The sequence below is a fragment of the Syngnathus leptorhynchus genome, chromosome 8 (assembly GCF_054491065.1).
Source record: "Syngnathus leptorhynchus isolate UIUO chromosome 8, UIUO_Slep, whole genome shotgun sequence".
Classification (NCBI taxonomy): Eukaryota; Metazoa; Chordata; class Actinopteri; order Syngnathiformes; family Syngnathidae; genus Syngnathus; species Syngnathus leptorhynchus.
In genome coordinates, this window is record NC_141202.1 from 11,821,194 (window position 1) to 11,962,347 (window position 141,154).

Here is a 141,154-nt window from a genome sequence, read left to right on the forward strand (position 1 = left end):
CGCCCCTCACTGAGCACCTTCGACCCCGCTGACAGTGAATCGAACGCCCTTGCCACTTGTCTGCACGTCGTCCACCCGACCATCCTTCATTGTGCGCGGGCAAAGGGATCAGGTTGCATGAGCGAGCGGCATTGCGATCCGTCATTCTTCGCAGCGCCGACTCGGGAGCGCGACGTGGCCGGCGTCGGAGCGATGAGGGCGGCTGTGGAGCGGCGAGGGCGGGCCTCTGGCGGAGCGTTCAAGGACGAGGAAGGAGAGTTCAAACATCTGTGAGGACAAACGTCACATGCTGCCACCAAATGGAGATTGAGTGTGCCCTCAAAAGGCGCTCAACCTCGACAATGACTCTTTGAATATTTCAAATTAATTCTCGTTCTCATATCCAAGTCACACTGCTGTCTTTGTGTGTCAGCCACCACTGGCAGAGAACCGCATGCAGACATGGAAGGATAAATGTCAGCGCGAATGGAGTGCACCTCATGAGCTCAGGAGGTCAGGCTTGCTCAAGGGCACCTCGACATTAGGTCGGAAGCAGACTAGCATCTCTCTATCGAGTTGCCAGACTCAAACTGTTACCTTCCGCTTACAAAGTCCAAAAACCTTAAAGATGAGCCACTGCTCTGAATACGGTTGTGGATAATTCTCCCCCCCCCCCCCCCCCCCTGAGGTTTTGCTCTACCTCACAAATGGATGGGGTGGTGGGGGGTGCGGGGACTCCCAGTAGCGCAGGAGGCTCCGGGGGTGACAGCCTCCCCCGTCGTAATGGAGGCGAGTCTAAGAGGCGTAGCAAGGGCAACCTCCCCTCGCCGGGCTACAGGCTGTCCCAGGCATCCCTGGAGGGCGAGAAGGCTTCTTTGGGGGGGGACGCGGCTGCCCCCTTGGGGGGACGCAACCGGCGCCTTTCCATCATGAGTTCTGGCCTCCCCTTCCGCATGGCTGGCACGCCACCTGCCTCGGTGCCCCCGGCTCACCCTCCGCCCCGCTCGGTGGGATTTCTCCCCTCCCGTCCAGCCCTGGCCTCCACTTCCTCGTCGGCGGGCACAGGGGTGATGGTGGTGGCCACCGGCCTCGAGACCACTACCACCACTGCCTGCAACACCACAACAGCGGGGACGCCAGAGACGCTGGGACCGTTGAGTGGGTTTGGCCTGGGTCTGGACGGGGAGGACTACAGCCAGTCCAACCAGAGCACCTTTATCCAGAGGCAATTTGGAGCCATGCTGCTACCCGGCGTCAACAAGTTCAGCCTGCGCATGTTCGGATCGCACAAGGCCGTGGCTCTGGAGCAGGAACGGCTCAAGTCAGCCGGATCCTGGATCATACACCCCTACAGTGACTTCAGGTGAGACGACACACATGCACAAACCACGAGTGCAAATTCTTCATGACCAAATGGAAGTTCTTACGACACGTAGCTCTACTTGAGGAATTGTCCTTTCCAGGTGTCATGTCGGTAACAATACTAGCCTCATTAAGGTATAGCCACTTGGCCATCAATCAGGAACTCAAAATAGAAAATTGGCAGTAATTTCATGTAACTTGTCAGAAAATTGCTAGATTGGAATATTTAAGATTATCTGTCGCTGTTTTGGGGGGTGGGAGGTATATGCATAAAAAATACTAGTTCTTAGTATCTGTGGCTACTCAACAATTATAACTAATCATAACTAAAAATGATGACTTGAGTCACGTCTTATGGGGGGGGGGAGGGACATTGTGCAGTGCAGTGAGAAGGACTGGAGGCCACAGGGGATGGATGCAGCCGAGGATGTATGGAGGCAGGACAAGAATAGGTGTCAGGGAAAGGTGGGGGGGGGGGGGCATGTGAGGAGTGAGAGTTGTTTCCAGCGCAGACAAAGTGCAGGTGACAAGTCGTCCAATTTAGACAGCGCTGTCTCGACTTGTCAGATACCGCGAGTAAAAATACTCCAGTGTAGCCTGCTGCCACTCAGACCTGCAAATGAGCTGCGGCATTCACGAAGCTTTTCTTACTGCTCCCAATTCAAAGCTTGATCAATTATTTTGACCGTCAATTTCAAGCGTGTCTAATTGAAGTGGCGAAAATATGCAATTGAGCATCATGGCAAATATTGAAGGTGCGATTGATTTTAAAATGAGGGGAACGTCCACTGACCGTGTGCTAGCTTAAGAGGCTGCTAGCGCTCTGAACCTCCAGACAGACTGTTGCAACAACTCCATCTCCAGGGGATCCTTCTGGCCCACATTTTGCACACACACACACACACACACACACACACACACACACACACACACACACACACACACACACACACACACACACACAGACTGTATTGTGTGTCCATCATGTTGAAGGCCGCTGACATGGCGTAAGGCGAGCGCACGCAGCTAATCTCAGCACTCATTGAAATCCAAGCAAAGCTGCCCGCGGATGTTAATAATTCCAATTACCGCCGGCGGAAGATTACAATTGAAGAGGATTAATTATGTATGCCGTTGTAAATTATGCACCTTGAGTGTGCGTTCTGCATAATTCACTCTTCGAAGTTTTCCGTCAAGTAGCTGTCGTCTGAAAAGCGACATGCCAAAGCTGCTTTCCCGCTCTTCGTCCAACGTTGACCGACTGGACGAGAGGTCGTGCCGCTAAACGACGTTTTATTTCTTCCGTGTCCAACCAAGCGAGTTGTCTTACTTGTTTTGGTGGCGTGTAAGGCAGTCTGGGACATTATTGAATATATTTCCATCAATTAATTACAAAACAAAGTTCTCGCCGGCAGAAAGAAATTGCTTTTTTATTTTTGCAGAGGCATTTTCAACCCAGTGGCTTTGAATTGTGTTTGTGTATGTACAAAATGTATGTGTATGCAAAATGGTCATTTGGTGTTGAATTTTGTTGTGTTGGTTTTTGGTCCACAAAGAAGCTCGTGAATGGGTCAGGACGTTTGCATTCGTTCTCACCTTCGGAATTTAAATTTCGGCGCCCTGTCCAAAAATACGGATAAGAGAAGTGTGAAAACTTTTGTATGAGAGCGTAGCCCGCCTCTGCTCTGGCCCAAATCCCAAATGGATGTCAATGGAGAGGTCTGGAGCGGTAGCGCTTTGATTTGGCTGACAGCGACAAAGGCCGCTCCTCCTTTCATCAAGGCAGCAATCACGGGAGATGGGCTGGGCGAAAGGAACGCTGAGTGTGACACCAGCTGAGCAGCTCCTTGCGGGTCACTACTTCTCGCCCAGCACCTGCTTACGTTCATCATAGCGCTCGCTGGCTGGCAAGAACACCCGTCGAGCAACTTTAATTGCATTTGCAATTCTGATGCGCATGCTAGCAACAGGGTCCACTTTGCACACTCGCACGTATGCACGCACGCACGCACACACACACACACCCACACGCACACACACAACACACACACACACACACACGTCTCCTCAAGTCATTGCATGGGTCCACTCTTTCCAAATCAGAAAGCTTCTCAGGCACCCCACCTGCCATCTACTGTGTCAAAAGATAAAATGGTTTGAATGTTAAAACAAACATAACATCTCAATATCAACACTATGCATTTTTTTCTGGAGTAGTGGGTATTGAAAAATTTTTGTTATTTACAGTGTAGTTATTTCCAAAGAAACAACCCCGATTCAATTTGTATTTAAATTGTAGTTGCCATTTTGAGCTTAATGTGAGCAGAGAAGCCCATCGTGAATCCAACCGGACGGCACAAACGGCGATTATCATCCATTCATGATTCTCCGTCCCAGCGGCTCGTCGAATTGTTCTCTGTAATAGCAGTGAACCAAGACACTCCTCAAGGTCACATTTCATCTTTGTACATTACTATGGCAGCCGCATCCCCATTGCCTCACTTTTGTAAAAAGTGTGTGCATGAAGAGGTGAGCCATACTTCATCTTCATCAGTCTAGTGGTCCCACCATGAACTTTTGTTACCAAATTAGAGCTCAATGGGGATCGACCGCAGCACTTGAGTATGTTCGCTGAAAGGCAGAGTCGTGTGTGTGTGTGTGTGTGTGTGTGTGTGTGTGTGTGTGTGTGTGTGTGTGTGTGTGTGTGTGCGTGCGTGTGTGTGTGGCGAGTCATTGATATGGGTTGGAGTGATGGATGAGGGTGACCGTTCGGGAGAGAGACAGAAGGAGTACGCAAGTGGCCCGCACATTATCAGGTCGTCTGGCCTGTCATCTTCAACATTGTCCCCCCCCCCCACACACACACAGTTTTTGGACTAGGCCTTGCGTCATGCCCCACTTCCAAACGCCGTCCAGATTGATGAGGCATCTCAAGGTTACCGATGAGCTCCGTTTGTCCCCGACGGCGCTCAAGTTTGCTCCTAAAATCCGCTGGCATCCCCGCGCAGGTTCTACTGGGACCTGTTGATGCTGGTTCTGATGATGGGCAACCTGATCGTGCTGCCGGTGGGCATCACCTTCTTTCGGGATGAGAACACGCCCTCGTGGATCATCTTCAACGTTGTGTCTGACACGCTTTTCATGGTGGACCTGGTTCTCAACTTCCGCACGGGCATCATCAAGGAGGACAACACAGAGATTCTGCTGGACCCTCGGTGAGTGAAGATGCGTCCATCGGGAACAGCCAGCGCTGGGTCACAGCTTCTGGAATGTCACGCGCCGATTGTGCGGCAGGGCCATCCGTCACAACTACCTGAAGAGCTGGTTCCTGGTGGACTTTGTGTCCTCCATCCCCGTGGACTACATCTTCCTGATGGTGGACAGTCTGGACTCTGAGGTGTACCGGACGGCCCGGGCGCTGCGCATCGTGCGCTTCACCAAAATCCTCAGCCTGTTGCGGCTGCTGCGCCTCTCCCGACTCATCCGCTACATCCACCAGTGGGAGGAGGTGAGGAGGCACCAAAATGCAGTTGTTGCTTGAAGTCCACCATCTCCCTCCTCCCCAGATCTTCCACATGACGTACGACCTGGCCAGTGCCATGGTGAGGATCGTCAATCTGATCGGGATGATGCTGCTGCTGTGCCACTGGGACGGCTGCCTGCAGTTCCTGGTGCCCATGCTGCAGGACTTCCCGCCGGACTGCTGGGTCTCCAAGAACCTGATGGTGGTGAGCGTAATGTTTGCCTCGTTCGTTTTGTTTGGACAGTCGGCACGCTTTCTAGTTCCCATGGCGGCCTGCTTTCCGGGTTCTCCGTCTGCGTGCGTGTTTGCTGTTAATTGGCTCACGCAACAAGATGGCCGACTGGAACAAAAGCGTCATTATCAACACGTATCCACCGAGAGAAAGGAAAATATAACACACAAACCCTCCAGAGTGAGGAGGCTCGAGTGTGTTTGTGAATGGGCATTTTTTTTTTTTAAACACAATACACACACAGGACACAAACGCATGAGGCGCTGAGTCATGTCATCGCTGTTGCCTTGGCGACTGTTGCCGAGCTGGCAAATGCTGGGATTGTCCCTGGAGAAAACCCCTTCATGTGTTGGGCCACCCGCATAGCACACACACGCACGCACAATATTCCACATAGGTCCAATTTGCATTTAATTTGACCTTTGAAATTGCATAATTGCAATATGAAGGCACACAACACAAACGTGACAGTCGCTCGGGATTACGTTTTGGCCGCCGGACAATCGGGACCTCACTGACCGAAGTGCTTCTTTTTTGTGTGTGTGTTTGTGTGCGTGTGGGTGTGTGTGTGGGGGGGCAGAACGACACATGGGGCGTGCAGTACTCGTACGCCCTCTTCAAGGCCATGAGCCACATGCTGTGCATCGGCTACGGTGCCCAGGCCCCGGAGGGCATGACCGACGTGTGGCTCACCATGCTGAGCATGATCGTGGGCGCCACCTGCTATGCCATGTTCATCGGCCACGCCACCGCCCTCATTCAGTCGCTGGACTCGTCGCGTCGACAGTACCAGGAGAAGGTGTGCTCACCTGACGCCTTTTCATCCTCGTCGGCCAGTTAAGAAGTGTGTGGGTATTTGTGTGTGTGCGCAGTACAAGCAGGTGGAGCAGTACATGTCCTTCCACAAGCTTCCTGCAGACGTCCGCCAAAAGATTCATGAGTACTACGAGCACCGCTTCCAAGGGAAGATGTTTGACGAGGAGAACATCCTGGGAGAACTCAGTGAGCCCCTTAAAGAGGTACACACACACACACACACACACACACACACACACACACACACACACACACACACACACACACACACAGGGTTTTCCTCCCAATGTGCATCCAAAAGCTGTTCCTGGTTGACTCCGCCTCTTGACGGTGTGCGCTCACAGGAGATTGTAAGCTTCAACTGCCGCAGCCTGGTGGCCAACATGCCGCTGTTCGCCAACGCCGACCCAAACTTTGTGACGGCCGTGCTGACCAAGCTCCGCTTTGAGGTCTTTCAGCCGGCCGACTTCATCATCCGAGAGGGCACGGTGGGGAGGAAGATGTACTTCATCCAGCACGGCCGCGTCAGCGTGCTTACCCGCGGTAACAAGGAGACCAAACTCAGTGACGGCTCCTACTTCGGAGGTGACGACTAGTGTGCTCCTGGAAGGAAAGTGAACACGCTGCTCTTTCTCCTTGTTGAGTTATCTTGTGTTGCTCCCGTGGCAGAAATCTGTTTGTTGACACGAGGGCGGCGGACGGCCAGTGTGCGCGCCGACACGTATTGCCGTCTGTACTCGCTCAGTGTGGACAGCTTCAACGAGGTTCTGGAGGAGCACCCCATGATGCGACGGGCCTTCGAGACCGTTGCTGTGGACCGATTGGATCGGATAGGTAATCTCTGACTTTTTGAAGTGGATTGACTTACCCCTCACCCCTCTTCATCCGGTCCCCATTTTTCAAATTGGAAGGCACCTTTTGTGTGTCAGAGGTGGTGAGGGAACCATCCTTGGTAGGAACTTAAAGTTTGTGTGTGTGTGGCTTTCCCTACAGGCAGGAAGAACTCTGTGCTGCTGCGCAAGTCCTCTCAAGGAGGCTCACTCGGGGGCAGTATGGGCCGCGGCGGGGGTCGGGGCGGAGGAGGTGCGGGAACGGGCGCCGGGCTGACGGCGGGCAGCCTGGGCTCCTGCGACAGCATTCTGGTGCAGCAGATCGTCAAGCACGACAGCATGCCAGCCATGCAGGACGCCATCGCTGCGGCGGCAGCGGTGGGAAGAGGCGGCGTCATGGGAGGCGGCGGCAACGGTGCCATGTCCCCCAGGCCCCGCCCCGTCATCTGGGCGCCACTGGTGCACGCCCCGCTGCAGACGGCGGCTGCCACTAGCAATGTGGCCATTGCCCTCATGCACCAGCAGCAGCAGCAGCAGCAACACGCGCTGGGAGGCACGTTCTTCCTACCTTCCCCTCTGATCTCGCCGTCCCCCTCCTCCTCGTTTCCGCTCTCGCCTCCTCGGGCTCCAGTTTTGCAACCATTGCGCCCCTCCGTTAGCTCCCTCATCGGAATGATGGCCATGAGCGGAATGGGAGGTTTGTCCCCCAGAGCGTTCCCTGCCTCCCCCTCCAGCATGGGGCCACTGGGCGGGATGACTTCCCCGCCGGTGGCCAAAACTCCTCCCACCGCTGCCGCTGTGTCAGTTCAACAAGGAAGGACTCTTCACTACAACCTGCGCCTCCAGGGCGATTACCCCTCGGTGCTCGGCGGATCCCTAGTCACCCCACCTGCCGGAGGAGCATCGATGCCACCTGTCGCCAAGATGCAGAGCGCCAAGCCTGCTGCTGCCTCCTCCAGCACCTCGGATGGCAGCCCCGCTGCAACCAACCAGCAGGGGGCCAAAGAAGCTCTGCTGCGCCACAGTTGTCAAGGCCTGCCCGCCTTGGGCCGACTGACCCAGGAGGCCAGGCTGCTGTCGGCATCGCAGCCCACGCTGCCTCACCGCTCCTGGGCCGGAGTGCAGCCTTACCCACCTCTCCATCGCAAGGCCTCCGGAGGCAATTTGCTTGCGACTCCTTTCTTGGCGGGGCCACTGGCTCGAGGTGGCAGCGCAGGAATGCTTAGCTCCAACCCTGCGGTGCAGCCCATCGCAAATCCTGCATCCGGTCCACAGATCCAAGCACCTCTTCTGCCCAGCATGTACGTGCAATGTGGCCCGCACGGCAATCCTTTGGCTATCTCCGCATCTTCACCATCTGCCATCCCTTGCCCCGCGCCCATGCCGGTGTCCCTGATGCAGACGCCCCGCCCCAAAGCGACTCTGAGTGCGCCTTCTCGCTCGTCCTCGCCGCCACCCTGCTCCACTCCTCCCTCGGCAGGAACCGCCCCGCTGCCACTCGCGTCAACTCCGCGGCCCAAACCTGTGACCAGCCCTTCTCCCCGCTCTTCATCTCCCTCGCCCTCCTCCACGCCTCCTCCCTCGTCTGTTTCCGCTCCGGTTCCACTGCCCCAAGCATTTGGACGCAAGTCGTCTCTGAGCTCTTCACCGCCATCGCCTGCGAACGCCATGTCACCGGCAGCCCCGCAAGGCGCACGGGTAAAGGTGTCTAGCACACCGCCCGCGGCGTCACCGCTGTCCGGCGCCAGTCCGGCACCCACCCCGATCCCCTCCCCAACTGTCACACGGGTGGCGCGCAACTATCCACCGCCCACTTCCCACAGCCCCACTTCAACACCATCATCCGTCGTTGTTCCCCAAAGTCCCGGCCAGACGCTGGCGCCACCTCCAGCGCCGACATCCACCGCTTGCCTGAGTAAATCCCCGAGTCCAAGCTCCTGTCTGCAGCCTTCTGTCTTTAGTTCTGCCAGAAGCCCTCCGCCCATTCAGATCTCCAAAGCCATGTCTTCTCTCACGTCAAATCCTGCCCTGGCAAGCACAGGCTCCTCCGCCAAAGTCCGCTTCACCGTTCACCCGGTAAATCAAGCCCATCCCGTGCTCGGCTCGAGCCCTGCCCCGGGCTTGAATCGTCCCGCAAAGTTAAGCTCAACAAAGCCCCCCTCTTTGGCTGCGACACCCCCCGGTGACTCAGCCACATCCACTCTCCCTTCGCAACCGAACACAGTCCCCACACTGGCACCGGGCCATCCTTCCCGACTCGATTCGCCCTCACGTACCGCTCCGTCAACGCAAACAGCCACCCCAGCGAACGGCGCCTCCCAAAAGGTCGCTCAAACTGAGCCCCAGTTGCCGGTTGCTAGAAAAGACTCCGAGGGGCTGAGGCACAAACTGCCTGCCAACATGTAAGCGAAACCGCAAGAGGAGGTCGCACCGACCCATCTCCACACATCCCGGTGCACTGTGTTTGCATTCACGCTAGGATGGAAGCGCCTTAGAACATCGCACATCCGTTTGTGTGACTCGGCTGGGCCAAGCGTTGAGAAAGGAACGTTTAAGATGTGGTTCGACAACGGTTGTTTGGGCCAAGCTCGGACCAGGCCGATGCAAAAGCAAAAAAAAAAAACAACAACAACATGGCCGGGGGACATTGTCAACAGCAATATGTGTGAGACAGCCGTGCATAAGTCTTTGGACATTCCGAGCTTTGATGATTTCCCGCATCTAGAGTGTAGTTATCTACTTGAAAGTTTTGAGGAGTAATATCAAATGTAAAAAAAAAAAAGATATGGCTAAAACCAGAATTTGCCTGTTATCAATTGAATAAACTTGTTTTATTCTACCAGTTTAGCAAATACTAAGAGTCTTGTTTATGTTAGAGGACACCACGTTGACCTGGTAGCCAGGACATCTCGCGATAGTTCCGAGTTTCACATTTCGATTTTTGGCCACGGCCTTCCTTTGTGCTTGATGTGTTCAACCGTTCCATCATTCAAAGCTCACCTGATGTCAAAAGTACCAAATGAAATTGTGACCCAAGACTTATGCACAGTATTGTATGTCACTGTACTGAAACTATGAATATAAGAAAATGTGACCCCACCCCGCCCACGAGCAAATGCATACAGGCAATACGCGCGGCTTCGTCTCGCTTCCCATCTTCACCAAAACAACAACCAGATCGCTACAAACATTGCTTTTGATTTGTCGCGGGTGTGTGTATGTGTATAGTTTGTTTTGCCCCCACACGCAGCAAATGTTTTAGTGTCAGTTGTAGTTTTGACTGCTACTTTGGTTTGTCTGGTTGTAAATATGTAGCCGGCCGCCCGGCTGCCCGACCGACCACCTTCTTCTCCGGCTTTCATCTACGTCCACGCAGCTTTCATGTGACTTCACAGCTTGGCGGGCAAACGCTCTGGGTTTTGCCACACTCCATCAGCCTCTTGTTCACACGGCGGCGGGCGGCCGAGCCCCTTTGCCTCCATTTCTGCTTGCGTTTGATGTTGTGTGTGGGTAGCAACAAGGATACCATGATGCCTAGACGATACAGTATCTATATATGAGGACCAAAACGTTTGATTTTCTATTTATCACAGCTCTAGCATTTGAATGGAGTTAATGAAAAAAAAAGGGAAAGAACATTTTATGTCAAGAGTGGTGGAGGAACAGATGACTGCGATTGTCATGACGATGTTGTAAGTGTGACTATATAATAAAAATAAAGCTGCTTTAGATATCATCCCGTGGGCTGTGTTGGAGCATGTGCTTGCTTATATGTGTATGGTTGTGCCTCCTTCTCCTAGCATGCATAATTCATGTGCAGCGACAACAACGGCGCCAGAAAGGAACAAACAGGATTGTCTGCTTCTAATTTCAGGTAGAGAAACAACAAGCCATGGATCGATGAATTGAAATATAAATGATTTTTGCTGTGCTTTCACATACGTGCTAATCCAAAGTATTACACTAACTAACTTGATTGACCTACCGACTACTTGAAATGTGAATGTGATCATACTCGTTTTCACAGATATTTGCAATAATACACTTCAGTCTTTAATATTCAAATGATGTTAATTTTGATGAACAGTGGCTCAACTTGAAATAATGTTATAACAAGAGGCATTTTCCTTCCTTTCCATTCAAGTGCAGGTCTCGTTTGTTGCAATTGCATGCATGGTGACCTTGTACCGGTCGGGCTCACACGTAATGTCTGGATTCACTTGTAGCCAAGTGAAGCCACTTGCACCTTCATTCAGTGTTAATTTCACCGGCACTCGGCGGAACGCCCTTGCTTGTATCCAAGGTTAAGCTTTCCTAAAGCCGTCCCATCTCGTGTACATGTATATGAATATCACTCTGGCCCCTGAACCAAGATGCAGCCTCTCCACTGCATCAGGATTTTTTTTACGGTGGCCACTTAAGAGGCACGTATACGACTTTTACGAAGCAAATTAATCATATTCTGTAAGTATACGAAACACGAATTATGCAAGGGTGTTGTTTTATGGAAAGTTCAGTGCTGCCGGAAGCCGGGTGTGTGCCTAAATGTCAGTGATCGCTAGATGGCGACAACATTATGATGGTCAGAACCATTTGCTGTTATTCCAGGTCTTGTGTCGCTTTAGGAAGAAACTCTTTCGAGACGGATTAGACCCATTTAACACTTTCACGGGGTTTCCGCGGCCCGACAGACGCGGCGAAGAGCGAGTGGAAACAGAATAAGCAGAGATTTCAGGATGGTGGGGGTGGGCTGGGCAGGTGCAGCTCACCACTTCTTGCACCCTCACTTTGGAACCCATCAAGAAGGAGCGAGATGATGTTTCCAGTTTAGACACTTTTGAATTAATTAATTATTAAATAATTAATTCATTAAACTTTATTCTTTCATATACATATGACATTTTAACAGTATGAGGAAATTGGCAATTGACTTAACTCCAAGTCAGTTTCACTCCAAAACATTGTAATAAATAATTTTGCGTTTTGTCGATCCCCTACCTGATGTCCCCCCCACCCCCCTACCTGATGCCCCCCCGGATCCCTGCCCTGGGGTCCGGCCCACCGCCGCCGGCACGCTGTGGGCGCGCTCCTCTCCCACGCCGCCGAAGCCAATCGGCGTCTGGCGGGGCGTTAAGTAGGCCAAGCCGCTTCCTGGTTCTCGGAAGGCGGAGCTGAAGGAGCTGGAGTGGGCTTGAGGAGGCAGTGTCACCGGCGAGGGGGTGGAGGGGGCTTGATCCGACCGGCGGTGTGGCAGGAGACGACGCCGTGGGACCAACTTATGACGCGAGGTGAAGGCTGTGGACTTTGCCGGCGGATTCCAACTATTTTTCGAAGAACTTAATACAAGAGACGAAGAGGAACAAGAAGCTGGCGTATAGGGTCGACACAAATCAGGAAGTGAGCGCGGTGGGAGGCGACGAGTCGCAGGACAGGTGACACAGGTGAGTGCTAAGCTAACATCTCAACTTAATACCTTGCGTGTGTTGCACATGTTGATTTATATGTACTTGTTTACAATCTGCATGGACAAGAAAAACATTTCTGCGCTCGCTTCTACTCCTCCTAAAGCTTCCGAACGGGGTCACGGGAGGACTCGCGAACACGTCACGTGTCCATTAACTATTCTGCTGGAGCGGCCGTTGCGTGATAGTTTGAAGCATAAATATGTCAACCAGGTGAGAGGTAGAAAGTGCCAGTGAAAGAAAGATAAAGAAAGACAGAAAGGGAGGGGTCGTGGAGTCCATTTGTGAGCTGGCTAATTATAGAAGACGTCCGTGAGCTGATATACAAAACCCAACCTGCTCACACGTGCCATGCACACGCATGCAGGGGGGTATTTAGCCGACTGTGTGTCGGTGGTGGTCTCTGCCATCGTTCGCATCCCCATCCTCTTCAGAAGGAGGGCGCACCCTGTGTTTTGTCCTCTGGTGCGTGCGTGCTTGCAGAGCTGTGGAGGCAGGCAGGAAGGCCTGGCGTGCCAGTGGGCTTGTGTGTAAGTGTGTGTATGTGTGTGTGTGTTCACAGAGGTAGATGAGGCTGGCTCGCCCCTCTGACAGACCGGCCCAACAAGCTCGACTGGCTTGGGTTTGGTTTCCCCTGAAATGGGCGCACACACGCACTCGCGCGTGCACACACAAACACACAGGACTTGTTTAGTTTAGTGGAGAGACGCCCATGCAGGTACAATCCCACCTCACTTGACTAACCTCATGTCAGCCTTGGTGAAAATATTCAAAGCCATGCAGTGCTGCTGCACGCCACGTGTTGAGTACGTGAAGACCAGGGCCGGTTCGTAGCGCCCATCCGATGGCGGTGTAATGGCAGTCCGGGATAATTGGACATCTGCTTCATCTCCGCTTCCCGCTGTCCCGACATGACCTCTGTGCTCGCCTGCTTCCTCCCTTTGCCACACCTCATCATCACTATCATCACAATTTCGGAATCAGCTTGCACTTTATTCAATGCGGCCAACATCTTCTACTACTCAAAATGGGCTCACAATTACAACATGGTTCACATTGACCCAACATTGATTATGATGTTACAAGATGTAACTGTCTTCTTTTAGTAGGACCGCCCCCTTAACCCCCAACCACCTCTTCAATCCCACCGAGCACATCCTTTGTTGGCTCCCTAAAGTTCCTCTGATGGGATTGAAATGAGCTGAAAGTAATGCTCCGAGTGACTCGTACTTGTTCCTTCCCTCAGGGTGTAAGACGTTGAAAAGGGACGGAGACGACCAAGGAGCCATTCTCGCCGCTGTTTATGGACTGCAGGTAGGAAGCGAGAACACACAGCGCTCACGAGCACCACGATTGTCATCTCATCTTCACGGAAGGCTGCTTTCCTTTCCGAGAGTGTCTTTTCGGTGAACGTTTTTTTTTGGTGTGAGCCGCTGGCGCTCCATCGGGTTGATGCCACGTCCGTGCCGACTTTGTGGAGCTTCTGCTGTAGGGGCGGGCTGGGCTGCCTGGAAAAACAGCCCGGCCCACGGAGATGGACCAAGCGCTTGAATATTTCATAGGCGGCCTGGAAGTTAACTCCTGTGTGGTTTGAGGGCAGCCCACGCTGCGCGCAGCTTTTAAAGACACACCATGAATTGAGCCAAAAACCACACTTGTACTTTTATTGCGAGTACGAGCCCCAAGTTGAAGAAAACAAGCTTCACCTTTCGCTAATACGCGGACGACGTGTCGGTGGAGTTCTCTCACCCGTGCCGCATCGTGGGCCGATCAGACTGAAAAACGTCTCTCTGGCTGAGACGTGATAGATTCATTGGCAATCTGGCCCCAAATAATCACAGATCAATTCAGATGAAACATACAGTGGCACATAGAAAAAAAGAGAGAGAAAATAATTGGCATTTGTTTCTATGTTGACCTTTCCACTGAGGAAAGGCCTGTGTGTGTGTGCGCTGGACAGCATGGCGTAACAAATCATGTGATCATGGGTCTGCCGGCGTATGACTAGCATGTGTCTGAGGCGTGGTGAAGCGTCGCTTCTGGATGGAGGGCTTCTCGTAACGCACAAACATGCAAGGGTGACGGACAATGCCTTCTTAAGCATGCGCGCGCGCGTGTGTGTGAGTGTGTGTTGATTCACTTCAGGCTGCTACAGTTGAGTCTTGCCCCCACTCGACATGTGTCAATAGAGGAAGTTGTGCGTCTGCCATTTCCTCATTTTCAGTCACGGGGCGCCGCCGCCGTGGCCTCAGAGGGCCTGCCCGCCCACCCTCCAAACCGGTGTGCTCCTGTGCCGCCGCCGTCTCTTGTGATTCAACTCTTCTAGTAAGACAGCCGGCCAGTGCTTATCATAATCAATCTCGCTTCAGCAAAAGCGGGAGGGAGGCGATGAACAAAACGCCCCCGCAGTTGAAAGTGACCCCCACTTGGAAGGGGAACTCCACGTAGCTGCACTTTGTCCTCTTTTGGAGGAGGAAAGATTCCTATGAATTGCTTCTGCGGGCTGGGAAATATGAAGCTCCACTCTTGCTCGTATATTTGTATTGTGCCCAGCTCCTCTCTTGGCTCCTCAGTGCGGCAGCAGTTCTTTGCAGAGATAAAGAACATATTCACGTGAGCATTGCTTGATTACCAATGCACCCTGTCTTTCTACACACACTGTATTACTCCACAGTTGGTATTCAGATATCTGTCGCTTAAAGGGTAACAACAGCGGCTAATTGTTAACTTGTGGGCTGATAGCGTTTCCTAGTGTCTTAGCATTTAGTCAGTGGAGGATATGCAGTTGCGTCATGCTCTTTGTAATTCTCCAAAATTTTCTGATCGACGGCTCACATCTCGAAAAACTTGTGTTGCGTGTATCGCCCCCACCCTCCCCCACCCAGTTAGTCAGCTGTACAGTAAATTCCTCCTTGCAAGCGCAATTTACGGACTTACAGGAAGCGCACTCCCCTTGGCGAGCCCGCCGTCGGTGACCGCGTATGACAGGAAGGTGTGACGCTGCACGAGCAACTCGTCTTTTTGAGTATCACTCCATCGCGGCAAGATCTCGACCACCTTGAGCGAGTACAGGAAAAAGCAACTGATTGGAATCGGTTAGCTTCGCAGCCTTCATTTGCGCGTCGACGTGGTCCAGCTTGTGAAATTTAGCTGTCGACAAGTGCGAACAGCGAGGCGGTGCTACCTAATCTGCAAGGTGTGTGTGTGTGTGTGTGGGGGGTTGCATTTTGAGGCCTGCGCCGGACGATTGTTAAGACCGCAACTTGATTTTCTTGTTTTCACCTTGCACCTTATCGACACCCACTGTCTCCTCCCCCGAGGGTTTCATGCGTGATTTCAAAGAACATGCGCCTTCAAGTCGTTGGAAATCTCAGACACTTCCTTTTGCCAACCTCTCTTCCTCTTAGTTTATTGTGGAAAGTGTGGCTGAAATTGAGTGGGCGGGGCCTAAAGTGCTTTAGTGTGGTGGTGATGGCGGTGGGATAGTTGCATGAGCCCCGCCAGTGAAATCAATAATGGGACGTCTTCTTAGATCTGAGACCACACTCAGACGGACATTAATGCTCCAGTTCTGTCAAGGTTAGAGGAGGGCAGAGTTGTTGTTTTTTGTGTGTATGTATGTTGGCCCAAGTCTGTGACTGTTGTTAAGAGTCAAGTGCGTGCTGCTTTCTTCGTCAGCTCCTCCACGGTTTCTCCCCCCTCCCTCCAAGGTGTCCCACTCAGTCACTCCTCTCACTAACCCCCAAACAAGTCAAGCGCAAAGAGCGCCTTTGGCTCTCGGACGCAAGAGACAAAGCCATGAGAGGAGTACGAGTGCGTGGAAGACCAACGGTAGGAGTTCCTTCACCGACTTGTCGGGCCGCTCGTCAATGAAAGCGTCCGTGCGTGTATTGAGGCCTGCGTGTGCGTTTCACTCTAGACGAGGCTTTTGTTTAGCGTACAGTCAGCGCCACGACTCCTTGTTTGTGAGGCTGCTCTCGTTCAAATCGTACTTGAGCTGCGTTGGCTTGTTGTGAAATTAGTTTCGACCTTTTCAAGTTGTCAACTCTCTAAGAATGTCAGCAATAGCAGTAAAGTGATCAATAGAACCTTGTTAAAAAAAAAAAAGTTCTGTAGTGTGTCATTTGCAATGTGACTTCGGAAAATGGGAAGAAATTCTTTTCATCCTTAAAAAACAAGTCAGTTGGCGGGTTGCTCTCCGGTTCTGAACAAAGTGAATTCAAACTAAATTGTGCTATAGTTGTTTTTTTCAGCTAGTCGACTTAATGTGTTGAGAGTCAACCATTTGCACAGTTTCATGGGGACTGGAGCAGCCCGAATGAATTCCTCAATCTGGATGAAGCCGTTTCATGTCTGGAAGATGTCATTTCTCTGCGGCGTTACTCGTCCAAAGTTCTTGCCTATAAGCTTGGCGAATCAACAACTAACACGCTTGGTGTGAGCCATATAGATGCAAGTCATCATAATCGATGCGGTGACAAGAGCTGTGTCACATGAAAAAAAAAAAAAAAAAAGACTCCGCACGCACACACGACCACGTTGGAAAACATGTGACATCAGCTTCATAAGAGCGTTTGTCCCTCTCGGCCGCATTTTCTCTGAATAGCATCAAGTCACTTTTTCCCTGAGTCTGATATAATTGAGCTGGACTGGGAAAACTGAGTTCACTTTCATGGAAAACAAGAGCCATTAGAAAAACATGCATACACTGCCCGTGTGTGCGGTAAATTTTCTTGATCGACGTATATGCGGACAAAGTCACCCTCTATTTTTATTTATTTTTTTCTCAAATGCAGAAGTCATGCGCACGCTTGCTCACTTTCCTGGCAGTTGTGCTGCTAATGGACACTCATTAAGTTTTCATCTGTTGAGTTTACGTCATTCTCTGCGTGGCGTGTGGACCCGGGGCGGCTCAAGCCGCCACCTTAGAAGTGCTACGAGTGCTACGAGCGGTCTCAGAGCGGGAAAATGGCCAAGACTCAATTCACCCATGGCCGCTGCAGGTTTAACATTCTTGAAAAGGACTTTACCAAATGAAGGAACGACACACCTAAAGTCAAACATAATTGAACTGTGACGACCAAAAGCCCAATTAGCATGAATAAACCAGTTAAGCTAATCGTGAACACTCTGGGGTGTGTGCTGACATTTCAGCCACTTCATGAGTCTTTCTCGCCTCATCAAGACCGAGTGGTCTATGTCGTGTCTTCGTATTGGTGTTTTTTTTTTTAGGGAAACGTCGGAGCGGCACGGGCCTTGACCAACCATGTGATTGCGTCACTGCGCCAGGGTGCCTGGCATTGATGTCCCAAGCTCTTGTCAAACATTTAATTGGCTTGACTTCTTTTCGATTGGGTGGAGTTCACCTTGCCCGCTTTTAAATAGATTGTCACATAACAGGTTCAATGTAACAATGGTGGGCGGGGGCCAAAGGCACCAGGGTGTTTGTGTGTGTGTGCTTGCGTGCGTGCGTGCGTGTGTGTGCGTGTTTGTGTGTTGGATGGGACCACGGGCTGTCATGCAACCTTATGCGGTGTGTGCGTGCGCGTTCGTCTGGTACTGGGTGTGTTTAGGAGCTGGTTGGTCTGGTGGCTTCAGCGCCGTGGGAACATGCTTATTGGATGGATGGATGGATGGATGGATGGATGGATGGATGGATGGGTGGATGGATGGATGGCCGGGGGGCTGCTGGCTCGTTGCTATGGGAGGGAGGCGACAAGCGGAGGGCTGGCGCCGCCGCCACCTGGGGGCGTGTGCAGACGCAGCTTGTTTGTGGAAAATCAGGTCCGCTCAGGTGTGGCAATTAGAGGCTCTACCTGGTAGAATGTGCACGGACCCGGGTGAACCAGGGACTCGGGTGTCGGGACCCAAGGGCACGCACATAATTTGTAGAAGCGTTAGACCTGCCTTGGTTGTGTAGTACTTTAGAATCTTTCTCATTCTCATGCCCACTTTATACTTCTGGTGCGAGTGCATTTTTCTTCTTTCTCTGGTTTGCGTGGGCCAGGCTTCTTGCGCAGGTATTTTAATCAAAGGGCTAATGCTATAAAGGGAATTAACCCAGTGCCCTAAGGTTACGCCGCACCGCCATTGCGCAATCGTGTGTCTTTTCCGTCTCACCCCAAACAGTTTGCAGCCCTGCCAAAAATCACATCAGTCTCAAAAAATCAATACCAGTCCGGCTTTAGTCAGGACTCAACAGTTTTTAGGAGTCTGGCCTGTCACCCCTAAAATATGCTAGCAAAATTGTACATCTAATCAATCTAAATCTAGATCAAAATCTAATATTGTTTTTACCATGACACTGGTTGACTTGAATGTTCAATTTTAGAAAAAATATTTGAGACTGAAACAAGTAGGGTTTGCAATGCGACAGTGTCACCATGTGGTGAGTTGTGAGCGTTGCAGCAATGTGAGTTTTTTGTTTTATTTTTCCTTCTCCCAGGCGGTGATGTCGTCAGGCGAGGACGGTTTGATCGGGATCCCTTTCCCGGAGCACAGCAACGAGCTGCTGTCTCACCTCAATGACCAGAGGCGCTCAGGACTCCTGTGCGACCTCACCCTAACCTCTCGCGGTGCCCGCTACCCCACTCACCGCTCCGTCATGGCCGCCGTCAGTCTCTACTTCCGCCGGCTCTTCGGGGCGGAGGAAGGCGGGTTCAGCGAGGGTGGCGGAGGTTTCAGCGTGTGCCAGCTGGACTGTGTGGCGCCCGATGCTCTGGACGCCCTGCTGGAGTTCGCCTACACTGCCACCCTGACCATCCCCTGCTCCGCGATGAGGGACGTGCTGCGCGGCGCACAGCTTTTGGGCATCCAGTGTGTGGCGGATGCCTGCAGGGACATCTTGGGGGAGAAGGCGGAGCCAGAGGAGGAGGAAGAGCGGAAGAGGGAGCAAGACGTCACAGCCACCGCCGCTGCTCTCGGGACGCCGGCAGGAGAGCACGCTTCCCGAAGGAAAACAGACAGAAGGAAGTTAAAAAAAGTGGGACCTCATTTCATGGACTCCTTGCCGAACCTGCCACCCGCTTCTCCCGTCTCGTACCCTTCACCTCTATCGGAGAACGGGCGCTCGCCGCCCCCTGCCCGACCACTCAGCCCGGAACCTGAGGAGCTGCTCTTCAGATGGAGGCAGAACGGCGACCCCGGAGGGATCCGAGTACCCAAGCGGGGGCCTGCCTTCAACGGAGGTCACCTACACTGGATGCACCGCCGCCCGCCACCTCCGGACGTGCCCCCAGAGGACAAACTATCTGAGGAAGACGACATGGAGGGTTTCGGCAGCGAAGGGACGCTGATGGAAAGCACCTCCACCGCTTCCTCCGTGGCTGAGCGGGGGGACGGTGCAGCAGCAACCTCTGTGGCAACGGAGATGGGCGCGGGCAGGAAGAGGAAGTCGCAAATGCCTCAGCAGTGTCCTGTCTGTCAGAAGATCATCCACGGCGCGGGAAAGCTGCCTCGACACATGAGGACGCACACTGGAGAGAAACCCTTCCAGTGCTCTGCCTGCGGCGTTCGCTTCACCAGGTGAGCAAATGGCAACCTGCCCTCTCTTTTTTTGCACCGTAGTGGCTTGACGAGAGGCGGGGGACCCGCATGCATTTGCCCTGCTATCTTTTCACCACCTGACGTGTTCTTGCGTGTAGGAATGACAAGTTGAAGATCCACATGAGGAAGCACACGGGCGAGCGGCCTTACTCGTGTCCGCACTGCTCCGCGCGCTTCCTGCACTCGTACGACCTGAAGAACCACCTGTCCCTGCACAGCGGCGCGCGGCCCTATGAGTGCCTGATCTGCCACAAGGCCTTTGCCCGTGAAGACCACCTCCAGCGGCACCGCAAGGGACACAGCTGCCTGGAGCCAGCCACGAGCTGGCGCGGCCAGGGGCCCACACAAGACCAGCAGGAAGGTGGGGTGGACGCGGGCGAGCGGCTGCGGCCGTCGGAGCCTGACCCCTCGGTGTTCCCGCGCCCCGCCGTGCTGGAAGGCGGCATGTTCAGAGCGCACGCCGATGCTGAGCGCACGCTGGCCCTGCAGGTTCTGGCACAGCTCAGCCCGCAGCGCTTCGCCAACTACCAGGACCTCCTCCTGAGAGGCAGAGGGGAAGGCGAGCACAAGGATCCTGGGGGCATCGACTCTCGGCGCCAATGTTGGCCGCGGGAAGCGGCAGAAAAGATTGATGAGGAGGGCCAAGACGAATAGCGAATGTTTCTGTGTGTGTGTGGTATGACATCCACTTAAAAAATATATATATATCTCACTCAGGTGGCTGGACATGCTGCTCCATATGGGGAGCACTTAAAAAAAACAAAAGCAAAAAATGTAACATGGGTTTTCTCAGTCGATTTCAATGTTTGTTTGTCCTTTGGCTATGAGCTGTTGATTTTTTTTTTTTTTCCTTCCCTTGCTTCTTTTTTTTCTTTTAGAAGGGAACTCACGGCAGCACTTTTTGCAACATGTGCCCCCGCGAGTCTCACCACAGTATTCAGATGAATATTCGGGTTTGTATTACCAACGTAGCGTGACCAAACCCAGAGACGAGGCGAGTCGTGACGTTTCCAAAACAACCCTGAGGGCACTTGGCCAAAATGGCAGCCGCACAAGCAATATGCTCTTTGGACTTACGAGGGCGTCCTCAACATTTTCTTAAAGAAAATGTTTGCCGGGAATTCACCTTGAAGCTGTATTTATAAACGTTAGCTGTAATACTCGCTCGACTGGGATGATTTGCCCCGCAGAAATCCAAAGCTAGAGCCGAAAGACCTTTTGTTTGTCTTTGCCTAAAGCTGGCGCTGAAACCAAAGAGAGAGTTATTTGATAACTTCAAACAATAGAGCGAAAGAAAATGATTGGTAGCCAATGTAGGGTTCAAAGAACTCTTTCCAACAGTTCTGAATGATTCTGCTTCAAGCATTTCCTGTGTTGATTGACCAAAAAAAGACCAAGTCTTGGTCAAAATTGTTTTGGCTCTTCAAAGGCTTCCAATGCACACATTTGGCTTCCTTAGTTGAAACAACAAAGGTGAGGCCGGGAGGAGTGGGGTGAACATTTAGCCCTTTGTCTGTATTTATTTATTTATTGTGTTTGTTTATTTATTTTGGGGCTTTTCTTTTTTTTTTTTTATTTTAAACTAGATCAAATCTGGGCTTGGTCAACAGTTTTATGTCATCGCTACACATGAGAATGAGGCCCTTGATCCCTTCGTTGCGCTCCACCAATGCATTCCTTGCACGTGAAGCCATTTGGGTTCTGCAAAAAAACAAGATAAACATTCCAGCCTCTTACCAAAGGGGTGGGCAACTTGCGGAACGTGGGCCAGCTGGAGCCTTTTATTTGGCCCGCCGTGCTTCCAAAAAATTGTTGGGATGACACAGAAGTGTTGATTGGCTTCTTGTATCTTTAGAAAAAGTTTGCCACCATTCATGTAGAAGAAATGCTGAATGAGCTTAAGAATGCCGCATGTGCGCTTGATCCCAAAAAGCTCCGGAGGCACCAAAGGGACTGGTCAGTTCACTTCCATGTCATCTTGATTTGAAATTTGTATTGTTTTCTATCTCTCTTCTCTATCTGGTGCCTCCTGTTGGTGTAAATTGTAAGCTGCACTGTGCTGACCTGACTACTGTACTTGGCAACTCGCACGCGACCATTTAAAAAACATTTTTTTTTGGGGGGGGGGGGTTATTGTTTTAATGTCCGGTGTATATATAATATGGATGAAGTTGCCTTGGTGTTTGTTATGCTGCACTTCTTCTTCTCAGGAACTCTTGAGCAATGCACTAAGTGGTTGTAGGACCTCTAAAATGGGGGAACACGATGCTGGCTCGTTTGAAAAGTATACCAATGGACTCGTGAATAGCTCACAAGCAGAGCTGCTTTCAAAAGGCATTTACGTGAACTGCTAGTCTTAATAGAGAGTCGCTGCTCTCAATCCCAAAGGATTGAGTGAGAGTGTGTGTGTGTGAGAGTGTGTGTGAGAGAGTCTCAATGCCAGCTGTGAAGTGTACCTCTCTATACAAAGTTTTTGTGGCTTGGGTTTAGGGAGGAGGGTCTGAGACCTTCTGGCCATCAGGGATACTTATGATTTTTGTCCTTCAGTTTCTTCTTGACCTTATTGACTTGCCCTTGTTTCCCTTTCACGTCATGTCAAGGAACAGCAATTAAAAACAAACAAACAAAGGAAACAAAACGATGTCTTTTGCTGCTTTTCTCTGTCTGTTGATGTTTCACAACTGAAATCCATTCCCAAGTCTCTCAATGGTGTCTGTATCACAGTTTATATTAGCAAATATTTCATCAAAAATATTGCAAAGGAGAAAGTCGCTCATTTGGCCACAGTGGCGAAAACCACGCACTTTCCAATCAGACGTGTGATCTCAACAAAATGTGCCGGTGTGCATGATAAATACTCAGAAAATACGCAATCCGCAAGATTTTCTACTAGGTCCGTCTCATCCAGAGCCAAAGGACTTCACATGTAGAATGTTGCCGAGCAGGCTGGCCGGGTAAGAGACATTTCTGAGTTATCACTGAACGTTTAATTTCTCTAACGTGCTTAAGCTGACCGACCCCTGCTTGCATCTTCAGGTGAAATCTTGATGGAGTTGCACCATGACAAATCCGGCATTCTATATAGATGGATTTTTTTTTTTCTGCCCTAAACAATACGAAGCAACAATTGGTGAATGAACAGTAAGCGTTTGGATTTGTATTAAAAACCATCGAGGCAAGAATGGACATGTTTGGTAAACATTGACCATTTCTCGGTGAACTTTGAACTTCCTGGGCCACTCCTCGAAGTCAAGCAAAACAGTTGAGTTATTGTTTTCACGTTTTGCTTTTAATACAATTGAAGGTCTTTGATCATACTCATTAAAACCAAATAAAACGAAGACTGAATAAACGTGTGTGTTTGTGTGTGTGGGGGGGAGGGGGGAGTTGTGCTTGTAGTGGTGGGTAAAAGATGGCTGATGTAAGGTGTTCAGGCGTCCAGAGCTTTGATCCTTATGTGGATGCCGTTGAGTGAGCGCAGCACTATTCGAGGGATTATCTTGGGCTTCCTGGCGGGGTCTTCGATCAGCTGGTACTTTCTCAGAACCAAGGCCACCGCCACTTTCATCTCGTTCATGGCAAAGTTCTGACCAATGCAGTTCCTATAAAGAGACACACACATCAAATTGGGGCTGAGAAAGGTCAAGTGGCGCCACAAAGCAAATCTGTCCACTCTTTGCGTTTGAGAAGCATCCGAGCTTGAGGATTTGCAGCGCGTCAAGCAAACTGACCTGGGCCCGGCAGAGAAGGGCACGAAAGCATGCGGTGACCTTTTGGAAACATTCTCCGGCAAGAAGCGAAGTGGGTTAAACACCTGTGATCATGACATAATAAGACAAATGTTTGGAAAGCTCTGAGAAAGGTGCCAATTCTGTTCAAAAGAGCAGAACTTTATTTTCTGCCCCGACTTGCAAAATGAGGCTTGAGTGTCACCTCCTGCTGGAGCATGACCTACATTTGGGTTTTCCCAGACTGTGGCATTCCTGTGGAGCGCATACACGCTTGTCCCAATGAGAGAACCTGGAGGACAGAAAAAGGAGACGCCACAAGATTTCTTTGTGACCTGTTTTGTGACGAGAACTCGCTTGTCTAATGACACTACCAAATCATCTTAAGTAAATTGTAAGTAAAGATTAGTTAATAGATAAGTAAAGATTGAGTTACGTCACCCGACCTGCCGGCATGGTCCGTCCATCTACGAAGGTGATGGGTTTGGTGAGTTTTCGGGCTATTCCCGGCACTGGCGGGAAGAGCCTCAGCGATTCTTTGATGCACATGGTGGTGTAGGGCATTTTGGTGAGATCCTCCCTAGCCGAGACGGTCCTCGTTAATCGTTCACAAATGGAAAAGGCGCGCCGGGAAGAGCTCACCATTGCAAGGTGTCTTTGCCATTCAGGACCCGGATGATCTCCTGGCGGCACATGTTCTGGTGTTGCGGGTGGCAGGCCAGTGTGTGGAAGATGAAGGAGATGGCGCTGGCGGTGGTGTCGTGGCCCTCAAACATGAAGGTGTCCACCTCGGCCCGGATGTCTTCGTCCGAAAGCCCCTGCTGATTCTCGTCCTTGACCATGGGAAACACAAGAAAGCTCTTTTGATTGTCCATTTTTTTGCCCGTCTGCAACAACAGCACCAACAACGGCTCAACTCACTCTTGCTAAGAGAAGAATGTCCAGAAAGTCCAAGGTCCTTCTGCCCTGGACACGTTCAGAATCCTTCTCTTCATCCAGGGCTTTTTTTCTCTTCCGGATGACTTCCTCTTTGACAACGACAGAAGATGTGAGCGGACAAGACGATCTCGGTGGTGAGGCAGGATGCCGAGCTTTTACCGGTGTGACTGTGAGCCACCTTGCAAGCCCTCCTATGCCTGAAGCCGTGCGGGCTGAGATAGAAAATAAGGTCGTTGTGGTACGGGAATGTTCGGAAGCGGAGGTTGACCAAGTCAGTCAGCTCGTACACTGATTTAATGTACTCGTTTGTTCGGCTGAAGGCAGAGAGCGAAGCATTAATGTGGGAGGTTATGGTTGGGGGGGGAGATACGTGCAGAACGGCCGCCACCTTTCGGTCTGACACTTGCTGTCGTAGCTGAATGCGCACTTCATGATGGTATCCAGCGTCATCAGGCTAACGTGTTCAAACAGCTCAAAAGGTTCGCCGCTGCTCGCGTACTGCTCCCATTTGACCTAGCCGGTAACATTTAGAGCAACTCGATTCATTTCTTTGTTTTTCTACGTCATTCCGAATCGCGAGCTCGCGACGTCAGAGGCACTTACCAACATGATTTGAACAGATTCCATCATCAGTTTGATGTAAGATTTCAGCACGTCGTAATGGAAACCCGGCGTCAGGAGCCTTCTGTGGCGGAACCATTTCTGACTGTCGGACACTAGCAAACCGTCGCCTGATGATTCAAATGTTTTTGTAGTTATTACCTAACAAAGCTTTTTACTTAGAGGGTTCAGAACATGAAGCAAACTTTTGGGAACACGTTTTTTGATACCAGAAAATTTAAGCCAATGCTAGATTGCTAGCTAACAATGATGATGTCTTACCAATCCAGCTCTTGAGGAATTTATATGCAAAATCATCTTTTGGCTCTGGTGGGGAAATAGGGAAACAAAAAGATACGTGACATAAGATCCAGTAGAACACATTTCAACAGTTCTATGAACGTATAATGTATTTAAGAAAATCATGAACGATTATTGCAATTTTATTGCTCGTCGTCTTCAAGGCAGACAGAAAAGGTCCTGCTGACTGACAGCGGAAAGTAAAAGCTCATGAGGCACCTGTTGTCGTCACGATACTTTTCACGTAATCTGGATGGTGGATGTTTATGAAACAGACGCAAGGGCCGAACCACAGAGGGAACGCGTAGGGGTACTGCTCGCCCCATTTGACCATCTTGTCCAAGTCCGTCCCATCTTGTTTGAACTGAAAGGGAGCGAGGAAAAATGCAACAAGTGTTGTTCGCATCAAGCAATTGCAATCACAACGCTCAGGAGCATCTTCTGTTTCTTACTTGCAGGACATGCCCAAAGAACCAGTTCCCCGGCGGTCCGGTGAACGCTTCGATGTTCCGCAAAGCATCCCTCCTTTGAATGAGGAGCACGGCGAGCTTGTAGACGACAGCGACCAGGCAAAGCAGTGCGAGCGAGTCCTGGAGCGAACATGACGGCAGCAGTATCCCGAGAGACTCGCTAAGCGACATGTTGGCAAGTGCAACTGGAGGACAACAAGAAAGAAAAGTGCCACGACTTAGCCGAACCGACGAACTTGCACACTAAAATGTACAACGGAGGCGTCAAAACTTCTCAGAACCGGGGTGGGCGGGGGTGAGCGGAAATCAACCCTTGACTCGCATGCATAAGCCATATATCACGTGACCGCGTGTTGTGTTTCTAGTGCTCATTCGCAGCTGCGACTACAATTCACGCACTCCCACGTGTTACCTAACTTCTTCCGCTAGGTGGCGGCAGTGCATTGAAGAGTTGCACAACTTTACGTAAGTAAAGACAATAAATGTAATCCAAGCTGTTTCGTTGTATTTAATTTGAGTTCAACACGTGTTTTTTCTTCAATAAACGAATAAATTATATTTCAAACCAGAGCAGTTATCAGTCGAGATCATTGGTGTTGGCGCACTCATCATAAAAGGGTGGAATACCGGCTACAGTGTACATTTCACTTTATCTCAAACATAAAACACACAAACGTATCCATCCTGACTCTTGTTACAGGTTTTGTTAATACATCTGTACAATCATGAAGCATTTTGTTCCAATTTCGTCCCAACTACTTCAGGCAATAAATAATCCTAACAAGTTTGCAGACTAATTTCTCACCTTTCTTTTATTTAACTTTAAAACCCTCAGGCTGCCCCATGTATACTTTATAATCAATAGGAGCATGCAGATATGCAGTTTTAACATCCAGTACAGTTGTGAGCCATGCTGCACTGAAAGCTGCATCAGACTGCGCACAGATGTCATACTAGCAGTCGGGGGAAAAACTTTCATTATAATCAACCCCTGCAACTTGACTAGTATAATTACATACCTGGCTTTGTATGTTTTTGTCTCATCAGGATTTTCTTTGACAGTACAAACCCTCATATTTCAATTTTCACATAAGGCATCAACAATAAACGTCTTTAGCTCTGACTGTGTCAGTCTTGACTTTCAAAAAATACACAAAAGCCACACCAGAATAAGCCTCAGTAAATGCCAATAAGAACCTGAACCCATCCTTTGCTGCCGGGGCCAGCCAGATCTGTATATACCTGTGCAAGTCGTACAGTTGCCCTTTCCTCCAGCTCTCTGTTCCTGCTTTGATCAAATTTCCCTTGCATAGAGAATTCATATTTCAAGTTAAATTGATCAGTTTTACCTTTAATCTTCATTCCCTCTGTAACACTTTCCAACTTGACCCAAAATTCTGTGCTATGTTTGTAAATCATAACACCCATGACATCCATTGTCATCATTACTCACCTCTGTAGGCTCATCTGGTTTTAAATAATATAGCCTATCACACACTTGAATCTCAAATGTCATACCATCTTTATGGATGAGCTTGTTCTGTCCCTCCTTAAAGATGACAGTCTCTCCTTGGACGATCGCTGCCTTGACGGAAAAAAATGTTCTGTGGATATGATGGGACAATGGCCTCATCAACATGGGGTCCACTGCGCATCCTCCTCTGTCAATCAGAAGAACCTTGGCTGCACCCCTCTTCAGTGCAATGCCGCTGGTCCCACCTCAGGACAATCTATTGCTTTATGCCAGAGGTTTTCAACTGGTTTTGTCCAAATTTTGATCACCATTATAACCAAGAAGCAACTTGGGGACTACTGCTTTGGCGGAATATCATCTTATTTGGTACCAAAGGAAGATAGACCTATACAGGCTATTTATTTGCATCTGTATGTCTATTTTGGGAATCTCAGCTACATTTGACAAAATTTTGAGGGGTTCATAAAATTAGCTGCAAATTAAAACAAGTTTAAATAATAAATCCATTTTATTTTTGAATATGTAACAATTATTTTCAATTTCCAATTTCGCATACCACATGCAATACCGCCACGGACCACTAGAGTGCAATCACTGCTTTATGGCCCTTCTCGCGTCCCCACCAGATTTGCCTCTCACTCTCATGACGCTGTCCTCCTCTGTGGACACAGTCCTGAACTTTTGGGTGCTCTCATAGCCCCGCAGCTTTGTCTTGAACCCAGCAAAGGTCAACTTTTCATCACTCTGGGACACATGAATGGAAAATGGCTTAAAAACATCTGTCAAAATATGTGACATGCTGATTGACTGCCTTTTGGAGGGAGGTCAGTTCAGTCTACATATTTATCACACAAGGCTTCCCCTTACCAGCTTAATGATCTCTCAGCATCTGCAGCGCTTTCCTACTATCATTAACCGCGTCTCTCATCACAAGCGACAAGCTCTTGTCGTCCAACAGCTGGATTAACTGTGCATACGCCTTTTCATTCTTTCTCAGCACAATAGACATTCCCTACCAACAGGTGGCGTAGATGTACCGTTTCCTCGTTTGACAACTGCCAAATAAATCAGAGGAAGAAAAACAGCCAAGCAGTAAGTAGCAGCAAAAAAAACCCAACTCACGTTCGGCGAATAAGTTCGTTGTGCTCTGTGTTGTCCCGGTCAAGTCCGTTGTGTTTCATTCGTGGTGTGTTCAAACATATTTTGACCAGCGTGCTGCTGATAAGTTAGCGAATTGCCGTTTGTGATGTTGCTAGCTTTCAAAGCTACACATCGTTTGAATGAACACACCCGCGAAGCTGTCCGCATCCTCGGCTCATTTTCTTCGCTCTCCCCGTTTGTGTTGTTCTGGTGCCTTTACAAGCCGACCAACCAGACGTAGTTTAGAATACTCACATTGGCTCACAAAAGCGCCGACATTGCTGGATAGCTAACAACGCTACGTCGGTGTTGAATGAGCAGACGACCGTGAGGCCAACAGGATCCTCAGGGCTTCCTGAGCTGGAGCTTCGGGAAGTCAAAGGTGCCTTTTCCACCTGCTTCTGTAGTTGAATATGGTTAAGGCACACTGTTGAGACCAAGTGCAAGCCTAATTGTAAAACTTTGCTCTACTTTTCAGTCCCTTGGGAACCATGGAGGCTCCTCCAGTCACCGTGATGCCCGTGACCGGCGGCACCATCAACATGATGGAGTATCTTTTACAAGGTGAGCTTCATTCGCCGTCACAGGAAACAATCAGGAGAAGTATACATACTTGGTGTAAGAAAATTGCACCACGGAGAACCGAAATATAAAGCTATCAAGTTTTGAGTTTTTATTTTCTGTGAGCAATAGTAAGCAAAAAGCAGATAGCAGTGATTAAAATGATTTCACATCTTCCTCTGGAAGTGAACGCACTCGGTTTATCTGGCATATTAATTGCTTCACTACACGGGTGGTCCTCCTTTTGCAAAGATCGTGCGTAACCACAACACAGTTAAAACCCAGCATTTAGTCCTCATCGCCAACCTATGTGAATGTAATGCACAAGTCCTAATATTTGAATAAAAATCCCTACAAGCCCCCTTAAAGATAACAATTAAATGGAAAAAGAGTATCCGAGGGGGAAAAAGAATAAAGAAAAGATGAGTATATGAAACTTATTTTTGACCAGCAGAGTACGACGTTAACAAGCAGCTCACATTCTAAAAATTAAAAAGAGCCGTAGCAATCCTAATAGTTTAATGTTCTCCAGATAACCAAGAAACATCCATGTTGCGTAAAGGTTGTCGTCGCACGCATTTCCCCCATGTTTGACTGAGTGAAGGTGTGCACGGCCGATCGGCGTGATTGATTGCGAAGTCATGCATCTCATTGCACCGTGTTGTTTATATAACTTCAGGAAGTGTGTTGGACCAGGCCCTGGAAAGCCTTTTGCATCGCTTGCGCGGCCTTTGCGACAACGTGGAACCTTCCACCTTCACCGACCACGAGCTGGTTTACCTGCTGAAAGGCCAGCAAGGTAACCCTTTCATCCTGCGCGCTCGGCGCTCACTGTCCCAGCCGGCAGCGCCGTGGCACCTGCGCTACCTGGGCCAGCCGGAGGTGGGCGACAAGAGCCGCCACGCGCTGGTGCGCAATTGTGTGGATGTGGCCGCCTCGCACAGCTTGCCCGAGTTCCTCAACGAGATGGGCTTCCGCATGGACCACGAGTTTGTGGCCAACGGGCATGTTTTCCGCAAAGGTGCCATGAAAGTGGCGGTCAGCAAGCTATCGCGAATCCTGGTGCCCGGCAACACGGACAACACGGAGCGCCTGTCGCTGTCTTACTTGGTGGAGCTGAGCGTGCTGGCGCCCGCCGGCCAGGACACGGTGTCGGAGGACATGCGCTCTTTTGCCGAGCAGCTCAAACCTCTGGTTCACCTGGAGAAGATTGACCCCAGCAAACAGAGACATTGAAGCGCCTCGCCAGTCGGCACCCACATGTGAAATTTCGTGTTTATTTTCCCCCTCTAAGCCACACGCAGTGCGCCTCGGGGTGGACAGGATGACACGTTGCTTCATTTTGGGAGCCTCTGCCCACCCACAACAAATGATGGATGCTTTGCTGCCGCCAAACATTTTACTCAAGTGGCTTTGCACATCAAAACAAATTTGGGCTCACTTGCAGTGTGAGCAGCAGTTCTCCGAACGGTGACAGTTTGGAGTTTCCCCAACCCTGATCAAGTCAAGGCCCCCACTTTAAATCAAACAAAAAGACTGTAATCATGATCTCGGATCCACTTGCTTGTTGTGAAATGTAGCCAATGGTTGTCGCATGTTTAGAGATCTGCAAATAAAATACATTTCATGAACAACTTCTCTGGTGAGCCATGTGTTTGATTGAACATGCTTCCATAAGTCTTGAATTATAAAAGTGTTCTAGAGGTTCAGTTGCGTTGTTTAAAATTCGCCTTCTGATTGTGACCTAACAGTCCCTCCACTCAAGGCCCAGGAACCGAATTCACGACCCGCCGCCTGCTCACGCGGCAACATGTTGACATGTTAGGCGACGGCGCTTGTGCGTGCCCCTTCTGCTCCACCAGGGGGCACTGTTGCTCCTCAATGCCCCTTACTTCCTAATTGTCCCGCTTGACTCACCACCACAGATCATCTCCAGGAGCTTTGGTTGCCATGGAAATAATTAGCTGCGAGAACTGCCCCCCCCCCCCCCCCCCCCAGCCGCCACCCTCTAATTAGCTTTCTCAATTGCTTAATGATACATAGACCTGTGAAAGGCTTTCTTTCTCTTTCTCCTCCTCAACAAAAGCATTGATTTTCCCCTCCCCTCTTGCGCTCATTTCTACTGTTAACCCATTAGTGGCTCTTTGATGGCAACTTGAGCTGGGACTATTACACATGAAAGCTCCGCATCTGCCTCAGGTTCTTGCCACTTCACGCTGCGCTCCAAATTGGCCTCCCCGCCAGTGTGTCAACATTATGGCCAATCTGCAGCGCGGCAACTGAAGTAACTAATGCACATCCTGTCAGTTGACATCATAATGCGGCCAATAAGACATGAGTGCCTCTAATAATATCCATCCGGGAAGATGCATTTGCGGTCGCCTGTCGGGAGGGAGCACTCGGTCCCGACGTCTGTCCGCACCAGTTGACCTACCTGCAAATCACAGGTGATGAGGGCAAATTCGCTGAGGTGGAAACTGTGTGGCTGCCGCTACACACACTCATGCACACTCCCACATTGGCTTTCAACATCTTAGTGTATGCAATCACCGCCGGACGCCAGATTAGCTACTTGGGTCCAACCTAACGAGTTGCGATGCGAGGGCTTGCAACGGTGCCCTACCGAGCAGCTGACCTCTGGGTGGGTTGCGATGCGGTCGCTCCCACACGACTCCAAAGTATGGCCGCGGTGAAAATAAATGTACAGACGGCTAAGTTGAGCCGCTGTTACACAGGAATGGTCCGGATGCAGATAACCAATATCACCGCAATTCAAAGCAAGTCATTTGGCGGCTTACCCTCATGGATAAATTCCCCAAGTGGGCTTTGTCTGTCCTTCGGCTTTTGGTGTGTTCTTCATCCGACAAAGGCCATCAAAACTAAAACGGAGCTGACCGAGGCACTTGAAGCTGCAATACGAGCGATGTCGTGAAATATTACCTGCATTCTCCAAGCAGATGCTAGCATTTGCATGTCTTCTTTTTTTTGCTAAGTAGCAGCGTCGCGCTGCCGGCACCAGTCAAGATTCTTCACTGGGTGAGTAATTTTGCTTTATTTGATTTTGCTGTGGCTCAAACTGACTGAAACGCTGTTTGTGATTGCGCAACTCATTTTTGCGAGCACACACTATGTGGAACCTCAAAACTTGATAGAGTGACAGTTTTGCCGTGACGTTTCCCAGCAAGCCGGGGGACCCAAGCGCCCCGTTTCAGCTTGGACTGAATTCCAAATTAAAGACGCAGACGTATGGCCCGGAGAAGCGAGGTCTCGCCGGGCTAATCGGTGTCTTGGCATCGGGCCCGCTCGCCTATTGTGGATGCAGTCGAGCGCTGACATGCACAAGTGCGGCCTTCGTCTCCCGGCCGGAGGCGATACGCGCCGCGTGTTGATATTCAGAAGGCGGAACACTTGTTGATGTTTAAGACCGTGCGTGTCCAGTGTTTGCCATTGAGATGTGGGCAGCACCTCCAGAACCAGTGGGACAATCATACTGATCATCTCATATAATTATTTTTAACATAGTGTGATTCATTTGAGTCGACGGACAGAAGCGTCTGGATGTTTCCGAGATTTTGCAGGCACAATGCAGGCTTTAGTCAGAACATGTCTGCACTTTGGTTGATTTGGACTCTTCCTTGTTTCATTCATTCATTCATTCATTCATTCATTCATTCATTCATTCATTCATTTATTTATTTATTTATTTATTTATTTATTTATTTTATTCCTTGGGCATTTACCTATTAGATGTCATTAATTGGCTAAGGCAGATCGTGATAATGAATCACATTTTGTTAGACCCAAGAAAGTGGCAGACCTGCGTTCACCTTTTTCTTTGCGTTTCATCGCCATCTTAATTGAAACTTTTGGCAGCAGTTGTTGTCTTTGAGGCTAAATGTACCAAGTTGATGTGTCCAAGGCGGGATTGTGCTCGGGGCGGGAAGTCTTAAAGTTGGGCCGCTGGGCGGGGCGCAATCCAGCGTCACCTTGGAAGGAACGTCGCCAACTGTTGGCTTGGACGGGAGCCGTCCGTCTCCTTGCTTATGTCATTGGGACCCCATATGCTTGCTTGCTGGAGAGGGTGGCTGGCGGATTGTGAGAAGAAGAAAGCACCATAGGAAAGATAAGGTGTGGGGGGGTTGAGGGCATCAAAGTCCCCAGAGTGATCTTGTGGCTTCTTTTATTGCAATCCCACTGGGTAGGTTTGCAGATATTACGCAACATTGTGAGGCTGAGAGCGACCGCCAAAGTCAAAGAGAGCGGGGTGGGCTTTGCTTTTGGGGGGGCAGTAGAAACATGTCCCCAAGCGAGCCTTATATGCCAAAAGAATTCCACAGCCCCTTTTTCCAGGGTGCTAATTGACAGGCACAAAAGCTGCGCCCGGTCGCTTGCGGCCGGGCGAGGTGATTACTGCTGCGAGGAACGCGCTGTTCTGGGATCGGCCGCACGCAGCCAGCCACCAGCCTCGTGGAATGTCTGGTATGGGGACAATGTCATTAAAAAAGAAAAATCCTCTCACGGCTTGTGTCGTCTCAGTTGCTTGACTCTGACCAGATTTTTGGTGATTGTCACTCTTTCCCGCCTGACGCCTTAACTCAGGTGGAGCTGGAACGATCCAAAGTCCATGTCTGTTGTTGGTTACAACTCGCAGCATTTGTATGCTTGCGCTCGCTATGTTGTGAAGGCTCATTGGCACACACGCACGCTTCTGATGTGGCGCCACACATCAACTCGGAATGCGCTGCGGCGGCCCGGCCGCAGCCGCTCCGCCCTCGCTCACAGCCTCTACCCTCCGGTTGCAGGTTCGAGTCCCGATGGTGCGGAGAGGCTCAGGGCCCAGAACATTGCAAAAGGCCCATTTCAGGAGACTTTCCAACTGGGTACTCGTGAAAACACAATGCCAGTCGGTTAAGTTCATGTCAAGCCAGCCAACAAGTGGCACTCTAACCCGGAACCTGAACGCTGCGTTCACACTGGCTGCCAATTAAAGTGCAGCTGCAAATGTGCAAACCGGCACAAATTCTTGCCGGGTCACGCAAAAGATATTTTTGAGCAAAACCGAGAATTAGCTTTTTCTTTGATTTGCTCAAATTGGAAAATTTCATCTCAAGCCACAAATTGCCGTTCAAGGAACAACGAACTTGGCCTATCTGGTAAGTGTCTTGATGTTACGCCTCTGCTCGATTGTTGTTAATTCTGCTTCGTTTGGCATCGGTAGATCTTTTTCTTCTTCTTAATAGCTAGACTTGTTGCATCTTCATTTACCGTATTTTACGCACTATTAGGTGCATTTAAAAACTTAAAATTTACTCAAAAAACCACAGTGCGCCTTATAATCCTTATATATAGATCAATTGATGAATTTGTTGATCCATACTGGTTGTACACAGCACTCTGCCAAAATGTTTCAGTACGTTTTAGTACGACAAGTAAGTTACTAGGTTGCATCGCTTCCCATCTTTACAGCAACCTATAGGCTAGAATCCATCCCATTGCTTGATTGACATACAGGTAAGCCTATCACAGTGAACCGCCCCCATCACTGCAGCACATAACACAAGCCCATCATCAAAGCTTAGAACCTAATCAATGCATTACGCATGACCGCACGCACTCGCTTCTTTCTTTAAAAACAAAATAAAGTTCATGACCAGCAAAAATGAGTTGCCGGACCAAATAAGAAACCAAACCGAATCACTTTAATCCCATCGCTTGATTGACATTCGGGTAAGATGCAGCAAACTACCGCCTACAGTGACCCCCCCCATAGCACGTATGCAGCTAAGAAGCTGATCAACGCATTATGCATCACCACATGCACTCGCTTCTTTCTTTTTAAACTAAATAAAGTTTATGACCAACTTGCTGGACCAAGTAAGAAGCCAAACCGAATCACTTTAAACCCATCACTTGATTGACATACGGGTAAGCCTATTGCGAGACAAGCACAGTGAACTGCCCCCCTCACCGCAGCACATAACGCAAACCAGTCATCAAAGCTAATCAACGCATTACTGATCAACGCACACACTCGCTTTTTTCTTTTAAATTAAAGAAAGTTTATGACCATAAAAAATGTGTGGGGTTGCTGGACCAAATAAGAAGTCAAACTGTATCACTTTCATACCGAAAGGAAGTAGGACTTTACCTCATTGACTGGGTTGAGATTCATTTAGCACAGCACCATCTGGTGGATGCATACCGCAACCCTAGTCAACCTCAGTTTGATCTAGTTATTTTATGCGCCTTTTAATCCGGTGTGCTCTATATATATGAAAGACTTTCTAAAATAAAAAGATTCAATGAAGGTGCGCTTTATAATCCAGTGTGCCTTATAGTGCAGAAAGTACTGTATGTAAAACTGCTACTTTTTCTGCATGACATTCCAAGTTACAATTTTATTTTCGCCAGGCCATGTTTTACACCATCGAGCAAAAATGTCACTACAGGTCCAAATATGTATGGTAGCTCCTGAATTCCTTTTGGGCCAATCGGATTGATGTACCTGTGGCGGTCGGCAGCCAGGCGGGCGGACGATAAAATTGAGGTAAGGGGATCAACCAGATCCACAGCCTGCCAATATTGCGTTGTCGGTGGATCTCTCAAGTGTTTTCTTTTCACCCTCCCGTCGTGGACATTTCATTTGGTACAAGAGCCCATTTCACCTCACTTCCTCTGGATTAAAAATCTAGGGTTACCTAATCTCTTAATCGGAGCTAAATCTGTCTAATCGCCATAGAAAATTACACTCACTGGAGTATAGCCGCCAAATAATGAGCTGAGGTGAAACCTGCGCGCACTCCAGTCCCCCGTGGAGGACATTTGGACGCCTCACACTCAGCCTGGACACACGCATGCAGTCACGCACATGCAGGCGCAAATCCCCTCACAGCACTGGAGTACCCCCCCCCCCTCCACCCCCACCCATGCTCGTGCATGCATGAGTGCAATTGTGCACAAATTCCACCTCCCGTGTATTTTTTTCTCCCTAAATCACGGTTGGGCGTGGAATCAAGCACACACAAAGCGAGGCGGCGGAAGAACGCGCCAGAACGAACACTCACTCGATCACCAGTCTGGTTTTTTTTTTTTTTTTTTGGGAGGGGGTGATTGAAGGATTGTGGAGCCTCAAATTAAAGCAGGAGGAGAGGGAAGGAAGGAGGGGAGAGTTTGGGGTCTCAATGCGATCACGATGGGGAGTGTATTGATTTGCTGAGCGCACTCCACAATTGGCTGCATCTCATCGCCTCGCACTCCACGCGCGTAACACGCTCGCCTTCGCGGAGAACATTTGTGTCTGCTGAGCCGGAGGAGAGCGTCTCGCTGACATTTTTTCCTCTTTTGTTTAAAAAATAGAGCAGACAAGTGGACGCCTATTTTTTTTTTTTTTTTGGGAGGTTGTTGTTGCTTCGTCACGCCTCTTTATTAGAATTGCAGACACTTGTGCGCCCGCCGCCGACTCGCTTCATCGGAAAGATTGAATAATTCACGCTACAATCACGCCTCGTCGCCCCCTCCCTCCCCCGGGTGATCCTTTCCTGCCTTTCGCCGTACCTTCCCGGTGTCTCCTCGGTGGATTTATCGACCGTTGAAGCTGCGCACGCATCTCGAATATCATCTGTTGCTGCCGCCGCCGTTACCGGAGGAGACACAATCCAGGCATCCTCGGACGCGATGATCAAAAAGAACGTTTGATTGGATGTTTTCGGCTAAAATGGACGAAAAGGTGTTGTTACTTTTATTACTGCTGCTGTCCTTACAGGCGATGCTGCGCCCGCTGCTGTGATTTGATTCATCATGATCCGTCTATGCCACCGACCCCCCCTCCCTCATTGATCCACGCCGTAAGTTTAATAGCCGCCTGAGCATTTCGGCGTGAAGTGATCCAGCGAGGCAGCAAACCCAGCAAACCCAACCAAAACGGGAACGTGGATGTATCGGCCGGCACCTCACGTCACGCCAGCCCAGCAGCTTTGATTTCTCCCACTCGGCACGCAAATGTTGATGATGGAGGACGACGAACTGGACGCTCATCAGGTTGATTCGGATTTTGAGCCACAAAGCCGACCTCGCTCGTGCACCTGGCCGCTGCCATGCCCGGAGGATTTCCCCGAGGTCAGTGGGGGGCTCCCGCTGGCTGCCGGCATCAAGGTGGAGCCCGAGGACGTGCCGGCGTGCCGAGCCGGGCTGCTGCTGGCGGGCGGCGCGCCGGCAGAGCTCAAACATCCGGCCGGCGCCCCGGCGCCGGCCGGCGCCACGCACCCGTGCCTGGACGCCAGCGGACCGCTGCGCAAAGCCAAGTCGTCGCGGCGGAACGCCTGGGGGAACCAGTCGTACGCGGACCTCATCACCCGCGCCATCGAGAGCACCCCGGAGAAGAGGCTGACGCTGTCGCAGATCTACGACTGGATGGTCCGCTACGTGCCCTATTTCAAGGATAAAGGCGACAGCAACAGCTCGGCCGGATGGAAGGTAAACCGTACAAGCACGCACACTATCCGCCGAGCCTTTGTTACACTTCCGCCAAGCAAGCAACGTGGGCAAACGCATGTAGAGTGGAGCTTGGCGCACGGGCTACACCACGCGTGAGCTCGTCCCGGTTCATTAAGGCCGCCAATCACTCGAATAGATCGTCGATGGCCGATTGACTTGGGGGATGAGCGTGCGTGTAACGAGCCTGGCACCCTTTAGTCGTAATAGAGCACGGAACAGCCTCCTTTTTACGGTCTGCCTGTCACTGGCTAGAAAAAGTCCATTAGTGCGCCCCACGTGATTTAGCCTGATTTGTCCATTTGACACTTATGAATTGACAAAATCTTGAGAGGTGCATTCAGGGGCAATTGGTCGCAAAATAGATATAAAAGTCCAAAGATTGCTTCTGTTGCGTTGTACTTTGAGATAGCAGGGCTCAAAATCCTCAAAAAGACATGGATGGGTGCTGATTGTCAGACAGTAGGTGTACGTTTATGTTCCCTGATTTCAAATTTTTCATCAATTGAGCCAACTTCCAGGACCAAAAATGTGTCTTAAGAATCCAAGTTCCCTAAAGTGAGGGTAGCAAAATACTTGAGTTAGCACACACCTGCCACCATTTCGGCTTTGTCTGTATTGTGCCAGCTGACTGAATGACGTCTTGACGTCTCTTCGATACGAATCAACTCATGACTGTCTCAGTGTCGTCCCTTATGTTGCCACTTATTGGGTTCTTGGGGCCAAATAGCCTAAGAAGCAAGCGTGACTGCTTTCGGGCGAGCCATTGTAGCCGCGGTCGTCGTATTTGTCGGCTTCTCGTGTCTGACTTCTCCATCCGATAAATTTGGAGCAGACTGTAATTTTTGGTATACAAACTGTTACCTTGGTGTCCACTAATTAGTCCCAGGAGGTCCATTTGGTGCAGACTGTACCTGGAGGCTTTTAGAGTGCACATATCTTTGTGACGCACATCAAGTTAATGGGAGCATTTCACGTACCGCGCTTGGAGTGCGATTATGTTGGCCTCTCTAAGCGAATGAGAGTCGCCACTCATAAGAGGGGGATCACCAGGTCAGCTGCCTACGGTGGGTAAATATTCAAACGGATGATGAGAAGCGAGTTCACTCTGTCTCGCTGGACAGAAGCCGACAATATAAATATAAAATCACCTTTCCCGGCCGAGCCGAGACGCACTCTCGGGTCCTGCGCTTCGCGTCGCATTTGCACGTGAATAGGGTCACCTTTCCATGGCAAAGCGTGAGAAGGTACGTAGCCAAGGCGGCTCTGTGGTCGCGCCGTCAAGGCTTTTGGGATTCCTGTCAAATACTTGACATGATATCTGGCTTTGTAGGATATCCTTGGACACAAAGCGGGATTTAGCGGTGGCCGCCTCCTCTCCTCTCTAATCTCATTATTGAACATGTATTCATATGGCCCATTGCTAAATTTATCCCATGGAGCTGTCACGTTGGCCCAATACTACATCTTCTAGGCGTGTCGCGCACAACAGAAGAATAATACCGTGTCCATTCATTTTTTTCTCCTCCCCCTCCTTCTCTCCCTCCCTCCCTCAGAGAGGGATTTGCCTTTTTGACGAAACTTGCGGTGCGTTGCGTAACCGCTAAACTCAGTCACCGCTCCAGAGGCGAGAGAACGAGCAGCTGACTGACACTTTAATCCTTCCCCATTAAAGTGAACTGCGGGAAGGCACGTCTCCAGGTGGACTCAGGTCGGTCCTACTACGCTGTAGCCAGCAGGTCGCTCCTTCAACTGCGCACGCAGGCCCGCTTTCTCCAGCTTAAGTGACTTGCTATTTGAAGGCGGCGTCGGGCTATTCCAGTCCACGGTCCAGACAAGGGGCCCACTGCAGGTCACGATGGGGGCGATTAGCTAAGACGTTTAAAGCGCGCTGGCCTAATGCGCAAGCTGCTGTCCTGACTGACCCGCCCGGTGCGCGGTCGCATGCGGGCAATACAGGGTCCAAAAAAACAGGAAGCGGAAATGCTTTCTCGTCCGCTTTGTGACGCAACCGGCCACATGGACCCTTGGAAACATCTTTTGGAAATGTTAGCCCAGTGCCTGACGAAGGCCTGCTGGATAAGAAAATTCGCATTATTGTTAAGTAAATCTTTGTGAAAGAGAAACCCGACATTCGGTCGGATTGTATTTGATGATGACGTTTAAAAGCTGGCATTAGCGTCGACAAGCTAATTGGAAGAAGTCCGTGTGCCATTGTCCTCTCCAATTTGAGCCTTTCAATCATATCAGGCTATTCCTTTTAGTGGCGCTGCGAAGCAACTTTAACGGGCGACAAAACACCGGCTTCCGAATCAACAGACATTCTATTCGTGATGTGGTGGAGGGAAAAAAAAAGCAGCACGTAATTGTTGGTAAGCTGCTGATGAAATAAAATGAAATGAAGCGCTCTCGCTTGTCCGTTTGCGTGGGAGGTCACTTGTGTCCGACCCAAAACCAAGCAACCTCTCGAAGCTGGACTAAACTGGGCGCTTCCGGGAAAAATAATCCTCCGAGGCGTGAATTATTCCCGCCGTGCGTCACGGCGGAACAGAGGCAGGATCAGAGTGCTAGTCCGGTTCTACAACCTGGACACCGCCATTAAGCCGCTATAAATACCTGATGGCTTCTGACTTCTCAGAAGGCGACAGCATCCTCGGGTCACGACTTCCCAATTACCTTCTTCCAGGAGGGAGTTTAGGAAGCGGCGTGCACTTTTGAACCCTTCCTACGCCTCCCGGCTGCACTTGTTGCCACCGCAGGAGAGATTAATTGGCCCTTTATTGGCCGACGGCCCCAAGTTGAGCGGTAATCCGATCTGCTCTTGGCTCTGTGGCGAGTTTATTTCAGGAAACTCTTGGGGTAGCGACCACCGTGGTCCTCTACCTACTGGGTTCGGCTCCACAGAATTTGTGATTGTGCCTCATTGCGGAGTGGCCGCTGCGTGCTTTGCGTTGGAATGCGGTAGAAGCATCTACAGGTGCATCTGGAATGCGTGGGAGAGGCGCTTGTCAGTTGCAGCCAAGCATCACGTCGCGCATCGCCTTTGTTGCCTCTTTTGTGGGGGCCGTCGCAGAGGGAGGGCCTGTCTCCTTCCATAGGCACGTATGCCGCGCCAGCGCGATTGGCCTGACAGCGTGTCACTGCGGAGAACGTCGGAACGTCGTTTTGGTTGCGACTCGCTCAACGCAAGCGAATGGATGAATCTTGGTGGGTGGGAGATGGCCTCGAGGTACACGCAAGTTCATTAAGGCCTCGGCATTAACGTATATGCTGTAGCATGCTGAATGATGTCACACCGTGGAAAGACGCTCGCTCGCACACTTTCCGACCCTTCCGTTTGTCCCGACACTTGGGAGTCGTTCCGGGAATTGCGCAGCAGGTTGCCGACGCTGTGGCGAGCAGCCACTCACACTCGTTAGTGTTTAGTTTTTGTAGTACAGTGAAAAGTGTGCGTTGGCCTCCTTTCCTGAAAAATTGAGATCAACGCGTACATACTTGACAGATGTCCACCGAGGGGCGCTAGCGCTTAACATCGACACAGTTTGACAAGCCCTTTAAGCAACTCACGTCTGGAGCAAATGTACCAGGCAGAGTCCAAGATTTTTTCTTTTTCTGTGTATGCGTGACTGTGTTGTACAATACTGCCTCCCGGTGGTTAAGGTGAGCACAGCACAAGGAGCAGACCGATGAATGAAACGGCAGCAGCAAATCATGATGCAGTCGGTCGTTCCAAGACCGCTTCCTCCCGCTCGTATTTTATCCTAACCTTGGATTTGTCAGTACGATGGGTGGCGTTCTCGTAAATGTTGCCATCGCCTTCCTCCACCGAGTCACGCTACCCTCACGGAATCTTCAAAAGTGGGTGGGGTGCCGCGGCAGTTGTGTCACTTTTGCTTTGTGGTTTGGGAAATTGTGACTTTTGGAAATGACACAGAAGACTTAAAATGTTACTGAAAACATTGCTTGCTCTTGAAAAGTGCTACAGAGGAGAGGAATATTTAATAATGTATTTTCATAATATATATATAATATTTAATAAAATGATTTTGATGTTGGTCAGCGACATGCGATAGGTTGCAGTTTTGTCTCAGAGGTTCCACCTGATGTCAGACTGTGATCATAACAGGTTCATAACATGGCATGATGTGTGCATAGATTGTGTGTGTGTGTGTGTGTGTGTGTGTGTGTGTGTGTGTGTATGCAGCGCGCCTGCTATGCTACTCTTGGTGTGTCACTTGATGATTAGCTGGGAAGCCTGGAGAGACTGGAAACTATCCGAGACATCAGCTGATTCATATTTTATCCTCCGTCTTGGCTCAAGGGAGCCGAGTAATTTGCGAGTGTGACACGCACGCGCGCACGCACACGCAGAACGAGAGCATATGATGCATGTTGGGCAGATTTATGTTGAGGGATTATGAGCACCTTACGTCTGCCGTGGGCTCCGGCACTGTGAGCCAGGTTGAATTCAGGCAGTATATCGCTTTGAGTGGCGGGTCGCACGCCAAGACGCGGGATGCCGTCGCCTCTCTTGCCCCCCCCCCCCTCCCCACAAGCCTTCAGGCACTTCATTTCTCACTGAAAATGATGAATGTACATGCAAATGACCAAAGTATGGGCGCGCATTCAAATACGCTAGACGGCAATCAGGGGGCGGCAGAATGGAAAACAATGCAGATTTGCCCACTTTGCAATTTCCTTCCATCCTTTTCCTCTGATTTGTCCTCTTTCATCAATGCCGCCATCCATCCATCCATCTGTCCGTGCATCCGTCAGATGCCTTCTTTGCGTCCAGGCGAGGCGCGCTTGTGGCCTCAGGATTCCGAGCTGGCAGAGCGCCTTAAGCAGAGCGCCTGCTCTTATCTGAGAGGAAATCTCATATCTCACATTATCTTGCAGATAATAGGATAACAATGGCAGATTTCCCCTCCGCCCCTCTCCCTTGAGCTGCCGGCCTGGGCTCTTGGAGTAGAACACAAAGGGATGAGAGCTTCAAGTTCACAATTGGCCAGGCTTGAACTCATTTAGATGTCGTTTGTAGCTAAGTGCACCTTCATCCGTTCCAGCATTTCCTACCAAGCCTGTTAGCCGTGCCCGCTAGTTAAAAAAAAGCTAATCAGCTGCCGTGCTCAGTATATTTATTTCTTAGTACATTTCATATGTTTGCTCAGGCCTTTTTATTTTTTCAACTCGGACGGCTCGCAGTTGGGCAGAGTTTTCCTAAAGTGAAGGCCACGCCGGTTTCAATGCTTGGCTGGTAAAGTAATTGCACGTTTGGGAAGCGCGCCAGCGGAGTGGGCAACTCGTTGTGTCTGCAGAATCACGTGCAGATTGTAGAACAGCGCCTGCCTGTCTCAAAGTCTTGTTCTAAATTGCAAATCCAAAGTAAACGTTTTTTCAGCCATGGCTTCTTGAGACTTTTTATGGCACCTTGCGAGGACAAAAATGGCAATGTCTGGCCGTTCAATCGAGTGGTGGCAATGAGATCAAATCTGGACCAGTAGTTTGTTTTTAAATGACCCCTGAAGATGGACAAAATAACTTTTAAATGTTCACTAAAAAGGACAGCATGGCCTATTGGGATATTTTTGTGGGTCTGCTCATAATCGATTCTGCCCTACCGAATTTCACGCTCCTCTGACAAACAGGCTACGGGCACTAAATAAAAAAATAAAAAAAAAAGCCAGCAAATTTTTAGTGGCCACACTCACAAAATGGAAAGTTTCACTCTGCTGAACATGCTTCATTTGGCGAGTTTTTGAGTCAGGGAAAAGCCTCCAAATGACAATAACGGTGCCCTTTGTTTCCATGTTGTGCACGTCTTCCGGGATTTTGTGTGGCTTCAAATGTTTTGCACCGGGACGCTTTTGCTTCAAACACAAACTGGACCCGCCCATGGAAGAACACTGCGTTCTTGGGAGTGGCCAAGACGCTCTCTCTTGCTGTCTGGCACGTTTTGAAAGATGATTCTTACTTATTTATTTCACTTTTTGGGGGTGGGGCAGGTGCAAAAGCCCTTGGCACCCAGACGAGGCGCTGTGTTGCCGCGTGAAAATGTTTGATGTCACGGACGTTTGATGGTCGGGTCGAGGCCCCGAGTGTTACGCCACCGCTTGGATGTTTCCAGGAAAGGCGTTATGAAATTGGGGCGCAAAGGGGGGGGGGGGCGGTCAAGGGGGTTGTGAGTCACGCCAGTGCCGCTGGATGCACTTGGGGGGCTTCCATTCACCGCGCATACCACACACATCCCAATAAAATGCGAATAAACATCCCCCCGTCGCTGTAGCGATATCCTCCAGCAGCGGCAGCAAAAATAGGACAGCGTTTGTTTGTCTGTGTGGTTCGCTGTGGCCCACCAGCCCTTGCCACACATTCCAAACAATTGGCAAAGGACTATTTTGGGAAGCACAGGCATAAAACACCCAAAATTGCCTTCATGTCAGCGCAGGTGCTCTTTACAGGAAGTGTTGTGAGAAACCGTTCGAGTTGAAAAGGAACAAGTAGAACTCATGCGACATTAGTAGGAAATCTTAAAAAATACAACTTCCCTTCACAAACACGCTGGACATGTGAAATGTCTCGACTCGGCAAACAAAAAGACATTCAGGTACTCCTTTATTTACGCAAGTTCATTTTTGTTTGCGTGAGGCCTTCGATGGAACCGACTGAGCGTCCGGTACGAAAAAGAACATTTGAGTCAACACGTGTGTTACTCTGGCATTGTTGTGCTGTTGCATTTGTGTGCCTGCTGTCTTTTCGTGGGAGTGTTTGGGGGCGAGGGGGTGGGTTTGATGGGCTCAGTGGGAGCCCGGGTCCCGGGGGAGCAGCTCTCGTTAATAATTCAGACGAGGCTCATTATCAAGGCAGCGCAGATTTCTCCCTGATTCCGCCTTAATTGCGGACTTGCTGGAGCTGGAGCTGCAGTCATGCTGGCTCCTTCTCCCCCACCACCCCCACAGGGCCCTTTGTAACCCCGCTCGCTTCTGCCTCATCTCCGGCAACGAAACGCCATGGCCCCAAGCGGGCTTACTTCTTATTAGCGTACGCCGTAATAGCCCAACACGCGATTTTGATTTGTACTTAAAGATGTCTTCTATATTTCTGACGAGTGCTGTGGAATGACTTCTTTAGTTGGCCCCCATAGATTTGCCCGCTTGCCTTCTTTTTCCTCGCTTCACATAGTTAGGAGTCGCCAGGATGCAGATCTTCAAGGGGGGCGGGGATTTGAGTGGCCGTTCACCAGGAAGACTTGCTTCCATTATGTTGAGACACTAGTGCATGGGCGGAATGAATGAAGCCGCTTTGATTGGCAATGATTGATGTGACCACTCCCACGACGACGCAGTCTTCTCTTTCTGAGATCTGATGCCCGAAATTAGCTACATTCGCCGCGCAGGATTTACGTTGGTCACTCAAGTAGAACCCACGGAATCCGGTTTTACATAACTGTGCCAAAAAACAACCAATCCGTCTCCAGAAGGTGATAATGACGAATCTTTTGAAGAAATTGTAATTGTCTGCACGATCTGGATTCTGCAATGCGTAGCACGTTACAATTGAGGCATCATTTGTTGATGCAGCCAATCCATTTGAAGTATTGGTCACGTGATGCCTGTTGATGGCACACGACACAAGGCCCTAATATCTTTTCCTTTGCTTTGTGAAAGATTGTAATGGCGAGTTTATCCTTGAAATAGCCCATCGCACATTATCATACTGATGACACGATGCAAAACGCGCCTCGGTGATTGATGTGGACCTGCAATAATACTCCACTTGAAGCCTATCTATAGGATTATGAAATGTGGCTTGTCTTCATAATTTACTCTGACTGATGCCCCCTCCCCCGTGGAGAGCGGGCGGGCCATAATGGGCCTGATCTTGTCATACATGTGTATGAATATTTCAATGTAACAAGATGGCAGCGCCGTTAGATAAACAATACAGATGCGTCCTCGCCGCAAGATGAAGCGCGCCCTAAGCCCGATTGCTCTCCCGGACAGAAAACGCTTCTGCCACAAATCACGGCGCCCATTTCCTGATTCGCTCCCCCCCCCCCTCCTGTACGCATGGGATGGATGGCCGCCCGCCCATCAGCACGTGTGTTTACGCGGTGTGTTGTCGCAGCCGTGCCCGAGGAAGGCGATGATGCATGCCGAGCTTAACGGCGTCCGTCTTTGGACCTTTCCCACTCCCTACCCCCCATCCCACCCACCCTCTTTGCCTGTCCATCAAGACCCTGTCAGGAGCGGAAAGGGGCTTGCGGTCGAAGATGTTGTCCATCAGTTTACCTGAACTCCAGAGTGACGGGAGGATGGGACGGGTGTGGGGTGACGAGGTGTGTGGAGGGAGGGCTGCATCACAAAGGGAAATGTTGTTAGCAATGACTGATTGCAGCAGGTTGATGGAAAAAGGAGGAGCAGCAAGAGTTATGTGCAGAAGGGATGCTTGTTATGCTAATGCTCGGCGAGCGCGGCTGACGGATGGAGCTGAGGTCACCTCGGGTAGCGGCTGCCTAGCAGCGCCCTGCTGAGAGCGCTAATGTCAGCTTTACCTGAGCCCAACACAGGGAGCTGACCTTGGAACGAAATCACTTTGCCTTTTGTACGACCAAAGACAACGAAAGGCCGTAATACGTGGTGGAAACAAAACATCCCTCTTGCTAGGCTAACGCTAAAAGACTGCTTCTGATTGGTCAGAATTGCTTGAAATTCATGGATCAGCTCCCGAGTACAGGAGGCCCCTGTTGTGTCTCTGCTCTGGTGGCCACAGTCTCCATTTTGCTGCTGCAGCCCGTTTTCTTAACCGCCCTCAGTCTCCTCTTGGATACATTTTGTCTTTCTGCCAAGAATGAAATGTTTTCTTCTGACCTGGTTTTGGAAGAGCCCAGGCGGAATTTTTTACTTGCCTCAAGTGTCATCTGTTGAAGACCTTGTTGTCACATGAGCGTGTACACGTGTAGCTACTGAACCCAATTGTACCGCTGGGTGTAAGCCGCCTTTTTTTTTCTGGCATCCTTTTTTTTTCTGGCATATTTCGGCCAATCTGACCCAGGATTTGGCCCGTGAAGGCTACGGTCAAGGCGAGGGCGAGGGAAGGGGCTTATGTGTGTGGGGGCAAATGCTTTCCAATTGGATTTGTATGTCATTGGCGTTAATCTGGGTCAGGACCGGGTCCAGTGTTTAGTATGCTGAGCGTGCCCGCCTGCCGCCGAGGCTGCTCATCGCCTGGAATGAACTCGACTCGTCTGGCTGGCTCTGTTTTGGCTCTCCTTCTCTCTAAAAGCTGCCCTTTTTCATCTCTCTCTCTCCCTTCCTCCTCTTTCCTTCCCCTCGCCTGCAGCCCTTCTCCCTCCCTGTCTCTGTTCTTGCCTTTTCTTTCTTGCTTTCTTTCCTCCTTTCTTTATTTATACCTCCTTTCCACACCCCAGGGTTTTCTCAGCCGATCCCCTTCTCTCGCACTTTTTCTTCAGCTCGCTCTTTGCTGCTGTCAATCACTGGCGGGCCTCCCTCCTCTTCCTCCTCTTCCTCCTCTTCTCTCCTCACTTGTTCCGTTAAGGCACTCACACTCCTCCCCACAAAGTAGCCTTTTTATCGCTCATTTCCCTCGTTCCTCGCTCATTTCTCCTGCTGCTTTCATGTGCGTTTGAAATCCCCTTTTCATCTCTGGCGCTCGCTCTTGCCAGCTCTCTCCCTCTCTTCCTCCTCCTCTCCCTCTCCTCTCCTCTCCTCTCCTCACCCTTCCCTCACACACACACACACACACACACACACACACACACACACACACACACACACACACACACACAGGCTCACTCACTCATTCTTTTCCCATCTTCCAAACTAAAGTGATAAATGGCCGGCTTTCTTCTGCGTAAATGTCACTCTGGGAATTGTCTCTGCTCATTGATTGAGTGTGGAGCAGCAGGGCGGCCACACATGTGTGCGCTGCCAAGAGAGAAGGAGACAGAAAGCCAAGCGGGCAGACGCTGTCTGGTACGGCGAGGTCGCCGGGGTCCACATTTGGCCCTCGCAGGTTTCGCATCAATTTGAAGCACTCATCAAAGATGGCAACAGAGACGAGCGGCGGGCTCCACATGCGAGATCAATCGCAAGATGAACCGCCGGGGTTCTTTGTCAAAAGGGACACACAAAAGTCCTCAAGTGTTGAAAAAAAAAATGGATTCGTGCTATATTGTAATACTGGTTGACTCCCAAGTTGTTCCAATTTAAAAACAAAAAATTAATGGAAAATGGTGTAAAATTTGTTTCAAGTTCACCCTTTCACCAACCTAAAACCTTTTGAAAGGAGAACTGCAGGCAAAAACGACCTTTTCTTGTTCGCCTACTTGTCGAAACACCTTCTGATTAATTTGTGGAATCAGACTCAAACAGATGAATCCATCCATTTTCGCTGTCACGCCGTCAAATTAACTATCTGGGGTGTTAAAAAAAAAAAAAAGCACTCCTCAGCCTGTGCAAATTTGTGTGTGTGTGTGTATGTATAAGTAAGTAAGTAGGGGTTAATAATGCTCAGTCATTTTCTTAATGTCTCATTCAGCCTGCTGCAGGCGGCCGGGCTTGATAAAGGTCAAGACTACTGGTGGTTACATGTCATCTCCCCTCATTTCATTCTGCTCACAGCACAGCAGGAGGCCGGGCCAGACTGCCGGCCACCCGCCTCATGGGTGGGGGGGTGGGGGTGATGAAAATCTGAGAAGATGAAAATCTGAACCTTGATAGGCGACGAGCAAGAAGAAGAGTTGGAGAGTGGAGACGCGGAGCTTCCCAGCCAGACTTGGTTGCACTCCAGCCACATTCTGCACACTTCACTTCAAGTATGCGTCCATTAGTGCACTCAGAGAGCTCGCGCACTTTGGGATGCATCGCGCACGCTCACGCGCACACCATTCAGCCGATTCCTCATATACTGCCCTTCGTACGTTCAAATCCCAGCAGAGCGTTAGCTTACAGTAGAGATGCCCTCACACACATTTAGCCAAAAAGCCGCGCTGACCCGCGCTATCTCGCCCACTCGTGCTCTTTCGCTTACACACGCACGTACGCACACGCACTACTATACACCAGATTGCGTCCCATCAAAATAAATAATTAAATGTGTGCAATTACAGGTTCTGAAAAAAGATCCCTCAATTAGTGCCAAATGGGTAAATGGTGCGGGGGTAGGGGCGAGTGTGCGTGTCTGTGTGTGTGTGTGTGTGTGTGTGTGTGTGTGCAAGCGTGTTGTGTATTTTGGGCGCAGCCGCACATTGTGTTACATAACGCCCAGGTGTCAAACCCAAGGCCCGAGGCCCAGATCAGGCCCACCGTATCATTTTATGCGGCCCACAAAGCAATTCCCTTGCGTCTACTTTATATTACTTGACTTTGTTTTTTTGTCCAAAAGTTTAATAAGTCACTCAATAGCAAAGGAATAATGTGCAATAACATCAGCCAACTCCGGCGGCATAATTGCAAGAATTTTGAAAACGCTCGCTGGCTGAAAAAAATCAGTTGGTGGCAGCAACGAGCCATTAAAATGGTTTGCCATTTCAGTTAAACCTGCAGAAGAAGAAGGAAGGCATTAGATGCAATTGTGTTTTGTGCTCACGTTTTACTGAGTGCAGTTTACTTGGAAAGCAAATCATATAATACCCTTGAGTGCAACTTGTTTGTTCAAGGTCCTCTTCGATTGTTCCTTTAATGTAAGAAAATTCGGGCTATGAAGGATGTCCTTCTTCAAAGCTTTAGTTGTTACTCAGAAATAACTGCTTTTGAATGGTCCGTTTTTTCTAATTCATATCCAACAATATTGGAATTTTTTGTTTGGATTGGATTTGATATGGAAAAAAAAGCTTCCCTCTGATTGGTTCGTTCACCGTTCGTGGTGGTCTTGTGTTTAGTTCTCAGTCTAGGCTATAATCTTTTGATTATTTATTTTTATTGTTTTTCGCATTTATTTAAAAGCTTACATTGAGGAAACCAGCCTCTACAAATTGTGGCCAACTCTTGCTGCAAAATGCTCAGGAGTCTTCTCCCAAAAATAAATTCAAGCAGTCTATTCCTCAACTTCTGAGGCTGGCTGCTGATGCAAAGTTTTTGATGCTGTACCGTCAGTCATGTTTTTTTTTGTCCCCGACTTGAGTGGGTGCATAGCAGTGACACCTCTGATGTCATACGGCAAATTAGGGAGGGTCTTTGTCTCACGTGTGCAATTGTTAAAGACCTCAACCCCCCCCCCCCCCCTTTGCTTCCCTGACCTCGCATAGCTGCAATCAACTCAGTTAAATCCTCGCAAGTGATCTCCGTGGCGGCGCGAGAATCTAGATGAGTGGCAAGGAGCTGTGAGTGGGAAGGTGGGGGGCTGCAAAGAAAGGAGGGGGGGTCAAACTTGTCCGTGGGTGACTCTTTGCGTGTGTGCGCTTGTCTAGAAGGAGGTGGCGGTGCGTCTGGAATAGTGATTAGGTCGAGGTGGTAACTGAACAAGGGCAAGTTTGTGTGTGACCGTGAGACGTTTACTGACCTTGGTGCTTTCTGTGCTTGTGCACACTGAAAATCGTGCTCGGGATGACTTAGGTTTACGTTACAGCTGTCAGTGAACGTTCATCCAAATGTTGCTTAATTGTTGCTTCGGCATCATTTTCTTGGTCATAGCTTCAAATTCATAAGATCAATTTAAAATGCATACCAATTGAAGGTAAAACACCCCAATTGTGTTCAGTGTCTGAGACTCCACTGAAAGGTGTGATTGTTTGAAGCAGATCAGCCAGGCAGGCCCAAGTCTGTGTAGCCGTCCTATACATTGTCCGTGCTACTCCAAATAATTGAGAATTTATTGCAAGACCTAATTTCTCTGAGTCGTCTACGTCCTCTTACAACTGCTCGCTCGCTCGCTCGCTCGCACGTTCTCCGTTTGTCCGACGCCAATAACGTTAATCTGCCAGTTTGTCTGGCGTGCAGCCAGATTGGACCGGCGCGACCTCGTGATGATACCGCCATTAGCATGGCGTCATGCTAAACGATGAGCTAAATTTGAGCTGCCGCCGACGTGGCCATTAAATGTGTTAGCGTAGCATAGGAGCAAATGCTATGAGAGCAAAGCAAACAGACGGGAACCGTTAACCCGCAATCCCGGTGAGCCAGGGGAGGATTTATCGCTTGCGCTAACACGGTTAGCTTTGTAGACACTGCCGTGTTTGGTAAATGTCAGCCATGTTGAGTCTGGTATTCAGCATAGGGCATCGCGGTGCAGGTCGCAGACCCGTCGAGGGAACGCGGGGACATGTCAGAAAGGAGGGAGGCAAAGGAAGCCAAGAGGATGACAGACAGAATGCAAGTTGAAACGGGCTCATTAGCAAATATTGGCACAAGTGTTGAGGAGCTGTAATCTGACATAGTGACGAGATTCCAGGTTTGCATTTTGTGAAATGCGTCTTGGCAAGCATCTGCCAATAAATGAGCTGAGCAATCACCAGTCTTATAATAAAGAAGATGTCTGTCAAGGCCTTTTCACACTGCACTTATTAGTTCATCTGGTGTGTTTTGCGAGGCGGCCGTTTGCCACCGACGCTGCGCCTCGAATGGGAAAAGACGTTGAGCTCAGAGGTGGCGACGCTGTAACGTTCGCCAGGCACACTGATTTTAGAGCACTAACAGCATTTGACCAACCGGCAGGAAAAGCTTTCACGCTACTTCCTGCTAGCTACCTTTTACAACCTATTCAATAGTTTCCCACAGGGAATTGAAATTCAGCCAATGTAATTGCCATTTAAGGATAGTTTCCCATCGTGGCGTAGCGTGCCTTGACAGTATGCTAGCTTGTATCAAGCATCTTTTGAGGCTCTGATGAATTCTGTTTTTGTTGCTGTACTGGCTTTGTGAACTTCATGCACTCTTCTTTAATTTCACGCCTTGTTGTGTCAGGTCAGGTGCTGAAGATACATTTATGAAGCTTTGCTGCAGTGTTCGTGCCTCCACTTGATGACTTATATCATACCGGCGTTCTTTTATGCCCCTCCTGTGTGGGAAAGGACAGCTATTATGGCCGACCAGGCCCCGCCTCTTAAAGGCACGTACATCAACACTGAGACTGTGTGCTGCTTACATCTTATTTTTGGTCTTCAAAAATGTCTTTTAATAAGTTTCAATTTCCCTTCAAGGTGCAATTTCTCCGGAACTTGTGAACCGATTCAAGTGACCATTTCAACTGTCCAAATTTGTGCTGACATATAATGACGAGACGGCAAGCCAGCAAATTAACTCTCGTGTCCATCACCCCCCAAATTCCCACCGACACCATGTTCACTCCCCTCTGTGGCACGACCCGGCGTCCCATCCACGCTGGGTATGTCTGCCAACATGTGTCGCACAGCTGTTCCACCTCGCCGCGGTTAGCGGCGGGTCAAGTAGCCGAGAGGATAAGCTCAAGGCAGGATGTGGAGCGGACCAAAAAAAAAAATGGTGTAGCACAAACTTGCGACGCACCTCCTCTTAAGTGAGGACGTCTTGAGAGAGGACAGCCGGGACGAGGGGAGGTGCATGGCGAGGGAGGCCCCGACCGGGATCTCGGCACAGGGGCCGATTGCGTGACTGAGAGGAAAGTGCAGTGCCGTGTGCGTAATGCTCTCAAGACGGGATATTAAGACGCGGCGGTCGACTCACACAGCCGCTCGCTCGCCTGCCCGCCCGCCCCCTTTTCTCCCCTTTTCCCCACATCTCCACTCTGGCGTCCTCTCTCGCTTCCTCCATCTCCACTAATGATCCTCGTGTCCTGCCACACTGCTGGGCTGACTGATGCCCACTGACAGTCGCACTCAGGCGGAAACTGCTGCTGCTGCTGCAGCCGAACAGCCCCCCCACACCACCACACTCCCCGTTCGCTTCCTGCCCCCGTTCCTTTCAGGAGAGCTATGACACACGCACACATGCACGCACACACACACATGCACACACACAAAATGCAAAGGTGCAGCACCTTTCCACACGCGTGTATCATCTCATGCAAAGATGCTGACAGATGTGTGTCAGCGAGTCTCTCACTTGGCACACATGCCACCCCGCCCCTCGGCCCTGTCACGCACCTTCACTTTAAATACGCCCGCGTCCGTCAGCGTGAATCTCCATGTGACAGACAGACAGACCATCAGGGGACATCAAGGTGATCCCGGCAAGCTTGCCCGCTGGGGGTCTTGAACGTGTGATGACGCATAATAGTGGCACGCCATGCTACTGGACACTTGATTAGGTACAGTGACCCTCCATGGGGTACGTTCCGGACACAGCCGCCATAGATGAAAATCCGGACACAGCTCCAAAATGTATTTACACAAGAAAGGGCCTCCCCAACGAGATGCCTGCTATCCATCTACAGTTTGAGTAACAGCCCAGCCCACTGTTTGCATAAATACGCTGTTGAAAATATGTCAGCGTCCCCCGTATGAATCCATTATCACCCTCGCCTTCCCCGCCGGAATCCCATCCCACTCCCGCACTGTGCGCCACTCTCCATTTTCCCGCCTAATCCAACCGATGCGAGCTCAGGCCCCGAGACTGGCTGCGGCGGAGGAGAGGTTAGGAATTAGGTCAGAGCATCTCACGCCTCTAATTAGATGCACTTTGCTGCATATGTGTATGCGTGCGCGCGCGCGCTTCGTGCATGTGCGTCTGCATACGCGTGGCTTGCTCTTAATCCCCAGGTGGCCTCCGTGGAAACGTCCTGGGATGACGCGGTAACCCGCATTTTGCTCCACGTGACGTCAGCGAGGAAATTAGAGCAAATGTGAGCTCTCATGGCCAGGGTGTTTTGACGCCCCCCACCCCAACCAACCTTCCAACACCCAGAGCGCGTCTATTCTCCCCTCACCGAGCGATCCGCGGTTTGCAAAGGCGCGACGTTAGGGCTCTGACGTCACTTGGAAGTCAAAAGGCGGCAAGAAGCGCGTTCCGTGCAGAGGCGAGCGTGACAAAAGCAACAGGATGAATTCTGAAGTTTTGAGGGCCAAATCATGTCTGCTAAACAAAACAATCCAATGACAAGCTCCTAGCACAGCAGCAAGCGAGGGGCGCCTTCTCTCCTGCACACGTCAGGAGTGTCGTAAAACAGACACGGACCCCCTCGCGCCGCACTCTGAAGCCGCCGAACGTCAATTCGGGTGAATCGACTATTCTGCGGCGGCTCGTTCACTTTTTATGAGTTGCGGCCGCGCAGGGGGTGAGTAAGGATGTACTTAGCGCTTCGTGCAGTTTTAATGTCGAGCCCGTGTATTCGATTAACTCGGGATGAAAACATGAAAAGTCTGCACTCGTCCTTTAGTGGCGTTTTGCTTATCCGTTTGTGTGTGCAAAGGGCTCAACTCTCAGATGAGAGGCGCGAGCGCGTGTGTTGAGGTAGATATCAATACAAGCGCACAATAATCAATACACACTTGTGCTTAGAATATTTTTGATTGCCTTGACGGTCATATGTCAACCGAGCGATGATTTACATGCGGGCACTGCACAAAATGCACTTGCGCGGGTTACTTCTTACTTTGTTGCATTTCACAGCTTGCTGGTGGAAGCTGTTCTTGAGCTTTGTGGGCATCCTAAACGGGGAGTAACGAATGGGAGGGGACTCGTTGTTTCGTCTTAATGCTATCGCTATAGCGTGTGTGCGTGTGTGTGTGTGATGAAGGGAATATAGAGAAGGGTTAGTCTTAATTAAGTTTTCAGGAGGCTCTTAAAAGGTCACAGCGTGCCTGTGTCCCCCCACCACGCAACAAGCATCCCTGCTCCCTGCCTAAATTTCACTTTCCACAACCCCCACCTCTTCTTCCTATATCCCCCCCACGCACGCACACACAAACACACACACAGCCTCCTCCCCGTTGCGAGCCATCCCGTCATCAGCCACCCATCTGTGCGCATTAGCCATTCATGAACACACTCATTAGGGTGGGAGTTTGAAGCGATTGTGTTCGCTCGTCGGCGGCTGGAGCGTGGCGATTAATATTTCAGCGTCTCCCGTCGAGGAGCTGAGAGCCCGCTTTGGCCCTCCAAGGCGGGAGAATGGGGTGATGGGACACAACAAGCAAAGGAAAAAGCAAGCCTCCCCCTTGCCCCCCCCCCCCCCCCCCCACTATACACTGCCGCCTTTTAGATAGTCTCAGCTACTTAGCGTATTTCCCCCTTATTTCCATTTATTGCATCCACAGTTCAATCCCTCGCCCTGCTCACAATAAACACACACACAAAAAGACCTTAACTCAAACTGACTTAATTGGGCGCTTTTTTGTTTCACGGAGCTCGGTGGGGAGGAGGCGGGGGTACTTGAGAATTTCCTTACAACCCCCCACCCCCTCGCAAGCATCCTCATTCCCCTCTGATGAGAGGCGCCTCCCCGGATCTCATCGTCCTCATGCCAGCTTCAAACGGGGGGGGGGGGGGGGGGGGGGTGTAAGAGTATGTGGTGGTATCAAACCATGTTGGGGACTGGTTACACTCCAAGACCAAATGAGATAACTTGAGCTAAAATTGCCGTAAAACTAATGGGAAGATTTAGATGCAACAAATCGAGTTTATCTGTGATGCATGTCTCCACTTCTCCGGAATTTACGAGCAAGTCGTTGCTGTCTGTGAAAAGTGAGAGACTCGTCTTTGTCATTAGCGACATATAGCGACTTTCACCGTCAGAGACTGATCTCCCTAATATGAAAATGTCTGATGTGCGACTCCTAAACTGTTGTGACTTTTTTTTTCGATACACACCCATGCGCCAGCTGGGGTCGGCTCCGGCTCAGCCGCCACCCAAACGACAATGAGCGCCGTAGCAAATGGACAGATTGATGGACACTTATCACATTCAATCAATTTGAGGCAGTTCAGAATGCAGTTAACAGCCTTTTTTTCCATTGGTTGTTTAGATGTGTGCTACATTGCCATTTGATATTTTCTGAGCGTACAAGCACATGATGATGTCCACTAAAAGTAGACTTAAGCGGGAATTCCCCCTCATTCCTTTTTGCTGTGTACCGGATATGCGGGGTTTCGGAAATTTAGCAAGAACAAGTTGTTAGTTCATTTTTCTTCTTCTTTTTTAAACTCTTAATCTCATCTGATCTGTGTGAAATTGGTTTAGTAAACAAAAAGCCAAACTGCTCACAGTGGACAAAAATAGCCAGCGCAGAGGATCGATTGCGGCTTATCGGATGGGCCGCGAGGCTCGCGTGGGCCCTGTGTTGATTAAAGGAGCACTCGCCAATATGTCAGGAGACATTGCTGAAGACGACGTGATAAGCGGGGTCAAGGGGCTCTCGTGTGCACGGGAGCATTCAACATCCATGTGATGTGCCAAATATGAAGTAGGTTTTTCTCACCCTGGCTGTGCTGCCAAGTGGTTTCTCTCAGGCTGGACTCACCCCAGCAAGTCCAAGCAATGGCAAGCCTTGAGATATGAGGGACCCAACTTGGAAGTTGTCTCACCACTTTGACTTACAAGCAAAGACTTGAGATCCAAGCACTGTGCGTTGCCTGAGAACTCAGCTAAATTTAGCTTAATGTTAACAAAACATACAAAACACCACAGACGTGCTAACAGTGACAGCGTGGCGGTATTAGAACCATTTCAGCAAGGTGCCCATTACTCAAATCCTCTGTGTAGAATGCTGCAGAGGAGTTTTGACACGCTCCATGATGGTATTACGCTGCCCCAGGTGGCCAATGTGGATACATCAGAAGGAGCAGCACAATGTCCTTTGAATTGAAACAAAAAGTGAGAAAAAAAAACTAACTGAATAAGACAAAGTGGAACTGAGAGCAAAAAGCGGGAATGTCGTCACTCGAAGCAGTCGAAGTAAATTCAGCCTAAACGTTATCATTGTTCACATAGAATCAGGTCCTGAATCATTTTGCAAGAGATGCGCCGGTCTCGTAACACGGCTCTTAAAAATGCCGCCAGATTCTCCTGATTTATCCCCAACCATCCTTTTTTCTTCTGTTTTTTTTTTTTTTTACCAACCTTGTCGCTGAAGTCGTAAACAAAAACAGCGGCGGCATTGTTGAGAAGAGACGCTCATTAGCCGCTCGCTGACTTAAAGGCGCTCGTTTAAGTCCGAGAGGAGACATTTGGCATTTTGACATTTCCCTCAATTTGATGCTAAACTTTCAGACACAGACACAAAAAGTAACAAACAACAACAAGGAGAAAAAGCGTGGGCACGTCATCAGCTTGCGGAAACATAATGAGCGCAGCGGCCGTGACGGCAAGTCACTTATCGTGTTGATCTGAACCTCATTAACCGAGGGGCCGGCGTTGACCGTCATCTTTGCGGCGTATTCAAATTGCAGCTATGGCCATAAAAGGACAAATAGGAAAATTGATTCCTGACCTGAGAGGCTTCCTGCACAATCAAATCAATAACTTGACTGGACGGTTTGCCGAGATGATAACTGGTGAGCTCAGTCTGCAGCTAATTAAAATTAAGACAACTTTTAATTACTGTGGACTTTTGGAAGGTACACAGAAAAAGAAAAAACAAATCTGTGAACGTGCTTAATGGTAGACTGCGCATGTGTCCAAAGTGAGGAAACCAAAACTTTGTTGCTCCATTACAGATTTCGTGATCATCAAAGCATTTCTGGATGTATTGAAAAACAATACCTAAAAACCGCAATAAAAATAAAAATAAATAAGACCAGGAATTGATCATCGATTATGCAAACGGACTAGCATCTGAAACAGTATCTTTGACAGTCACAAAAAAATTATTTGCGTACAAAGTGACACGCGTCTGCCTTTAGAGGGTGGGGTGGGGCATCTAGATCTGAAGGTCAAGGTCGTCGCGGCAAAAACACACAAACAAACATGCAGGCGGCCTTGGTCGACCTCTGCCTCCCAAGCAACTTCCATACGGGCGTTCCTCTCGGCATTCTCGGCTGCTTTGTTTCGTCGTCCTCTTTTTGTACAAGCAGGTGCTCACGTGGGGCGGGCCTAATGAAGTTCTGCCACTGCCCCCTACCTCTGTACCTACTTCACCCCACCCCCCACCCACCTCTGGCGCTGTTTCTCCCCCACCCCGAGGGAGCCGCTGGCAGGGAGCGAGCTGGCTGCTATGGCAACAACACGGAACCCTCCTTCTCCCACAGGTCTCCTTAGCAACTGGTAGCTTGGCATTGCCGTAATGAGCGTGCCCGGTGTGCCAGGCTTTGTGTCACTCCGGTGTGTGCGTGTGTGTTTTATTCCCGCCACTTTAACTAAGAAGGCAAAATTAAGAAGCTTATTTTCTAAACATTCAACCCAAACTAGCTCTTGATTGACTTCTCTTCACCCTCAGTGATGTGCGCAGTATTGTGCTTTATTCTGACATGGCGGAATGCGATTAAAGGGGCAGCGCGAGGAATTTCAGCGCGGCAGCGGCGGGCCAAATTGAATTAAATGCTGAGAATGATGTTCATTAAAGTGTGATCAGAGGTGTTCGCTGACCTTTGGAACGTGGGAAATGAGATTTTCATCGTTACCAATAAGATCGGGGGAGGCTAAAAAAAAGGCAGGAAAGAAAAAACACGATTTGAGTTTGTTTGCGCTCGGCAGAGGCAGCGCAATTGCATCAGCAGCTCACTCTGATGTCCAAAGATTTATTGACCCTGGTACCTTGACTTCAAAGTGCCCCGTTTTACGAGTTTGGACCATTGGAAGTGAGATGCAAGTTGCTGGGAAGTTCTGTCACCGCCGTCACTGAGAGATGACATTTCTGAAGCTTGTGCCGATTCCAATGTTCCTCATCTAGTGAGTGATGGATTACAGCTTGGAAAAGTCACAAGCGAGGCCACCAAACTGTTGCTCGCCAAGTTCTCGCACCTTGGCAATTAGATTCTTCCTTGACGATTGTCGAGGTACGGCCCTTCAGCGCTTGCTCAAATTTCCGTACACGCGCACATTCAGCGGCTCGTCCGCTTTTTGTGGGGTCTCGGCTGACCTTTCGCACGAGGCCAATTAGAATCTCGTTCTGAATGAGACTACACGCAACCGTGAAAAAACGAAATAAATGAAAGAAACGGCATGAATGTAGATGGAGTCGGCATAATCAAATCCACATCGCATCTGTTGGCTATTAAAACACTCTCGAGTATAAATAATAACGCCTTTTCGACACACAGGTGCACACGTGGACCCGCGAAGGCTCGCACGTTCAGATTCTGCCCATCTTGTTAAAAAAAAAAAAAAAAAGAAACTGCAACCAGGCTCATAAAGCGCCTGGTCTCCAGGCATGGCAAGCCCAGTGGAAAATGTTAGTTTGCTCCCTCGGCACCGAGCGTGCGAAGTGCGAGCAGGCTGCCGGCCCCACAGGTGGCCGAGCCCAAACACCTGTTGTGTGAATCCTCTGTGGGAGGGTGTGAGCTCGGCCTCCCTTGCAGGTAGCGGCGCTAACACAAAAAAAAGAGAGAAAAAGAAAAGCAGCTCTGTGTGTCCACCACAACACTTAGTTTTTTTCTGCTTTAACATGCGTGGGCGTCAGATGCGAGGCCCAGATTGTGTCCCCTTTACGCCCACCGGCAACACTCAGCTGTCCCTGGCATTAGCCGAGTGGATTTTCCGATCCCCTGTCCGGGTCTCAGATGCTCCGCTAATCTGTCCGTGTCTATTTTTAGCTTCCAAAGCCGCGGCGGCCCTTCGCCCCTCCTCGCTGCCACTGTGGTCGTCGCCCGATGCCAATGCTTGCCTTTGGCACTGGGGGCGGCTGACGGCCGGCCAACGCTTGGCTGCAATTAGTGCAGAGTCAGGCAGGAATCCCCCACCAACTCCATTACAGGCCCCTCTCCATGGCCACTTCCTGATCCGGCAAGCGCGCGCGCGTGCGAGCAATGCTTTTGGCTTTTCCTAAATGGCACTCCCGCCGTGTTGCGCAATAATGGGGGTGGATATGGAGGACCTTTCCAATCACTCTACTCTACAAACTCGGTCAACTTGACTAGAATGGGAGCCCAGGGAAGCCACGTCACGATTTTTATGAAATATAAATAAATAAGAATAAATATATAAGAAATAGGGCGGCATGATGAAACACTGGGTAGCACGTCCGCCTCACAGTTAGGAGGGTGCGCATTCGATACCACCTTCGGCCCTCCCTTTGTGGAGTTTGCATGCTTGCCGCGCGGGTTTTCTCCAGGTACCCCGGTTTCTTATCACATCCCAAAAACATGCACGGTAGGCTGACTGAACACTCCAAATCGCCCCTAGGTGTGAGTTTGAGTGCGGATGGTTGTTTGTTTCTGTGTGCTCTGCGTTTGGCTGGCAATCGGTTCAGGATGTCCCCCGCCTACTGCACGATGACTGCTGGGATAGGCTCCAACATGCCCTCAACCCCCGAAATATATATGCTCAGGCATCATTTTGCCAGCTGAGAGGCACTGGAATCCATCGGCGTTATTACATTTGCACACACGTGCCCTGGTTGGGATGCGGACACTGCGAATAAATCAGCTTAAAAAGCATTCAAAGCGATGGCTGTGAAAAGATAGATTGACATATCTGTTGCTTAAGTTGTCTAATAATGCACATGTCCGCTGTGCGCTGTGGTTTGGATGGAAAAACGTTTTTTTGATTGTACTTGGGAAGGAAAAAAAATATGACATTGAATCACTCTTCAAACATTTGAAGAACTTACATATGCAACATAAAAAGGATAGCTTACTCCATAGGGTTCGAGTCTGGAGACACGCTTGGCCATCGTCTCAAGAAATGGCCACCGGTGCCATTGAGCAGAGGGCCCGCTGATGCAATGTGGCCCCCAGTGGCAGTAATGACAGCTTGATTGCGCTTGCAGGGGTGATGGTATCGTGTGGCAGACGAGTAACTGTTTCTCACCTCCTAATAGACGACCGGCCTATTTTTAATCTCTTCAATTTGATTGCCTTCCAAAAACAGGCCGCCCTGCCCATCTGTCTCTCTTAAAGAAGCCTCCTAAAGGGATTTTAATCATCTCGCTCGGAGCCGCTCAGGCAAATCGCTAGTACGTCTCTCGCTAGCACACGCAAAACGGTCCCCGTGTTGTTGCTTCATAGTCTCGCTACTTGTCGCCGCGACGACATATTGTCTCGGCTCCTTTGTGTCATATCTGTGCAGCCCTTTAGACCTCATTGGAGGCTCCCACAGACGCCGCTCCCCCCCCCCCCTCAACAACCCTGTCCCTATTTATCCCCTCAATTCTTTATTTCCCTTCAAAGGGGGGGAACACCATCAGCCGTGACATCAATCAGGGAAAGCGAATATTTAGCCGGCGCTAATTTCCACCCATAGCCTGGAGACAGGCTTAGCTGACAAAACTCATTCCTGCGCAGAACAAAACTGTCCCTGTGTTGAGAGCCCCCCCCCTCCTGCGCCCCCCACTCTTCACTCCGCCGTTCCCCTGATCCCTGCTGCCTTGCACACACACACACACATGCACACACAAATACACTATCACAATAAACACAGTTAGCGCTTGTGTTAGCCCCTCTTGATTTAGCCCCATCAAATGAATGCGCGCCATGCAGGGGGATGGCCCCTTTTGACCGAGACATAATGGCTCCATTCTGCGTGCAAAATGCTGGGCCAGTACCAGTGGAGTGTGGCAAGCGGCTCTCGCCGGTGCCACTACAAGAGCAGCTGCTGCGTTTCTTAGCAGGGCACGGCCCAGCCCGGCGCGCTGCTTCGCCCTTCAGTCGGCTTCCATTGGGGCCCGGCGCTTTCTTCCCAGACCTCCCGTTTGACCCGCTTCTTCGTTGGGGGTGGGTTGAGCGGGGTGGGGGGGGGGGCATTTGGAGGGCACCCCATTGTGTGCCTGGGACGGGGCCCCTTACGGCACCTCAATTTTCCCATCCCGCCCGTACCTCAGAGCGCAGCTGCCGCCACCGTGCCAGTCAGGTTATCCCCCACAAATCATCAGAGCAGACGTAATGAACCTTTGGCCCAATCATTGCGCCCAAGCAACAATTTGAGATCATTTGACCTTTAAATAATGGCTTTAATATCATTTGCCCCCCCCCATCCTCCCCTCCTCATCATTGCTACGGCAACCCTGGATGAGGTACTTTTACAGTAAACTCCCACCATCCACTCATGTCTTTTTAATTTTCCAAATGTACTCTTAATAGTCAAGATTATGGTGATCTTGTAGCAGGATTCAAGTACTTTTTGTTTTTCATTCATTTATCTTCAAGCGTCGCGGGCGTGCCGGAGCCTATCCCAGCTGACAGTCAAGCTAACACGCTAAACTAGTATTTTCTTGCTTTGTGACTGTGTTAAAAAAAACAACAACACACAATCAGGTCACATTTCCTTTCAGTCTCGTTTTGCGTGTGGGTATAAACCCTTAAACCACAGTTGTCCGCTGACTTTCCCAGCGCTTCTCCTTTTTTGCTGTCAAGCTTTTAATTGGTGCACAAAGCAGCCAATAAGATGGATTGTTGTCTATTGTGCCAAATCATCTGTCTGGATGTTTAAAGCCTAATGAGAGTTGATTCTGATCAGCCAGGAGAATCTTGTTCACTTTAATTGGCTGTGATTGGACCCTCTCAATTACCTTATCCTCTTTTACCATATAACCATAAGAGCCCCCTTTGACCCAATTCACTTGCTGTGTGCTGGCCTGCAAACCATAACAACCACTTTCTCCACCCCCCCACCCCCCAAAAATATTATGGCGGCAGAAAGTGCATCTGTATAGACCCCGCCGCCGCTTCATTAATTATTTAGCGGCCTTTCTCGAAGGCCCGTTGTATTAAAGGGGGTTGTGTGGGGGTGATTTGAATAGGAAGTAGCTTCCCGGACCCGAGTGTGTGATGTGTGTGTTCCCCTGTCATTGTATGTTTCTGCCGGCTTCATTTGTCTGCCTCGGCGAGCCGGGGGGCTGCAGGAGAAATTTCCATTCGATGAATATTTAATACATAATAAAGTTTTTGATTTTATTCTATTCAATCTGAAAGGGGTGAAAATGTGGCAAAGCTTGCTAGGCCCCACTCAAGGACGGAAGGTGGCTGAATTTCCAAACATTTCACTCTCACCACATCATCAAATCTCTCTCTCCAAAAAGACGAGTTATGTAAAAATAAGTTGAACGTTAAGTCTCATATTTTTGGGGGTGATTCAATGCCAATGAAGTGTTTCTCACGTTTTTCTTAGTATTAGAATATGTTAAAGCAATAATATTGTAAATATATAAATATATTTCATAAAATATAAATATAAAATGCCACTTTCAGAGCCAACATCAAGTCAGAAATTGCTGCATCAGATACTGAATCAGAATTGCCAGCACTGATTTTTACTATCCTGAAACTATTCAGTGCTTAAAAAATATTTAACATGATGAAAAGTCAACTTTCGGCTACAAATTGAGCTGTAAAGCCCATGAAAAATTGGGCAAAAATTGGAATTGATCCGCTGCGCAAACATAACCGTAGCGACTCGGATTTGAAATGACCCTCCTGGAATTGGAAGGATGCCCTTTGATAGCCTCGCTCTCCCGTCATATTTAATGGCCGTATAGCCGAGCTGACCAACGCTGACCCGGTATGGCTCTGCGAGACGCCCAGCTGGGAGTGCCCCTGAATCGACTTGGGATTAGCTCAGGATTGTCTGGGATTACGCAGGGATAGAGAGGGATTAGTAGCGACTGCCTGTTTTGGGGGCTGTGAGGGCCATCGTTGGGCCAAATTGCCCCCTCCCGACTCACGAGGCAGAAATGTGGCGCGCAGCCACCTGCAAATGTGACCCCATCTTCCACGTTGAAAGCAGAAAGATGTGGCGTGGGGAGCCTCGCCGACGTGGATGACCAGCGTCATGGCTGGCTGCCCTCTGAAATCTCCCAAATCTCTCTAGCAGGTGGATTCATCAGATAAAGAGGGTTTGGGATGACGGCAAATCCCTCCAAGTTTAGTGCGGCTGCTCTTCCCTCACACGGAGATCACACTGAGATTTGAATCAAGCGGGTCACGCAGAGTTTCAGCCCAAGTGCAAGTGCCGCTTTGCCAAGGTTGCCCCCCCCCCCTCACTGACGCTCAGATGGTCAACTTAAATCTCAAACAGCCTTACTCGCACAACATTGTGAAAAAAAATCCAACGCAAATACCACCACAGTGGTTCGGTCTGTTCTTGGAAGTCGAGGTTGGGTGACGCTAGATTTCACTTTAGGCAACATATGATGGGGGAGATTTAGAGCGGCGTGATAGGTTGAAGGGGGGAGGATGAGGGACATTTTTGGGGAGAGGGGTGTGGAATAGTTGGCCCCCAAAGAAGCCGTCAGTAGCGGGGAGCGGGCGTCCCCTGCGGGCCTTTGCACAGCCGAGATGAAAGGCTGTTTAGTGTTGGAGGAGCGGCATCAAAAGAACCTCCCGCATCCTCCAGCACCGCCCATCCCCCCACATCTCTCGCACTCACCACAATATGATATAGTTCTAGCGTTGCACGTTTACCCGGTTGCCATGGCGCCGCGTTGCGCCGCCGGAGGTGTCACAGCGAGATAACCCAAGGAGGCATTCACAGATCACCTGAATTCAGTTGCTCTCTCTCACTCTCTCTCTTCCTCCCTGCGTGTTCTCTGCCACAATTTGATTTATTTTGTTTCCCCGGCGCGCACTTCGCCGTGAATACAAATAATCTGCGACATAATGGAGATGGTGGACGTGAGCGTCACCCTCAATCTCAATAAAGTCATTGTAGCGCTAGGTTCCCAAACCGCAGAGGTGCTCCTCTTATTTTTGATACTTTTCTGACTGGAGCGCCAAAGCGTTTGGCTCGCCAACAAAAAAAAAGCCAAATTTTGCAGCGAGTGCCTCTGTCACGCATCGGGAACTTGAGCATCCAGCAATCCTTGAAATGTAAATGATAATCCAAAAATGCGATCCTCGCTGACTCTACACGCTGCCAGGATAATGGGAAAGTAATTGGTGACACACTGCATAATTGACGGCGCAGCAATTGTAAGCAGACGTAGAGAATGATTGTTGTGGGCACAGAAATGTGGCAAATAAGAAGCGACACCCAAAATAAAAAAAAGCACTCGCCGACAGAATAGAAACTGAGGATTGTGATTGAGACGGGAGAAAAAATGAGACTGGCAGCGGCAACAGATATTGGAAATTGGGATACATCCATTAGCCTTCCTTGCCCCCAGCACAGTCTCCTGATACATTCGGAGAGCAACGGCTGGCGCCAAGCCAGCCTGGCGCAGACTTCAAACATTCGCAGCAGCTCACAATGGAGACATAGAGGAGGACAGCGGGATTGATGGCAAGCAAAGTGGGAGGACCGACAAGTGCCGAGAGCCTTGAAAGACGTTTCGGGTTGGCGCTGGCTGATGGGGTCCAATCCGAGCGCCTCGTCGGCTGCTGCCGTCCTCTCAAGCGCTTTGTGTTTTTCATTGTTTGACGACACCGTGACTTTGCTTGATGCGGATTGCATCAAATGTGAAAGTGACCCCGAGAGGGACCGATAGTTATGACGTCAAAACGTTCCGGCTTCTTGAAGGACTCATGTTGAAGGTGATCCCACCAACCTGAAGATGACAGACTGGGCACACCCTCCGCTGTCAGTCCATCTGTCAGTGGAGAGTGATGCCCGCCCAGACCATCCCCACTGATCCTACCGTATGTTTTTGAAACACAGTGAGATACTTTAGAATGCATACAAGGCTCGTACCAGTTACGCTTACGTCGCCGCCATAGGAACATAACTCTGCCGTAACTTGAGAACCCGATGAAATTGACACAAATGCCAGTGTCACTTTGATCGCTGACCACAATCTTGTGTCCAATTGCCATCTCGGGTGTCTTAATTAATATTGCTTTTTTCCTTCCATGTCCCTGCAGAATTCTATCCGCCACAACCTGTCCCTGCACACCCGCTTCATCCGCGTTCAGAACGAGGGCACAGGGAAGAGCTCCTGGTGGATGTTGAACCCCGACGGAGGGAAGATGGGCAAGGCTCCGAGGCGGCGAGCCGTCTCCATGGACAACAGCACCAAATATCTCAAGAGCAAAGGTCGCATTCGAGGCAAGCGGGTGGGACGCCCCGGAATCGGAGCAAGCTCGGCCGTCGCCGGCTCCCCCGACCACGGCAGCCCGCCGCATAAAGGCCTGCCCGGTTCCGGGGCGACGTCTGTGACGGACAGCGAGTTCGACGCCTGGACTGATCTCCACTCCAGGGCCAGCTCGTCAGCCTCCACCCTGAGCGGGCGACTGTCGCCCATCCTGGCAGAGGGGGAACCGGAGGAACCAGATGAGGGAGGCCTGTCCTGCTCCACCTCCCCCCACCTGTACCCATCGCCCACCGCCCGCTCTCCGTCCATGGGGGCGGGCAACCGCTGTCCTCCCCTTGAGCAATTGCCTCAGCTGGCAAGCCTGACAGGTGCCATCAGTCTGGATGAACAGCTGATGGAGGACAGCTATCATCACCATCACTCACAGCAACAGCAGCAGCAGCAGCAGCAGCATCCCTCTGTTGGCAGACATAAGCACCAAACGTCCATTTACCACTATAGTTCTGCAGTGAAGGGCCAGTCCTCCTACGGTTCAGGCGGCTACGGCACGCCAGGCATGGGCATGATGCGCCACCACTCGCCCATGCAAACCATCCAAGAGAATAAGCCAGCCAGGTTCTCGGGAACCATGCGGACATACTCCGGCACCAACGCCCTGCAGAGTCTCCTGACGGGAGGCTCGGTCGGGCAGCCGTACTGCCCCAAGGAAATGATGCTGGGCCTGAAGAGGGAAGGCCATTCCTTGATGCCGTGCAACGGCACCAACGCTCACAGCCACCACGCCGTGGGGCATCATGAAGGCCACAACGGATCTCACAGTCACAGCCACAACAGAACTCACAGCCATACGCCCGTTCACAATCACAGCTTGAGTCGCGTGGGCCACAACCACACCCCGCCCCGAGCACTGCCCCTCAACCCGTGCGGCAACCCCCTGCAGAGCTACAATCACAAAACCCCTTACCTGTATAGCCCGCCGTCGCACGCCCACCTCCCAGCGTCCACCACGCTGCCCCCTAACCCAGCGGGGATGCTAGGCATGCCCCAGGACTCCTGCCATCTGGCCACGGCGCCGCACCCTCGTCACAATCACTACCCCGAGCCGCAGCACCAAGCCATGGCCAACGGAGCCTTCCACCACAGTCAGGGGATGGTGGGCAGCAACGGCGCCGGCGGCTACCACCACGGCTACCACCAAACCCACCCGCACGAGAGACTGCCGGCTGACTTGGACATCGATATGTTCCAGGGCAGCTTGGACTGCGACGTGGAGTCCATCCTCCTCCACGACATCATGGACTCCGGAGAGGAGATGGACTTCAATTTTGACTGCTCCCTCGCCCAGGGGGTGGGCATCGGGATGGGAATGGGGATGGGCGTGACCGTGGGTATGGGGATGAGCGGGCTGGCGGGTCCGCAGCAAACCCACAGTAACCAGAGCTGGGTCCCCGGCTAAACTCTGGCAATGGCCGTCCGGCGCCCGCTGCAGAACAATCGTACCCAGAAAGCACTGTGCTCAACTGTGACATTCCTGACTTGACACAGAGACTATAGGACCATGTCTTTCTTTGTTGTCTGTCGCCCCTTCCTCTTTTTTGCTCCTCACCCCTCCCCTCCCCGTGAGTTCGAGCTCATATCTCATTTGGTATTTCCTCATATCAGCTAAATTGTGATGACAATCTCAGCGACATTGCTTCTCATCCACCACGAGAGCTGACTTCTCCATGCACTTTATCGCAAGTGTGTTCTCAGACCAGCTCTTGTAGTACCTGGCTGAGTTGGTCAAGTGTCAGAAATCAAACTCAGATAGGACTCAAAGTCAGAAGCAGGGACCAGAAAGCGCAAGACCCCCCCCCCCCTAAAAAAAAGAAAAAGAACCCCCTTGCTGCATTACAATTGCAGCACAAAAAAACAAGCAAAAACGTCAATAAATGCAAATCAGGTTTTGATCCGGAACAGTTTTACTCTTAATGAACTTCATGTTTATGAGATCCAATCAATTCTTGCCAATGTCTTAGCGCAACGTTGTTGTTATTTATGGCCTCATTCATCCAGACCTTGGCACTTTCTCTTCTGTTGGATGCGATGTTTAGTTAATGTCCTCTTGCCATTGGGCCCAGGCGCCTTGTCACGACATCACCAAATGGATTCCATCATTACTCGCTTGCATGCAATTTGCTGAATTAAAAACTTGTATCACCTTGTCTCACCTGGGCCTCTGGAGCAACTCTCTCTCTCTCTCTCTCTCTCTCTCTCTCTTTCTTTCTTTCTTTCTCTAGTCTAGCTCTTTCTTGCTCTCTCCTCGCCTGCCAGCGGAGACAAAGTGGCCATTACTCACAGCAAGCCATTAATGGGGCTTGATTGAAATTCAGCATCTTGCTTTTAATCTCCAAAGTGATGCGGCAGCGATGCGTCATTATTGAGAAGCTAACACATTGTCCTCCCATATCTCACCCAGGGGGAGGGGGTGGGGGGTTGGGTTGACGCAAAAGTCCAGACAAAATGGTGGCGTGCCAATGTCAGCGTCCAGTTTTGGCTGAGCTGGAAACAAGTCCCGCCCTTAAATGGCAAATCAAGACAAAAAGACGGTTTGCAATACTTTCATATTGCAAAGAAAATGTTGACATGAGACGAGAAGCCCGCCCCATCCCGCATCGGTTGGTACGCAAGAACGCAAGATGGGGGTCGGGTTGATGAGAAGCCTGCAAAGCCATTCGCCCACAATTCCCCCCCGCGCCCCATTTTTTTTCCGTGTGTTGTCGTGTAGTTGTCGTCGTGTCGTTGCTAATTTTAAGGACCAACAGCGCTGACGTGTTAGCAGTGAGGAAAATCTTGTCGGTGAAATCATGTCGGTAGTCGTACAAATATGACCTTCTTCCCAGCCTCCGGTCGCCCGCCCACCCACCCACGTGTGTGCAATTGTCTCTGTGTTTGTGTGTGTGTGTGTGTAGAGAGGAGTGGGGCGGGGGGGGTTGAGGGTGTATGGGAGTCTGGAGCTTCTTTCTCGCTGGCCTTGAGAGAGTCAAAGAGAGGACACCTTTTTTCCCCCTCAACTTCTTCTCTGGCTCCTCCAAGCAGAGCCCCGGCGCATATGAGCTTGGAGACAAAAGCAAAAGGTGGGTTGGGTGGGGGTGGGGTTATTGTTCCAGCCAAAGGTCAAATAATGGCAGAGACTATCAGACCATTCAGTAAGGGAATGGCAGGACTTTTCTCTGGCGCTGGTTCCAGTCAAAGGTCCCGGTGGGGAAGGCGGGCGGTCGTCGAAGCAAAACGGGCTAGTGGTGATGGTGGAAGCTACACACAAGCAACGCGCTTCTTCTGTCTGTTCCAAAAGAGAGCTACCCGGGATTTTCCGATATTTATTTAAGAAAGAGATTGGTCTTTGTCGAATCCTAAATGTGGTAGTTGTTTGAGTCAACGCCTGTACACCCTAACCCTCCCCTCTCCTGTTTTTTAAGATGTCAACACCGCCTCTTCCTCCTCTTGGTTTTACTTACATTTATTTTGTACAAAATCTATATAAGAATATTGTAAAATAGTTTTTAAAAAAATCTGAAAAGAATATCAGTTTTGCTGTCTATTTCTTTTTTTTCAAGAGAATGTATCTCATCATCTGGTGACTGTTAAATAAATGCATTTAAAAGAAAGAACGCCAATCTGTTTGTCATTACTTGCTGGACATAAACACACCGCCAAAAAAGATTTCCATCTTTATGGTCAAGATGAAATTATCTATTTTTATCATCTTTCAAATTAAGCTCTTTCAAAAATCCCATAAAAGATGCACCCGTCTGTATAAGAGGACATTTGTAAATACGTTAAAAAAAAAAATTCATGTGCTCAGGCAGAAAAACATGTTTCTCATATGTATATGTTTGACCAGGACAGTGGCCTCGTGGTATGAGTGTCCTCCCTGACACTGGGAGGTCGTGCGTTCGATTCCCCAGCCAAGTCGTATCAAAGACTATAAAAAATTGATCATATATATATATATATATATATATATATATATATATATATATATATATATATATATATATATATATATATATATATATATATATATATATATATATACATATTAAGTTATTAAAAAAACATCCATTTGATTTGAATTATCATTTGCCATGTGTACACATCATCACAGCGATTCATATAAAATCATGTTAAATCTGGATCCAATCTAGCTTGACGGCCATCCATACTCAACATTTATTTTGATACTTAAAAATGTAATCATATCAGGTTTTCAATGTGTTTTGCTCTGGATTGTATCCGTTCAATTGCCAATGTGAAGGCCTCAATCAGTTGACACATCAACTGACCCAAAAGTCACAAGCTTGTGTGAAGACGACATTGAAACCCGTGCTGGTCTGCGGATATCATTTGTTTTTCACTCGTGTGAAAAACGCTGTGTGTGCGTGTGTGTGTGTGTGTGAGACACACACACACACGCATGCACACACACACGGAAAGCAGGCAGGCAGATTGTGTGTCGGCTTAATAGGTGTGTGTCATGAGGCTCGTTATGTCCCACGAAGCGGAGCTCGGTTGGCCTCAGCTGTCCTGCTCCCACTGGAGGTGTTTTCACGGCAACACTACAGCGCCATACCGCCGGGCCCACGGGACCACTGACATATATGCCCCCCCCACACACACACACACACACACACTCACACACATAGACTTGGAAACAACACAAATTGGACACAGTTTGGGAAGTAAATGGACGTTTTTGAAAACGGAACATTGATGCTATATTGACATGCACGTTTAGTTTACCCATTTCTTTTTTACTTTAGATTGTTGTGGCCTTCCCTTGCAGCCCCTCACTTCACTCATAAATTGTAACAAGTGATCCAAAAGTATTAAAGAGGAAGTGGCCACTAAGCTCAGCAGCTTGTAAAGGAGAGACTGGAAGACAAAATCTAAAAACCCGCACAAACCAAAGGGGCTACCGACCCCATCCCTCCAGGGAAAGCAATGAAGAGCCAGAGAAGGTTTTTTTGATGAGCTAAAACGTTCTCAAGACGCTCCATCGTTTTTCCATGGGGCACGAGGACGTCCACTTTGGGGTCTGGCGGGGATCCAGAGTAAGGCTCTCCTGGGAGGCGCGTGGGGGTGCAGCAGCCAGCCAGCAGGTTTGCTCGGTCCAGGTGCTGCGCCTCGGGGAGGCTCTGCTCTTCTGTTCCTCATTATTGCGAGAGAGAGCAAGCGAGAGAGAGAGAGAGAGAGAGAGAGAGAGAGAGAGAGAGAGAGAGAGAGAGAGAGAGAGAGAGAGAGAGAAGAGAGAGAGAGAGAGAGAGAGAGTAAGCAAGACAGAAAGAGAGACAGAGAGAATGAACACATCATTACTCATCCACTCAAGCATCTGGGAGCAGGTCCTCCTCCTTGGTGGATGCAGACAGCCTTCAGAGCCAAAGGCTGGCCGGGGACGGCGCTAAGCACTAAGCGCTAGCAGACAGAGCGACAATGTCTGTCCTTGAGCCAGCTTGTGTGGTCTTACTTTTAATCAGACACATTCAGCCATTCTTTAGTGCTATTGGTCACGGATGAAGTGGAGCCTACCCAAGCTGACTTTGGGCGAGCTGGACTGGTCGCCAGTCAATGTTCTCATTCACCAGCCGCCAGCCGATAATACAAACAACCATTGACATCAATTTAGAGTTGTTGCGAACGTGAGCCCAGAGCAAAGATTTGAACCTGAAACCTTTCAAGAATGAGCTCTGGTACAATAAGCTTTTACACTAGATTAGCTTCTTTTTTTTTTCTGCATTCAAAGAGCTGAAAAACACCGTAGGATGAGACACGCGTGAGACGGCCAAGCAGGGTCATCACAAGAACCTTGAGGGCCTTTCAAGTGGCACGCAAAAGGCCCCAAACAATTAGCTGGACGTCAGCGTTGCGCCGGTCCTGGCGGACGCGACTCTTGCCATTTAAGTTATTAAGGCTGACCGCAAAGTCCACCTGGGGCAAGACTTTGCATTACCTCGGACGGCTTAAATTTCATTGTGTCAACGTAAACAAGGCAGTATGGGCAAACATTCATAACAAGGCTTGTTGTGGCGCGCCGGTCCAGTCTGGGTATTAAAAAAGCTGTCAATCACTGGCTGCAACTTAAAAGTACGCCAGGAACTCCACAATCAGTCATTGCATCATGGTGTACTTGCCCAATTAACTCATGTCCCATTTTCTTTTGTAGTTTCTCATGGGCACCACTTTGCTAGCAAATATGGCAAGTGTGCTCGCTCGTGGAGGCCATTTAGAGAAGACAAGGGAGAAAAAAACACGCGGACCGATTAAGCTGAAAAATAGAACTTTGGCTTACATGACTCAAGGATAATGTTTTCTCGAAAACCAAATTGAGGCCATGTATGACACCCCATGGCAATATGGCGACGGTATGTAGCAGATAGGGACCGATTCTGAACACAGCCTGGATGTGAGCACGGAGAAGTATTTGGACTGAAAGTTCAAGTGGTTGCCAGAACCTCGCCCAAGTCGAATAATCTGCTACAGATGGCGGCGTCTATATTTGGTAAGAAAAGTCGACGTAATCACTCTCACACATGTCCACACGCACGCGCGTGACTGAGCGCTAACGAGCATCTTTACGAGCACCGGTGAAAGCTGATTTGACTTGAGAGCACGCTCACATAACAAATCAAACTCAGATGTCAAGGCACCGGTGATGTCGCCTTGTGGACTGCCCACAAACTGCAAAGCCCCTCCTTCTTGTCCCCGTGTCACCCTCATCACCCCCCCGCACACGTCTAATCAGATCTTTGCTCATCTTCTGATCCACTCAGGAAGGATAACAGAAGAGACCGAAAGATACACTGGTTAGGGGTGGGGGGTGGGGGTCAATAAAGCACAAGATGACACAATTAATGTTAAATTAATGCTCTTCGCCAGTGTCGTCGTCACCTCCCTCTTGTGTTCTTTCTCACCTGACCTCTGTGCCTCCTTCTCTCCCTCCCTCCCTCCCTCGCTCCTATCTCCATCATTTACCACCCTCCTCCCCCGTCTCAGCTTTAGTTTAGATCACAAAGGCACACAGCACAGTGCTAATAGGGGCTGGGGGCGGCTGGAGAATGAGGAGTGGGGTGCATCTTCCTCCTGATTGGTGTCTCTAATTACGGCTTGATACTAAAGAGTAATTAATGAGTTTGCGGCTGATGGCAGCAGCTTTGGAGCGTCGGCCTCGGATGGCGGCAGATAAGAGCTGTTTGCCACCTCCCGCGGGAACCGCGCTGGCGCAGGCACGCATAAATAATCACGCAAAAGTGCCTCCCATTATGAAGAGTCGCCCCCACGCCTCAGCACCCTCACAAACACGCAGCAAGGTGAACTTAGGTAAAATATTTTTACCAAGAATGAGAACGAGCACAAAACATTGTTAGCATTCACAAAAAAAAAAAAAGATGGGACAATTGTTTTGGTGTTCGTCCTTGCTCGTCTAAAGAAGATGTTCTGCGTGATGTTGCATTTGTGGAAAATGACTGAAGCATACAACCACCTGGTTGTGTATGTTGTAATGTTCACAACAGATCTGAATATATTGTGCCATGTATGTGTAGCGCCCCTGGTGGCGAAGTGTAGGGGATCCAAAAAGACGGTTGGTGTACAACGGAGAACGGTGTTGATAATGCGTGGGTGGCAATAAAGTACAAGACGATCAACACATCCAAGCGAGGCATTCTTCTTTTATTCTTTAATGTAATCCGGAGACATTACATATGTGTGTGTGTGGGGGGGGGGGCATTTTGCCACTTGATATGGACCATAAATCACATCACAGTTGCTCGGAAAACAATGCGTCCAGCTAACCTGTTTTCCGAATTTGACCATGTGACTTTGGCAAGCTGAGCCGCGATTTGCTGTTAACTAAACATGCTGTGATGTCATTGTCGGGCGACAGCAACTGGCCATACGAACCTTGCTGGTACGGCTAAAACTCCCTCAAAGCCAAAAGTGCCTCACCATGTTGTTGCCCCCCTTGCGTGACCCTCGGCAGGTGGGTCACCTGCCAAAAGGGTGAAACGGAGAGGGAGAGAGGCGCACAAACACATCAGAGGAGGCGGAGCCTCCCAGCCGAGCGAGTAACTGGAGCAGACTTTCAGCGTGGCTGCTAACGAGCTGGCTGTCTCTCTTTCATTTCACTCGCTCGCCCGCTCGCTCCTTGCCACCCCAACACACACCACCCCGTTCATTAACTTTGCACTTGTGTGTGTGTGTGTGTGTGTGTGTGTGTGTGTGTGTGTGTGTGTGTGTGTGTGTGTGTGTGTGTGTGTGTGTGTGTGTGTGTGCAAGTTACAGAGAGCGATCACAGATACTCACAAAGCCATCATGGTGAGGTAAGATCCATCTTTTCACACCTTATCATACCAAGTGAGGCCTTTCCAGGAAGACACTTGATTGGGTACACCGCAAAATTTCTCTAACAAGACGCAGAAACGAGAACGTCATTCATTTGTCGTCCTTATTTCTAGTTTAAAGCCCAAATCCCAATTTGAAATGCTAGTTTGAAACCCTAACCCTTCTTGCAAACCCTAACCTTAGTTGGAAATCCTAATTTGAAACCCTACCCCTACTTTTAAACTAACATTTTAAACCCCAATCTTAGTTTGTAAACTGTAAGCTTGAATTTGAAAACCAGTTTTTGAAATTTGGGGACAAGCCAGAAAACACGCAAAAGCTGCAAAAAGGCTGGCGCCACAATTGGATATGTGGTCGAAGGAATGTTGTCTTTGCCAGTGGAGAGGACTCAACAGAGGAACCCCCTGGTACAGTCAGCCCCTGTACTGGAGCTCAACCGTGGGACTGCCTAGCAGGACGTGACTGCAGGCTTGGCTTTGACATCAAGGATGGTTGGATTTAGAGGGCATTATCCTTCCGCTTCTTTTTTTCAAGGGGTAGGGGGGTGTCCGAAAAGGCAATCAGAGTGTGGGATGAGCGAGGATGAGGGGTGCGTGCCAGGGCATCCATCACGGTGTCGCCTTGCCGAGCCGGCGGCCCGCCCTACAATCGCGCCATTTCCACCACACAGTCAACATGCACAAACAAGCGCGCAGGCAAAAAAAATAAATAAAATAAATCTATTGCCAAGTGCAACTCCCCTGCCTCCCAGACACACGCGCACGCGCACACGCTCACTTACTATTCCCTGGGCTGGAGACAGTGTGTAATACGTTGCCTGCCTGGTGGTGCACTGGTGCTTGTGGGCTGTGTGTGCGCTTGCTTGCGTGCATGTGTGTGTGTTTGTGTGTGTGCAGTCTAGACGGAGGCGATAGACATCTCATTAGGGCCTCTTCTGCAGCCGCCACCGGCAAGCGACGCGTCCTTGCTGTTGGGGGGTAAAGGAGGAGGAGGAGTGGTCGGAGGGCTTGGGGGAGAGACGCCAACGAGGGGCCAGAAGGGGGCGACAATCAAAGGCCGAGTCAGGTGAGAGGAGGGAGACGCACATTAGATGATGATAATAGCAATAATTGTCTTGATCCTTCAGGAGAAGCCTCCCCACTTTCCTCCCTCCCGCAGGCACTTTGGCTCCCCCTTCGGAAGGCGAAGACTCCCCTTCCTTTTCCTCCCCCTCCATCATGCCTCCCGCTGCCGTTTCACTCTTAATTAATTTCTCACGAGTCATCAGAGCCCATAGCTAAGGCGAACAGCGGGCGAGATAGCAGACTGATCTCGGTTCTCGGCGGCGCCGAAACACCTCGCGGCGAGTGAGGGACGCTGGCTCAAATCAAATGTCGGTACCGGACATCTGCTGGCCGGGTGACGTGTTCATGCTGATCATCGCTGATTGGGTTTCAATCCTGAACGCCAACCTGACGGTTTTCACTACACGACGCATGGACGCACAAGCCAAAGGGTGGTCTTGTCTCTTGCAAAAAATGTTTTTCATTTATTCGTGCGGTCGTGCCAGTCGCGAGTGCGAAGGACGGCGGGACAAAGGAAGTGAGGAATCTCCAAGGTCGCCCAGACAGAGGAAAAGCACAGCAAGAGCTCAAGGCCACGTTGGGATTAAAAACTAGGGTTAGGGGTTTAAAAAAATGATTAAAAAAAAAAAATTATGACCATGTAAAGTTATATAACTGTCTGATTTACAAGTACCTCCGTGTAGGTTTCAGTCCCGCTCAAGGCCTAAGGCTTAGTTATATATGCGTGTATTAAGGGTTATTAGGGTTTATGGTTCACTTGAGGGTTGAGTTAAGGGTTGGAGGGTTAATTTAAGGGTCAGGATTTCAAACAAGGGTTAGGGTTAAGTTTTCACAGTAGGGTGTCAAATGTCTTGTAAGGCTTTTATTTTGAAAATAACAGGCTTTTAAAACAACAATGTTTAGTAAGGCTTCAAAAATATGTCATTGCTTTCCCTATACGTAAACAAAATATAATAATAATGATGGTAGCGTCGTCATGTCATTAACTGGACGAAAGCGCCCGCACGCCACCGTGAAATAATAACTGATTTTTGAATGCAGATGAGTAAAACTTTGAGACAATTTATTGGTTTCACACAAAATCCTACAAAACTGCAAATAATTCAAATTTCAAAAAATGAAAGACATGACTTTTTATGAGAAATCATCATAAACTCGCAATGTTGAGTTAGTTTTGAATGCAGAATAGGACGTTCATTTTTCTAAGAACTCCAACCAAATTTTTGCCATTTGACTTTAATAAATCTTTTAAAACTATTTCATGATAGGTTTTATATTTCATTACATTTATTTTATTATCATCAATACTATTTGATGAGAATGAATTGTTGCGCCTGTCTTTGTTGTTGCTACACATATTTTGCTCCACGTACTTTGATGCAGCCAAGCTTGTTTGAAATACAATCAAAATAAAATCATTGTTGAAGCCCTTTTTCTTCTGTGGCGGAGAGAAAGCGCTCCTGGGTAGCCCGTGCAGCGACCTTGGACGTGACCCCAACGTAAACTCAGAATGTCTGAAGTTGCCGATGGTGTGAAAAATGTTCTGCCTGAAGTTTGTCACATTGGCGAGATGGAGCAACGTACACACAGACGGCGCGTCGCCCCCGAGGAGGTCCGCACTCCAAGGTCATCTGCCGAACTCCGTAAAGGTCACGTGACTTAAGGTCACTTGGGAGTCATTTGAAGTCATGACTCTATATATATATATATATATATATATATATATATTCTGAAAAAGAAGAAAGACAGAAAGATAATATAAATTGTCATGCAGAAGCTGATAAAAATTTGGCGGATCGCTTCCTTGTTCTACAGTGTCAGAATGGTGACATCTTGGTTTGTGTTGTTCCCGTCTCTTGAGAATTCGTTGCCCCCCCCGTCAGCACTTTGCCTCGCCTGTCAGTCGTCTCCATTGGTGGACTCGCACGCCAACGTCAAGTCCATGTCTATATATGTGTGTGTGTGTGCGTGTGTGTGTGAGAACACACGTTGACCTCGCGCAGCACGTGTTTGTGCTCCATCAGCTGAAAAAAGAAAAGAAGGAAAAGGCCGCTTTGTTTGATCTAACACAGACGCTAGGGTGGGTACCCACCCGGGTGGGTACCCACCCGGGCCTTCGAGAGGGACTTACCTGACGAATCACTTTATACCACCAGAATCATGTTCAATAACATTTTTCTTACAATTTTCGAACACACGCACGCATACACACATTCATGCTCACACGCAGTACATGTCTCCCAGTGGATCACCTCCTTTCTTGTTTCCCGAAGTCTCAGAGATTTGTTGGAAGTTTTCTACAACTGTTGCATATCACACTGAGAGAGTGTTGTACTTTTACCCGTTGTTGCACCCCCCCCCATTCGTGCTCCCTCCTTAGTCGGCATGTGTTTCTCTACCGGTTGCCGCTTCCCCGTCTGACTGCTTTAGTTGTTTTTGTCACAGCTCATGCAGATCATGGGCAAAGTTTGATTTTGAGAGAAAGTCACAGGGTTTTTGTCTAGTTCAAGAACAAAAGAGCACAATTATTATGCCATTTTGATTTGATTTACAAAACACGTTTTTTTTCCATTTTAGTTGTCGCCCAAGATTCATGCGTTCACTTAAAAATAGCCAATAGCGTCTTTTCTCATCTCTACAAATGATCATAGTAATTGAGAACAGATCTAAAATAACGTGACTTAAGCTGTTCCATGCTCTCGTACTGCATTTTCAAATCATGATGCAGTTTTGATAGCATAGCCGCAAACACTAATGTGACCTTCAAGCAAATTTGCAGCTCCGCTTTGAACGGGACGCCCGCTAGCCCGCCTGTAGCATGCTAACAAATAGCTCCAGGCTCCCGCTCGCACAAATGCATTGGGAAATGAAAAACTTACCAAATCTTTAGTGCGCTGAGCAACATTTGCGTGGACGGCCCCAAGTCATCGCCGTAGTTCCTAAAAATAGTCAGACATGGAGCCAAATAAATGTCCAATTAATGACACATTTAAACATTTGGCTCAACTTTTAAGGGAATATTCTTTTATTCACGAGGTGCCTCAAGATTCACTGCTGTCTGATCCTTCACCATAGGAATGACTTTTCATTACCTCCAGATTTGATACTCAGCTCTGAACCCGCACAGGCCCGAAAAAAAAAAAAATGGACAAAGTCGACTGGGTCCTGATGAAGCTCGAAACCGCCTCTAGCTGCGGCAGTTGGTCTTTAAACGTTTAATGTCTGCTTCTTGTCCGAACAGCCTTCACCTGCGTCGGAAATGGACGCGGCCAGTCGTGCACATCCAAACTGTTCCCAGCGGTGCTGGCGCACGTGCCGCTCGGATTTGCCTTCAGCTTCAATTTTTGCCTTGGGCTTGTAACAGTAGCCAGATTTCCACAAGTCAAACAGCATCAGTTACTAAAAGAACGACTCAGAGCTAGGCAGGCCTTGTTAACAGTCGGGAGTAAGCAGATTACACAAGGAAGCATCATATGAATGGCAAATGATGTTTTGAGATAAGAGAATGACCACAGAACAAATTTAACTTGTATCTCAAGGCACAACCTGCTGCTCTTTCTCCATAATGCAATGCCGACGTCCCCACAAATACCTCGTCCCCCTCCGCCCCGCTGACACACGCTGCCACAAAATGAATGCGCCTTGCGCATGGCGCCACCCGAAGGTGCCTGCAGGCCTATTTAAGATGCAGACTTCCATGTCCCAGTAAATGATATTAAAAGTCATATCATGAATAAATCAGGATGCAGCCTCCTGATGTCTCCACCATGACACATTCACATACAGGATGCGGGAGGAGGAAGGGAGGAAGATGCCATCATGCCCATCGCCACGCTGCCGGATTAGCTGGTGACAGCGCACCACAAACTTCAATCTCAGGCACTTTGCAAAACCACAAACTGCATTCTTAGGTGTAATGTTAGTAATAGTCATTATTATCCTTAGGAGTGGTATTGTTAGCATTGATGCTAGCGCTAACATGATGTCCTGACTTGTACGTTTATTTATGCGTTTGAGAGCTTCCGAATTTTGTTGCATGAGGCCTTCCACCATTTTGCTTCTCGCCATAGCCGGTGGGCAGCTGTGATGTCCATTTAATATTTATTTGGTCTGGGATGATCTGCATGCCGCTCAACAACTGCTTTGGTCCACCTATTTAGTGGCTAGAATGAAATGATGAGCGAAAAGGTGGGAGGATGGAACAGGAGGCAGACAGAGAAAGGGGGCGGCTGGAAAGCGCCATTTAATTTGGTTATGATCTCATTTGCTTTGATTAAAAATGCATGCAAATCCCCCGTCGGCATCGGGGATCAGTGAGGAGAGGCGACACCTCTCTCCCTCTCTCTCTCTCGCCCGGGCTTACTTTCTCTTCTCCTTAAATGTCCCGCTTAGGCATGCGCGTGTTGTTTGGAGGACTTTGCTTTTGCATCTCTCGCCGTTAGGGCGCCTGACCTACGGTTCTCGGCAGCCCGCCCTGATGTCCATCTCCCAGGCAGGCCCGCACTCTGAAGGTCACCCCCCTACCCCCTTATTTTATTCTCAAGTACCTAAAGCTATGCTTGTGCATGCTTCCAGGCAAGCACAACCTTCAGCCAGAAGCTCACTCCTGCGTCTTGGAAATGTGTGTGTGCGTGCGCGTGTGTGTTTGCCGCCATATCTGAATAAGGAGCTCGCTAACAGCATGGATTTGCATGCCGACTGGTGCTACTCTTGTCACTCCATTTTCTGCCTCCTGCCGCTGTCGCGTAATGAACTCGGGTCAGTCCCTCTGCCCAACATCCTATTACTCTCTCACTGGCTTCATTGGATTTTTTTTTCCTCTCTCCGCAGGTGATTCTTGGAAAAGTGAAACATATTTAAACTTCCAGGTAAAAAGATGCAACTTAATTGATTAATCGACAACTCATCGATTACCAAATAAACAACTGTTGTTTTGAAACATGGTTCTCAAAATGATGTGCTGAACGTTTTGGAATTAGACTCCAACCTTCTGGAGTTTCCATCAACTATAAAACAGGTCTCTAACATCTACATTGTAGAGCGGGAGAGTTGCTGTGCAATTGGCAGGGAGCTCGACCTATGATTGAGCCGAGACACGGTCATGTGACATCCACTTTAGTGAATCACGCCGGCTGGTCAGTTATTCCAGCGTCACAAGCACAAGTTGCCAAAAAGAAGAGGACGCCTTTGAACCGCCTCTCATTAGAATGCACACGTGCATTCCACCACAGCGCGGCGGCACGGCGGCGTGTTCATTTGCATGTCGGCAGGTCATTAGCATGTCCGTCAAGCGTGCATTGGCACGAGGGCAGTCATCCTGTTAGTCAGCCGCTCGGGCCTCATGTGCGCCTCTCTTACGTAAGCACGCCGACAGATGCTGAATCATCAGCTGTGGGCCGGAATGCCCTCGCAACCCACAGGCCTCTGCCACACACGCACGCGCGGGCACGCACGCATGCATGCATGCACACCGAGCATGTCATGCACTATTTCCCATCCTGGAGCAAAATTGTGAGACAAAGGGAAGCGGGCGAGGCAGCGGTGGCGGCGCCCCGGCAGAAAGGCAACCGCGGTTGCAGAAGAAGACGACGAAGAGAGAAGAAAGGCGAGCGAGATCTTCCCGCAGCTGCCTGTCAGGGTTTGATGATGCGCTTTAAAAGCTATTTCATGTTACGCAACTTTGAAGCCGACGCATTTGATGTTGAGCCCCCCGTCCCCTCCCTCTCACGGCTAGTTTGTTAGCTACTGGCTAAATCTGGCGACCGTCTTGATGCAATTTATCCGATTAGCCTGCTTTTTTTTTTTTTTTTTTAGGGCAGCTCCAACGAGTTCTTCAACACAGCACAAATTGTTGTATTTGGGCCTAGCTCATACGTCAGGAAGCCTTCACACCAACCTGCCCGCCTTGAAAACACCGGAAATATGGACAGAACAACTATTTTCTTTTGCCTCCATCTCACTGTTTTTTTTTTCTCACCACCGCCTCCAATCTCACCCCTCACGTTCCCTCAGCATGGGTGATTCATTTGTCTCCTGCACGATACGGAGCGCTGACGCCCGGCGTCCGTATTGCCAAGATGCTTATTTGTTGAGCGGCGGGGATTTTATACCAACATGTTTTGCACGCTCGCACTCTTCTTCCAGCATGGCGCCCTTTGTCGTCAACCTCCTCCCTCATTTTAGGTCTCCTCTTCCCTCCCCAATAGCGATCCCTCCTCCCCCTCCCTCTCACTTTTGCTCTCTCATCAGACGGATGTAAGAATAGAACAGGGGAAGCCCTCTCACCTCTCCCTGCATGCCGGCTAATTAGCATATTCATGAGCCGGTCCCATAAATTATACATGAGATCCGGAGGGGGGAAACAGAAGAATGAGACGCCGAGACACACACATTCTCTCACACGAGAATGCCATATGCGTGCTCGCATGCAAGCACACACACACATACGCACACACACGCATCCTTAGGTTCCTCTTTCAATCACACAACACAGACGGAGCCATGCAGACAGGTAATTGGTGAGAAAGAGTGTGGCGCTATGAGGAGACGCCAATATGGAGAAAGGGAGAAAGGATGCACACAAGAATACACAAACACACTCTTGAAGCTAGCTCCAGGTAAGCTTAATGCAATGAGGGTCAAGGCTAAAAACGAAAAGAAGGGGAAAGCGCCAACGTTCTTCGGGCATTGTATCGACAGTACAACAAGACGCATTACGGCAAACAGGTCATCTTTAGGAATGGAGTCCGCTTGTTCAACCAACTCAAATGTACACTTACAAGCAAACTGAAAATCCTGCTTAACTTCAACCTCATCTTTAGTACTCCGCGATGCCGACTGTAGCTTAAAGTCGTCAAATGGGCCCCCACTTGTTTTAGCAGGAACAACACGGTCACGCCCACAACAGCACAAAGCACCCTTTTCTAAATGCGCCTGTTTGTGAGCAAAATGACCAACACGCAATCTAACCTGCATCTGCTCCACTCACGAAAATTGAGTCCTCAATGATCAGACTATCCTCTGAAAGTGTGGGAGATTTTGCACTCCTCTGCAGCTGCACGCACGACCTTCTATGTTGTGTGTGTGCGTGTGTGTGTGTGTGTGTGGCAGAAACTAATTCGAGATTACGGATGTAAATTGGCAGAGTGTCTCGCTCTTTCTCATTATCGCTAATAAGACTGAGGCCTCGCCGCCCGTGCTCCTCACTCGTTTGGACAGCGAAAAAAGAGGAGGGGAAAGGCCGCCTCACCCTTTTTAAGGGTGACCCGCCTGTGCGCGCACACAGATTTCTCACGTTACGCATTGCTGAATGATTATCACCCCCGCCCCACTCCATCATTCTGCTTCCTTTTTTCACTTCTCCAGACAAAGGAGACGTCCACATCTTGCAAGAAGTTGTACAAGTGGCCGCTACATGCAGTCAAGGACGATGGATAGAATTTAACATTTTATTGTGAGGGAGCCACACACCGTTCACTCCAGTGTGCCCTTTCCGCCACAACATCCATGTCACCCTTGTGAGGGAGGCACAAAAACATCACCTCCAGCCAGCGAAAAACATTAGCAACGCAACAAGATCAATAACTCATGCTCCAATATCATCAGCGTATTGAGGCCATGGTATGATAAAAATAGTAATAATAATAATAATAATAATGATAATAATAATAATAACTTGGAGAGATATGCCCTATTCAGTGGCCCTGTTTAACCCTTAAACAGAGGTTAACACAAGTATTAAAAAAATATATATATATTTTCAAAGCTCTATATCCATATATGACTTTCTGTATGATAATTCCAACACAAAAGAGGTTTAAAAGCGACAACATGCATGTTTTTGATGGGTGGCCACACGGCTTGCGTAATTACACGGCGGCCATTATTCTCAGCTGACATTTCTGTCACGTTAATCACGGCCACTTTGCCGCCGTGCGCGGGTCAAAGTGTGACCACAGAAAGAGGCGGGGAAGCGTTGGCGCGCATGCATTAGCTTCATTTCTTTCAGCGCCCGACGTGTGGCGTCTGGTGGCGAGTGCAAGCGATCCCGTCAACACGATGAACAAACCATTTTTCTTTGCCTTTCTATGTGACACAAGGCGAACTTCAAGTGGGAAGGCCACGCCCGGGAGTCGAACGCAGAATATTAGAGTTAGAAGGCAGACGTGCTAACCGCGACCGCTCCTCGATCGTGACTTTCAAAGTAAATTGAGAATTTCCAGTCCAATAGTGATGTTCCAATCGTGTGTTTTGCTCCTATTTCATTGTGACAAACTTTCTGTCCAGGTTAGTGATGCAGAAAGCAAGTCAGAGTGCAAGTCTCGGCCTGCGATGGCTTCGGTTGCTCTTTGTCGTGCCCTTGTATGCGCACGTGGCAAGGCGGTCGGCGTCTGCTCGCGAGCCGCTCCGGCGCAGTCAGTCTGCTGTCTTTTATTTGGACTTTAATGACCTATAAAGGGACTGTTACTTTTTAAATAAACCATAAAACACGGGTCATAAAAGGGGAGTGCACGGCTGGGCACAGGCCAAGTTCAGCCGGGCGAGCATGTCCTCCACCGTCTCGCCTCGCTTTTTCGCGTGTGCCTTTGCATAATGCTAGCTCGCACAGCGGCTCCACTGCGACTTGGTGTGATGAGAAGCTAGCAAGAGGCGACCTTGATGTGCACAAAGGCCTGATCGAGATCTTGATGGTTAAAAGGCGGAAAGGTTTCATCCTGAGCTAGGTCTGAGATACAAGGCAGCAATGTTAAATGAGATTTTCCCTCGCTCAATTCAAATGCACAAGCTGGATCTGCTTTGGATGAAACTACAGGTCAAGGTTCGGCGTAGGATAAGTTTGTATTTTCAGACAAAAGTTGATCATTTTAGAGAATAATATATACGACCTAGCTCTTCATTCCCAAAGTCTACAAGAAGTTTGCGGGAATTTTTTACAATGATGTCATGTAAATATGTAACGAGATGACAAACGTACGTAGGGGATCCGGATTGGACAGTACCATTGGTGCCGTTGCGTAAAAGAGGTAAGCCATCCGCCATGGCAGTCATCGGTCTTTTCCGCAATCCCGCAAACACATAAAGACGCAGCGAAGCAAATAATAAGCTCCTTGGCGGAGGTAATAAACATCTTTACGGCGCCTTGTATCTCCAAAGACTCTTTTATATTCTCACAACTGACAGCGGAAGCTTATGAAGACGCGAAGAGGCAGAGAAGGCAGGTTCAACCGAGCGCCCGTGACAGTAATGTATGAGCCTTAATAGGTGCACGCTGCTGATATCTGCGGGAGGTGTAATTTCAGTAATACTTGTGACAGGGAGGAGGGCAAAAAAAAAAAAGGCGTTCAGGAAACAGTCAAGCGGCTGTCTCAAGTCAGAAGAGAGGTATTTGCAGCCTGCATATTTACGCCTCCCTTAAGAGTGAGCGTGTGGGTGCCAGGCAGCGCTCCTCGTCGCCTCCCGCCATATGTGATGGCAAAAAAAGCTAAAAACAAAAAAAGAGAAGAAGAATAATTGCCGTTTTAAGGAAGACTGTAACGAGGCCATCGCGGCGTCGCTCAAGCGCGGCTTCAAACGAGGCTCGGCGAGGAACAGAGAGCAAATCTTAGCACGCCGCGTTTAGGACATCAAACGGGCCGCAATCAAGAACTCTGCAGCAGGGAGGGGGGGGGGGGGGGGGTCGGTGGTGGTGGTACAGGGAGGCTCATTTCCTTTGACGCTTATGCACTTCTTTTCCCATACGAAGTTGAACTTATGCATGCATTGGGGGCTGAGCAAAGATGATGCTTGTGAATGAAAAAGCACATTCGAAATGTTTCACCTACTTCTCAATGTAGTCTGACGAGATTGCAAGCGTCTTACATTGAGGAGGAAAAAATGTCACTTTTGTGAATTAAAACGTCGGCTTGCATGCCTTTACGACTTCTTCTGCCATTTTTTTTCCTCTCCTGACATTCTGTCTGCTGCAAAAGAGACTTGTCAGGGATTTACAACACAAGATGGAAAAACGAGCCAAATTCCGCAACTTTGGCATCTGGTTATCTCTGCATAGTTTTTGTTAGGCCTGAGCAATTATAGCAAATATCTAAATCACAATGTTAACCGCCATTTTGGTTATCACACTTGACTCAGTTAAAAAGGGATAAAATAAAAACATTGTATTTCTCGCAAGAAAAATTAATACTCTGGTGTTCATGCAAAACTTAACATCTACCTTGCAGTTGACATCAGCTCCTTGTTGAGGATAAAGAATATGATATTGAATATTTTGGAAGCTGGTAGCTTAAGCAAACGTGGGATGTTTAATAAATAAATAAATAAATAAATAAATAAATAAATAAATAAATAGGCCATGATGACTGAATAAAATGTACTACTATGACTAAATGCACTCACATATCTGCTGCTTAAGGAAAAGGTTATATATTCAGGATATGTGCTAGTATTAGCATGGAAGTAGCGCACAAGAAGCTGAGCTATATAGTGTGACTTTGTGGCAAGGCGCTTTAAAGAGGCAAAACTGCAGAGAAAATGTGAAATCAAGCGTTCTGCCGACACCGGCCGCTTTTGAGCTCACCGAGTGAGGCGGCGACAAGCGCAAATGAAGTCTTCTCTGATCCGCGGCGCGCTCCACTCATTCGGATCTGAACTTGTAGCATTGGCATTACAAAGATCACCCCCCCCCCTTCCGCATGTCATCTCTCCTCACCTCAGCTCTCCCTTTTTCTGCACCGCTTGCCACGCCGCTATATTTCACCTGTGATCTTGGGCCCCTTAGCCCCTCCCCTTTCCTCTGGCACTCCGTCTTTCTTTTCACAAGCCAGCTCGCCGCGCTCCTTTTGTCCTTGATTACCTGGTGGCATACTCCTGGCTGCGTCTGTGCCTGCCACGGCCGCTAATGGACTATTTGCATGCAAATGGCGGTGCCTGGAGAGATTAAGACGGCTGGTGGAGGAGGGAGCAAAGAAAGGAAGGGAGAGGAAAGGAGGAGGAAGGCCAAAGGAGGCAGATTTCATTGAAGAGCCTAGAAAAGAAGCAGATGAAAGGCAAGGACGCGTACGCTCCGCTTACTGCCTCTGCTTCTTCTGAAGGTCTGCGTGATTGTCTTGGTGAAGATGCTATTATTGACAGTTATCTTGGTGTGTGTGCGTAAGCGTCGGCAAGGCGAGGCTCAAAGACTGCGAGGGGGAAAAAAAAAGTTTGAATGTCAGAGCTTCTGTATTTGCATGTTTATGTGCGCCTAACTAGCTTAGCTCTGAACTCGGGGAAGATAGGGCACTGCGGCATCTCCATTTCTGAAAAATTAAAGCAGGAGACCAAAAGGTTTTTTTGTCTGGAGAGAGAAGCTTGCGCAGGCCCTGCCGCCCCCCCCCCCCTCACCCGCCCCACTCCCTCCTCCTCCTCCTTCCTCCGACTCCTCCAAATAAATAAGAATTTTTGATTACAGTAATCAGGCCCATTAATAATGCAGACGCTGTGATGATGCAGAGGAGATGAAAGATGGCTCTTCTCAACCTTTCTGTGTTAGGAGCGAGGGGAAATGGCTGTTAGCGAGCACGCACCCGCAGCACGAGAACGCGCCTCAACGTCAAACTTTTTGGACTTTAATGGCGCCTTACCGTATCTCGTGGCAACTTGACCAAAGAGTGCATCGCGTGGGTAACTTCTAACACGAATAATCAATTCTGGAGCCATCAATTAAACAGAGTTAGCAGGAGTCTTAGCAAATTGTGAGCAAATAAGAAAATAAATAGATAGATAAATAAATAAATAAATAAATAAATAAATAAATAAATAAATAAATAAATGAAAAAAATAATAAAAAATAAAAAGAAATAAAAAAATAATAATAAATACACAAGGTGACTGGATGGTCGGACAAACAAACGGACATAGGGCTAATTCAAGATTTGCTTCCATGCATCCAAAAAACTCATCTGTCAGAGATCTCAGACCGCTGGAGAGTTGTGAATTGGCTTTGCAGCATTTGATTATTCTCGTTGGCACTTCTCAGAATGCCTCCCTCCCCTACATGGCGCACACACATAATTATAACATATTACATCCCTCACCTTCCTCACACACACATACACACACACACACACACACACACACACACACACACACACACACAGAAGCACACTTCTCCTTCCTTCCCTGAGGCCGGCTTGGCAGCAGGCCAGCCGAGAGGAGAGAATGCATAAAGAGCTATTGTGGCTCTTGTCGTTAATCAGGCCCGCATGCTTTCTGACAGCGCCGTGCGAGAAAGGAAGAGCGTCTCTCCTCCAGGCCGGCCGCGCAGCGCTCCATTAAGGCCGCACCGGCCAGACAGGCCGACTCCAGCCGCAGAAAGCGTCATGGCACACAATATCAAAACGGGGTTGGGGGTCTGGCACCGAGGTGGCAGAAATCGCACGTCCGGGCAAAGATCGCAAGGTTAAAGACACAAGATGTGTGTCACTGGAGCAGCTCATGTTTTCTGAGAACATGCAGGTTCTCAAGAGTGATGTCATTGCTGCTGACAGGGAGAACATGTGGTTTTGGAAGCCGACCAAAGTCGCAACCAAAATGGCAGCGCAGCTCCAGATTGATTTGAGTAAACTCCGCGTGGGGAAAAAGTCCACCATGTGTTGAATTTGTAGATTTGATTCTTGTGTACACTCTTATTTGAGCACCAGCATCATTGTTTTTTAGTCTTTGATACAATTGTTGCAAACTATTCGCTGTGAATGCCACGAAATGGATGCTTGAGTCAAGCTAAGAATTGAGCCTGTCAAAGGCTGCAGGTGTAATCCTTGAAAATCTGCCCTGCCGCGTTTCAAAAGCTCCAACAACTTAAAAGTCAAAAGAGGCGGGGCCGCAGTGCAGCCACGAAGCGACGCCAATGCTACTCTGCCGTACACCTGCTCCTCACGTGCCGCGACGTAGAGCACATCGGAATTTTCCCCGCCACCCACAGAAGCTGTTAGCGGGTAAAATAAGGCGGACATCTGGAAGCAATCAAGACGACGGTGGGAGAACCACACGCTTCTTTAAAGTCGGCAATGACGCCACTTCATCTTGGTCTTTCAAAGGTACTCCAACTGAACGGTGCACTTTTATCGATAAAGCCACGCGGCAGATGACACAGAGCGTCTCGTCTTGCTCAAAATAAAATCAATATGAGAGTTAATCAGCAGCATCCTTCAAGACTTTTCGTGAAAAGCTGTCCCAAGACATCTTTGTGGATCTTTTAGGAGATAAACATAACTAATGGACTCCTTCCATAATGCAGGGCGCCGCCAACAACGCTCAACCTCCGCCGACCTCATCGTTACATCATCTCCGGTCGAGGGGTTAATGCACCGTGCTCACGTTGCGCACACGGATGCACACGGATGACGGGAGCGCAGCGCTACATTTAACATTCACACTGCAGCCGTGGGCGCGCGTCAATGCTGTTCGTGATTCAGGACCAGACCGGCGGTGGCCACTCTCCAGAGACTGCAGCCCTCGCACTGAGTCAAGCGACTTAGAGGTTGATGAATCGGCCAACTTGTGTTCTCGCAGACTGAGCCTGGCGCAGACTCATCCAGCCAAGTTGACGCTGGTTAATAGCAGCGTTGTCTACGTGGAAATGCATTCGCCGGCTGCCAGCACGACAGGTGGTCATCCGACCGCAGATCTGCCGTGCCAATCTAGCAACAATTTGTTTGTCTATTTTGAACATTATGTCCAGATCATTACCATGGGGCAGATTGCAGCATTCCGTGTAACAGAATAAAAAATAAAAAATTCAATTGCACAACATTCCGTAATCATTCAATAACAAGGCTTGAAATAAGACAAAGATAGCATGCTGCGCTTCATCAAAACACAATCTGAGAATCAGTTTTTCCGAAAATTGAGCCACCGAGAGGGTTCCAAAAAACTTCACTGGGCTGGACACATGGAGCAATGCGCTCTTGTCATCTGCGAGGAGTCGACGGCTAAACTTGGTGCGTCAGCAGGCTAACTAGCTAGCTAGCAACAAACTTTATCTGGCAGGTAAACACGTTGTGGAGTCAGTAATAAACGACACTTCTGACAAAGTTGAAACATCATTCACACGTAGGGATGGTGAGGAAAGACAATAAAGCTAATTGCTAAATGAACCTAAGATTAACAGGTACACATTAACATGTATTGTCTGGACTCCAGAGAGAAACCGATACTGTCCTTAATAGCGCAAAAAACCCGCTATCATTTCACAATGAGTCATATTTGGCGCTAGCTAGCAGCGCCTCTCTCGTCTGTGCCATCGCGCCGCTCAGCTTGGCATCGGGCAGGCAGATTGCTGCCGGCGTCGTGCAGCACATCTTGCCAACGCCCACTGAGGCTGCAGATGACGAGGTGACTGGCTCTGTTGTAACACGCGGCGTGGCCCGTCCCGCCGCCCTTCCCGCTTTTGCGCTAATCACCTTCAATCTGTCTCCCATGCTCATTAGCTCACCTAGTGCTACCTCAGCTTTTCCACTCCATCTAGTCAAATGCGCCCATTACTCGGTTGGCCGAGCAGGGACTGCGTAAAACAGTCGATGACGCCGAATGTGAGAGCGGGGCCATCGGATGTCGACGTTTGATAGTCTGTGTTTATGCAGTGCGTGGCTGCATTTGGAGGAAAAGACACAAGGCTTGTTCTCACAATTATACACCTCAAAGTGCGGCCTTTCAAAGAGGAGCGCATCTCAACACAGAAAGCAACATGTGGTTAGCAAAGTTTGCTGTCATCAACGCCATTGAGGAAGATTGGAGGGAAAAATAATAATAATAATAATAAAAAACTTAAAAATAAAAAAATAAAAAAAAATAATAATAATAATAAAAAACTTAAACGATAAGGTTCAAGTTAGATTTTTTTTCGTGACTACTTTCATATGTCAAGTCATCTGAAAATGCAATAAAGTCCCCTCCCTTTCCAAAAAATAATACTGAATGGTTGTACAGGCGCCTGAAGACAGGCTTCAGCACGCCCGCCACGCCCATGCCACCCTCTAGAGGATAAGCGCTCCAGGTGGAAAACCGATGCGCAGATGCTCCCTTGTGAAGCCTCGTCACGGACGCTCGGGTCCTAAATGACACCACTTGCAACTCTATTGGTGTGTATTTTCCACCACTAATTTACTTTTGTCCAATTTCGATTGATACGATCTCAGAGGCATGGCGCTTTGATATAATTCATAGAGCTCGCTTTGCTGTCTTCAAGGGCGGTTCTGTGAAGGCAAATAGCTGAAGGCATCTCAAAGCAATTGCGTAGCCAGGCAGCAGCGTTGCAACTTTTTTGAAATAACGGGCTTTGGCCTCGTCTGTATGGTTTGCCTGTGATGGGAGTGAGCCGTGAAGACTATAATCAGTGTCAGCTCACGCAGCCAGACCTGACACCACACACTGCGACGCAATATCTCCCCCTCTCACAATCACACACACACACATTTGGCCTGTCTGCTTGCTTCATCAGTCTCTCTCTCTCGCGCACGCCCGCACACATTTGCAGGCAGCATTAGAGCGAGTGACCAAACACTCAGACGTCAGGGCGGAGGGAACGGACAAAGGGATTGTCACACCACATTGGCTGGAGTGTGTATTGCAGCCGGCCCAACATGAGACTGGCAGCATTTGTGTCTTTGACAGTGGATGTGATTCTCAGTGAAGTGCGCGCGTGCGTACGCGTGCGTGTGCGTATCCCTCGCCTTTTATCTGGGTAGAGCCTCCGAGCAATTCACAGCCTGTCAGTCACTCTCCAGGACTTGCAGCCAGAGTGAGACGGAAAAGAGATGGCAACGGGAGGACAGGAGGGAGGAAAACTGAGGGGGTGGGGGCGTCAAGGATGGAGAACATAGAGGCCGTTTGCTCCCTTGGGTGCGTGGGTTGCCCGCGGGCGCAGTTGGCATACAGCTGGGCACGCACGCTGGCGCTCAGCCCCCGCGGCAGCCCGTGTGCTAGCGCTGTCTCGCCTCGGAGCAGAGGTCGAAGGCAAACGTGAGTGTGTGAGTGTCATCAAAAATATATGTTGGAGCTCACGGGGACCATTTACAGTCACACTTGCACAGCGATAAGAATAGATGTTTTTTCCTCCGTTAATTCTCCTGTCAACACACCTCTACCGCCACCCTCCCAGCCTCGAGCGGCCAGCCGCAAGGAGGCCTGCTCGTCCGACGGGCACACCGCAAACCACAGTCCGTGGGACAAAAGGTGACGATTGCACTCCACAACCTCCGCAAACCTGTCATTAGATTACATGCCACTGCATTGGTTACGCTCGCTTTTTCCCCCCTTCTTTTTCCTCCCGTTTTCTAATTTTACACGGCTGGGATAATTTTGCAGCCAGAGTGCTTTTTATTTCAAGGGGAGAGTGGAACACAGAAGAAGGCCTAACCCAGGGGCGCCACTAAGTTTTATGGATGGGGGTGGCTAGCCACCAGGATGTGAGCAGAGCTTCAGTTTTAATTTGCGGGTATTTACATGCCAATCAAATGACCGATGTCGGATTTCTCACAGTTTACAACGCTAAGAACAAAACCAGGGCCGTGTGAAATCTCCCAGCGAGGTGGGGCTTCCACTTAGTCAAGAGCCAATGATGTTCACGGCATGAAAGGCAGCAGGTGCTAGCTAATTCAATGCTTCTATGCTCGGCGCCGCCTCAACTCGACCTTCAACCTTCTGATGTTCCCTTTTCTGCCGCGTGTGCCATTTGAGCATCTGCGGCCACATATGTGCCTCCGAGCATCAACGCCGCATTCCTGCCATGCGAGCCGCCGCATTCCAGCCGTAGCCGGAGCAATTAAGAGCCTTTTACCTCCAAATTCCCAGCGCCGCGCGAACTAAGAGCAGGGAAAGCCCATTAAAATGGCGAGTGCGTGCCAGCTTCTTAATCGAAACACATGTAAGCCGTTAGGGCTACACTTTGAACTCTCTGCTCTTGTTAACTAAAAAGCAGAAAGAGAAGAGAGAGCACAATTTGGGACGCTCGCCTCACTTATGCAAATGTACAAAGTCGGGGTGAAGACAGAAACGTCAAGACAAAAAAAATAATAAGACAAAAGGTCGGAATGTGGTAACGTATCCGCATTTCTCTTGCTCTTTGCGTTCCCCTTCCGTCCCCAAGCATTGCTGGCATGCTGCGGCCGGAGGTTCTTTGAATTGGGTCCCGGCGGCGGACACAGTCACGCTCCTTCATGATGCTGTTTGGAAGTGGCGCCGACCGACGGCCACCGGGCCACTTCTGAGCGCTGGCTCACGGCGGGAGGGCTTTCCCGCCCTCATGTTATACAGCGGATGAATCTGCCGCCTGCTCTGAATCCCGCAACCCAACCAGAGTCTTGCATTCCTACTCCCCCCCCCCCCCCCGCCCCCTCTCTATAAATAAATAAATAAAGACTATATGGACGCCTATGTTGCTGATTTTGAAAGCGATCTGACTCAAGAGAGCTTTGAGAGTTGCAAAGTTGGAGTGAGTGCAGCGGAACCTGTCCAACATGGGCGAGGATGCTGGTCGGCGGGATTTCGAAATCAGTTTCAGCGTAAACGTGACATTGTTGAACAACTGTCAAAGTGCGGCTAACAATGCTAGCAGAGGCTAAAAATCAGGACAATTCAAGTTGTTTCTTTAATTCCAATAAAATGTAACTTTAAACATTACCTGTGCTACATTCACATTTTATCATGGCCATTTCATTTGACATTCTTACGAGTAATTAATAAGATGTCCCCTAGACATGCCCGACACGGAGCCCCCCCTCCCCTCCCCGCGTTTTATGGGTTACTTCCAAAGTCCTCCTCATCCTTCTTGCTGCTTTTCTTCAGCTTTTTCATGCTTTTGTTGTTTCAGTGCCACTGATGTCTTTTTTTCTTTCTTATTGTCAAATCCCTCATGCGCCAGCTTTGAACGTGTGGACTCGCTCAATTTCATAAGCTGGCCTTGCCAAGCCTCCTTTCCATTTGGACCCTCTCATGTGTCCCTCACAGTTCTCTGTCCCTTTCCTCTGCAAGCTCACCCTCCCGATTCTGCTTTATTCTTCCTCTGTCGGCCTCGCCCATGATGTCTCTCTGCCTTCACCGCCGCTTTCTTACACGCCAGCCCCGTAATGACTTTACACTTAGTCATGTTTGGTTTTTATGGCCTCGAAGGCATAACTTGCCTTTGAAGTTCATTTTTTATTTCAAAATTAAACCAGTTGAAACTTTGAAGCAATCACATCGGTGTCGATCAAACCAAATTTATGGTGACACTCGACCATAAAAGTCACCTAACTGCAATGCGAGTAATGACACAGCTCAGGCTGCTCTTTCCCAGTTCCTGTTATTACTGTAACCATGACAACCCAAAATCCTTTCTTGTGTTTCCCAGTTTAGCCATGCTGCTGCCGCGGTTGCTGTCAGACACGTTCATTTATAGGTTTAAAAAAAACAACAACAGCAAGACTAAACTACTTAAGATGTGCACTGCATCATCCTGACAGTTCTCTTGGCAATATCGGTTATCTCGTGTAGCCACACAAGAAGCAAAACACTCAAAACAGCGCCGAATAACAGACGAGTGTCGTTTCTTTTGTATTGCGTTAAATAACGAGCGACACAATTAATTAAAATTTCACAAGGCTTCCATTCATTTTAGCACACTGTGTACACACGCCCGTTTTTAAAATCTGAGCAGATTTTTGGGAAATGTAAAAAACGAAAGAATTTGGCGTGTGTAACAGAATTGTTGAACATGTCTTATGTCTCAAGTCAACACAACGCACACCACAGGACAATCCGTCCAATAATCATTTCAGAATATCCAGAATTGGGATCCCAAAATCACATTCAAAACACCACTCGTGCTTAGGTGCAAACTCAGAGTCCAGATTCGAAGTAAAGCGAGGCAGCCGCCCTAACCACTAGTGCGTCGTGTTCCATTATACTAAATTTGTTGAATGCCATTTTGTCACATATTGGATCTGACACTTTACGTCGACACAAAGACAAACGCCATATTTTTATATTTTCTTACTTTTCCCTCTAAAATTCTAATCAGATTTAATGCGTCCCTTCGCGCCGCCTGACATAATGGCGGCATAGTTTAAAATAAATGAGGCCTTCGTCTCGGCCGGCTGGATTCGTATGCTAATGTCTCGCGTGATTGACGGAGGCTCGCAGATTGACGGCGTTACACGGCACAGCGAGTAAAAAAGAAGCAGCGCGACGACGGCGGCAGCAGCGAGTCGCGAGCAGGCGCCATGTCACCTCCTCAAGATCAAACCGGGATCTAAAGGCAAAGCAAAATTTGTGCTTCGCCGTTTGATGCAGCTAAGCAGCTTATTAGCGAGCTAGTCCGGAACGTGTGTCAGCGGTGTACTTGATCTCTGCTCAATACCGTTTTGATGGCTCTTTTCTGCAACGTGCATCATTCGTTTTTTTTTTTTTTTTTATCAGCTTGAGCTGATTTTGGAGTGAATGTCTTTGCGATAACACCGAGGTAGCTTCTGACAGAACGTATTGAATGCAAAAAAAAAAAAAAACATAGCGACCCTGATTGTGTTGTCCATTGTAATTCCTGTAGCTCTTGTAACCATGGCAACCAAGCCCCCCCAAAAGAATTCTCCTATATGACAATCCTATTTAGGCTCTCTGAGCATTGCTGCGCTGTCTCTTTGTTGGGCAAGTCCCTGACCTGCACACTGAGGTGCCGCAATCATTGTTGCATTGTGTACAGTGTCGCTGTTGCTTCCTTCTCAGCTCGTTTGCTGACCAAACAACAACCACGTGATTTTAGCGATGGATCCTACGCATAAACCGAGGACACAAGGAAAAGAGCCCACCCTCTCGTATCGCTCTGCTCACAGCCCATACCGGCATCCCCCCCTCTGCTTCAACTTCGCCCAACTTCAACTTTCAAGCTTTTTGAATCTTTCGATCCACTTTGGAGAAAATATAGCAGTCTCAGTCGAGTTGGCAGTCTAAGAAAACCCTTCACGTCACTGACATTCAAGTGGAATATCTACGCAGCTTAGCAGACCGACCTGCGGTTCTGTGGCTTTGTCTGTGCGTCTACGCGCCGAGTCAGGTGGGGCGGACGGACGGGAAGATGAGATGAATGGAAAGGCAGAAAGCGTGTGATGGGAAGAGACAAAAGAGCAAGCAGATGTTAACTGCCCAATGACAGCCGAAGGGTAATTGCACACTGACTAGATTCTTCTGGAGCCGTCTGCGAGGCGTGCATGCGTGCGTGTGCGCGTGTGCGTGCGTGTGCACAGTGCGGCCGCAGGCAGACACATGGGAGCCTGAGGAGTGGTGAATATTACAGAGGAGTGGACCACAGAGGGCCAACAGCCATAAATCCTCTCCACGCTGACGCCTTTCTCCTCCATCTCTGTCGTTTCTCTACTCGGACAGCTGTGAATGTGCGGGCGCGTCTGTTTTCTGTCACTTTGCGTGCCTTTGTCTCCTTGCATTGTGGGATTATAGCAATCCATCCATCATGTCAACAAATTGGCATTTACAAATCAATGCACTCCCTGAGCTAATTGGCTAAATTCTCATGCAAAAGATCTGATTTTTTGCGGAAGATTTCCAAAGTGTGCAAATGGAGAACAAAAGAAAAAGTCTGCCTTAATGAAAGCGGATGCTTCCATTCTGAACTGAGGTCCCCCGGACGATAATCTGAATCACATGCTGGAGTTTAGTCACAGTCCCCTATTCAGATCTCATTCCAATTGAAAAGCTCTTCACCAGAACCACCAAATTTAGAGTGCTATATTTTGGGACAACGGCCTCGAGCGCACCGAAATTGTTGGAACGCCGAGACACATCAAAGCGGGCGGAGGAATCTTGCGGCGGCTCAACACCTTGCCGCGACGCTCCATAAACTATTGTCGTCTTGCTTTGAGAATGACTTTCGCAAGCACGCAAATAGAAAACACCCAAAAATTCAAAATTGGATCTCAAGGTGACGACGACGCTATTTTTTACCGAAGTCTGAAACCGGGTGCCGACTGCTTGCTGCGCTTGGTCCGTACTTCTGCTGTCACACTGAAACGTTGCGTCGGTTATTTTAGTGGACATTGCCTTTGATGAACTTAACATGAATGTTGGACTAGCGTCCTTATTGTGAGTTCCCACAGCTGCTGCGGCTTTCCGCCTTCAGATAATTAGACACGTTAGCTTTAGCATCTGGCACAGCGCCAATTCTTTTCAAGACCAAAGATCACGTTTGAGATTCTAAGGCTTCAACATTTTCCTTTGTACACAGGATAGCGAGCTAAGAAAGAAATCAGGGCTTCTTTGTTTTCTGAACTTTTTTGTTCTTTGGCACTTGAAAGTATTCTTGATTGTTTGAGGAACAGGCTTAAAACAAACTCTCTGGCACTTTAGTGCTACTCAAAGAAGTTGGAAAGACATCCTGTTCTTGTTAGCCTTGTTGAGTGTTATTTCGAAGAGAACGCGTACGTGCATGCGTGCCGGCTTGGGGTTCCGCCCCAGACCAAAGGGAGCCTTCCAGTTTAAGTCCTGCTGCGCCAGACCCGGGACTGTAAAACCGAATTTGCCCTCAGAGGGGATAATACGGGGTTCTTCTTGTCCATCTAAATTTACAATCTTTCAAAATCTTCATCAACGCCAAGTCGCTTCAGCTTATATTGTACGTGGGAAGTGCCAGATGAATATAAGTCTGAAAGCGAGTTTAAATCAAGCCACGTTTTGCCGAGGACTCTCGATAGCATGTCAGCGGGCCGGCATCGGGAAAAGCTGCAGCGAGTCTTTGATGGTGACCTTTCATTTGTCACATCTTATAAAAGCCGGCGCTCTTTATTGGCCTTGAGATCCTGACATCTGGACCATTACCGTCAATTTGAATCGGGTTTAACAAAAAAAAAACGGGAATTTCGGTACAACAGCCCCAGCGACATATGCGTGCTGTCTTTATCACAAAGACAAAAGTCACCAAAAACACATGTTCCAGAGAAGGGAGGGGAAAAAAAAGTGGTTGGATTGCAAGCCGATGTTATCGTGTCCAGATGTACGGAGATGTAGCGCCACCTCGTGAAGAGTGAAATAGCGCCAACTAGCTGAGGTCACCGCTGCCAGTGATTTTTCAGAATTGCTCGAGAAAATGCCCCATCTAGCGATGCGAGTTGAGTGCACATCAGAGATGGCCGTCGTTCTCCTCCAACCAGCTCAACTTCCAGCCATTTTCGAGATCTTTTCAGCCGGCTAAATACGTTTTGAGCGAGCGTCAGAAATGAGATAGATTTTTAACAGAGAGCCTGTAATTACATTGCCGCTCTTGTCATCGATGCTTACGACATGGGCATCCTCCCGTCTCCCGACCCCGAAATATGTATCAATATAAAGGTCAGATCTGTTCAAATAGTTTTGCAAAAAAAAAAATCCTGCAAGGGAGAACTGGCCAGGTACACTTGTTCACGAGCGAGCGTGAGTGCCTGCCGGTCGGTCTGTTCGCATGTTTGACACGGTGCTGAGTTGCACCGTGGCCAACTCTATTGCCGCCGGGCACCACGCGGGACATGTGACACGGCTTGTCCCGGACGCCGCCGGCATGACAGAGGTCAACTCCTCTTCCTCGGGCGAGGCAACTCCCAATTAAAAGCACCATCGACAGGGTCGCGAGAGGCGACACACGGACACGTGTCGCGGCGTCAGGAAGCCACACTCACGGTCGAGGAAAGCGCCAGGAAGCCAAAGACGAGGAAAAAGTGGGCAAGATTGGAGAGACAGAAGGAAAAGGCAGTATTAATATTCACAGACTCCCAGTGCTTCCTAAATATTTTATCACTTCCAGCTGTTTGATGTTAAGGAGACTCACCAGAGAGCCCACCACACACACACACGCACGCACACACACACACAAACACGCACTAATAAAAATGGATACAGTAGATGCATCACAAAGGCAAACGCAAGTAAATACAAACTTCCACAAAGTGTAGCGACTCTTGAAGACACTTTTACGGACGCCTCCAAGCCTACGCGTGTGTGGGAACGTGTGTCACGCCCGTACCAGGTAAACACGTGTTTTATCCAATGAAAAATTATAACACACAAAAATCAATTTTCAAAGACGGGCACGCGCTCACCGCGCCTGTATATCGATCACGATGCGTCCTTCAGAAGTCTGATCATGTTTATTCATATATTTACAGCCTTATTTATTTATATGCGGATTTATTATTTGTCGGACTGACGTTTCTTTTTGTAGATGCGTGTGCTCGGTTCCACGGGGAGCGCCGGCGAGCGTTCATCTTCTGGTGAGAGGCGCCATTAATTCGCAGAACGATCCCGGCGCCGGCTGCCTCGGTGGATCCCGTCTCGCTCGATCCGTCCGCCCGTCCAGCTACTTGGCTGTCTCGACGCATCAGCCCAACTCTCTGCCCTTGCCTAACAGCCCGTGTCAGCCGGCTTTTCCCATCTCAGTGTCTCCTTTGCCGCTTCTTTGCCTCCTCCCGCCGCATGCACTAAGCACAGTTGGCTAATAAGACTTCGGTGTCTAAAAATGAGCTCCGACCTCCATTCGCTCCGCTCTACTCTTTATTTAACTAGGCTTTAAAAAAAAAAAAGTCAAGATCCAAAGTTTTCTTTGAGTTGCATTTAAAGTGTGTACGGTTGAAAATAAATAGTTGAGTCTGTTGATTAAAAGCTCCAGTCTGTTTTACCCGCTGCCCTTTTAGATGAACTACGATTATAAAAAGCAAAGAGAATCTTTGATTTTTAAGAACTGTGAGCTGGAGATCATGATTCATATTTTTGCCATAACCTGTCGTGCCGTTATGTTTTGTGGGTTATTGTTGTCTTGTCTTTTTGGTCGTATTGTCACTTCCTGTTTTATTTTGATAAGTAACTGTCCTCTCGTTTCATTTTGTGGGTCCTTCCTCTGTGCGTCAGTCTACTTGTCTTCCCCGATCCTAATTGTGTGTATTTGTGTCCTTGGTCGTAATTGTGTGCACCTATGCCCTTCCCCTTCTGTGTGTATTTAGTCAGTCTTCCCCTTGTTTTGTGCCAGTGTGTCTTGTCCCGTCCAGAGGACCAGCGATTGCGTGAATTTAATGATACCTTTTGAGAACCTAGCTTTTGTTTCGAAACCTTTGTCATCAACCCTAGCTCTGATTATTTCAGTTTTGTTTTTTGGCCCCCTTGTTTTCCCTTTTGGGTTTTTTTGCTGACTCCGGCCTGTCAGAATAAATTCCTTTTTTTTTTTTTGTCACTGCATCCGGGTCCTCTCCTTGATCCAAGTCTGACAATTACTATCTCCAAAATTATCATATCATATCAAAAAATAGCTGTAAGGTAAAGCGGTACAATACTGTGGATTACTCAATGAAAATGGATTACGCAGAAACAAAACAATTGCTGAAAATCTGACAACTGCTACCGGTAGAAGACTCTCAAGGATGACGTACGCATTTGCCCTCGGCTACCTCAACGATCAAGTGGCGGATAGCATTAGAAAAGCGAGCAGACTCAGGACTCGAAAATACAGTTGAGAAGATCAGTTCCTATGATTTAGGGGGCGGGATTTGGGATTTTCCAAAACATCACTTGAGGGACAGAGGGAAACTGAATAAACGGGGCCAAAGATGTTGCGGGGCCTCTGTGCTGACAAGGACTGCCATTACGTTTGTGTCGTCCGTTACAGTGTTTTTCCTTTTTAACAAAAATGGGCCCACTCTTTTGTTTCCACGGTCCAGTGACCTCGCGATTAATTAGGCCTCAAATGAAAGACAAGAAACCAGACGAAAGCCGAGTGAAACAAACACACAGTGGCACACTGTCAAATGATTTGCTTGTGGCTTGAACGGCTTGTAGTTTCTGCCAAGATTTATTTATTTAAGGGTGGCAGTGCTAGCTTGTTTTTTGGCTTCTTGCAGACACTTCTTGTGAAAGGAGGAGCTCAAGAGAAACGAAAGACATAAGAATACAGTATAGATGACTTGACATGAGTCATTTTATGTCACGTTTTAGGAGTTTATCGTTTGGTCATTTTTACAGTAATTAACATTATTCCTTGTTTTAACTTATTTAAAATTTGGATGCTAATTTCTAATGACCATTTAGGATGATTTGTCTCGAAATCAGTCAGACGTTCAATCTTGAGGCAACGTAATGCTTCATGTCTCCCGTAGAGTGAAGGAAGAGGCGAAGCTTTACAATGCTTCACAGAAAGTTCAATAGTTATTACTATTTTCATGAAGACTTGTTCTGAAGAGATTTTCATCCCTTTATAGATTGTAAAAATCACAGAATGGCCCAAACTGCTGCTTGCCGTGAAGTGAGTCACAGTGAGTAAGAGTGAAGTCAAAGTGAATTCCAAGGAATGGTGACAAAAGTCGGATCACACCGAGGATGTTTGTGGCTAAGTTTGAGCTGCGTCCAACTTTTGCATCCGTTTTTGATTTCCCTTCCCCCTCCCTTTACAGTAATTAACATTATTCCTTGTTTTAACTTATTTAAAATTTGGATGCTAATTTCTAATGACCATTTAGGATGATTTGTCTCGAAATCAGTCAGACGTTCAATCTTGAGGCAACGTAATGCTTCATGTCTCCCGTAGAGTGAAGGAAGAGGCGAAGCTTTACAATGCTTCACAGAAAGTTCAATAGTTATTACTATTTTCATGAAGACTTGTTCTGAAGAGATTTTCATCCCTTTATAGATTGTAAAAATCACAGAATGGCCCAAACTGCTGCTTGCCGTGAAGTGAGTCACAGTGAGTAAGAGTGAAGTGAAAGTGAATTCCAAGGAATGGTGACAAAAGTCGGATCACACCGAGGATGTTTGTGGCTAAGTTTGAGCTGCGTCCAACTTTTGCATCCGTTTTTGATTTCCCTTCCCCCTCCCTTTTTTTTTCTTCCTTTTTTAACGAAGCTGTATTTTTAGCGCCGTTGCTGCGGCCTGGTAGAAATTAATATGCAGTCTGACTGTGGCGGCGGCGGCGGCGGCGGCGCGGTGGATGCAGTGGAAGTTGCGAGGCACTCTTATTATTTCTCTCCATCTCGCTGGCTGTCTATCGGCGCGCCTCTGATCCATCTACCCCCTGTGTTCCACAGCTTGTTAATCAGCAGATTGTTAATGAAGGCCTTAGTTCAAAGACGCCGAGCGAGCAAGCAAAAAGAGAGAGAGGTGGCGCAGAGCGCTAAGATAGGAGGAGTTTTTGGACCAACTGTCTGTTTGTCAAAACATGTCCGTCCGTCTGTCTATCAGCTCGTCTTCTCCTCTGATGTGAGTCCCACAATGAGCTCCCCGCAAGGACCACAACATCACATTTGCTCTTTGGGTTTCCCTTTCATGTTCCATTAAATGTGAGCGGGCGGGCGAGCAGACCGAGCGACTGAGAGAGCGAGACAGCCGTAATGGCTGAGAGGGAGATTAATGACATGTTTGGAGAGTGGAGATGAATTTGTATTGTTTAAACATTGACAGGGCCACTGAGTTGTCAAACATTTTTTGGTGGCGGCGCGCGCAAGCCACTTTTGAGTCCTCGCATCTTTTCCCTCGTTTGTTCGTCAAGCCCACCGGCACCAAAAATTGCTGTTTTGCCTCCAATCTTTTCATGTTTAGTCCTACTCGTGTTGAGCTTTACAAGATTGAAATAATCTTCCTGACATTTATCGCCGTTTTTTTTTTCTTCTTTTGGCACGTAGACAAACCGCATCCCCTGTTAGACAGCATCGCATAGAAAGATTCCAACGTGGAAACGGTCAATTTAGAAGCACTCATGAGTCAAAGTCGCTCGGCTTTTGCGGCTTGCTCAACACAAAGACCAAAGCGCACAGAATAAAGGAGAAGAGGGAGAAAAAAAAATACGACCGTGAAGATGTCACACATCTGCCCTCAAAAATGCCAATGCCGCTTGGAGTGGGTGGCGGGAAAGGGAAGAGGGCGGAGGGCCCCCCGGTCCCGAGAAAACCACATCCTGGCACCGCGGGCTGACTTCATCCTTTTTCAAATGTGTCAGCCGGGGAATGCCGAAGCCAAGAGGCAGTGAAAAGTCTCTGCAGCAGATTTTTGTTTGAAGGAGGCGCTGTCTGCTACCATCGTCGCGACTGGAGTGACGAGAGGGTCCGTAAATGTTCAAAAGAGTGGCAAAGACTAAAAATAAATACAACAAAACAGAAAATAACTTTTGGGCTCCCACACACATCCTGTGTTCTCATTGATTACATGCGGCGTGCGTCTTTTTAAAAAAAAACAAAAAAACTCAGAAGCAGGTTAATGGGGAGAACTCACGGTGGCGATGCTCAATCTGGTCGCAGTACGCCACATCCGCCTCCCGATTGAAGCCAACAAAACAATTCGAATCGGTCAAGGTAAGAACTCACATTCCAAATAGTCTTCCATTGAACTGAGTGAATTTCTCTAACCAAGCAGCTCAACACTGCCTCTGCTGGTTGCATTCAAGTAGCGCACTCAATTGCCTGCACAGTTGCTGATTCTTCACAATCAATCGTTTATGGCCGGACACACTTTTTTTAAATGTATTTATTTTGAAATTAAAAGCAATTATTAGACTTTTAGCCAAAAGTCTCAATCTGTATTTTCTGTTTCTCTTACCTTTGAGTTTCATGGACGGCCATTTCCATACCTTTATGAGTCAGCACGGTCATCCTACGACCTGACGGTTGCGGGTTCAATCCCAAGCCCCAACGGCATCGCAGTTGCTCCCGCTGCTACCTCGTTGGCAGAACGAGGACAGTCAAAGCACTTCGAGTACCTTGAAGCTAGAAAAGCGGCATATGAGCAAGAGGCCATTGACCAAGAACTCTATACATTGCAAACATTTCAAGTGTTTGGAGCAGGGAGGTTGGAAACAATGGCGCTGTGGAATTTCAACTTCTCTTCAGACTTTCATGCTCATAGTCACAAGAGGAATTGTCTGTTCTTCGGGTTCCCTGACACAAGGTGGATGCGGTAGAAGGTCCAATGTGTACATTTTAAATTAGTTTGGCATTTCTTGATTCCAGTGTTTGTTGAGGTAGCGCTACGGAAATGTTCCCCCAGTCTTCAGACTTTGACGACTCAGAGCTTTGATTGGATTTTGAATCGGATCACACAAGTGATGGCTGTATGATTCAAGCCCCAGTGAACTTTTTCCTTCCTCCGTCGTAATAGGTTGGCAGCCCCGCGCCGCTCGACTAACAACAACATAGAATCCAAAGTCGGAAGTCATCCCGTCGACGTTGGCGAACTTTAGGGCGGTAAATTTGGAGATGTATTTTCAAGTCAAAAAACATTTCTGCTTGAACTCTCAGAAGACGGAGATGAGGGAAAAACCAAACACAGGGTGAATTTGCGTGCATGTGCGCATGTTTCGAACTTTCTGTCTGTGTGTGTGCTAATTGTGGGTGTTTGTGTATCCTTTCTCCAGCAGGACCCCAGATCAAAACCGCAAACCCACTCCCCCCCTTCCAACTCTCTCCCTCTCTGTCTCTCTTTCTGTCTTTCTCCACCCCCTCTCTCATTAAAAACTGCAGGCCCTGGCTTCTAATTAAATCCCACTTGAAAAGTCTTAAAGTCAGCCTCAGATTGATTCAATTTGCATTTCTGAACAGAGAACATCGCCTAGAAGGATTAATAAATTGGACGGGGGAAAAAAAATGCCTTCTTTGCGCGCCACGCCGTCAGAGCTTGTGAGACAACATCCAAAGAGAAATATCCCCCCTCCGACAAACCAACATATGCTCGTGCTCGCTCTTCCTCTCGCGTGTCCCTCCCAGGATGCCAGCAGAGATGGTGAGCGTGTACCAGGACTCGCGTTTGTGTGTGTGTGCGCGCGCGCATGTGTGTGTGTGCGCGTGTGTGTGTCCTCGTCTGTGCAACACACGCTCGCAGTCCTCTGAGGCGCAGTTGGGAGGGAACACACGCAAACCGACTCTACGTGTGTGTGCGCACGGATGAAGGCGTGGATGCGGTGGATATTTGTGTCCGCGTGAATAAAGGAGGGGCTTAGTGTGGGGGCGACTTAGTTGAAGCGTGCCAGAGTGCTGAAAGTGACAAGGAGGCGCGGTGGGAAAAGATCCTCGCCGTCCCGCCCGCGTGAGCAGAAACAGGCCGCCCCGATGGAGTGCGGCCATTGGCGAGCGCGTGCGGACACCTTGGGCGACGCGTTTGTGAGTCCAAAAACACGTTGCCAAGCCAGACTCAATTAGTGGGAGAAAATGAAAAAGAGCAAGCAAGACAGTCGGAGCGGACCCAAAAGTGAGTCTGCTGCCAAGAAGAGAAGCCAGTTGCTCCTACTAGTGACTTGCAAGAGCACTTAACCTTTGGAGGGTCATTGGCAAAAGCACACGAGGCAAGAGGCGGGCTCGAATTACTGCAGATCAAGTCCAATTTTTGGGGCCCATACATGAGCTGCAATTTATGCCATGTGAGCAGTACAGTTCCAAACTTTTTTAAATAAGAACCGCCAGGCAGGCGTGCCGACCACACAGCGCTAGTTCACATTGTCCCAACCACTCAAGCGAGGGAAAACCTCTGCTTTACCGCCTCCTACAGTACTGGAGTATAGAAATTCTGGAACGTCTCACAGTTGTGATGGATGGCTTATTGATCTGGTTTCAAAAAGTATAAGCTTCAGTTGAGATGTGCGCTCCATCAGTGTTTGTGTTTTAAAAAAAATGCAACAAAAAACGTCTCGTCATTTGAAAAAACATTTGCGTGTGATTTTGTTGTGAAGCGAAACGTTTTTGTCGTAAAAAGCTTTTGCTTGTGGCGTACTTTGAGTCCCGCTGATGAAGCGATGCAAGCTGGCGACGGAGGCCTGCCGCGGAAATCACACGCGGCTGTGAAAGAGCGAAAACGCAATTTAGCCAAAACTCCAAAGGGATGGTACATCCGAGCGTCTTCACACTCGACACCGCGCTTCTTTGGGTCGCCAGAAATGCACCCGCCGAGTGTGAAGGAAAAACAGAAGGGCACAGAAACACACAGGCGGTAGTGCCCCCTTGAACAAAAGCCAGCTCTTTTATTTTTTTGCGTCGCTTTTCTCAATTGGCACTCATGACGCAGAATGTAGAGCTCAATTTTCCACATGGCAGTCAATCAAACATTTCATGTCATATGACACGATCTTTCACAACCCAAACGACGTTCCCCGGTGCAGTGTAAATGAAACTCAAACGACCTCAAATCAAAGCTGAAAATCTGCAGTCGAAACACATTTTGTTTGGAGCCAAAAAGATGAGAAAACGCGACCATGTGCCAATATTTAGGACTCTTCGGCTGAATGTCAACTTGTCAAAATGTGTACTTTTTTTGAGCGGGAAACAGTCCGAGGTGATCCCAGCCAGCTAACCTTGATTCGGGCTGGTGCCATTGAAAAGAGATGATTATGAAATCTGACTAAATTCTCGGAAAAATGAAAGGCTCGTTCACACCACTCGCTTTCAAAAGCACCTTTGCAAGGCTTATGGAACCATTGAAAGCGTGTGCTTCATAAAAGAAATAGATGCTGAGCAAGGCCCATTGTTGATGCCATTAATTGGCTCTAATGAACTCGTATGGAGGCTATAATAGAGTTGGGTGCCAGCAGTTCCCATGGTTTATGCCTTATTAATAAAGAACTAAGACCACATGGACTTACTGAGAGACAAGCACACAATAACACTGGAGGGAAACTTGACAATGGGCCGCTCTCAAAAGACAAAATCGACTTCAAAAAAGAAAAGAGTGAGAGAAAAGAACGCATAAATATTACATAATGAAAGAAGACTATCATTATTAGGATTTAACGAGTGATTTGAAATAACAGAACAATGTGCCGTGATGGATCATGCGGGTCCTCAGAGGATAGCATGATGATGAGGATGATGATGATAATGAGAGGAGAGGACAAGAGAGAGAGAAGGACTCTCCATTGAAACAACACTGACCTCTTGTGGTCAACGTGAGAACGGACGAATGCCGCGTCTCAGAATGAGCGGATACATGCTTACGTGCACATACGGTATCTCCCACTCACGCGCATGACGATAAGAAGGCCAAATTTTAAAAAGAGTGAGAGTGGCTGTTCACGAGGAGTGCTCTAACAACGGTTTCCCAGTAGATTTTGTGTGTGTGTGTGTGTGTGTGTGTGTGTGTGTGTGTGTGTGTGTGTGTGTGTGTGTGTGTGTGTGTGTGTGTGTGTGTGTGTGTGTGTGTGTGTGTGTGTGGTGGGGGGGGGGGGGGGGGAGCGGGGAGGTGGGTTCCTTTGACGCGATGAAGGCCGACAGGCGTGAAACAGGTCCAATCAGGCGCGTGGGCACTGCCAATTAACCCCTTTCACCGTGTGAAACCAAACATAATTGCCTGGGCCGCAAGGAACGGAGTGCCACGGGGCCACGGCCTGCCCAAAGTAGGATGAAGCGGGCATTAGTGGTCCTGCCGGCCGGGTGACCGTTACACACACAAGCTGAGTGTTGCGCGTCATTTCGCTCGTGATGAGCATCTTGGTTTTACTATTACACGCTAGCTTCTCTCGTTGCAGTTAAAACACACGAGCGTAAAACTGTCTGGCCACTTGAATAAATCGTTTCTAAGCTAGAAAAATTTACCAACGACATAAAAACTGAGCTACGATGAAATGAAGCAAAACAACATTGCCAGGCCTAATATTTTCTGTGTATGAAATATTAAAATTCCTTATTTGTAGGTTCACTATGTTGGAATATTCTTTACTAGAACAAATAGTTTAAAAAGTCCGGTTTTGCTCTAGGCAATCTTTTTTTCGTTTTAAGAACCCATGTTAATGTGCTTAAATAGCGGCATAGTGCTTTGCAGCAGTAACATTTCAACCAATCATAACTTTCTTGCAATCAGTAACATTTCAAGCAATCATATCAGTTATGAGAATACATACAGTGGATGAAAAAAAACATTTCATGACGATATAGTAAATCATTAGTGAGTAAACAAACATTATTGGACTACACTGTTGCTATATAAATTTGTTATTCCATATTTAGTTTTATTTTTTTTAGAAATTGTGCGATTACACTTAATTTGACAAAAATAATATTACAAATGTACATATGTTCATCCATATGTTTCTTCCACTGGAACTACGGGGGCAATATTTTTGAATATTTCTTTCCCCTTCCTTTTACAACACGACGGTGCACCAGTGCACAAGGCACATGAAGACAAGGATGCAAGACTTTGCTGTAGCTTAACCTTTGACCACTAGGTTCCGCTGTTTCCTCTTCGAACCATCTTGCATCTTTCAGCACAATCGCCCGTCGGTGCCCCCCCGACCCCTCCCCCGAGATCCAGTGAAAAAAATGGCGGACTGGCGGTAACTCCTTGGCAACAACAACACGCTACAAAGCTAGCTCACGTCTACTAACACGGGAGCGAGCCGCGTCTTCTTTCCAGACGCGGCGTCATCGCGAAGCCCGCAAAAGCAAACGTGATCCTCTCAGACAGTGTACCAGGTACGCTCTTGTTTTACCAATTGCCATCATATAATTTTTTAAAAAATTTTTTTTAAATAGGGTCACCAAGGAGTTAGCGTCCACTATGCTAAGGTAGTTAGCATCCTAGCTTGCCTGACTTGGTATGTATGCGTTTGTAATAACACGTCATGTACCATCACATTTCACGCACTGGCTTGTTCGTCTGAGGAACTTAGACCGTGACGGTAGCGTTGGTTAGCCGAGCTCCCGACTAGCAACGCCGCCTGTCAAGCCAAGCTGGCGGCTGTCTTCGGCTTGCCTGTTGTGGCATGGGGGGGTGGGGGGTGTCTTTTGTACTTTGAATTAGGCGCCGCGCGTCTGCGTGTTACTACCGCGAGCGACCAACGCCAACCGCGCACTGTTTTGGCCGATTGGAGGTGTCCCGCGGCCGAGGGGGCTATTGTTGAAGTTGAAGCCCCCGTTGACGTTGGTCCTGTTTTTGTCACCGCTTTTCCAAGGTGGCGGTTTGAAGAAAAAGGCGCACTTTGGTTGAGAAGGGGCCCGTCCGATTGTTGGTCATGAACTTCTAACGTAAGTCTGTGCACTTGGATGTCGTATTTGAAGTGAGAAATTACTCGACGAATTTGCTATTGAGCTACTGGATCCGTTATCCAAATATCGCCTACGGTCATCGAAGGATTACTCTTCATCCACAGTTAGTACGCGTTTGAGATCCACGTTTCAGGCTGCTTCAGGTTCAAATTCATGCCAGCTACAGGTTATTTATACTACGGCTGCAAATCGATTAAAATGACAATTTTATTCTGATTTCATCCATAACATGTCAGGAAATAGTTTGTAGTCAAGTAAAAGTGGAGAAAAAGTTGATGTGAGCAAAATGAATTTGGTTAAACACGAAGACTTTATTATTACACTTTCAGGACTACAGAGATCAGAATATATTCCATCGGGAAGATGAAATTCCGTGGTTTCGGTAATAAATGGTTCTAGATTAATTTCATAAATATTTTGCGGTTGTGTAATTAATTGCACATCTACTTTGCGGACAGTGGTAAAGAAAATTGATGCGTATTGCAGACACCTATATGATTGAAATGGTACAACCTCAATCATAAACATGTTGGGAGATCGCAAGGAAACTGACTTTTTTTTTTTTTTTTATCTCATAGGGTGCTCGCCCACTGTCATATACCGAGATTGTTCCGTGTCATTGGAACATGAGGAAGCCCGTGCCGCAGAAAGGTAACATTATTACCGTGTCTTTCAAAAGATTTAGTATTCATTGGATCACTTGTGGCTGATGCATTTGCAATCACTTCAGATATTTTCAGTAGATTCTGTTTTGGGAACAGATGCTCTCAGATATTGACTAAGAGGAATTTCTCCAATCGATTAAATTTATTTTCCTGTCTGAACTTTTCAGCTATAGAGTGGAAAGATGCAAGAAGGATCAAGCACGCTCGAAGTGGACGGCCCTCCCGGTTGCCCTCCCTCTTCCAAGGTAATTCCTATTAATTTGCCAAATAACGTCCCGGCTCTCTTAAAAAATTCACAGACCCTCTGGCTGGCTATTGAAGCACACTATTTACCATTTGCGGTATTGGTGTGCAGTATCCGAGCATCCTTTTGTGTTTTTTAGACTATAGAAGTACAGATGTCCAGTATTGATACGTCGCTGGTCCCAGACTTTCTACTGTCAAAAAACTCAAGAATTACAGCAAGTCCTGCACGTGTGACTTATTTGTCATTTTTGTATCCTCTCAGGCCATTTCAGTTGGGAGAAGTACCTCAAAGATACTGGCGCCAGTGCAGCACCCACTTCATGCTTCCGTCAGGTAAGCAGCGCCCTAGTGGCCGCGCGGCACAGCACTCGGTCACTCGGCTGACGCGTCAATCAACAACCCGTCTAGAGCCTGACGCCGCCGGTCAACGAATTCAAAGCGGGTATGAAGCTGGAGGCTCAGGACCCGCGCAACACCACATCCACCTGCATCGCCACCGTGGTGGGCTTGACGGGCTCGCGGCTCCGCCTGCGCCTGGATGGCTCCGACAACAAGAATGACTTCTGGCGCCTGGTGGACTCGTCCGAGATCCAGCCCATCGGCAACTGCGAGAAGAGCGGAGGGATGCTGCAGCCGCCGCTTGGTAAAAGATTTTCGCGGTAATTTTTGCGTTTTTTTTGCTATGGAATACGTCAAAGTCAAAATATTCCTGGCTCAGGTTTCCGCCTCAACGCATCCTCCTGGCCCTTGTTTCTTCTGAAGACACTCAATGGTGCTGAGATGGCCCCTCCACGCATCTTTCACAAGGTAACGCTACCACACTGGCTTAAGTGGAGCGCTATATCGCTTTTCGTTTCACATTAAAACCTTCGCACGTTGCCCCGAGAGACCTTTAAAGTCAAGTCTTGGGACTTTGTTAGTTCTACTTTTGAGTGAAATATGCGCTTTAGACGAGCTGCCTTTAACGCCTCTCGCGCGTCCCCAGCAGGAACCCCCCGCTCCGGAGAAGAACGCCTTCCAAGTGGGTATGAAGCTGGAGGCGGTGGACCGCAAGAACCCTCACTTCATCTGCCCGGCCACGGTGGGCGCGCTGCGCGGAGTGGAGGTGCAGGTCACCTTCGACGGCTGGCGCGGCGCCTTCGACTACTACTGCCGCTACGACTCGCGCGACATCTTCCCGGTGGGCTGGTGCGCCCGAACCGGGGACAACCTGCAGCCCCCCGGAACAAAAGGTGCCCGTTCTCACAGATTGATGAGTGGGCAACCAACATTTGAATACAAGCCGCTAAAACGGCAATATTCCGATATACAGACTGGCTAGCAGATGACGGGAGGGGAGTAGAGCAGCAAGGAAGGAGACGTTGAGGTTGTCGTGTGCAAGACTGCTTGAAAGCAAAACATTGCTTTCTCAACACTTGCGCGCGGGCCAAGGCAGCTACTGCTCAATGAGCTCCTTCGATGTAGTATTAACAAAGAATTAAGCCATGTATGAATCGATCAAATTTTTGCTACCTAATGAAAATAGTTGCGGCGCTGCATTGATCGGAGTGCCCAGTTCAAAGTGTATTTAATTAAAGGTCCCGGAGGGATGTATACTGCACATGTTTATGTTTCCTGATGTGCTTCTTAGAAGTCATATTTTTTCCCTGGCGCTTGTCTGTGGATGGTGTTTGATTGTCAATCAGTGTGACCTCGCATCTGTCAGCAGCCGCCTTCCTCACACGGTGTTGCGCCTGAAGACCTCAAAGGCTTGTCATTCGCAGCCGTTTGTTGCTTTGTCAAAGCCGCCGGGTGTTTGGAAGGCAGATCCAATTCAAATCTTCACACCTCGTCTGCATTTGCTGCCCTGTTGCGTTAATTTAGATAATCCTGATGATGCGCTTTTAACTGGGAATTAATTTGATCGTGTTGCATTTCCTGAAAGATTCCTGCTGAGTCCCCCCATTTGTTTCCATCCTTGTCTATCATTGCAGCGGTGATGCCGAAAATGGTAGGGCCGTTAACGGACGGCGCCCTGGACAGCTCGGCCGCGCACGCACCCCCCGCAGCAAGCAAAGCTGCCGGTCAAAGGGGCCGCAAACCCGGCCGCAGGAAATCCAAGGGCTCCTGGAGTCAAAAAGCCTCGGCACCGCCAAGCATCCGAACAGACAAAGGCCTGGAGCCTGTTAAGGTGCCCAAGAAACGCGGACCCAAACCAGGGCGGAAGGTAAGTGACATATACATCATGCTATCATATCATGTTAGCACTTAAGTCCTCGCCACTGGTTTTTGAAAGTACCCCTATGTGACCATCAAGCTTTTTTGTTTATGGCAGTTGAGCTGGGTGAAGAAAGCCAGCTTCTCGCCGGACGCCACGGCCGGGCCCGGGCGGCCTACGACAGGCCCGGGACGACCCCGTGGGAGGCTCTCGGTCAACTGGGCGCAGAGGTTAGCCCTGCCGCAGACGCAGGACGTGCCCGTCAAGATTCCAAAGAAAAGAGGCCCAAAGCCTGGCAGCAAGGTGCCACTAACAGTCTCACACACAAAGTCGTCGTTTCCGTGCGATGCTTCCGCTTAGGAAACAGAAAACCGCTCATCAAACGCTAAGAATAATGATAAAGCCAGCTGAGATTCAGTCAAGGCGCCAGCCAACCAGCGTTGCAAATATTTGATTAATTTCTTGCCCTGCAACTTTACTTTGGAGCGGCTGTTTCCCATGTGTCGCCTGAACCACTGCCAACATTTTGACTTTACCGTTATCTAGCAAAATTAAGCAAAAAAATAATGAGCATCTCCAAAAGGTGATTTGGAAATGTTCAACCTTATTCACTGCAGCCCTGCCACAGATGACACTAAAATACAAAAGTCAGTCGGCCTTCCTTTTAGATGTTGACCTGTACAAATGCTGTGATGCTTTTTTGTTCAGAGAAAACCTCGCCTGGTAGCTAATCCGGTCCCCACGTCTCCCACCAGCAGCACCCCGGAGCCCGACACCAGCACCGTGCCCCTCGACAACGCCACCATCCCCAAATTTGCACTACAGGCCCCTACAGGTACTTGAAATAGCACTAGAGGATTAGCCCAATATTGCCAGTCGCTAAAACTGGGAAAAAATATATATGGTTTCTAAACTGTATAGCAGAGAGTTTCACCTACTGCGAGTGGCTCTGTAACGGATCTTCTGCAATAAACTGAGTATGTCACCGTGCTCCTCTTCAAGTGCATCTCATACAAAAAAAAACCCACCAACATTTTCAATATGGTTGTATTCCCTCTAGTATGCGTCTACCTAAACAAGTACAGCAAGGTTGGTCCCCATCTGGACCAGCATCGCATCCGCCAGTTGCCCGACCACTTCGGTCCCGGCCAGGCATCGTCGGTACTTCAGCAGTGCGTCCAAGCCTGCGTCGACTCGGCCCACAACCAGGCCACCGTCTTCTCCTGCCTTAAGCCCGGCCAGGGCGGCAAGGTCATTTCAGGTGAGCTTATTTTACACATGAAATGAACGGCAGTGGAGATACTAATGGACAGAATTTTGGCTTGCAGCCTTCTTTGAGAAGCAGCAGCACACGCTGACGCTGCCCATCGCCAGCAGTGTCACCTACGTCCTCCGCTTCCTGGAGAAGCTCTGCCATAACCTACACTGCGACCCGCTTTTCGGCAGTCAGCCTGTGGCCGGAGAAAGTCCGCTCTTCACTACAGGTTGGCAGCGAGCGCCGTTAGGCCACGCTCGGTACGCTTTGTCTGACAGTCGTTAGCCCCCGTTTATTGCGGGAAATTCCACACTATTGTCACACTCACTTGCTCTTAATTTAAGTTTTGTTGGCATTTCCAACAATAAGTGTGCCACGGCCTGCTTTGAGATTTTTGACCAGAGACACAAGCAGCAAGATATGCTAAGCTAAGTCGAATGGAGAAGCTTTAAAAGGTCACAATTCAGTGGGAAGACGCTTGGCTCTTGTTAAGTAGTAATGGGAAGCGCTATGACCATATGGAAGCTTATTTAGTGCTCAATTACTTCAAACAAAAAACTGAGTTATTTACCTCTGGCAGTAGGCCAAAGGTTGGCCAACTTGTCATCCTACCACTGTTGCCATCTCCAAGCCCGAGAGTTTCGCTTTGCAGTAACTCCATGAAACTCTTTTGGTTGTGTTCCGTCAATGACCATGCGGAAACGCCCCAATGCTACAACGATGTTTTTGAAATTTATTATTACACTTTCAGTCAAGGCAGAAATGATAGAATTGACCAATTTTTGTGCTCAACTTAACCGAGCTGTCTTGATTTGCCAGTCTTAAAGGCCGGAAAGAAATACTTAAGTCAGATGATAGAATCATACTGGCAAGCATAACATTTACTCTGTTTGTGTTCAGACAGGAAAGGTTTGGCAGAGTTGACCATGAATCCCAGTCGAGGCGCCAAGAGGCACCTGCAGGACTCGCACAAAAGCCCCCTGGCCAAGATCTCCCGGGCCGCTGCCAATTGTACGACTTTGACATGAGTCACTGTGTCCACTCGAACAATTTTTGTTCACGTCATCGCCATCAGGTGTCGCTATAGACGAATTTACCAGGCACATCCAAAAGGCATCTGTAAAGCTGACGTTCATAGTGAAGTGCTTCTTGGGGCAGCTGGTTTACGACGTTTACAGACTTCGTGCTCAACGGGGCATTTTTTTAAAGCTGAATTTAACGATGGAGTTAAAAGAGAGCTGAAGAGGAGAAAGTGTTTGAAAGGTCAACTGTAAAGCTGATGAGCTTTATGGTGTTTGTCATGGCATCTTTAAAAATCAATTTAAGGAGGTGCTTCTTGACCTGGCAGCATTTGTAAAGCACAAAGTTATGGAGTTGAGCATAAGAGTGTCAAGCTGATATTTTTGGTAGCTTCTAAGAAATAACTTGAGCTTCAGGGGGAAATGCAAAGATCCGTTTTGGACCATTGAGGCATCTTTAAAGCTGACATTTAATCGCGGGAATGTCTTGTGTTGGTCAGGGCAGTCCGTGGAGAGCAGCGTCGCGGCGGCAAGATTGGAGCACTTCAAGACGAGGCCCCTCTCCCCCAGCTCGCAAAAGTCGGGGATCCGTGTACAGTTGTCGGGTAAATAAATACCGCGCATTGCGCACACATGCGGCAATGAACAATGAGCCGGCGATTGTCCCCCTTTAGGATCGAGTTGTTTTGGGGAAAGCCCCAAGCCCGGCGGTCAGGACCCCAACACGTGGAGCGTTGACGACGTCATGCACTACATCCGAGACATCGACCCCGTGCTGGCGCCACACGCGGACCTGTTCAGGAAACATGTAAGCAAATCCGCCATAAGGAAACGTGCTTGATAGCATTTTAATGCACTACACACTTATTTTAAAATAACATTTCAGCATGTGTAAGTTAAGGTGAGGTTCCACTGTACTCCAATGTTCTCCACGGCAGGAAATCGATGGCAAGGCGCTGCTGCTGCTGCGTAGCGACACCATGATGAAGTACATGGGCCTGAAGCTGGGCCCCGCCCTCAAACTCACCTTTCACATTGACAAGCTAAAACGAGCCTGAGCGCCGGAGGGGCGCCGACGTATGCAGCTTTTCCTTCCTTCCTTCCAAAGGTCGTCACTGCCCTCCAGGAGCACTCTGCAAACATGGGCCGCCATCTTTGTCCACCTCATCCAATGAGGACGGGACTTGATTTCATGTAGCACAATCTAGCCCCAAGGCAGTATGGCAGGTGTATGTAGTTTCTGCTTTTTGTTTTCTTATTCTGACAATTACACTTAAAATGGGCTTTTTTTTAATTTAATGGCCCGATTGTACATTTGACCTTTTGTACTTTGAATATGATGTAATTTGTTCTCGTGTTGGAGAATTTGAAATGATCAAATTACTACATCTGGCATTCCTTGTGACAAATATCTCTTTTGAAGGCGCGCACAACATCAACAAAAGCCAGACAAATTAGCATTTTATCGAAATGAGAGACTGATCCTTCAAAATCTTGTTTTTTGCTATGGATGTCGTTTAAATCGTCTCAACTTTGTCATTTGTACTTTAAAAAAAAAAAATGTTTTGATACGACACTATTAGAGTTCCTACATGAAGAGAACTATTACGTGTTAACAACACTGCTTAATAAATATATGATGCAACTTTGAATCGCTTCTCTTTCGTTGCTGCATCGGGAGAGAAGCGGCAAAAGAAAACCACCTGTGACTTTTTAAAGGCTTACACTGACACACATTAGCCTCCAGGGGGTAGCAGAGCCTCATTGTCTCCCTCTCGCCCTCCCTCCCCCTTTCCCTCTCTGCACCCTCTCGGTCTCCTTGGTGTTTCTCCTTGGGACTGTGACATGGTGTGCCATGGGTGGGCCACATCTCCATCTGTTCCTCTCAGCACCATCATCACAGTGTTACTTAATTTGTGCGTGTCATTAGTAGCCAACCTTTTGCATTCGCCACGCCATTTTGTGTGTGCTTTAAGATAACGACGATGGCCTTCGTTGTCATTACCAGCGGACTTATGTTGGCGTGAGCGATGCGTGACGTCGGCAAAAACGTTCAACCGCATCCTCTGAGTGCAAACAGGAAAACAGTGACCCAGCCCACTGATTGTAACTGACGCGCGTGTGAGAGAACACGAACACACACACACACACACACACACACACACACACACACACACACACACACACACACACACACACACACACACACACTTACATGTCACAAGCCAGGGCCCTGATGCCTGGGCTTATTGTTGATGCAAGCCAGTATGTGAGTGGCGCTATTTATAGCCAGAAATAACAGCTCTTTGTGCTCAATACTGCGTGTTTGTGAAGGTGCCGCCCGGCCAACTGTCACCTCTTAAAGCACATTGGAGATGTATTGTAATGACACGTAATGGCGTTTAGATAGCGGTGCTTCGACCTGGATGTTTATGCACCAGATTTACTGACTCATACATCACACGACGTACATTGGTGTGTGTGTGGAGTGTGTGCATACAGGTCGACTTGTTTATATTCAAAACAAGGCTCCCGTAGGAAGTTGTGTAAAGAGAATTAATTTGGCATCATAAAATGTTGAGTGTGAGAATTATGCCCCCCCCCCTCAACAAGAAAGGCTAACAATTACACACGGCACGTTTAAAGCAAATTCATTGCCTCCACTAGCTTAATCCTTACTATGGGAAACTGCATAAGCACATGGGCTAACAGTTAGCATGTGACGGCATTGTTATGCTATATGCAACAGATATCCAAACACAAGCAGATGTTCTTTATCCTCTGCAAAGTATGACTAATATTACTGCCGTACTGAGGAGCTGAGAAAAACTTTGGGGGGATTTTTCCATTCATTTGAGTTGGATATAATTATTTGAGTGCCCATAACTAAAAAAAAGATCTGTAAACAGAAACGCGAGGTTGCAGATGAAGGCATGAGATTCAACTCAGGTCTGCCGGTCACATCTCTTCTTCTCCTTGGCGCTACGATATTTCCCAAGCAGCCTCAGGGCACTAGTGCAGGGTGACGCTTCCCAAGCCCTTTGAGTGCGTGCTCTGTTTGCAAAGCAACACACACACTGATATGGATATTTGAAGAAAAACAGCCAAGACAAAAATATAGTACTCACAGGCCTATATTCTTTATCCTCTGCTAATATTACTGCAGCAGTATAAGATAAACGGATATCCAGTTCAGTGAGACGTCTCAACTCCTCTCAGCTCCTCAGTGCGGCACCAGTATTGTTCAACAATATATGACAGTGAGTACTATCACGTACAAGCGCTGTCTCTGTGTTTGTGTTTGTTCTGTTTTTTAAGATTAACGCACCGCAATCGAATGGTTGAGGTCCAGCTGACCCGCCACCTTAGTGGTGTCAAGCAAAGTGGGAAATAGATCAATGGGAGATCCTGAGGCTTAACTTTACGTAAAAGTGATTGGTCACTTTTGGTGAATCATATCATACCGCAATGTTTCAGCATGCCGCTGGCGCCATTCTAAATTTAAAGTTCATTATCTCTCTCCTGCTAAAAAGAAGCAGCGGACCTACTTTTTCCTTCACAGGGCTTCGAGGGTGGCTGTAGATTGAGGAGCAGCGGTGGGGGTGGGGATGGGGGCCTTTAATATCTCCCAATCTTGACATCCCCCCCACCCCGCTCCCATTCTGCCCACAGATGGAGTACGTGGGCAAGCTCATCACAGCCACGTTTGTCCCGGAAGGTAAGAATATTAGTCGGCCTAAGGTAAGCGTGGGTAATAATATCCAAGCCGCTAGCCTTGCTGCATGACACCGTTTTTTTTTCTATTTCATACAGAGTTGCAGCATCTGCTACTGTCCAGCTTCAACACAAAGCAGTTGAAGTGAAAAACAGCAAAAAATAAATGAATGATGTTTGTGCTATTTGATGAGCGAGCAGAGCAGTCCCACGTAAGACGTGCGCTCATCTATTAATTCCACCCCCACGCTTGCAGACAGCTCGTCTGTCTTTGGAAGCATGCGCTCGCCACTGTCACCAGATTAACGCGTCGTTTTAAAGCCGCGCTCATGAAGACACTGTGTACAGAACAGAGGCTGCCCTAATACTCTTTGGCTCAGTTCGAGCCTACAAGCAAACCTGTCAGTCGACCGGCCAGATCCGCACTTCTCCCCTCTGCTCTCATAAATGTTAGACCAGGCCAACCTGGCTGGCTCATATAAAAGCCGCGCGTCCACACAATAAATAGAATCATATGAAGTCCTTGCAACTTAATGCAATTCAGCCAGAAGGCCCCCGCAGCAGAGTTGGACCTCAGTCATTATTGATCGGCTTGTGAAATATGTTACGGCATCAACGCGCTAATGCTTTTCCCATGAAAAATGAAAACAATTTTATAAGTCAACACACTTGGATTATTTGTGTTGGTACCTTCGGAAGCACGACGGAATGACCGTGCCTTGAAATATCAGCAAGAAAAGTGTCTTTTTGTATACAGGCTTGTAATAAAGCTCAGTTGTTTCCCTGGCGACACTGTCTCACTGCCTTTATTGATGTGCCAGCCATGACAAGTTGTTTGCAGTGTCATTTTATATGTATAGAAATCTACGGCGTTCAAGAATAATGGGTACTTGGAAATTCTGGGCCCTCCAGTTTCCAATTCCAATGGTGGGAAACCCCATGAACCTTGACCTAATTTTAGCCACGCACAAATAATCCCGAGGGGATTCCACATGTGCCCGCAATTGGTCAAAATCTCAATTACACAACCTACGTGCAGTAAAATTACATTTATTTTTAAGAGTGAAGGTGGTGGTACGCATGGTGAGTCAGGCCAGTTCGTGTTTTGAGAGGAAGTAGCTTAATAAATTCAATTTGGGGCCTGCAGGGGGAGTCTGGGAGCAAAACAATTAGTGCACGTCATTTTTATAATGTCTTGACAAATCGCCTCAGAGAGCCTGAGTGTTTTGTAAACAAAGGAAATCCACCTGGTGACAGAATATAAACAAGGCATAACATTTTAATTCTGCTCCGTCAAAATTTTGTGCAGCTGGTGTAAATCACATGCACCTTAAATATTTACCATCTTCAGACGTGGCGGGGATACCTGGACATGCTCGGGCCGCGACAAGGCGTCAGTCAATCAATTATTTACACCGTCTGCTTTTGACTTCAAAGAGCTGGCAAATCATTCAAGGCCAGATTTGGGGAAGGCAGTGAAGGAGGAGGAGGAGTCTCCCGTCGCCTGGCAACCTGTCACCTGCCTCGACATGCCAGAATCAGCCACTTAGCCGCCGAGGCTTGCATGTTCTCCATACATGGCTGCCTTTTAAAGCCCCTTCAGCAGCTTGCGGGTGGAAAACAAAACAATTAGCCCAACTGAGTGTCTTCTGGAAAGAACGTGATGAGGGTGTACAGCCCCCTCCCCCAGTCGTGGCCTCTTGCATGAAAACAACGGTCACGTGTCAGGAAGTTGTGCCCGAGTCCATAAAAATGAACCTTAACCCCAGTCCCCCATAGGGACTTGCTGTTTTCCCGCCAGCAAACACCTAAACCACCGACGTGACAAAAACCTTGAAATTGTCTAACAAGTTCAAGCATGCTCCATCTCGCCCCCCCTCCCGACACCCCCACCTTTCGAAACTGTCAAACAAACAGATAGAAACCTGCCTGTGTTGTCAATAAATATTGTAACTCAAAGTTGTCTTATCGCACACATTTGTTTATTTTAATAAAGAACAGTAAATTAATCGGGATTACAAAAAAAAAAAGGCAAATGAGCCATGAATGAATATGAAAAGTATTTTTTTTTTCAATCTACTTCCATTACACCTTTTGGGCCCTATTTTTTAATACCTATATTATGTTACACCAACTGCGCCACAAGTTAGACGTGGTTTTAGGTAGTCTAAAGTTATAGTCTAAGTTTTCTCTGCACCAGAAAAATTGTTCTCGTGAGAAACTGCATTGAATTCACATTTTGGGGCGTGGGCTGAGGCTTTAATCATTGAATGGCAGTTCCATCAATGGGGAAAGATAATCTGAGGGCACCACTGTACTTGCAAACCTAATAAGTGACCTTCTCCGTTAGGTACTATTTGTTGCAAAATAAGCAGTCCTAGATTTTTTTTTTTAAACACTGAAGAACTTGTCAGACCTTGACCAGTTGATTTTTTTTTCTCCCTTTAGATTCTGATGAACTGTGCAAAACGCTGCTTGGTCTTCTGATGCCACCCTACATACATTATGAGACATGAATCCTGCTTCTCTCTCGATGCCACTCCGCTTTTAAGGAGTCCCTTTGACTTTGTTTGATCACGTTGTACGCCTGACCGCGTGCGCGTATGTGTGCGCCTCCTCTGAGGTCTGCGCATGTGTCAAAGCTGCAAATGGCTTTCTGGCTTTGCCTGGATTACAGCCTAGAAATAATAAAAGGAGGTGCTTTTCCATCGACATAAAAAGTACCTACAGGGGAAAACCCCAACAAAGAATATTAGAACTTTAAAAAAAATAACTGGCAATGTCCAAAAACTATGTACACTGAATTATAGGGTTAGGCAGGTGGGTGGGGGGGGCTCTTTATTTGTCAGCATGTGGCTTTGGACGGCTGACTCAAAACGAGAACACGTTGAGGTGACACAGGAAGACGACTTACTGCAAATAGCAGAAGTCGTCAACGCATCCTGACTGAGGCCGGCGGCAACCAAGGGGTGATCACCTCCAAATTTAAGTTGCAATGGCAGGAGGTGCATTTTGGATCCTGCCCTCAACGAACACTGAAGTGACCTAATTCACCATTATTAGCATCAATAGGAATTTTATTGCATTTTAAGAAAAACGATATAGCTATATACATACACAAAATATATGTGTATCATCTTTTAAATTACTCCATAACTCGACCCATATTGATCTCACAACAAAAAGAAAAAAACTTGAATTGAAATGCATGCTACGTCTCATCTTGAGATCATAAGCTCCTTTCTATGCTTCCACCTGTAAGCTAGCCCAGTTTTTCCGGAAAAATCCACCATTTTTTAATCATGTCCGATGATCGTCCTTCTCTGTCATCCATTGGGCAAATCTCACAATATATTTTCTTTTCTTTTTTCCACCATTTTTTCAACGGCAAGACACAATAAGTTGAGCTAAAGAACGCATTCTAAAATGCTAGCTTAGCATTAGATCAGACTGTTAAGATACATGATTTAAGGGTCGCTGTGACAATGCCTTAGAAGGGTTTCTCCTTATTACATCGTAACATCGTAGCCGTTGGAGCCGTCCGTTGTCATCTTTATAAAACCAACCGACTATGCGCTGCCGCTTTAACGGAGGCAAAACATTTGCGCAACATGCGATCAGGCACCACACCAACACACACATACCGTCTGACCAAATCGGCGCCATGCTGGAGGCCCGTTGCTAAGCGATGTGCCACGGCCTACTTTACGATCTTTTCTCTCTCTCTCAACATGCCTGAATAAATAAGCGGATGCTTTCTTGGCTAATGTCCGCGTCGGCCATCCTCCAATGACGTGCAGCTTTGACAGGAAATTTCTCACCCTTAAATTGTCTCTGGTTGATTTTCTCTAGCCCAAAAAGGGCTTATTAAACTGCAAAAATATCAACGCGAAAAAGGCGGCACTTCTCAGCAAGTACACGTGAATTTTGAACACACAAAGCTCACTTCAATGTTCTCCACAGGAAAGAGAGAATTCTGACAGACTTGAAACATCTCCAGCTGAAAGTACAACAAATGACATTGGTCAAATGTGACCCGAATGCACAATTTCAAAGGCTGAACATCTTGTTGAGAATGACTTGAAACTTCTCACACAATACAATTCCACCACCTCGGTGATCTCCGCAACAACAAAACCTTTCGTACCATCAGACTTGCCAGATGGGGGCGCTGTTATTTAACCCCAACATTTGAAAATTCGCACAACTGAAATTTCTTGCACAAAAGTCTTCGACATCTATTTGTGCGTGTGTGCATGTGTGTGCATTGTGAAAAAGCACCAGGCCTCTTGTGAGTCGCAGCTTACAAGCTTTAAGTCACTTAAACCCCCATCAAGGTAAGCATTCCTTGGCCAGTCACACCTCCCCCAACACACACACAGTAAAGAAGCAAATGTTTGCAGTGCTGTAAGTGAAACTAATTGTTAGTTAAATACAAGTTTTATCCACTTGACTGGCTACAGCAATTTTTTTTTTCAAGTAGCTAAATGCGTAAGTGTGTTTATGTAAGCGACCTGTCCATCACCCGGCATCCTAACATCAGCGGGAACAAACACACGTGGCAGACAATTCTCAATCTCCCAGAGGTGGCAACGTTGTCCACATTGTTTTGCCAAATGCAAGCAGCCTAACCTCCTAACGTACGTCCAGGTTCAACTTGAATTGCAGTTTGTATTACTTGAAATTCCCCCACCCCCTCAAGTCCAGTTCAAATTACGAAAATATGCTTTGGATCCAATCGCTCAACCAAAATGCTCTCATCCTTGCCCCAAAAATTTACATTCATGTCACATTGTAGAATTTGGCTGGTGTCATTTAGAATGATATCGAGCGCCGAAACATTTGAGTATTCAGCCCTTCGGCTGACTCAAAAATCCCCACACATTAGCATAGATGGCACTTAAAAATCATTTGTGACACCCGGTGAACTCTGACAATCATAAAGTAGGACTGGACAAAGAGCAAACAAGTTGCAAGCAATCGAAAGCAACAGGGTCAGTTTCCCGCAGGTTTTTTTCGTCCGCGACCATTGGCCGACTTGCAACTCCGCCGTATAAATATTGCAACGCGTTTCCATGGCGGTAGAAAGCGAGGTGTGCCCTCAGCCGCCGCGGGTTGAACCTCAGCACGTAGCTTGGGGGGGGCAGGAGCTGCACAGCGGGAGTGAGAGGCTACGCAATGAATGGAAAAGCAGGCCACACTTCTATCCAGGCCATCTTTATTGATCCTCAAAACCTTACACAAAGACTGCCCGCCCATCTCTCCTTTCCAAATCTCTTCCACCTCAAAACAAACAAAAGAAGCGACTATTAACAATCTCTAATAATAAATAAGAATCGGCGTGATTAAGGCGCTTCTACGTCTCCATGAGAACACAAAACAGTGAGGACATGTTGGAGTTATACAGCTTCAAACAGTACAAGCAGTTGATTTTGGAGAACAAAATAAAAATTCAAAAAGTGGACCACGCCTCGTACGATTGAGGCTCCTTTCTGGACCTTCTGATTTTATTTGAAGAGCAATCTGGAGGATGAGGAGGGCAAAAGAACTGAAAAAACCATAGTCAAATGGCGACCAATCACACGGTCCCCCGGCAGGTAGAGCTTCTCCACATCCGATTAGAAATAAATACAGCTCGGAGGAAACACGGCGACATTGTTCAGTGGCTTTCTTTTGTTTTTTTACATTCAGGTCCAGGAAGTGGGGGAGGTCAAACAACCTCCCCCGCCACCCTGTAGACCACGACGACCGGCAGAGTTCTCCTTCCGTGCGCTCGGCGCCGCAGCTCCTCGGCGGGCCTAAAACAAAATAAAACGGGATGAACAGCATCCGTGCGTTTGTCCCATTGGGCCGGACAGGGCGGCCTGGCCCGTTGGTTGGAAGCGGGGCGGCGAGGCAGTGGCGGTCTCAGCAGCTAACTGTGCTGGGCTGCTGTTTGCTGACAAAGTCCGAGATGAAGTCAAACTCGTTCTGACCCAGGAAGAGTTCCGGCAACTCCTGGACCCGGTCCAGGCCGAGCTCCATCACCAGCGAGGTGAGCGCCTCCTCGTCGATCATGTCTGCGTCCATGCCGTTCAGCGCCAGCGCCGGGCCTGCCATGTGCTGCATGTTGGCCAGCTGGGCCGGGTTCATGCGGTACTGGTTGGGGGGGCCGCCCATGTGGCCGCCGCCGCCCATGGGCCCAAGCGGGTGTCCGTGATACTGCGTGTTGAGTTTTTGGAGCTGCATGCTGGCCATGAGCTGCTGCGACGTCAGGCCTCCGTTCATGAACTGGTTCTGCTGGGCCGTGTGCTGCTGCTGCTGCTGCTGTTGCTGCTGCTGTTGGTGTTGGACCTGCTGCTGGGCCTGATGCATGTGGTGTTGCTGCTGCCCGTTGTACATCATCTGGTGGTGGTGCCCCATTTGGGCTCCGCTCATGGGCCCGCCAGGAGCCACCATGCCCTGCCGTTGGCGCATGTCCATGCCGGCCTGGGCGCCGGCGTAGTGCATCATCTGGCCACCGGGCATGGCCCGCATGGCCGCTGCAGTCTGCTGGCCGTGCTGCGGGTGGCCCGCCTGCAGGCCGTTCATGCCCATCCGGTACGCGTGAAGACCGGTGCCGGCCGAACCGTGATTCATGGGCATCATGAGGTGCTCGGCCATGCCTCCTGTGGGAACAACACATGCGGGGTTGTTAGCAAGCGCTCACCTTGCGCCATTTACTCAACGGGCTGTCTTCTTCCTCGTCACGAGCAGGACAATAAGCCATGCCTTTGAAAATGGCTTCAGTGTCCAATTCAATGGAATAGAGCGGCAAGAGACGGGGGACACACTCACATTCGCACGCAAGGTTGCAACAAAGAACAATGACATCATGCAACGCGCGGCGCGTCTAAATTCGGAGCCTTCCCAATCAATCCCCCGCCGCGGAATCATCATAATCATCTTTTTAAGGGCGCTTTTGACACAAACGAGGAAACAATGGAGCGACGCGCAAAGGAGACAGCGAGCGAGATACATGCGCGCGCACACGGCGACGAAAAGACAACATTCTCCAGCTTGCAATTCAGTACAACAGCAAAATGTGCACAACGTACCGTCTTCAGCTCCGCCCCCCCGCCCAAAAAAAAAACAACTAAAAAGTTACTCCGCTCAAGGTTCTGTCCGGGTTCGGTGATCCTTTGCGTTGAGGAAGGAGAAGGGAGGGAGAGGAGGGAGGTAGTAGGGGGCTTCGCTCAGTGCGAGAAGTCCGCGGGGCCGCACGTCATTGCCCGGTGAGGTGCGCACAAAGACTGCTGCATCTGATCTTCAAGCGAGCGACTGACGATTTTCTGGGTCAACTCGAGGATTATGCACATCTAAAAAGCTCCCGAGGAAGGAAGGCGGTGATCTCCGTGTGGAGGGAGGGGGGCGGAGGCACGGTGGGTAGAAGGGGAGGGGGCGACTCCTGTCTTCTCATTGGCCCATTAGTGTAATTGTGCAGGGCCGTAACGGAGAAAAGGGCAGTCTTGAGAGCGCTGACACTGTAAAGACATTTAAATACTCTCCTCCCCTGCTGTGTTTTCACGCTTTAAAAAAAACACACAAAAAAAACACCGTTTGCCTTGAGATAGATGGATAGAGAAAGAAATAGAGAAAGATAGAGAGAGAGATTATTTGTCCATTATTTGCCCTTTGTCATAGTGATAACTCAACATGCTTGAAATGTTAAAAGACATGAACAAAGCATGATCATTATCTTTTTGGTCACTGTTTGGTAATTGTTAAGTTCAAATGACTTACCGGTGTATTTTTAGAAGGGTGGTTGTGGACAAGACAGGATGGGATGTTACAGAGCCAGTGATGTACAAACATGACTTCCACAAATGAAATTATTCCATGTCCTAATGCAGTTATTGCTCACTCGCAATATGACCTTATTCTGTTTTCTTTTTTGAAAAAAAAAAAAAAAAAAACCTTGATTGAAACAGACATCTCATTTTCAGTGCCGAGCTGGCTGGTCACAAAAATGCAGTTTACATGGCAGTATCCTCCTTTTCCTCTTCTTCTTCTCCCCCATTGACTTCATGCCAAAGCCTTGCTGCCTGCCTGGGTGCAAGCTAGCCGCTGTGATGTCATCAACCAGATTATTCAAGAGAGAGGAAGAGGAGGGCCCAATAGGAAAAGGCCCTGCGGCCAGCTGACCTGTTTTTTGTTTTTTTTTTACTCAGGAGACATGAGACGTGTTGCGAGACACACAGGAAGCAACAAAAGCCTTGAAAGGCAACAGACATTTCACTAATGACACGAGCTTGCCTTAAGTGGACATGACGAATAAGTGAGAATCCAAGTGGGCCATCAACAGAACGTTTTGTTTTTCTTGTGTTTGTGCACATCCACCAGCAAGCGGGCCCTCGCGAGGAGGGGAGCACAGAGGAATGCGCTATTCTAGGCCATGTAGCTACAGCTGTGCGGCGAGCTGCTCCGTGCGCCCACTGTCCGTCGATGAGGCCTCGTGTGTTGCCGGTTGCCCGCTTGAGGACAACAATCTCGCGGCTTCCACGAGCCATCGTCCGGGGAATGCATCTGGAAATGGCAAACGTTCGATGGACAGGCCTTTATCATTGTTTGACATTGGCCAGGCTTGAGTTTTAATAAGGCACTCCCGTGTGAGGGGCACTCTCCACTGAGAAACTCAGCCAGTCAATGAAAAAAACAAACAAAACAAAAACAGAATCAACATCAGTTGCTCTCGTGTGCCCGGTTGAGCCACAGTGAAACGGCACACGATCACACTCAAACATTTAAAAAAATGTTTGCATTGCTATTGCCTCTTGATGCTGATTGTAAAAATCTGAAGGACGACGTTGTGGTGAGTAAGTTAGAAAAAAAAAAGCACAAACGTGTTGACCTTTGGTCCGGTTTCCACCAAGTCGTCTGCTTCAGGACTGGAACTTGTTCCTGCGCATGTCCTTTGTCACGGCTGTCCGGAATTGACCTACGTACGTTTCATTACGCTTGCTGGCCAATGTTATTTTTAGCACATGTCAGACAAACATCAAACATTTCTGGAAAACAGTGACGAACTTCCGCTTTGTGTACATTGGATCAATGTAGCCTGCCCGCCTACTGTAGTCCATGATTTGGGGGGGGCGGGGTTAACCAACACTCAACAAACAAACACGCACGCACGTGGCTGCCTTGAGCCATTTATCGATCCCTAATGTGTGAACGAGCGTGCATGTGTGATTGCTGAGCTGGGGTCGGGGGTCATGTGACTGCGTTAATAGGAGCAACAAGGCGCAAGTGGCGCTTCCCCCCCACGTTGGCGTGGAGGCACTGGCCTGCGCCTCAGCGTGAGCCCCAAAAGGCCGGGGCTGCCTTTGGCGGCATATTTTGAGACGGTGACGTGCTCGTAAATGTTCTCAAAATGAACCAACGCATGACTCATCTTTGATGACAGCCAATCATGTGCAAAATAGAAAATGCTCTGCCATGAGATTTAAGGACTTAAGAGCCTCAGACCCAACTGCTTGCCTACCTTTGTAGCAATGTGGAAAAATTGGATGACAAACGCGCCTCAGACGTGATGTTCATTTGTGTCGCTTACGTAAAAAAATGGTATAAAAGACAATATACACAAAATGAGTTGAAAAATAGATTTCAGGAAAGAACACTGCTAGCTAAAGCAATCTCCAAATGTGCACACTTCCCATTCCAGCCCCATAGACCATTTTCTGTCACCTGATCAATTAACTACACGTGTCTAGCTCCGCCCCTTCAGCTACTTGGGTGGTGACTCCAATGGCAGAACTCCAAAGTGGAATATTGCAAATGCAAAGGTGCCCAAAGTGGACTGGTTAAGCTCATCTCAGAACAGAGGCCGTTTTGTTTTCATTTTATTGTGAGGGTTTCAAAAGAATCAACCCAAATTGTCTCAGTCCAAATATGCTTTTGTAAGTCCCATTTAAAAAACAAACAACCTTTGTTTGGTTTGGCAAAAGACTGCACCAAAGTGTGTTAAGTTCCTTTTCTATGTTTGATGATCTTGCAAATGATACAAGATGGTTAGATGTGTCGCGCAGACCAAAATGTTGCACAAACACACGCTGAGTCCGGAACTGCTTGACAATAGAATTGACATGGACCTGATACCATACAGTTAGATATATCTTTGATTTCAAATATTTTTCCCACCACTAATTTCCTGTGTGCTTATGAGTGTTTTGGGAAGAATTTTAATTCAAGCAATTGTCGGCTTTGTAGTGGATTGAAAGAAAACAAACAGTGGCACTATTTTGTGCAAGTAATTGGCCAATTAGACCAAGGTAGTTGGGCACATACGGCGCCAAGTTCTTCTCGCAAAACAACCTGGGGAGCACCTTTCGCCCCACATGAACCATACCACAGCGTGCCATCCAGACCAAATTGTAGCAGGTGTCAGAACCGAGGCCAAGTTTCAAATGTCTCGTTCGGGGAAATGAGAATGAAAGGCCAAGCCGATAGCAGGTTTGTGTAATCGTCATTTGGCATGCTCCGTTCACCGCGATGGTCCATGCCCGTCGCCTCGAACGGGCCCTTGGCACATCAATTGACTGACGTACGTGACAAAAGCAAAGCGCCGACAATTGTTGTTCCGACAAACATAACCAATATGTTGGGTGTGCCCGACCGTGCTCCACATAAAAAAACATCAAACAAGAAGACGCTGCCGCTGTCGCTTTATCTTCTCGTGCCAAATCATTGTCAAAGCTCGAGTAATTACATGTGCAGTGTCCCTTTAATGTCACAACGTGCCTGTTAAGGCAGCCTTTTGGAACAACATTGTTTTCATTTAAAGATCCAATTGTGCTGATGTTGAAGACAGGATTGCCAGGTGAGGACCTACATTACTTATTTGGCCAAGCCCCGAGGTCATGAATGTGCTCACACCCCTTAAAGACCCTTCAAGGCACAGAAAACGGTTTGAGAATTAGGCTTCTCAAAACTGGTTTGTTTACATTCTCTTAGATCGTGTTTCAATGTATTCGTCTGCATGCAAAACAGATTGTTGTCATGTAAACACACCCTACCAACGCCAAGAGGAACTTGGACAAGATCTGTCTGACTGCGAGCCACTTCCTGAAAGTAAATTGCCGTCCTGGCAGCTCCATTTTATTTTGAACCCACGTCGGGAGCCATCATTGGCAAAGTTCAATGTCCTGGGTTTGTTATCGCTGTATGTGAGCGACGTGCAAAGTGTCCCACGTGAAACCTGAAAGTCATGTGGCCTCTTTGTATGTTTGCGAAGGGGTGAGGGTGAGGGGGGGGTGTTATTGTTCTGGTAAACGAGAGCGTCTCTATAAATACTCCCAAGGCTTCCTTCTCCGCTGCACCAATCATCAGCCAGCGTGGGGCTGAGTAGATGAGTGAGGGCAATAAGCCTGAGTCAAGGCTACCGGGGGGGAGGGGCTGAGGGGGAGGAAGGTTCTGAGTCAAGCGGACTGACCGCGCTGGCTGGAACACACAACTGGCTGAGAGGGACTTTGGATTGGAGGCTGAAACATGCGGAGGTTGAGTGAAAGTTTAAAAAAAAAAAAAAAAGGAGGGGGTTCGTCTGTGTTGGGGGTGGTCGGAATGTACCACTTTGAGAAGGAGCTTGTGATTTTTCCACATGAATGCTGACTCACCTTGTTTTTGTTGTAGTTTCTCTGCAATTTGTAGGTATTTTTTTTCCCCCGCCCACAGCATTTTCTTCTTCTAAAATTATACACAACCCACATCAGCCGGGGAGAAACGTTGTCAAACATGAACCGCTAATGCTACACTGAAACCTCATTTCATTTCAAAAGAAGCTGAAAAAAACGGTTTCCTATCGATCCATTTCCTGGAACACAAAAATAAAACAAATGAATTTGTAAACAAGAGCAAGTGATTTTGAGCACTGGTCCAACAGAACAAAACTAAAGGACAAACATTTTTCGGTGCGGAGTTTGGCTCTTCATCTCGCTGCGGGAGTCGTGACCTGTGACTGAGACCGATCTGTCTGACACTGCTCGGTACATTTTGCTCCTTGAACGTCATTAGAAGTAATTGTAGCCGGCACACCGAGAACAGTTCCAAAGTGGCCTAAGAACAGCAACGCACCTCCTCCACGTTTCACTGCAGGCAAAGTGTTGCTTTTTCTTTTCTTTTGTTTTGCTTGAATTTTGCTTTTGCAAACAGAGCCACGAGGGAACATTCCATTTTGTTGATTTGGACGCTCAGCACGTAACAGAACCGAGTCACGTTTTGTGTGTGGTCACATGGTTAAGTCAAGTGCAAAAAGTCCACTTTGCATGTTGCGACAAAAACACATCTAAAAATAAACCGTTATCAGGGTAATGCAACAGTCGACAAACAAGCGTGATCTAGATTTGATCCACAAGTCATCCAAACAACGTAGTCCACGCAACCTAATTCATTATTAGGCCAGTGCCATTCAGATAGGAATTATTTTTTAAAAATTGCAGAAAAAAAACCTTGCGTAAGTCTTTTGGATAAAAATACAATATTTTCATCTGGATGATAAAGTAAATTCTTGGGGCAAGATGCTAGCGAGCTCCTTCCAAAACTGCCAGCTGTGTTGCCTCATCGCGAGAGTGTCCAGCCGTCTTTCCATCAACGATTTCGAGTAGTTTGGCAATTTAAAGACCGGGCCTCATCGGGTCTCTTCAGGTCTTCAATGAGCTAAAGACGTGGAACAAAAATGTTAGCAATTTATCTCCTGGTGATTGGCAGCCATTTAGAAATACAGCTGCAAAAACCAATCGGGGCAGTCTGAAATTCTCTTTAATCTGCAGATGATGTTCTTGATGCCATCACACACGACTGTCTTTGCTAGCCTGAAACACAATCTTTGGAAAACTCCTTGCAAAGTGCAAGTGTGTTTTGGGCCACATGATATGCGTGAATGCACACAATTGTCTCACAATCGTTTCACAGTTGTCTCACTTGTTACGCTTCTGGTGCCGTAAGTGTGAAAATGTCTTGACAACATTGTGGTGGAGTTGGAAAGGGGGGAAAAAAAAACCCCATCCTGCTTTTGATTGTTCTTGAACGTATCCAAACTGTCACTTCTCTTCAGAGTGCTGCCTCCCTTTATCGCTCCCCCCCTCATGTCTACTTTAAGGCGGAAATTCCCTCTTGCAACTGTTCTGTGGTTGTCAGTTAAAACACTCTTTTGTAAGATATTGGACTCCTTCCAACAACACCTTTTCAAATATTCGGCAATCTTTTTCTGCTTTGGAGGAGAGGCAGTTGAAAGTTGCGCTCGGTTATACTCTGCCTTCCGTCCTCCAATTTCCTCTGTGGTTACACGTTGACACGGGGGCCGTATGAAAACCTGGTGGAAGAGTTGCTTTTGCAAAAGTGGAGCCCTCAAAGGGAAGTGTGAGGGAGAGAGTCAGATAACGGCTAAAATAACGTCTGCCGTCGCTGAGAATTCCCTTTTCTTCTTATCTGGATGCCAGAGGCATGATAAGTCGCCTTAGTGCCTGCAGGTGTTCACACACGTCCATCATGACATCACGCAAGCTCGGTAAACCGCCCAACGGCTCGTGCGTCCATTCTTGCAGCTCATTTACAGTTGCGAGCGCGAACCCCCGCCGCCTCCATTTCCGAGCAATGCCGTTCTTAGGTGTTACTAGCCTGCGGCATCACTCTCAACACAAGTACACTAATTACGTCCCCTCCGTTGCACTTCCTGCCTTGGAGCCGCTGATGATGTTTCCAGGTACCTCGAGGAATGTGCACACGGCACAGGAGGGATACCGGTACAAGTACTAGTCAAGCGAGGAGGGAGTGTACCGATTTACATAGTGGCTTCTAAATGAAAGGACAACCTGTCCAGTCCTACAATGATGTGACACTGTACGACATGTAGAACTGTCTCAACTGTCTCGTTTGCAGAGGCGGGCCCAAGCCTTGAAGGCTTTTCCAGCGCACAAGTCAACAAGGAAGCCCGGCAAGCGGCCAGGACTCGACGTGGGCCTATTCATCTCGCACAAAACACACAAAAGAGTCGACCATGAGCCACATTCTTGACATCCAACCTCATCACACCAGCCGGGCCCTGAATGGCACCCCTCCCCCAGCGGCGCGGGCCAGACAGGGGCGGCTTTGCGACAGCGCCGAAGTCGGCCGGCTGGAGGAAGGGATGCACGGCGTGATGGAGGAGGGGTGCCGGAGAAGGGGGCAGGGATGTTTTCTCTTCTTTCAGCACTTTGACTCACAGATGTCAGGAGGAGTCGAGCGTCGGCGACACTCTTCCCGGCTGGCACGTGCGTACCTGCGGCCTGTTTGGCTTTGCTCTCATCTCCAAAAGGTTCTGGGTTGGAGGGCACGAAAGCACAGCAGGCGTCGCTGAAAATCGACCGGGTTGGTTTGCTGACAAGTTTTTCAATCAATTTCCCCATCAAAGTTGGCAAAGGGCGTCTGAAACATTGGCCGCGTTAAGCGTGACTCAGAAAAGCCAACAATTATCAAATGCGCGCAACAATCGCTAACGCCGACTTTGGCTGGACTTTGTGAACATAACGTGAAACGTGAACAATACTTGAGTATTCTTGTAGTTCCCACTACTACCATGATTCTCTCTTTGTATTTTTTAAGGGTTTGAGGTTGAACTGCCTCACTCGCCAACTTTGCTCCCATGAGGGAGGGGCACTGTGGGTTTGAGAAAAAGAGACCTCAGCAAACAGCCACATGAAAAGAAGACACAACAAAGAAGGTATGTGAACGTCATTGGATGAGCAACTTGGGGGAGGGGCTTGTGCAAGGACATTGGAGAGGAATGAATGAGCTGCCTTGTGCTTGGAGGCGCAGTGAGTTAAGAACTGAAAAAATGAGATCATCAATTTGTCCAAAATGACTCGACAATCATCACCTTAGCGTCGACTCGGAATAATTTGAAGTAATTCGATTACTGTTCGTCAGTCAATGTCCAATAACAGCAGAGGCCGTTGGAACGCGCTCGGCCTTCGCCGCGCAGAACACCAAACGCTCGTCGCTTCATCGGCCGCATGTACGCATGAGACAATTTTCTCAAAGCAGAATATATATATATTTATTTATATTTATAACAAAACACCCAAAGCTCTGACAGCTGCGTGTGCGTCTGTCGTTTGTGCGTTTGTGTGCTCCAACTGGACTGCGAACCAGCTGAGCCCAAATCGAAAGTCAGCGCTGTCATTCCCCGTGTTTACCCAAATGACTCACAGCAGAAATCACTTTGGACTCAGTTAGCGCTCAAGCGCTTCATTACAGCAGGAAGTGTGTGTGAGTGTGGATGGAGAGAGAGGGGGAGGGGGGGGCAAAATAAAACCCTCAGCAAAACAGAGCACTTTTGCTCTCTGGGTGGGACGGAAGGGGGCTTAAAGTACAGCCTAGTTGCGTGCACTTGACTTGAGCTCAACATTACCTGACAAGAAGCTAGTGGGGAATATTTAAAAAGTTTTAGGTACTTTCTCACATGTGGTGTTGTGCCAAAAATTGGAGGACAGGGAGAGTATCAATCTCACATAAAATGACTTTCAGGAACAAAAAAGGCCAACAAGACGCTGGCAGGAAGCAAAATACAAAAATGAAAGTCGGCTCTTCCCCGGACGCCGACAGTTGGACGTTGCCCTACGACAGGAAACGAGGAGCTCTGCTTCCCGCCATCTGTGTTGCGCCACCCTCGCTCTGGCACGTTGAGCAACGTCTCACTGCGGCTTGTTACGTCCGGATTAAAACGCGACTCCAATTGCCTGCCTTGATAGGTTCTTCTTCTTGTTTTTTCCGCTCGGCCCACACTCTGGCCACTCAAAGCAGGAAGCTGGCGGAGAGTTACGCACGACAAAGTCTTCTTTTATTAAATTGGCAAGTGTAGCGCATGTTGCGCTGGAAGCGGGAAGAAGCCAACGGATGGTGGGGAGATGGGGGCGGGGAGCAAAGCCACGAGGCTAGCGGCTTATCCAAGATCCGCACTGAGCTCATCCCCGCCCGGGATATTGCTGTTTGAAAGCAGCAACCCAGAAGATAGGACGTGGGGAAAATCACCTGAGGTCTTGTAGCAAACAACAACTGACCGACTTGTTTTTGAACTTTAACACAGGACGGCGACGGCACAGTTGAACGGTTGCTATGTGTAATGATTGACAGGTTGGCCAGGAACACGGACAGAGGTGCTGCATGAGCAGAGACTCCAAGAAAATTGCTCAGAGAATATTGAAAAGATTCAATTAATTCAACAATTAATAATACGCTAAAGGGGTTAGCACGTCCTCATAGTCGAGAGGTTCTAGGTTCGATTTTTGCCTTCCTAGGCAGGGGCGAATACGAATGTTTGGCCATTTTCAAATCCTTCAAGCCCTTTTCACGCTGCAGTTAGCACAGCACAATGTGCCGAGTCATGATGCAACAATTCGTTTTGAGAAAAAGGCAAGTCTAAAAATGGCGCCACATTAAATGAAACTTGTGTCCAGGGTGATAATGAAGCCACCTCACATCAGGCCTCCCCAACCTCGGGGCTTTTCTGCTTCTTTGCCTTCCCTTGATGATTATGAAAATTTCTGACGGCGGCTGACACATGCTCCATGTGCGGCCGATAACGGGCGAGGACAAGATAAGACATTGTGCTTTGCGGTCAGGGAGCACGCCCCACCGTCATCCAGCCTCCGTCTCCTCCTCCTTCCCTCTTATCTGCCGTCTGTTTTGACCTCCACCCTGTTGCATGGTGTTGGGGGAGGGGAGGGCGAGTTAATGCTAACAGCATGGCACTGGGAAAAAGTACAAGGCAATACTGTTGACGACGCTTCCCAGAGAATTCGGCTTGATACTAAGAATTTGTTGGAGCGCTCTTGCATAATGGCGGTGGCGCTAAATATAGTCACCCTCAAGACGCTAAACAAATTTGCTGGTTGGCTTGCTTACACGAGCGAGTACGGCGCTGGCGTTGCGTTGTCATCTATTGGAGTGAGGCTCTCCAACAGAAATTGCGGCGCTCTTCGCCAAGGCCTGAATGAGAAGGACGCCCGCTTACGTAAGCCTTGGCGTCTTGTTTATGTTCACCACTTCCGAAAATCAAGCGCTCCTTGTGTCCATCAGGGCACAGAAGAGAAAAACTAGAAGTTTGTCAACATAATGGCAAAACACGGTGTAAATTAACTACGGTGTGTTTTTCCCCTCACATGGGAAATTAGAGCGTGAGGCCCCTGCGGGAGATCCTAGAACAAGCTGTGAGCACGATTCAAAACACAATATCGTCACGCTTGACGTTGCGCAAAAAACGGAGCGGCCGCAGACAGTCAAACCGTACGCTGGAATCAATACGGCCATTATTACCCCGATGGACGGTGTTTAAGCCAAGCCGAATATTGTGTACGTTACAATAAAATATCCCGGCAGTCCACCAGGGGTCCGCAATTATCCGGGTCGTCGTTGTGCTTAAAAGTGTTAAGCTAATATGAGAGACCCACAAAATGACTTGAAAGTCCAATTTACGAGGTGTCGCTTCCCCTATTTTGCTTGAAGACAAAATTTGGCACCTCGCTGAGTAAGTGATGTGAAAGACAAATACATCATCACAAAAATCATTTTGGGACTTTAGCAGTGTGCTAATGCTTCTTTGTCTCTGTAGCAGCAGCACATTTGGTATAGCAAGCGAACGTCACTTCGAGTTGCCGAGACTTGAGCGCAACGAGAATGGGCAGCACACCAGCCGTCGGCTACTTCCAAAAGCGTACCCCACCCCCCTCCCCACCTCATCCCGCCATTACGCTTTCAGCTGGCTCGGTGCCCACATTTTGAGCACAAAACAAAGTGGCTTCTCGCCTCCACTCGCATTTTAGGGAGCTGTGAAGTTCATCTAAAAGGGATGAATAAAAAAACTAAACAAAACAAAAACATTGGGGCCAGTTTGCCAAGCGGATGGGAAATAAATGAGTTGAGGTAAAGCATCACCTTATTGTGACGCTCGCCTAACAGATGTGCTGGAGCACATTTTAAATCAGCACACTTTAGCACGTGGCTGCTTCGACACTGCTTCTCTCACAAAAAGATTTTCTTGGGGGGGGGGCGGCAAATGGCCATTATTTTCCAGCAGTTGAAAGAGGACTGCGCATTGGGGGCACGAGTGGGCCTCCTGCCGAGATTTCCTGCTGTTGTGGTGATCAGGCCCGCACACGTCCTTTCACACACAAATACCTTTGGCCGGGCTCACACAATCACCCGTTTGCCATTTGACTGGCGTGCCTTGACAATTGGGTCTCGGATTACCTTCCTGCCAACGTTGAGATTCGTTTGACAAAAACAGTCAGCACCTGAGCGAAAACGAAAAAACCTGCGACGAAGACATACTTTCATTTTCTACAGTCAATAACGGTTTCAGCGCCACACAGTTTGCGCACCCAACGGTCACAAAATTAGGCACACCCACATAGTCAGATAAGCTCTTATTTTGTGGAGGTTGTTTAAACGTCTAGTTGATGTCCTCACGTCAGTATTCCCGCACGAGTAAAATGGCCAACTTTCTTTTCAATTTCATGTGGGTGCCCTTTCCCTTTTTCAAAACAGGTTGATGCAAATTTGTGTTTTATAGTCGTGATTCATTTGCTAGAAGAATATTCCTCTACCTAATAACTATTGCGTTGTGTTATAATGAAAAAATTAAAAAGACTTTTGGGAATCAATTCATTCATTTCAAAATGTGAACCGCAATGGCCTTAACCCAAAACCATTTCTAATGTTCATGTTTTTTTTTTGTTTTGTTTGCGAGTCTCCACAGCTATCATGTCATCCGACTGTGCAGGTGTACACGGCGACGAATGAATAAGAAAAGTGGAAGGTTACAACATGTCTAGATAGAACAGTAAAAGCTTTCGAGCGCCTCAGCCAAGGAATAAGTCATCGTCTCCTTGTGACTCATATCTTTGTCCCCGGTGCTGTACAGTCATAACTGAAGGCAGGCAGGCTGCCCTTAAAAAAAAAAAAAGAAGCTCATCACAATCAATGAGCTCGGAGCCCTAAACATGTTTTGTGCCTCATCGATTTGCTCAAATTTGCTTGCGTGTAATTCAATCGCCTTAACAACATTGTTTCCCTGGTAGACCCCCCCCTCCCCCCGTTTGAAATCGCTGAGTTCAAGTCGCCTCCCCTCCATGTCAATCCCCCAAGAAACAAATCCATAAACGCTTACATCGGCGGCGCGCTTGTTTGCGTTGGCCGACCTTTAACGCAACTCTCCGTGATTGGATAGCTTGTCGCCGTCTGCCACTGACAGTTATTGCGGTCCGCGGATTTTCGCCAGTCACGTCACATCACTGTGCTGGATCCATTTCCTAGCGGCGGGCGTCGTGTGACCTTTACAGACCTTTATTATTTTGCATTTACACACCATAAAACCGTCGGCCTGTGGCCGGCGGAATATCATTCTGTGCGGAGGATAGCTAATTGAAAGGCCGAGGCTCCCTCGGCTTATGAGATAAGCGGAACCGTGAGACATATAGGCATGCTTCGAGTGACGCCGTTTTCCTAATTTGGATATGCACAACAAAAGCATAAAAAGAAAAAGAAAAGCATGTAATAGGATGGATATGTTTGGCTCGGAATCCGAATGCATCTAAAACATGCATCGGATTTATGCTGATGCAGATCGGATTAAAGGCCCACCGGGCTTGAATTGACGAGGTATAGCTGCTAGCTAGCTAGCTTCAGGCTAAAGTTATCTGAGCTGTGCTGATATCAATTTCCTCACGCATGTGACTGTTCTTGTGTAGGACATGCAGAGGACATGCACACGACATGCTTGGAACATCCCGCTCCAGCCCCCAAAAAACAGTACAGATATATTTGAATTTGGTCTGTTGCTCAGTAAGTCACATGGTGGCCCATTATTTTGAGTGAAATACTGTAAATATAAGTTTGTGGCTATTTTTCATGCTTATTTATGTCACTAACACATGACAAAAAGTGGAAGAACCACATGCAGGGATGTGGGGAGGTAAACTGAGTCTCATTAAAGAAATGCAAACAAGGTAGGCCTACCCAAACGAATCAGTCAACAGTCAACCCATCAAAAATTTAAGAAATAAACAAACAAAGAAACGATTAGGGCGGCTCGGTGGTGCACTGGGTAGCACGTCCGCCTCACAGTTAGAAGGGTATGGGTTCGAGTCCACCTCCGACCCTCCCTGTGTGGAGTTTGCATGTTCTCCCCGTGTCCGCGTGGGTTTTCTCCGGGCACTCCGGTTTCCTCCTACATCCAAAAAACATGCTTGGTAGGCCAATTGAAGACTCTAAATTGTCCCTAGGTATGAGTGCGAGTGTGGATGGTTGTTCGTCTCTGTGTGCCCTGCGATTGGCTGGCAACCGGTTCAGGGTGTCCCCTGCCTACTGCCCGATGACAGCTGGGATACGCTCCAGCACGCCCGCGACCCCCGTGGGGACAAAGCGGCTCAGAAAATGGAAGGATGGATGGAAACAAACGATTTACAAAAGGAAACGTAGCATGGCGACATTAGGGTGGCTGGCACAGGCAACACGTGACACAACCAAAGAACCACCCAAAACGCAGCGACTCAATACAAGCAAACGAACGAGACAACAAGGCACACCTACTGGATGAGTCACAGGTGGCTGAAGGGAACTGATAACGCAAACCAACTAACAGAGCTGGTGGAAAACAAACAAAACTAACACGTGGACATGAAAAAGTGACACAGAGCTAACGAAACTAAATCTAATCAAAACAAATTCAACACTTTGTGACTTTCATCCTGATTGCTTCACGTTGGCTGTCAATGTAAACACATCCAGATCAGAGTCATGTGAAATCTACATTGAAATGAACCCCAAAGAATAATCGGTCATAAATTGGATTTGGACCTTCAGGGGAAATCCAGCAATGTGGGCTTGCCCGCCCGGCGCCTCCTGCAAGGGCCCATATGAAGACCCTCCCTCAGTAGATGAGCATCATACTAGCATAAATCCCACCAACCTCCAGGGGATTGTTAGCTTCTGTTTTTATTGAACGTGTCGGCCAGGAGAGTGTAATTTGCGGTGCACGATCTGCCCGGAAATAAATCCCGCTTGGACAGCGGAGCCGCCTCGGGAGGCGAGCCGTCTCGACTTGCTGGCGAAACAATGACGCCCGGGACCGGACGGGAAGCATCGGATGGACATCAGCATTTTATACAATATCTGTGCTAAGGTGATGTCATCTGTGACGTCCAGCATGTCGATTGGAATCGGTTTTGGTCACCAAATGACAACGTTACAGTGTTTGGAAAAGCAGGCCGTTGTTTTTCTTCCATGTTGTTATCTGGCTGATTTTTGTTTTTCAATCTCTCTCGAGCGACTTTGGCTCCAAGGCTTCTTCTTCGCCTTCTGCTTGCTACGACATCACGAAATATGGTCCCAGAGTGGAAGCTTATTAAAATGCAAGGCTTATCTCTCTCTACCTCTGTTCCTGCATATTGATCATGTTTTTTGACGATGCCGTTCCAGTTTAATTGCAAAACCAGTAAACATTAAAACAGAATCCGATAAGAATGAAATGATTGAGTTTAGTCAGTTAGCTGCGAACTTGCGATGGCGCCCAAGTAGGCTTAAAGGAGATAGGGTTTTTTTTTTGTAGGCTGTAACAAAAGAATAGGGTCATTAGGGAAGTCAATTTTCCCTTTAACCTCCACCGATCTCCCGAACATACTATTGAGCGACGGGGTGTCATTGAATCCTAGGTTAAGAGCCCCCCCCCCCCCCCCATTCAAGCACCTCGCTATTAAAAGCAAGAGTCCTCGGAGCTAAGCAACGTACTCATAAGACAAAGTGTCGTCTCTCTTTAGACAAGACAAGCGATTATCAATATTAAAGTGGTGAGGTAGCAAATTTATAGCCGGGTCCTTCCCAGCACAGCCACGCCGAACTTGAGGGGCTTCAAGTGGGAATGCTCGTAAATAAGCCTTATTATGGGCTCTGTGTGTGTTTTGGGGGAAGGTCAGCCAGTGGGCCGGAGGCATTGATCAGCTTTCGGTGTGAGAGGACGTTACAGAGACGGACAGACGGGGGAGTGCAGCCAAATGCTCGATTGTCTCAGCAGACCAGGTCGGACGATATTTTCTGCTTTAACATTCGGAAAAAGAGTAGAACGAGACCCCCCACCCCCACTCACCAGGCTCCTCCACCAGGCTTATCTTGCCGGCAGTTCATCCTTGCGAGGAGCGGCGCTCGGCAGAAAGAGACATCTGCTCGCCGAGAGAATGCCCTAATTATTCATGAGCATTTAAGCATTCAGGATTTGCGCGGTGCGGCAGCATATGTGGCATTTCTCATAAGTGAGCGTCGGCCTCACTTGTTAATGGCCCTTCGTTTTGTACTGGCCACTGCAAAATGCTCACAACTAATAGCGTGTTTCACTCTCATTAATTACTTGCTGCAATTTTGAGGGGGAGAGATGATGTTCATGCAAGGATGACAATGACAGCTTGTTTTTGAACACGGATTCTTGAATCGACATATCCCACAGCAAAATGTGTAATGGTAAACTTGTCCGACTGCCACTTTAGTGTCATTGGGAAATTTTCCAGAACCTTCGCAATTACCTTGGCAATTGTTTTGAAATGAAAACAAAATGGATGCAGGCCAGATTATGTAAGCGTTTTACACGTGAACCTCATAACTGATTTTTAATATGTGGCGAGGAAATATTTGGTGTGTGCTCACTGCTCTTAAAATGAGATTGGGGTCTAATCTTTTAATTAGCCAATATCAGCTCTTTTAAAATGAGCAAATATTGGCACATTTTTGCCAAATGTAGTTTTTTTTTTTTTTTACACGACACATTACAACATACGACAAAGATAAAATTCAAAATTGACTCATTGATCCCATAAAAACAGCTATAATTGACCAATTTTTATTTCTGTCATTCGTAACCGTATTGTCGCAAGGGTCAAACGACCAAAAAGACGTTATTTCAATTGTTATATCGTGTTTTTAAGTCATCAGCCGATTAATTGGTTAAAATCGTTTTATCATGCCAAATAGCGGAGTCAGGATCTGCCTCAATCCCGAAGCTAAAGCCTCCACATCGCCGACCAACAAAGTCAACGACAGATGATAAAGATGACATGCACGTTTCCATGTAAGAGAAAGTTGCGCCATCTTGTCCTCCGTTCCCCTTTGAGTCAGCATGTGCTGAATAATTTTTCTGGAAAATTGTCAATACGGTACAAGTGTTTGTTTTCACGGGAGGATTCTCTACATAATGACAGCGCATTGTGCCGATCTTTCAGGTGCTTTGGGGCCCTATGACGATACTTTCTGATCTTGATAAACAAATCAGAAGGTGTTTTTTTTTTCATTTGTCTTCCTGTCTGACTTGAATGGCTCCCCATTCATATGTGTGTCATCCACAACAAAACCTTGTCACCCCACATAAAGCAGGCCGGCCAGCATCATCTGTCCCCAGCTGTTTACCTTTAGCTAAACAAAGGAGTCTGCCTTTTTGTTGAGAGCTGTTATTCAACAGCCAAGCCCCCCCCCAGCCCCCCACCCCCCTTCCAGCTTCAATTCAACAGGGAGAGAATCAATGGAGCATTGGAGGATACAAGAGGGAAGATGTCAATGTGGGGGGTTGCTGGACATTTAGGAGCCACTAGCAATCCTTCTTCTCAAAAGGAGCCCACAAAGGAGGCAGATCACAGGAAAACGTGAAAAGCAAACAAATAGCGGCGCACGCCTTCTTCTTTCGTCAGATGAGGTGTGCGCGACAGCGGGAGCCGCTCTCCCGGGAGCGAGGCTTGAGTCGACGTCTCCGGAGGAGACTTAGCAAGCGTCGGTGAAAGCTGCGAGGTCTCGTTTGCATCTGCAAATGAGACGCGAGCCGGCTGGCCCGTGTCACCTTGGCAACAGGCCATCGGCGCCTCCTCGCCTGCTACATTAGCAGCCACGCTTGTCTGTCTGCTTGTCAGTCCACACTCCGCCTTCATCTGTCCCCGCACGGCCGCGCGCTCAACCTGACTCCACCCGCGGGATGAAGCGTCCCTGTAAATCTTTCGCACGGGGACCAAAAAAATAGCATTATTAAAGTTGAACACAACGTGCTTTTCCAAGCGTCTGAGTGAATGGCACAGGCGAAGACGCGCAACGATTATGACATTTACATGACGAGAGCCTGACGGTCGTCGCTCACCCATCGGGAAGCAAACGAGTTGCACGATGAAAAACAAC

At 48.6% G+C, this 141,154-nt stretch overlaps 7 protein-coding genes across 16 annotated transcripts; 5 read left to right on the plus strand and 2 right to left on the minus strand.

Annotated features, from left to right (window-relative positions):
• The first annotated feature begins 686 nt into the window (after positions 1-686).
• LOC147052513 (uncharacterized) lies at positions 687-10,422 on the plus strand. The gene is made up of 9 exons (XM_085918050.1): positions 687-1,342; positions 4,350-4,556; positions 4,636-4,849; positions 4,908-5,069; positions 5,677-5,895; positions 5,969-6,115; positions 6,257-6,497; positions 6,582-6,746; positions 6,906-10,422. Exons 1-9 carry the CDS (start codon positions 687-689, stop codon positions 9,146-9,148), a joined length of 4,254 nt encoding a protein of 1,417 aa, XP_085774176.1. The 3' UTR covers positions 9,149-10,422.
• A 1,458-nt stretch (positions 10,423-11,880) lies between these two features.
• zbtb7b (zinc finger and BTB domain containing 7B) lies at positions 11,881-22,179 on the plus strand. 2 transcript variants are annotated; one of them, XM_085918341.1, is made up of 4 exons: positions 11,887-12,183; positions 13,451-13,518; positions 18,650-19,728; positions 19,848-22,179. In XM_085918341.1, the coding sequence occupies exons 3-4, from the start codon at positions 18,656-18,658 to the stop codon at positions 20,401-20,403; spliced, it is 1,629 nt and encodes a 542-aa protein (XP_085774467.1). In that variant the 5' UTR covers positions 11,887-12,183; positions 13,451-13,518; positions 18,650-18,655; the 3' UTR covers positions 20,404-22,179. The 2 variants fall into 2 exon arrangements, with proteins under 2 accessions (XP_085774468.1, XP_085774467.1); XM_085918342.1 differs by lacking the exon at positions 13,451-13,518 and having other exon boundaries at positions 11,881-12,183.
• Positions 22,180-23,016: 837 nt separating this feature from the next.
• Positions 23,017-26,121, minus strand: cyp4t8 (cytochrome P450, family 4, subfamily T, polypeptide 8). The gene is made up of 12 exons (XM_085918343.1): positions 25,769-26,121; positions 25,536-25,680; positions 25,299-25,343; positions 25,020-25,147; positions 24,805-24,929; positions 24,576-24,730; positions 24,399-24,505; positions 24,120-24,310; positions 23,924-24,057; positions 23,705-23,769; positions 23,481-23,563; positions 23,017-23,351 (listed from the first exon to the last, which is right to left on the minus strand). The coding sequence occupies exons 1-12, from the start codon at positions 25,955-25,957 to the stop codon at positions 23,180-23,182; spliced, it is 1,539 nt and encodes a 512-aa protein (XP_085774469.1). The 5' UTR covers positions 25,958-26,121; the 3' UTR covers positions 23,017-23,179.
• Positions 26,122-27,929: 1,808 nt separating this feature from the next.
• Positions 27,930-30,583, plus strand: med18 (mediator of RNA polymerase II transcription, subunit 18 homolog (yeast)). 4 transcript variants are annotated; one of them, XM_085919431.1, is made up of 5 exons: positions 27,933-28,084; positions 28,258-28,352; positions 28,624-28,782; positions 28,879-28,964; positions 29,641-30,583. In XM_085919431.1, exons 4-5 carry the CDS (start codon positions 28,892-28,894, stop codon positions 30,195-30,197), a joined length of 630 nt encoding a protein of 209 aa, XP_085775557.1. In that variant the 5' UTR covers positions 27,933-28,084; positions 28,258-28,352; positions 28,624-28,782; positions 28,879-28,891; the 3' UTR covers positions 30,198-30,583. The 4 variants fall into 4 exon arrangements, with proteins under 4 accessions (XP_085775558.1, XP_085775557.1, XP_085775559.1 ...); XM_085919432.1 differs by lacking the exon at positions 28,624-28,782 and having other exon boundaries at positions 27,930-28,084; XM_085919433.1 differs by lacking the exons at positions 27,933-28,084; positions 28,624-28,782 and having other exon boundaries at positions 28,241-28,352.
• A 6,376-nt stretch (positions 30,584-36,959) lies between these two features.
• Positions 36,960-66,898, plus strand: LOC147052517 (forkhead box protein O6-like). Its single transcript, XM_085918806.1, has 2 exons — positions 36,960-37,433; positions 65,273-66,898. The coding sequence occupies exons 1-2, from the start codon at positions 36,960-36,962 to the stop codon at positions 66,896-66,898; spliced, it is 2,100 nt and encodes a 699-aa protein (XP_085774932.1).
• Positions 66,899-107,137: 40,239 nt separating this feature from the next.
• On the plus strand, positions 107,138-114,891 carry LOC147052518 (polycomb protein SCMH1). 5 transcript variants are annotated; one of them, XM_085919194.1, is made up of 18 exons: positions 107,138-107,299; positions 107,360-107,421; positions 107,779-107,851; positions 108,451-108,523; positions 108,705-108,782; positions 109,046-109,116; positions 109,192-109,426; positions 109,502-109,590; positions 109,769-110,015; positions 110,757-110,989; positions 111,098-111,283; positions 111,689-111,815; positions 112,041-112,241; positions 112,309-112,464; positions 113,136-113,246; positions 113,755-113,859; positions 113,929-114,062; positions 114,193-114,891. In XM_085919194.1, the coding sequence occupies exons 4-18, from the start codon at positions 108,499-108,501 to the stop codon at positions 114,310-114,312; spliced, it is 2,118 nt and encodes a 705-aa protein (XP_085775320.1). In that variant the 5' UTR covers positions 107,138-107,299; positions 107,360-107,421; positions 107,779-107,851; positions 108,451-108,498; the 3' UTR covers positions 114,313-114,891. The 5 variants fall into 5 exon arrangements, with proteins under 5 accessions (XP_085775320.1, XP_085775319.1, XP_085775323.1 ...); XM_085919193.1 differs by lacking the exon at positions 107,360-107,421; XM_085919197.1 differs by lacking the exon at positions 107,360-107,421 and having other exon boundaries at positions 109,772-110,015.
• A 7,262-nt stretch (positions 114,892-122,153) lies between these two features.
• Positions 122,154-126,587, minus strand: cited4b (Cbp/p300 interacting transactivator with ED-rich tail 4b). 2 transcript variants are annotated; one of them, XM_085919292.1, is made up of 2 exons: positions 126,468-126,587; positions 122,154-123,615 (listed from the first exon to the last, which is right to left on the minus strand). In XM_085919292.1, the coding sequence occupies exon 2, from the start codon at positions 123,608-123,610 to the stop codon at positions 122,876-122,878; it is 735 nt and encodes a 244-aa protein (XP_085775418.1). In that variant the 5' UTR covers positions 123,611-123,615; positions 126,468-126,587; the 3' UTR covers positions 122,154-122,875. The 2 variants fall into 2 exon arrangements, with proteins under 2 accessions (XP_085775418.1, XP_085775417.1); XM_085919291.1 differs by lacking the exon at positions 126,468-126,587 and adding an exon at positions 124,045-124,422.
• Positions 126,588-141,154: the final 14,567 nt, after the last annotated feature.

Bases quoted from the DNA above. Each gene is read 5' to 3' on its own strand.
- LOC147052513 (XM_085918050.1), top strand. From the start codon at position 687: ATGGATGGGGTGGTGGGGGGTGCGGGGACTCCCAGTAGCGCAGGAGGC. The intron at 5,070-5,676 runs GTGAGCGTAATG...GTGGGGGGGCAG, and splicing joins TCTCCAAGAACCTGATGGTG to AACGACACATGGGGCGTGCA. The intron at 6,116-6,256 runs GTACACACACAC...GTGCGCTCACAG, and splicing joins TCAGTGAGCCCCTTAAAGAG to GAGATTGTAAGCTTCAACTG.
- LOC147052517 (XM_085918806.1), top strand. From the start codon at position 36,960: ATGTTGATGATGGAGGACGACGAACTGGACGCTCATCAGGTTGATTCG. The intron at 37,434-65,272 runs GTAAACCGTACA...ATGTCCCTGCAG, and splicing joins ACAGCTCGGCCGGATGGAAG to AATTCTATCCGCCACAACCT.
- zbtb7b (XM_085918342.1), top strand. From the start codon at position 18,656: ATGTCGTCAGGCGAGGACGGTTTGATCGGGATCCCTTTCCCGGAGCAC. The intron at 19,729-19,847 runs GTGAGCAAATGG...TCTTGCGTGTAG, and splicing joins TGCGGCGTTCGCTTCACCAG to GAATGACAAGTTGAAGATCC.
- cyp4t8 (XM_085918343.1), bottom strand. From the start codon at position 25,957: ATGTCGCTTAGCGAGTCTCTCGGGATACTGCTGCCGTCATGTTCGCTC. The intron at 25,148-25,298 runs GTAAGACATCAT...TTGAATCATCAG, and splicing joins ATTCCTCAAGAGCTGGATTG to GCGACGGTTTGCTAGTGTCC. The intron at 23,564-23,704 runs GTAGGTCATGCT...TCATGATCACAG, and splicing joins CAGTCTGGGAAAACCCAAAT to GTGTTTAACCCACTTCGCTT.
- LOC147052518 (XM_085919194.1), top strand. From the start codon at position 108,499: ATGAGGAAGCCCGTGCCGCAGAAAG. The intron at 108,524-108,704 runs GTAACATTATTA...TGAACTTTTCAG, and splicing joins GAAGCCCGTGCCGCAGAAAG to CTATAGAGTGGAAAGATGCA. The intron at 109,591-109,768 runs GTAACGCTACCA...GCGCGTCCCCAG, and splicing joins CTCCACGCATCTTTCACAAG to CAGGAACCCCCCGCTCCGGA.
- cited4b (XM_085919292.1), bottom strand. From the start codon at position 123,610: ATGGCCGAGCACCTCATGATGCCCATGAATCACGGTTCGGCCGGCACC.
- med18 (XM_085919432.1), top strand. From the start codon at position 28,892: ATGGAGGCTCCTCCAGTCACCGTGATGCCCGTGACCGGCGGCACCATC. The intron at 28,965-29,640 runs GTGAGCTTCATT...ATATAACTTCAG, and splicing joins GATGGAGTATCTTTTACAAG to GAAGTGTGTTGGACCAGGCC.